The sequence below is a fragment of the Amphiura filiformis genome, chromosome 20, assembly GCF_039555335.1.
Source record: "Amphiura filiformis chromosome 20, Afil_fr2py, whole genome shotgun sequence".
Lineage (NCBI taxonomy): Eukaryota > Metazoa > Echinodermata > Ophiuroidea > Amphilepidida > Amphiuridae > Amphiura > Amphiura filiformis.
In genome coordinates this window covers 17,932,003-18,076,181 of record NC_092647.1, presented here as the reverse complement: position 1 = coordinate 18,076,181, position 144,179 = coordinate 17,932,003, and the positions used below count along the sequence as shown (strand labels likewise).

At 38.2% G+C, this 144,179-nt stretch overlaps 2 protein-coding genes and 1 long non-coding RNA gene across 3 annotated transcripts; 1 reads left to right on the top strand and 2 right to left on the bottom strand.

The window, feature by feature from the left end:
- Positions 1-34,431: 34,431 nt before the first annotated feature.
- LOC140142760 (tyrosine-protein kinase Fer-like) lies at positions 34,432-131,922 on the top strand. Its single transcript, XM_072164749.1, has 19 exons — positions 34,432-35,237; positions 75,548-75,787; positions 78,521-78,694; positions 79,704-79,800; positions 80,277-80,469; positions 81,849-81,986; positions 85,274-85,396; positions 90,975-91,103; positions 95,768-95,975; positions 98,494-98,598; positions 101,002-101,052; positions 102,656-102,817; positions 106,334-106,522; positions 108,288-108,470; positions 109,320-109,533; positions 111,841-111,964; positions 113,936-114,090; positions 120,906-121,028; positions 126,912-131,922. Exons 1-19 carry the CDS (start codon positions 34,575-34,577, stop codon positions 127,052-127,054), a joined length of 3,414 nt encoding a protein of 1,137 aa, XP_072020850.1. The 5' UTR covers positions 34,432-34,574; the 3' UTR covers positions 127,055-131,922.
- LOC140142620 (uncharacterized) lies at positions 115,738-116,783 on the bottom strand. Its single transcript, XR_011857545.1, has 3 exons — positions 116,714-116,783; positions 116,524-116,597; positions 115,738-116,195 (listed from the first exon to the last, which is right to left on the bottom strand). It is a non-coding gene; the product is annotated as an uncharacterized lncRNA (long non-coding RNA).
- A 6,246-nt stretch (positions 131,923-138,168) lies between the features above and the next one.
- On the bottom strand, positions 138,169-138,657 carry LOC140142172 (uncharacterized). Its single transcript, XM_072164139.1, has one exon. It carries the CDS (start codon positions 138,655-138,657, stop codon positions 138,169-138,171), a length of 489 nt encoding a protein of 162 aa, XP_072020240.1.
- Positions 138,658-144,179: the final 5,522 nt, after the last annotated feature.

The following is a 144,179-nucleotide window of genomic DNA, read 5'->3' as shown; positions in this document are numbered from 1 at the left end:
GGGCGCTGAATTAGTGCTGCGCCCCTTGTAACGGCCGTCATTATGAACGCGTTCCTTTTACATTCTTCGCGCAAAATAAGAGACGCGCTTCACAAAATGTGTTCTATTTCAATCATGATGATAAACAAAGATTACAAAAGTCATCCTCATGAAAAGTTATTGGAAAAAACACTTTATTGGCCGAGTAGGCGCCTTCAAAGTCAAGAAATGCGTCCAAAAATCCTCAAAAAGGCTCATAAATGGATTTTAAGGTTAATAGACATTGTTAATCTGCATGAAGCCGTTTTGCTGAATATTCAGTAGGCCTACTCAAAAATATCGCAATTGTTACTGCTGGAACGGGGGGGGTATTTATACTTGAGACTCAGTAATAAATGATTTCCAAAAGAAAATGGCAACACTGATAATCTAGAAAAGAAATTAATCTTGGTTCAAAGACGTGCTCAAATTGTCGTCTGTCACTAATTTTGTGAGTTTTGTATAAACTTTCGCATATTGGAGGAAAAGTCGAAATATTCGATTTTCGGCATTTCGGCACTGATCTTTAAAACATCATTTCTCTTGAACGGAATGTCGCAGAGACATGAAATCTTCGGTGTTGAGCTTCAAATGTTCTCTAGTTTACTTAATGAGTAATAAATGTGAATTTTGAAAACTTTTAACACCTTATAAGAGGGCGCAACACTAAATCACTCCGCATTTTATGTAACAACGAAATTCGGCTAATATAGTCCATAGTGGATATGAGATTGAAGCGACCATATCTACCGACATGTTCACTTTAAATCACTCAATATCGGCTCATATGAATTCGACAAGTGTCTTTAATGATAACATGCAGAAAAAAAACTGGACAATTGATCTCAAAAGCAATTCTCTGTGGCGGATTAAGAGAAACCCGATTTTGAAATGTGAGTGGTGAGTTTAGTATATTTTTCCTCTTTTTTTTTGCACCGCAAAATAGCGGAAAAAGTCAATGGTCATCGATATATGCCGACAAAAGTTTTGGAATCTAGAGAAACAGAGCTTTAATTTGATACCAAATTTATTTTGCCAAGTATTGCAGGGACGCCAGAAATGGCGCTTGAAGTAGGCCGAAATCACACGTTATCCTATGGGGCGCTGAATTAGTGCTGCGCCCCTTGTAACGGCCGTCATTATGAACGCGTTCCTTTTACATTCTTCGCGCAAAATAAGAGACGCGCTTCACAAAATGTGTTCTATTTCAATCATGATGATAAACAAAGATTACAAAAAGTCATCCTCATGAAAAGTTATTGGAAAAAACACTTTATTGGCCGAGTAGGCGCCTTCAAAGTCAAGAAATGCGTCCAAAAATCCTCAAAAAGGCTCATAAATAAATGGATTTTAAGGTTAATAGACATTGTTAATCTGCATGAAGCCGTTTTGCTGAATATTCAGTAGGCCTACTCAAAAATATCGCAATTGTTACTGCTGGAACGGGGGGGTATTTATACTTGAGACTCAGTAATAAATGATTTCCAAAAGAAAATGGCAACACTGATAATCTAGAAAAGAAATTAATCTTGGTTCAAAGACGTGCTCAAATTGTCGTCTGTCACTAATTTTGTGAGTTTTGTATAAACTTTCGCATATTGGAGGAAAAGTCGAAATATTCGATTTTCGGCATTTCGGCACTGATCTTTAAAACATCATTTCTCTTGAACGGAATGTCGCAGAGACATGAAATCTTCGGTGTTGAGCTTCAAATGTTCTCTAGTTTACTTAATGAGTAATAAATGTGAATTTTGAAAACTTTTAACACCTTATAAGAGGGCGCAACACTAAATCACTCCGCATTTTATGTAACAACGAAATTCGGCTAATATAGTCCATAGTGGATATGAGATTGAAGCGACCATATCTACCGACATGTTCACTTTAAATCACTCAATATCGGCTCATATGAATTCGACAAGTGTCTTTAATGATAACATGCAGAAAAAAACTGGACAATTGATCTCAAAAGCAATTCTCTGTGGCGGATTAAGAGAAAACCCGATTTTGAAATGTGAGTGGTGAATTTAGTATATTTTTAGCTCTTTTTTTGCACCGCAAAATAGCGGAAAAAGTCAATGGTCATCGATATATGCCGACAAAAGTTTTGGAATCTAGAGAAACAGAGCTTTAATTTGATACCAAATTTATTTTGCCAAGTATTGCAGGGACGCCAGAAATGGCGCTTGAAGTAGGCCGAAATCACACGTTATCCTATGGGGCGCTGAATTAGTGCTGCGCCCCCTTGTAAGAGGGCGCAACACTAAATCACTCCGCATTTTATGTAACAACGAAATTCGGCTAATATAGTCCATAGTGGATATGAGATTGAAGCGACCATATCTACCGACATGTTCACTTTAAATCACTCAATATCGGCTCATATGAATTCGACAAGTGTCTTTAATGATAACATGCAGAAAAAAAACTGGACAATTGATCTCAAAAGCAATTCTCTGTGGCGGATTAAGAGAAAACCCGATTTTGAAATGTGAGTGGTGAGTTTAGTATATTTTTTCCTCTTTTTTTGCACCGCAAAATAGCGGAAAAAGTCAATGGTCATCGATATATGCCGACAAAAGTTTTGGAATCTAGAGAAACAGAGCTTTAATTTGATACCAAATTTATTTTGCCAAGTATTGCAGGGACGCCAGAAATGGCGCTTGAAGTAGGCCGAAATCACACGTTATCCTATGGGGCGCTGAATTAGTGCTGCGCCCCTTGTAACGGCCGTCATTATGAACGCGTTCCTTTTACATTCTTCGCGCAAAATAAGAGACGCGCTTCACAAAATGTGTTCTATTTCAATCATGATGATAAACAAAGATTACAAAAAGTCATCCTCATGAAAAGTTATTGGAAAAAACACTTTATTGGCCGAGTAGGCGCCTTCAAAGTCAAGAAATGCGTCCAAAAATCCTCAAAAAGGCTCATAAATGGATTTTAAGGTTAATAGACATTGTTAATCTGCATGAAGCCGTTTTGCTGAATATTCAGTAGGCCTACTCAAAAATATCGCAATTGTTACTGCTGGAACGGGGGGGGTATTTATACTTGAGACTCAGTAATAAATGATTTCCAAAAGAAAATGGCAACACTGATAATCTAGAAAAGAAATTAATCTTGGTTCAAAGACGTGCTCAAATTGTCGTCTGTCACTAATTTTGTGAGTTTTGTATAAACTTTCGCATATTGGAGGAAAAGTCGAAATATTCGATTTTCGGCATTTCGGCACTGATCTTTAAAACATCATTTCTCTTGAACGGAATGTCGCAGAGACATGAAATCTTCGGTGTTGAGCTTCAAATGTTCTCTAGTTTACTTAATGAGTAATAAATGTGAATTTTGAAAACTTTTAACACCTTATAACGGCCGTCATTATGAACGCGTTCCTTTTACATTCTTCGCGCAAAATAAGAGACGCGCTTCACAAAATGTGTTCTATTTCAATCATGATGATAAACAAAGATTACAAAAAGTCATCCTCATGAAAAGTTATTGGAAAAAACACTTTATTGGCCGAGTAGGCGCCTTCAAAGTCAAGAAATGCGTCCAAAAATCCTCAAAAAGGCTCATAAATGGATTTTAAGGTTAATAGACATTGTTAATCTGCATGAAGCCGTTTTGCTGAATATTCAGTAGGCCTACTCAAAAATATCGCAATTGTTACTGCTGGAACGGGGGGGTATTTATACTTGAGACTCAGTAATAAATGATTTCCAAAAGAAAATGGCAACACTGATAATCTAGAAAAGAAATTAATCTTGGTTCAAAGACGTGCTCAAATTGTCGTCTGTCACTAATTTTGTGAGTTTTGTATAAACTTTCGCATATTGGAGGAAAAGTCGAAATATTCGATTTTCGGCATTTCGGCACTGATCTTTAAAACATCATTTCTCTTGAACGGAATGTCGCAGAGACATGAAATCTTCGGTGTTGAGCTTCAAATGTTCTCTAGTTTACTTAATGAGTAATAAATGTGAATTTTGAAAACTTTTAACACCTTATAAGAGGGCGCAACACTAAATCACTCCGCATTTTATGTAACAACGAAATTCGGCTAATATAGTCCATAGTGGATATGAGATTGAAGCGACCATATCTACCGACATGTTCACTTTAAATCACTCAATATCGGCTCATATGAATTCGACAAGTGTCTTTAATGATAACATGCAGAAAAAAAACTGGACAATTGATCTCAAAAGCAATTCTCTGTGGCGGATTAAGAGAAACCCGATTTTGAAATGTGAGTGGTGAGTTTAGTATATTTTTTCCTCTTTTTTTTGCACCGCAAAATAGCGGAAAAAGTCAATGGTCATCGATATATGCCGACAAAAGTTTTGGAATCTAGAGAAACAGAGCTTTAATTTGATACCAAATTTATTTTGCCAAGTATTGCAGGGACGCCAGAAATGGCGCTTGAAGTAGGCCGAAATCACACGTTATCCTATGGGGCGCTGAATTAGTGCTGCGCCCCTTGTAACGGCCGTCATTATGAACGCGTTCCTTTTACATTCTTCGCGCAAAATAAGAGACGCGCTTCACAAAATGTGTTCTATTTCAATCATGATGATAAACAAAGATTACAAAAAGTCATCCTCATGAAAAGTTATTGGAAAAAACACTTTATTGGCCGAGTAGGCGCCTTCAAAGTCAAGAAATGCGTCCAAAAATCCTCAAAAAGGCTCATAAATGGATTTTAAGGTTAATAGACATTGTTAATCTGCATGAAGCCGTTTTGCTGAATATTCAGTAGGCCTACTCAAAAATATCGCAATTGTTACTGCTGGAACGGGGGGGGGTATTTATACTTGAGACTCAGTAATAAATGATTTCCAAAAGAAAATGGCAACACTGATAATCTAGAAAAGAAATTAATCTTGGTTCAAAGACGTGCTCAAATTGTCGTCTGTCACTAATTTTGTGAGTTTTGTATAAACTTTCGCATATTGGAGGAAAAGTCGAAATATTCGATTTTCGGCATTTCGGCACTGATCTTTAAAACATCATTTCTCTTGAACGGAATGTCGCAGAGACATGAAATCTTCGGTGTTGAGCTTCAAATGTTCTCTAGTTTACTTAATGAGTAATAAATGTGAATTTTGAAAACTTTTAACACCTTATAAGAGGGCGCAACACTAAATCACTCCGCATTTTATGTAACAACGAAATTCGGCTAATATAGTCCATAGTGGATATGAGATTGAAGCGACCATATCTACCGACATGTTCACTTTAAATCACTCAATATCGGCTCATATGAATTCGACAAGTGTCTTTAATGATAACATGCAGAAAAAACTGGACAATTGATCTCAAAAGCAATTCTCTGTGGCGGATTAAGAGAAAACCCGATTGAAATGTGAGTGGTGAGTTTAGTATATTTTTCCTCTTTTTTTTGCACCGCAAAATAGCGGAAAAAGTCAATGGTCATCGATATATGCCGACAAAAGTTTTGGAATCTAGAGAAACAGAGCTTTAATTTGATACCAAATTTATTTTGCCAAGTATTGCAGGGACGCCAGAAATGGCGCTTGAAGTAGGCCGAAATCACACGTTATCCTATGGGGCGCTGAATTAGTGCTGCGCCCCCTTGTAAGAGGGCGCAACACTAAATCACTCCGCATTTTATGTAACAACGAAATTCGGCTAATATAGTCCATAGTGGATATGAGATTGAAGCGACCATATCTACCGACATGTTCACTTTAAATCACTCAATATCGGCTCATATGAATTCGACAAGTGTCTTTAATGATAACATGCAGAAAAAAACTGGACAATTGATCTCAAAAGCAATTCTCTGTGGCGGATTAAGAGAAACCCGATTTTGAAATGTGAGTGGTGAGTTTAGTATATTTTTCCTCTTTTTTTGCACCGCAAAATAGCGGAAAAAGTCAATGGTCATCGATATATGCCGACAAAAGTTTTGGAATCTAGAGAAACAGAGCTTTAATTTGATACCAAATTTATTTTGCCAAGTATTGCAGGGACGCCAGAAATGGCGCTTGAAGTAGGCCGAAATCACACGTTATCCTATGGGGCGCTGAATTAGTGCTGCGCCCCCTTGTACCGGCCGTCATTATGAACGCGTTCCTTTTACATTCTTCGCGCAAAATAAGAGACGCGCTTCACAAAATGTGTTCTATTTCAATCATGATGATAAACAAAGATTACAAAAAGTCATCCTCATGAAAAGTTATTGGAAAAAACACTTTATTGGCCGAGTAGGCGCCTTCAAAGTCAAGAAATGCGTCCAAAAATCCTCAAAAAGGCTCATAAATGGATTTTAAGGTTAATAGACATTGTTAATCTGCATGAAGCCGTTTTGCTGAATATTCAGTAGGCCTACTCAAAAATATCGCAATTGTTACTGCTGGAACGGGGGGGGGTATTTATACTTGAGACTCAGTAATAAATGATTTCCAAAAGAAAATGGCAACACTGATAATCTAGAAAAGAAATTAATCTTGGTTCAAAGACGTGCTCAAATTGTCGTCTGTCACTAATTTTGTGAGTTTTGTATAAACTTTCGCATATTGGAGGAAAAGTCGAAATATTCGATTTTCGGCATTTCGGCACTGATCTTTAAAACATCATTTCTCTTGAACGGAATGTCGCAGAGACATGAAATCTTCGGTGTTGAGCTTCAAATGTTCTCTAGTTTACTTAATGAGTAATAAATGTGAATTTTGAAAACTTTTAACACCTTATAACGGCCGTCATTATGAACGCGTTCCTTTTACATTCTTCGCGCAAAATAAGAGACGCGCTTCACAAAATGTGTTCTATTTCAATCATGATGATAAACAAAGATTACAAAAAGTCATCCTCATGAAAAGTTATTGGAAAAAACACTTTATTGGCCGAGTAGGCGCCTTCAAAGTCAAGAAATGCGTCCAAAAATCCTCAAAAAGGCTCATAAATGGATTTTAAGGTTAATAGACATTGTTAATCTGCATGAAGCCGTTTTGCTGAATATTCAGTAGGCCTACTCAAAAATATCGCAATTGTTACTGCTGGAACGGGGGGGGTATTTATACTTGAGACTCAGTAATAAATGATTTCCAAAAGAAAATGGCAACACTGATAATCTAGAAAAGAAATTAATCTTGGTTCAAAGACGTGCTCAAATTGTCGTCTGTCACTAATTTTGTGAGTTTTGTATAAACTTTCGCATATTGGAGGAAAAGTCGAAATATTCGATTTTCGGCATTTCGGCACTGATCTTTAAAACATCATTTCTCTTGAACGGAATGTCGCAGAGACATGAAATCTTCGGTGTTGAGCTTCAAATGTTCTCTAGTTTACTTAATGAGTAATAAATGTGAATTTTGAAAACTTTTAACACCTTATAAGAGGGCGCAACACTAAATCACTCCGCATTTTATGTAACAACGAAATTCGGCTAATATAGTCCATAGTGGATATGAGATTGAAGCGACCATATCTACCGACATGTTCACTTTAAATCACTCAATATCGGCTCATATGAATTCGACAAGTGTCTTTAATGATAACATGCAGAAAAAACTGGACAATTGATCTCAAAAGCAATTCTCTGTGGCGGATTAAGAGAAAACCCGATTTTGAAATGTGAGTGGTGAGTTTAGTATATTTTTTCCTCTTTTTTTGCACCGCAAAATAGCGGAAAAAGTCAATGGTCATCGATATATGCCGACAAAAGTTTTGGAATCTAGAGAAACAGAGCTTTAATTTGATACCAAATTTATTTTGCCAAGTATTGCAGGGACGCCAGAAATGGCGCTTGAAGTAGGCCGAAATCACACGTTATCCTATGGGGCGCTGAATTAGTGCTGCGCGCCCTTGTAACGGCCGTCATTATGAACGCGTTCCTTTTACATTCTTCGCGCAAAATAAGAGACGCGCTTCACAAAATGTGTTCTATTTCAATCATGATGATAAACAAAGATTACAAAAAGTCATCCTCATGAAAAGTTATTGGAAAAAACACTTTATTGGCCGAGTAGGCGCCTTCAAAGTCAAGAAATGCGTCCAAAAATCCTCAAAAAGGCTCATAAATGGATTTTAAGGTTAATAGACATTGTTAATCTGCATGAAGCCGTTTTGCTGAATATTCAGTAGGCCTACTCAAAAATATCGCAATTGTTACTGCTGGAACGGGGGGGGTATTTATACTTGAGACTCAGTAATAAATGATTTCCAAAAGAAAATGGCAACACTGATAATCTAGAAAAGAAATTAATCTTGGTTCAAAGACGTGCTCAAATTGTCGTCTGTCACTAATTTTGTGAGTTTTGTATAAACTTTCGCATATTGGAGGAAAAGTCGAAATATTCGATTTTCGGCATTTCGGCACTGATCTTTAAAACATCATTTCTCTTGAACGGAATGTCGCAGAGACATGAAATCTTCGGTGTTGAGCTTCAAATGTTCTCTAGTTTACTTAATGAGTAATAAATGTGAATTTTGAAAACTTTTAACACCTTATAACGGCCGTCATTATGAACGCGTTCCTTTTACATTCTTCGCGCAAAATAAGAGACGCGCTTCACAAAATGTGTTCTATTTCAATCATGATGATAAACAAAGATTACAAAAGTCATCCTCATGAAAAGTTATTGGAAAAAAACACTTTATTGGCCGAGTAGGCGCCTTCAAAGTCAAGAAATGCGTCCAAAAATCCTCAAAAAGGCTCATAAATGGATTTTAAGGTTAATAGACATTGTTAATCTGCATGAAGCCGTTTTGCTGAATATTCAGTAGGCCTACTCAAAAATATCGCAATTGTTACTGCTGGAACGGGGGGGGTATTTATACTTGAGACTCAGTAATAAATGATTTCCAAAAGAAAATGGCAACACTGATAATCTAGAAAAGAAATTAATCTTGGTTCAAAGACGTGCTCAAATTGTCGTCTGTCACTAATTTTGTGAGTTTTGTATAAACTTTCGCATATTGGAGGAAAAGTCGAAATATTCGATTTTCGGCATTTCGGCACTGATCTTTAAAACATCATTTCTCTTGAACGGAATGTCGCAGAGACATGAAATCTTCGGTGTTGAGCTTCAAATGTTCTCTAGTTTACTTAATGAGTAATAAATGTGAATTTTGAAAACTTTTAACACCTTATAAGAGGGCGCAACACTAAATCACTCCGCATTTTATGTAACAACGAAATTCGGCTAATATAGTCCATAGTGGATATGAGATTGAAGCGACCATATCTACCGACATGTTCACTTTAAATCACTCAATATCGGCTCATATGAATTCGACAAGTGTCTTTAATGATAACATGCAGAAAAAACTGGACAATTGATCTCAAAAGCAATTCTCTGTGGCGGATTAAGAGAAAACCCGATTTTGAAATGTGAGTGGTGAGTTTAGTATATTTTTCCTCTTTTTTTTGCACCGCAAAATAGCGGAAAAAGTCAATGGTCATCGATATATGCCGACAAAAGTTTTGGAATCTAGAGAAACAGAGCTTTAATTTGATACCAAATTTATTTTGCCAAGTATTGCAGGGACGCCAGAAATGGCGCTTGAAGTAGGCCGAAATCACACGTTATCCTATGGGGCGCTGAATTAGTGCTGCGCCCCCTTGTAACGGCCGTCATTATGAACGCGTTCCTTTTACATTCTTCGCGCAAAATAAGAGACGCGCTTCACAAAATGTGTTCTATTTCAATCATGATGATAAACAAAGATTACAACAAGTCATCCTCATGAAAAGTTATTGGAAAAAACACTTTATTGGCCGAGTAGGCGCCTTCAAAGTCAAGAAATGCGTCCAAAAATCCTCAAAAAGGCTCATAAATGGATTTTAAGGTTAATAGACATTGTTAATCTGCATGAAGCCGTTTTGCTGAATATTCAGTAGGCCTACTCAAAAATATCGCAATTGTTACTGCTGGAACGGGGGGGGTATTTATACTTGAGACTCAGTAATAAATGATTTCCAAAAGAAAATGGCAACACTGATAATCTAGAAAAGAAATTAATCTTGGTTCAAAGACGTGCTCAAATTGTCGTCTGTCACTAATTTTGTGAGTTTTGTATAAACTTTCGCATATTGGAGGAAAAGTCGAAATATTCGATTTTCGGCATTTCGGCACTGATCTTTAAAACATCATTTCTCTTGAACGGAATGTCGCAGAGACATGAAATCTTCGGTGTTGAGCTTCAAATGTTCTCTAGTTTACTTAATGAGTAATAAATGTGAATTTTGAAAACTTTTAACACCTTATAACGGCCGTCATTATGAACGCGTTCCTTTTACATTCTTCGCGCAAAATAAGAGACGCGCTTCACAAAATGTGTTCTATTTCAATCATGATGATAAACAAAGATTACAAAAAGTCATCCTCATGAAAAGTTATTGGAAAAACACTTTATTGGCCGAGTAGGCGCCTTCAAAGTCAAGAAATGCGTCCAAAAATCCTCAAAAAGGCTCATAAATGGATTTTAAGGTTAATAGACATTGTTAATCTGCATGAAGCCGTTTTGCTGAATATTCAGTAGGCCTACTCAAAAATATCGCAATTGTTACTGCTGGAACGGGGGGGGTATTTATACTTGAGACTCAGTAATAAATGATTTCCAAAAGAAAATGGCAACACTGATAATCTAGAAAAGAAATTAATCTTGGTTCAAAGACGTGCTCAAATTGTCGTCTGTCACTAATTTTGTGAGTTTTGTATAAACTTTCGCATATTGGAGGAAAAGTCGAAATATTCGATTTTCGGCATTTCGGCACTGATCTTTAAAACATCATTTCTCTTGAACGGAATGTCGCAGAGACATGAAATCTTCGGTGTTGAGCTTCAAATGTTCTCTAGTTTACTTAATGAGTAATAAATGTGAATTTTGAAAACTTTTAACACCTTATAAGAGGGCGCAACACTAAATCACTCCGCATTTTATGTAACAACGAAATTCGGCTAATATAGTCCATAGTGGATATGAGATTGAAGCGACCATATCTACCGACATGTTCACTTTAAATCACTCAATATCGGCTCATATGAATTCGACAAGTGTCTTTAATGATAACATGCAGAAAAAAAAACTGGACAATTGATCTCAAAAGCAATTCTCTGTGGCGGATTAAGAGAAACCCGATTTTGAAATGTGAGTGGTGAGTTTAGTATATTTTTCCTCTTTTTTTTGCACCGCAAAATAGCGGAAAAAGTCAATGGTCATCGATATATGCCGACAAAAGTTTTGGAATCTAGAGAAACAGAGCTTTAATTTGATACCAAATTTATTTTGCCAAGTATTGCAGGGACGCCAGAAATGGCGCTTGAAGTAGGCCGAAATCACACGTTATCCTATGGGGCGCTGAATTAGTGCTGCGCCCCTTGTAACGGCCGTCATTATGAACGCGTTCCTTTTACATTCTTCGCGCAAAATAAGAGACGCGCTTCACAAAATGTGTTCTATTTCAATCATGATGATAAACAAAGATTACAAAAAGTCATCCTCATGAAAAGTTATTGGAAAAAACACTTTATTGGCCGAGTAGGCGCCTTCAAAGTCAAGAAATGCGTCCAAAAATCCTCAAAAAGGCTCATAAATGGATTTTAAGGTTAATAGACATTGTTAATCTGCATGAAGCCGTTTTGCTGAATATTCAGTAGGCCTACTCAAAAATATCGCAATTGTTACTGCTGGAACGGGGGGGGGGTATTTATACTTGAGACTCAGTAATAAATGATTTCCAAAAGAAAATGGCAACACTGATAATCTAGAAAAGAAATTAATCTTGGTTCAAAGACGTGCTCAAATTGTCGTCTGTCACTAATTTTGTGAGTTTTGTATAAACTTTCGCATATTGGAGGAAAAGTCGAAATATTCGATTTTCGGCATTTCGGCACTGATCTTTAAAACATCATTTCTCTTGAACGGAATGTCGCAGAGACATGAAATCTTCGGTGTTGAGCTTCAAATGTTCTCTAGTTTACTTAATGAGTAATAAATGTGAATTTTGAAAACTTTTAACACCTTATAAGAGGGCGCAACACTAAATCACTCCGCATTTTATGTAACAACGAAATTCGGCTAATATAGTCCATAGTGGATATGAGATTGAAGCGACCATATCTACCGACATGTTCACTTTAAATCACTCAATATCGGCTCATATGAATTCGACAAGTGTCTTTAATGATAACATGCAGAAAAAAAACTGGACAATTGATCTCAAAAGCAATTCTCTGTGGCGGATTAAGAGAAAACCCGATTTTGAAATGTGAGTGGTGAGTTTAGTATATTTTTTCCTCTTTTTTTTTGCACCGCAAAATAGCGGAAAAAGTCAATGGTCATCGATATATGCCGACAAAAGTTTTGGAATCTAGAGAAACAGAGCTTTAATTTGATACCAAATTTATTTTGCCAAGTATTGCAGGGACGCCAGAAATGGCGCTTGAAGTAGGCCGAAATCACACGTTATCCTATGGGGCGCTGAATTAGTGCTGCGCCCCCCTTGTAAGAGGGCGCAACACTAAATCACTCCGCATTTTATGTAACAACGAAATTCGGCTAATATAGTCCATAGTGGATATGAGATTGAAGCGACCATATCTACCGACATGTTCACTTTAAATCACTCAATATCGGCTCATATGAATTCGACAAGTGTCTTTAATGATAACATGCAGAAAAAAAACTGGACAATTGATCTCAAAAGCAATTCTCTGTGGCGGATTAAGAGAAAACCCGATTTTGAAATGTGAGTGGTGAGTTTAGTATATTTTTTCCTCTTTTTTTTTGCACCGCAAAATAGCGGAAAAAGTCAATGGTCATCGATATATGCCGACAAAAGTTTTGGAATCTAGAGAAACAGAGCTTTAATTTGATACCAAATTTATTTTGCCAAGTATTGCAGGGACGCCAGAAATGGCGCTTGAAGTAGGCCGAAATCACACGTTATCCTATGGGGCGCTGAATTAGTGCTGCGCCCCCCTTGTAACGGCCGTCATTATGAACGCGTTCCTTTTACATTCTTCGCGCAAAATAAGAGACGCGCTTCACAAAATGTGTTCTATTTCAATCATGATGATAAACAAAGATTACAAAAAGTCATCCTCATGAAAAGTTATTGGAAAAAACACTTTATTGGCCGAGTAGGCGCCTTCAAAGTCAAGAAATGCGTCCAAAAATCCTCAAAAAGGCTCATAAATGGATTTTAAGGTTAATAGACATTGTTAATCTGCATGAAGCCGTTTTGCTGAATATTCAGTAGGCCTACTCAAAAATATCGCAATTGTTACTGCTGGAACGGGGGGGTATTTATACTTGAGACTCAGTAATAAATGATTTCCAAAAGAAAATGGCAACACTGATAATCTAGAAAAGAAATTAATCTTGGTTCAAAGACGTGCTCAAATTGTCGTCTGTCACTAATTTTGTGAGTTTTGTATAAACTTTCGCATATTGGAGGAAAAGTCGAAATATTCGATTTTCGGCATTTCGGCACTGATCTTTAAAACATCATTTCTCTTGAACGGAATGTCGCAGAGACATGAAATCTTCGGTGTTGAGCTTCAAATGTTCTCTAGTTTACTTAATGAGTAATAAATGTGAATTTTGAAAACTTTTAACACCTTATAACGGCCGTCATTATGAACGCGTTCCTTTTACATTCTTCGCGCAAAATAAGAGACGCGCTTCACAAAATGTGTTCTATTTCAATCATGATGATAAACAAAGATTACAAAAAGTCATCCTCATGAAAAGTTATTGGAAAAAACACTTTATTGGCCGAGTAGGCGCCTTCAAAGTCAAGAAATGCGTCCAAAAATCCTCAAAAAGGCTCATAAATGGATTTTAAGGTTAATAGACATTGTTAATCTGCATGAAGCCGTTTTGCTGAATATTCAGTAGGCCTACTCAAAATATCGCAATTGTTACTGCTGGAACGGGGGGGGGTATTTATACTTGAGACTCAGTAATAAATGATTTCCAAAAGAAAATGGCAACACTGATAATCTAGAAAAGAAATTAATCTTGGTTCAAAGACGTGCTCAAATTGTCGTCTGTCACTAATTTTGTGAGTTTTGTATAAACTTTCGCATATTGGAGGAAAAGTCGAAATATTCGATTTTCGGCATTTCGGCACTGATCTTTAAAACATCATTTCTCTTGAACGGAATGTCGCAGAGACATGAAATCTTCGGTGTTGAGCTTCAAATGTTCTCTAGTTTACTTAATGAGTAATAAATGTGAATTTTGAAAACTTTTAACACCTTATAAGAGGGCGCAACACTAAATCACTCCGCATTTTATGTAACAACGAAATTCGGCTAATATAGTCCATAGTGGATATGAGATTGAAGCGACCATATCTACCGACATGTTCACTTTAAATCACTCAATATCGGCTCATATGAATTCGACAAGTGTCTTTAATGATAACATGCAGAAAAAAACTGGACAATTGATCTCAAAAGCAATTCTCTGTGGCGGATTAAGAGAAAACCCGATTTTGAAATGTGAGTGGTGAGTTTAGTATATTTTTCCTCTTTTTTTGCACCGCAAAATAGCGGAAAAAGTCAATGGTCATCGATATATGCCGACAAAAGTTTTGGAATCTAGAGAAACAGAGCTTTAATTTGATACCAAATTTATTTTGCCAAGTATTGCAGGGACGCCAGAAATGGCGCTTGAAGTAGGCCGAAATCACACGTTATCCTATGGGGCGCTGAATTAGTGCTGCGCCCCCTTGTAACGGCCGTCATTATGAACGCGTTCCTTTTACATTCTTCGCGCAAAATAAGAGACGCGCTTCACAAAATGTGTTCTATTTCAATCATGATGATAAACAAAGATTACAAAAAGTCATCCTCATGAAAAGTTATTGGAAAAAACACTTTATTGGCCGAGTAGGCGCCTTCAAAGTCAAGAAATGCGTCCAAAAATCCTCAAAAGGCTCATAAATGGATTTTAAGGTTAATAGACATTGTTAATCTGCATGAAGCCGTTTTGCTGAATATTCAGTAGGCCTACTCAAAAATATCGCAATTGTTACTGCTGGAACGGGGGGGTATTTATACTTGAGACTCAGTAATAAATGATTTCCAAAAGAAAATGGCAACACTGATAATCTAGAAAAGAAATTAATCTTGGTTCAAAGACGTGCTCAAATTGTCGTCTGTCACTAATTTTGTGAGTTTTGTATAAACTTTCGCATATTGGAGGAAAAGTCGAAATATTCGATTTTCGGCATTTCGGCACTGATCTTTAAAACATCATTTCTCTTGAACGGAATGTCGCAGAGACATGAAATCTTCGGTGTTGAGCTTCAAATGTTCTCTAGTTTACTTAATGAGTAATAAATGTGAATTTTGAAAACTTTTAACACCTTATAACGGCCGTCATTATGAACGCGTTCCTTTTACATTCTTCGCGCAAAATAAGAGACGCGCTTCACAAAATGTGTTCTATTTCAATCATGATGATAAACAAAGATTACAAAAAGTCATCCTCATGAAAAGTTATTGGAAAAAACACTTTATTGGCCGAGTAGGCGCCTTCAAAGTCAAGAAATGCGTCCAAAAATCCTCAAAAAGGCTCATAAATGGATTTTAAGGTTAATAGACATTGTTAATCTGCATGAAGCCGTTTTGCTGAATATTCAGTAGGCCTACTCAAAAATATCGCAATTGTTACTGCTGGAACGGGGGGGGTATTTATACTTGAGACTCAGTAATAAATGATTTCCAAAAGAAAATGGCAACACTGATAATCTAGAAAAGAAATTAATCTTGGTTCAAAGACGTGCTCAAATTGTCGTCTGTCACTAATTTTGTGAGTTTTGTATAAACTTTCGCATATTGGAGGAAAAGTCGAAATATTCGATTTTCGGCATTTCGGCACTGATCTTTAAAACATCATTTCTCTTGAACGGAATGTCGCAGAGACATGAAATCTTCGGTGTTGAGCTTCAAATGTTCTCTAGTTTACTTAATGAGTAATAAATGTGAATTTTGAAAACTTTTAACACCTTATAAGAGGGCGCAACACTAAATCACTCCGCATTTTATGTAACAACGAAATTCGGCTAATATAGTCCATAGTGGATATGAGATTGAAGCGACCATATCTACCGACATGTTCACTTTAAATCACTCAATATCGGCTCATATGAATTCGACAAGTGTCTTTAATGATAACATGCAGAAAAAAACTGGACAATTGATCTCAAAAGCAATTCTCTGTGGCGGATTAAGAGAAAACCCGATTTTGAAATGTGAGTGGTGAGTTTAGTATATTTTTCCTCTTTTTTTGCACCGCAAAATAGCGGAAAAAGTCAATGGTCATCGATATATGCCGACAAAAGTTTTGGAATCTAGAGAAACAGAGCTTTAATTTGATACCAAATTTATTTTGCCAAGTATTGCAGGGACGCCAGAAATGGCGCTTGAAGTAGGCCGAAATCACACGTTATCCTATGGGGCGCTGAATTAGTGCTGCACCCCCTTGTAACGGCCGTCATTATGAACGCGTTCCTTTTACATTCTTCGCGCAAAATAAGAGACGCGCTTCACAAAATATGTTCTATTTCAATCATGATGATAAACAAAGATTACAAAAGTCATCCTCATGAAAAGTTATTGGAAAAAAACACTTTATTGGCCGAGTAGGCGCCTTCAAAGTGAAGAAATGCGCTCGAAAATCCTCAAAAAGGTTCATGAATGGGTTTTAAGTTTAATAGACATTGTTAATCTGCATGAAGCCGTTTTGCTGAATATTCAGTAGGCCTACTCAAAAATATCGCAATTGTTACTGCTGGAACGGGGGGGGTATTTATACTTGAGACTCAGTAATAAATGATTTCCAAAAGAAAATGGCAACACTGATAATCTAGAAAAGAAATTAATCTTGGTTCAAAGACGTGCTCAAATTGTCGTCTGTCACTAATTTTGTGAGTTTTGTATAAACTTTCGCATATTGGAGGAAAAGTCGAAATATTCGATTTTCGGCATTTCGGCACTGATCTTTAAAACATCATTTCTCTTGAACGGAATGTCGCAGAGACATGAAATCTTCGGTGTTGAGCTTCAAATGTTCTCTAGTTTACTTAATGAGTAATAAATGTGAATTTTGAAAACTTTTAACACCTTATAACGGCCGTCATTATGAACGCGTTCCTTTTACATTCTTCGCGCAAAATAAGAGACGCGCTTCACAAAATGTGTTCTATTTCAATCATGATGATAAACAAAGATTACAAAAAGTCATCCTCATGAAAAGTTATTGGAAAAAACACTTTATTGGCCGAGTAGGCGCCTTCAAAGTCAAGAAATGCGTCCAAAAATCCTCAAAAAGGCTCATAAATGGATTTTAAGGTTAATAGACATTGTTAATCTGCATGAAGCCGTTTTGCTGAATATTCAGTAGGCCTACTCAAAAATATCGCAATTGTTACTGCTGGAACGGGGGGGGGTATTTATACTTGAGACTCAGTAATAAATGATTTCCAAAAGAAAATGGCAACACTGATAATCTAGAAAAGAAATTAATCTTGGTTCAAAGACGTGCTCAAATTGTCGTCTGTCACTAATTTTGTGAGTTTTGTATAAACTTTCGCATATTGGAGGAAAAGTCGAAATATTCGATTTTCGGCATTTCGGCACTGATCTTTAAAACATCATTTCTCTTGAACGGAATGTCGCAGAGACATGAAATCTTCGGTGTTGAGCTTCAAATGTTCTCTAGTTTACTTAATGAGTAATAAATGTGAATTTTGAAAACTTTTAACACCTTATAAGAGGGCGCAACACTAAATCACTCCGCATTTTATGTAACAACGAAATTCGGCTAATATAGTCCATAGTGGATATGAGATTGAAGCGACCATATCTACCGACATGTTCACTTTAAATCACTCAATATCGGCTCATATGAATTCGACAAGTGTCTTTAATGATAACATGCAGAAAAAACTGGACAATTGATCTCAAAAGCAATTCTCTGTGGCGGATTAAGAGAAACCCGATTTTGAAATGTGAGTGGTGAGTTTAGTATATTTTTTCCTCTTTTTTTGCACCGCAAAATAGCGGAAAAAGTCAATGGTCATCGATATATGCCGACAAAAGTTTTGGAATCTAGAGAAACAGAGCTTTAATTTGATACCAAATTTATTTTGCCAAGTATTGCAGGGACGCCAGAAATGGCGCTTGAAGTAGGCCGAAATCACACGTTATCCTATGGGGCGCTGAATTAGTGCTGCGCCCCTTGTAACGGCCGTCATTATGAACGCGTTCCTTTTACATTCTTCGCGCAAAATAAGAGACGCGCTTCACAAAATGTGTTCTATTTCAATCATGATGATAAACAAAGATTACAAAAAGTCATCCTCATGAAAAGTTATTGGAAAAAACACTTTATTGGCCGAGTAGGCGCCTTCAAAGTCAAGAAATGCGTCCAAAAATCCTCAAAAAGGCTCATAAATGGATTTTAAGGTTAATAGACATTGTTAATCTGCATGAAGCCGTTTTGCTGAATATTCAGTAGGCCTACTCAAAAATATCGCAATTGTTACTGCTGGAACGGGGGGGGTATTTATACTTGAGACTCAGTAATAAATGATTTCCAAAAGAAAATGGCAACACTGATAATCTAGAAAAGAAATTAATCTTGGTTCAAAGACGTGCTCAAATTGTCGTCTGTCACTAATTTTGTGAGTTTTGTATAAACTTTCGCATATTGGAGGAAAAGTCGAAATATTCGATTTTCGGCATTTCGGCACTGATCTTTAAAACATCATTTCTCTTGAACGGAATGTCGCAGAGACATGAAATCTTCGGTGTTGAGCTTCAAATGTTCTCTAGTTTACTTAATGAGTAATAAATGTGAATTTTGAAAACTTTTAACACCTTATAACGGCCGTCATTATGAACGCGTTCCTTTTACATTCTTCGCGCAAAATAAGAGACGCGCTTCACAAAATGTGTTCTATTTCAATCATGATGATAAACAAAGATTACAAAAAGTCATCCTCATGAAAAGTTATTGGAAAAAACACTTTATTGGCCGAGTAGGCGCCTTCAAAGTCAAGAAATGCGTCCAAAAATCCTCAAAAAGGCTCATAAATGGATTTTAAGGTTAATAGACATTGTTAATCTGCATGAAGCCGTTTTGCTGAATATTCAGTAGGCCTACTCAAAAATATCGCAATTGTTACTGCTGGAACGGGGGGGTATTTATACTTGAGACTCAGTAATAAATGATTTCCAAAAGAAAATGGCAACACTGATAATCTAGAAAAGAAATTAATCTTGGTTCAAAGACGTGCTCAAATTGTCGTCTGTCACTAATTTTGTGAGTTTTGTATAAACTTTCGCATATTGGAGGAAAAGTCGAAATATTCGATTTTCGGCATTTCGGCACTGATCTTTAAAACATCATTTCTCTTGAACGGAATGTCGCAGAGACATGAAATCTTCGGTGTTGAGCTTCAAATGTTCTCTAGTTTACTTAATGAGTAATAAATGTGAATTTTGAAAACTTTTAACACCTTATAAGAGGGCGCAACACTAAATCACTCCGCATTTTATGTAACAACGAAATTCGGCTAATATAGTCCATAGTGGATATGAGATTGAAGCGACCATATCTACCGACATGTTCACTTTAAATCACTCAATATCGGCTCATATGAATTCGACAAGTGTCTTTAATGATAACATGCAGAAAAAAACTGGACAATTGATCTCAAAAGCAATTCTCTGTGGCGGATTAAGAGAAAACCCGATTTTGAAATGTGAGTGGTGAGTTTAGTATATTTTTCCTCTTTTTTTGCACCGCAAAATAGCGGAAAAAGTCAATGGTCATCGATATATGCCGACAAAAGTTTTGGAATCTAGAGAAACAGAGCTTTAATTTGATACCAAATTTATTTTGCCAAGTATGCAGGGGACGCCAGAAATGGCGCTTGAAGTAGGCCGAAATCACACGTTATCCTATGGGGCGCTGAATTAGTGCTGCGCCCCCTTGTAACGGCCCCTTGTAACCGTCATTATGAACGCGTTCCTTTTACATTCTTCGCGCAAAATAAGAGACGCGCTTCACAAAATGTGTTCTATTTCAATCATGATGATAAACAAAGATTACAAAAAGTCATCCTCATGAAAAGTTATTGGAAAAAACACTTTATTGGCCGAGTAGGCGCCTTCAAAGTCAAGAAATGCGTCCAAAAATCCTCAAAAAGGCTCATAAATGGATTTTAAGGTTAATAGACATTGTTAATCTGCATGAAGCCGTTTTGCTGAATATTCAGTAGGCCTACTCAAAAATATCGCAATTGTTACTGCTGGAACGGGGGGGTATTTATACTTGAGACTCAGTAATAAATGATTTCCAAAAGAAAATGGCAACACTGATAATCTAGAAAAGAAATTAATCTTGGTTCAAAGACGTGCTCAAATTGTCGTCTGTCACTAATTTTGTGAGTTTTGTATAAACTTTCGCATATTGGAGGAAAAGTCGAAATATTCGATTTTCGGCATTTCGGCACTGATCTTTAAAACATCATTTCTCTTGAACGGAATGTCGCAGAGACATGAAATCTTCGGTGTTGAGCTTCAAATGTTCTCTAGTTTACTTAATGAGTAATAAATGTGAATTTTGAAAACTTTTAACACCTTATAACGGCCGTCATTATGAACGCGTTCCTTTTACATTCTTCGCGCAAAATAAGAGACGCGCTTCACAAAATGTGTTCTATTTCAATCATGATGATAAACAAAGATTACAAAAAGTCATCCTCATGAAAAGTTATTGGAAAAAACACTTTATTGGCCGAGTAGGCGCCTTCAAAGTCAAGAAATGCGTCCAAAAATCCTCAAAAAGGCTCATAAATGGATTTTAAGGTTAATAGACATTGTTAATCTGCATGAAGCCGTTTTGCTGAATATTCAGTAGGCCTACTCAAAAATATCGCAATTGTTACTGCTGGAACGGGGGGGGTATTTATACTTGAGACTCAGTAATAAATGATTTCCAAAAGAAAATGGCAACACTGATAATCTAGAAAAGAAATTAATCTTGGTTCAAAGACGTGCTCAAATTGTCGTCTGTCACTAATTTTGTGAGTTTTGTATAAACTTTCGCATATTGGAGGAAAAGTCGAAATATTCGATTTTCGGCATTTCGGCACTGATCTTTAAAACATCATTTCTCTTGAACGGAATGTCGCAGAGACATGAAATCTTCGGTGTTGAGCTTCAAATGTTCTCTAGTTTACTTAATGAGTAATAAATGTGAATTTTGAAAACTTTTAACACCTTATAAGAGGGCGCAACACTAAATCACTCCGCATTTTATGTAACAACGAAATTCGGCTAATATAGTCCATAGTGGATATGAGATTGAAGCGACCATATCTACCGACATGTTCACTTTAAATCACTCAATATCGGCTCATATGAATTCGACAAGTGTCTTTAATGATAACATGCAGAAAAAACTGGACAATTGATCTCAAAAGCAATTCTCTGTGGCGGATTAAGAGAAAACCCGATTTTGAAATGTGAGTGGTGAGTTTAGTATATTTTTCCTCTTTTTTTGCACCGCAAAATAGCGGAAAAAGTCAATGGTCATCGATATATGCCGACAAAAGTTTTGGAATCTAGAGAAACAGAGCTTTAATTTGATACCAAATTTATTTTGCCAAGTATTGCAGGGACGCCAGAAATGGCGCTTGAAGTAGGCCGAAATCACACGTTATCCTATGGGGCGCTGAATTAGTGCTGCGCCCCTTGTAACGGCCGTCATTATGAACGCGTTCCTTTTACATTCTTCGCGCAAAATAAGAGACGCGCTTCACAAAATGTGTTCTATTTCAATCATGATGATAAACAAAGATTACAAAAAGTCATCCTCATGAAAAGTTATTGGAAAAAAACACTTTATTGGCCGAGTAGGCGCCTTCAAAGTCAAGAAATGCGTCCAAAAATCCTCAAAAAGGCTCATAAATGGATTTTAAGGTTAATAGACATTGTTAATCTGCATGAAGCCGTTTTGCTGAATATTCAGTAGGCCTACTCAAAAATATCGCAATTGTTACTGCTGGAACGGGGGGGGGGTATTTATACTTGAGACTCAGTAATAAATGATTTCCAAAAGAAAATGGCAACACTGATAATCTAGAAAAGAAATTAATCTTGGTTCAAAGACGTGCTCAAATTGTCGTCTGTCACTAATTTTGTGAGTTTTGTATAAACTTTCGCATATTGGAGGAAAAGTCGAAATATTCGATTTTCGGCATTTCGGCACTGATCTTTAAAACATCATTTCTCTTGAACGGAATGTCGCAGAGACATGAAATCTTCGGTGTTGAGCTTCAAATGTTCTCTAGTTTACTTAATGAGTAATAAATGTGAATTTTGAAAACTTTTAACACCTTATAACGGCCGTCATTATGAACGCGTTCCTTTTACATTCTTCGCGCAAAATAAGAGACGCGCTTCACAAAATGTGTTCTATTTCAATCATGATGATAAACAAAGATTACAAAAAGTCATCCTCATGAAAAGTTATTGGAAAAACACTTTATTGGCCGAGTAGGCGCCTTCAAAGTCAAGAAATGCGTCCAAAAATCCTCAAAAAGGCTCATAAATGGATTTTAAGGTTAATAGACATTGTTAATCTGCATGAAGCCGTTTTGCTGAATATTCAGTAGGCCTACTCAAAAATATCGCAATTGTTACTGCTGGAACGGGGGGGGTATTTATACTTGAGACTCAGTAATAAATGATTTCCAAAAGAAAATGGCAACACTGATAATCTAGAAAAGAAATTAATCTTGGTTCAAAGACGTGCTCAAATTGTCGTCTGTCACTAATTTTGTGAGTTTTGTATAAACTTTCGCATATTGGAGGAAAAGTCGAAATATTCGATTTTCGGCATTTCGGCACTGATCTTTAAAACATCATTTCTCTTGAACGGAATGTCGCAGAGACATGAAATCTTCGGTGTTGAGCTTCAAATGTTCTCTAGTTTACTTAATGAGTAATAAATGTGAATTTTGAAAACTTTTAACACCTTATAAGAGGGCGCAACACTAAATCACTCCGCATTTTATGTAACAACGAAATTCGGCTAATATAGTCCATAGTGGATATGAGATTGAAGCGACCATATCTACCGACATGTTCACTTTAAATCACTCAATATCGGCTCATATGAATTCGACAAGTGTCTTTAATGATAACATGCAGAAAAAAACTGGACAATTGATCTCAAAAGCAATTCTCTGTGGCGGATTAAGAGAAAACCCGATTTTGAAATGTGAGTGGTGAGTTTAGTATATTTTTTCCTCTTTTTTTTTGCACCGCAAAATAGCGGAAAAAGTCAATGGTCATCGATATATGCCGACAAAAGTTTTGGAATCTAGAGAAACAGAGCTTTAATTTGATACCAAATTTATTTTGCCAAGTATTGCAGGGACGCCAGAAATGGCGCTTGAAGTAGGCCGAAATCACACGTTATCCTATGGGGCGCTGAATTAGTGCTGCGCCCCTTGTAACGGCCGTCATTATGAACGCGTTCCTTTTACATTCTTCGCGCAAAATAAGAGACGCGCTTCACAAAATGTGTTCTATTTCAATCATGATGATAAACAAAGATTACAAAAAGTCATCCTCATGAAAAGTTATTGGAAAAAACACTTTATTGGCCGAGTAGGCGCCTTCAAAGTCAAGAAATGCGTCCAAAAATCCTCAAAAAGGCTCATAAATGGATTTTAAGGTTAATAGACATTGTTAATCTGCATGAAGCCGTTTTGCTGAATATTCAGTAGGCCTACTCAAAAATATCGCAATTGTTACTGCTGGAACGGGGGGGGTATTTATACTTGAGACTCAGTAATAAATGATTTCCAAAAGAAAATGGCAACACTGATAATCTAGAAAAGAAATTAATCTTGGTTCAAAGACGTGCTCAAATTGTCGTCTGTCACTAATTTTGTGAGTTTTGTATAAACTTTCGCATATTGGAGGAAAAGTCGAAATATTCGATTTTCGGCATTTCGGCACTGATCTTTAAAACATCATTTCTCTTGAACGGAATGTCGCAGAGACATGAAATCTTCGGTGTTGAGCTTCAAATGTTCTCTAGTTTACTTAATGAGTAATAAATGTGAATTTTGAAAACTTTTAACACCTTATAAGAGGGCGCAACACTAAATCACTCCGCATTTTATGTAACAACGAAATTCGGCTAATATAGTCCATAGTGGATATGAGATTGAAGCGACCATATCTACCGACATGTTCACTTTAAATCACTCAATATCGGCTCATATGAATTCGACAAGTGTCTTTAATGATAACATGCAGAAAAAAACTGGACAATTGATCTCAAAAGCAATTCTCTGTGGCGGATTAAGAGAAAACCCGATTTTGAAATGTGAGTGGTGAGTTTAGTATATTTTTTCCTCTTTTTTTTTGCACCGCAAAATAGCGGAAAAAAAAGTCAATGGTCATCGATATATGCCGACAAAAGTTTTGGAATCTAGAGAAACAGAGCTTTAATTTGATACCAAATTTATTTTGCCAAGTATTGCAGGGACGCCAGAAATGGCGCTTGAAGTAGGCCGAAATCACACGTTATCCTATGGGGCGCTGAATTAGTGCTGCGCCCCTTGTAACGGCCGTCATTATGAACGCGTTCCTTTTACATTCTTCGCGCAAAATAAGAGACGCGCTTCACAAAATGTGTTCTATTTCAATCATGATGATAAACAAAGATTACAAAAGTCATCCTCATGAAAAGTTATTGGAAAAACACTTTATTGGCCGAGTAGGCGCCTTCAAAGTCAAGAAATGCGTCCAAAAATCCTCAAAAAGGCTCATAAATGGATTTTAAGGTTAATAGACATTGTTAATCTGCATGAAGCCGTTTTGCTGAATATTCAGTAGGCCTACTCAAAAATATCGCAATTGTTACTGCTGGAACGGGGGGGTATTTATACTTGAGACTCAGTAATAAATGATTTCCAAAAGAAAATGGCAACACTGATAATCTAGAAAAGAAATTAATCTTGGTTCAAAGACGTGCTCAAATTGTCGTCTGTCACTAATTTTGTGAGTTTTGTATAAACTTTCGCATATTGGAGGAAAAGTCGAAATATTCGATTTTCGGCATTTCGGCACTGATCTTTAAAACATCATTTCTCTTGAACGGAATGTCGCAGAGACATGAAATCTTCGGTGTTGAGCTTCAAATGTTCTCTAGTTTACTTAATGAGTAATAAATGTGAATTTTGAAAACTTTTAACACCTTATAACGGCCGTCATTATGAACGCGTTCCTTTTACATTCTTCGCGCAAAATAAGAGACGCGCTTCACAAAATGTGTTCTATTTCAATCATGATGATAAACAAAGATTACAAAAAGTCATCCTCATGAAAAGTTATTGGAAAAAACACTTTATTGGCCGAGTAGGCGCCTTCAAAGTCAAGAAATGCGTCCAAAAATCCTCAAAAGGCTCATAAATGGATTTTAAGGTTAATAGACATTGTTAATCTGCATGAAGCCGTTTTGCTGAATATTCAGTAGGCCTACTCAAAAATATCGCAATTGTTACTGCTGGAACGGGGGGGGGTATTTATACTTGAGACTCAGTAATAAATGATTTCCAAAAGAAAATGGCAACACTGATAATCTAGAAAAGAAATTAATCTTGGTTCAAAGACGTGCTCAAATTGTCGTCTGTCACTAATTTTGTGAGTTTTGTATAAACTTTCGCATATTGGAGGAAAAGTCGAAATATTCGATTTTCGGCATTTCGGCACTGATCTTTAAAACATCATTTCTCTTGAACGGAATGTCGCAGAGACATGAAATCTTCGGTGTTGAGCTTCAAATGTTCTCTAGTTTACTTAATGAGTAATAAATGTGAATTTTGAAAACTTTTAACACCTTATAAGAGGGCGCAACACTAAATCACTCCGCATTTTATGTAACAACGAAATTCGGCTAATATAGTCCATAGTGGATATGAGATTGAAGCGACCATATCTACCGACATGTTCACTTTAAATCACTCAATATCGGCTCATATGAATTCGACAAGTGTCTTTAATGATAACATGCAGAAAAAAACTGGACAATTGATCTCAAAAGCAATTCTCTGTGGCGGATTAAGAGAAAACCCGATTTTGAAATGTGAGTGGTGAGTTTAGTATATTTTTTCCTCTTTTTTTTTGCACCGCAAAATAGCGGAAAAAGTCAATGGTCATCGATATATGCCGACAAAAGTTTTGGAATCTAGAGAAACAGAGCTTTAATTTGATACCAAATTTATTTTGCCAAGTATTGCAGGGACGCCAGAAATGGCGCTTGAAGTAGGCCGAAATCACACGTTATCCTATGGGGCGCTGAATTAGTGCTGCGCCCCTTGTAACGGCCGTCATTATGAACGCGTTCCTTTTACATTCTTCGCGCAAAATAAGAGACGCGCTTCACAAAATGTGTTCTATTTCAATCATGATGATAAACAAAGATTACAAAAAGTCATCCTCATGAAAAGTTATTGGAAAAAACACTTTATTGGCCGAGTAGGCGCCTTCAAAGTCAAGAAATGCGTCCAAAAAAAAAAAAAAAGGCTCATAAATGGATTTTAAGGTTAATAGACATTGTTAATCTGCATGAAAGCCGTTTTGCTGAATATTCAGTAGGCCTACTCAAAAATATCGCAATTGTTACTGCTGGAACGGGGGGGGGGGTATTTATACTTGAGACTCAGTAATAAATGATTTCCAAAAGAAAATGGCAACACTGATAATCTAGAAAAGAAATTAATCTTGGTTCAAAGACGTGCTCAAATTGTCGTCTGTCACTAATTTTGTGAGTTTTGTATAAACTTTCGCATATTGGAGGAAAAGTCGAAATATTCGATTTTCGGCATTTCGGCACTGATCTTTAAAACATCATTTCTCTTGAACGGAATGTCGCAGAGACATGAAATCTTCGGTGTTGAGCTTCAAATGTTCTCTAGTTTACTTAATGAGTAATAAATGTGAATTTTGAAAACTTTTAACACCTTATAACGGCCGTCATTATGAACGCGTTCCTTTTACATTCTTCGCGCAAAATAAGAGACGCGCTTCACAAAATGTGTTCTATTTCAATCATGATGATAAACAAAGATTACAAAAAGTCATCCTCATGAAAAGTTATTGGAAAAAACACTTTATTGGCCGAGTAGGCGCCTTCAAAGTCAAGAAATGCGTCCAAAAATCCTCAAAAAGGCTCATAAATGGATTTTAAGGTTAATAGACATTGTTAATCTGCATGAAGCCGTTTTGCTGAATATTCAGTAGGCCTACTCAAAAATATCGCAATTGTTACTGCTGGAACGGGGGGGGTATTTATACTTGAGACTCAGTAATAAATGATTTCCAAAAGAAAATGGCAACACTGATAATCTAGAAAAGAAATTAATCTTGGTTCAAAGACGTGCTCAAATTGTCGTCTGTCACTAATTTTGTGAGTTTTGTATAAACTTTCGCATATTGGAGGAAAAGTCGAAATATTCGATTTTCGGCATTTCGGCACTGATCTTTAAAACATCATTTCTCTTGAACGGAATGTCGCAGAGACATGAAATCTTCGGTGTTGAGCTTCAAATGTTCTCTAGTTTACTTAATGAGTAATAAATGTGAATTTTGAAAACTTTTAACACCTTATAAGAGGGCGCAACACTAAATCACTCCGCATTTTATGTAACAACGAAATTCGGCTAATATAGTCCATAGTGGATATGAGATTGAAGCGACCATATCTACCGACATGTTCACTTTAAATCACTCAATATCGGCTCATATGAATTCGACAAGTGTCTTTAATGATAACATGCAGAAAAAAACTGGACAATTGATCTCAAAAGCAATTCTCTGTGGCGGATTAAGAGAAACCCGATTTTGAAATGTGAGTGGTGAGTTTAGTATATTTTTCCTCTTTTTTTTTGCACCGCAAAATAGCGGAAAAAGTCAATGGTCATCGATATATGCCGACAAAAGTTTTGGAATCTAGAGAAACAGAGCTTTAATTTGATACCAAATTTATTTTGCCAAGTATTGCAGGGACGCCAGAAATGGCGCTTGAAGTAGGCCGAAATCACACGTTATCCTATGGGGCGCTGAATTAGTGCTCCGCCCCCTTGTAACGGCCGTCATTATGAACGCGTTCATTTTACATTCTTCGCGCAAAATAAGAGACGCGCTTCACAAAATGTGTTATATAACAATCATGAAAATAAAAAAAAAAAAAAAAAAGTCATCCTCATGAAAAGTTATTGGAAAAACACTTTATTGGCCGAGTAGGCGCCTTCAAAGTCAAGAAATGCGTCCAAAAATCCTCAAAAAGGCTCATAAATGGATTTTAAGGTTAATAGACATTGTTAATCTGCATGAAGCCGTTTTGCTGAATATTCAGTAGGCCTACTCAAAAATATCGCAATTGTTACTGCTGGAACGGGGGGGGGTATTTATACTTGAGACTCAGTAATAAATGATTTCCAAAAGAAAATGGCAACACTGATAATCTAGAAAAGAAATTAATCTTGGTTCAAAGACGTGCTCAAATTGTCGTCTGTCACTAATTTTGTGAGTTTTGTATAAACTTTCGCATATTGGAGGAAAAGTCGAAATATTCGATTTTCGGCATTTCGGCACTGATCTTTAAAACATCATTTCTCTTGAACGGAATGTCGCAGAGACATGAAATCTTCGGTGTTGAGCTTCAAATGTTCTCTAGTTTACTTAATGAGTAATAAATGTGAATTTTGAAAACTTTTAACACCTTATAAGAGGGCGCAACACTAAATCACTCCGCATTTTATGTAACAACGAAATTCGGCTAATATAGTCCATAGTGGATATGAGATTGAAGCGACCATATCTACCGACATGTTCACTTTAAATCACTCAATATCGGCTCATATGAATTCGACAAGTGTCTTTAATGATAACATGCAGAAAAAAACTGGACAATTGATCTCAAAAGCAATTCTCTGTGGCGGATTAAGAGAAACCCGATTTTGAAATGTGAGTGGTGAGTTTAGTATATTTTTTCCTCTTTTTTTTGCACCGCAAAATAGCGGAAAAGTCAATGGTCATCGATATATGCCGACAAAAGTTTTGGAATCTAGAGAAACAGAGCTTTAATTTGATACCAAATTTATTTTGCCAAGTATTGCAGGGACGCCAGAAATGGCGCTTGAAGTAGGCCGAAATCACACGTTATCCTATGGGGCGCTGAATTAGTGCTGCGCCCCCTTGAGAGCCGGCGCGGCCACACTGTTTCTATTCTATGTTTTACGATTTTCGCATGATCAGTATATGGCTGGCCGTAACCGCCACAACGTGGAGCTGCTACGCGTAGCTTACTTTTCGCTTCGCGGAGCTAAATTGACCAATCATGTTAGATCTTTTCATTACGCGGAGCCAGTTGATGCATCATCGTTCCAGAGAGAGAAAACTCTTGCCAAAATTAATGTTTACTATGTGGATTTTAAATGAATCGAATGTAAATAAACCACAAACAGTTGTACAGGATCAATACCATTGTTTGATTAGTGTTTGTCTACTGTGTCAGGCCAGGATCACTGACACCCACGGTACTGATACTGTCATACTATCACGGTGATCATATTGTTGAATGTTGTTGACTTTAAAATAATCATGATGCAGTCATGTCTACAGTAGAATTCACCACGACCTTTGAAGGACTTAAACCCCATTAAAAGCTATTAAACCAAGATAACACTCAATGAAAACAGCTCAACTATGTTACATCAGATCTTCTCTGGTTAAATACACACTGCACTTGTGTCTGTTTTACCTGTGCAATGAACAATGAGCTGGTATTATAGTTTCAGTTGGGTGAATGATTATAAAGCGAACGCAAGGTAACAATACTGTCTGGGCTTTTGTTTACGAAATGAGACAATAGTCTGCTTATTGTTAACCAGCGTTCTTGAAAATGAGAAGCATAATGGTTTGCAGACTTAACACGGTTTAGAAATAATTTGTTCATATTTTTTGGTGTTATCTGTCGTTTACATATCCTTGCTAAAACACAAAAGTACCAATATTTCCAAACACCTAAATTAGCTAAAAATTTAGGAAATGTTACAAAACTATATTTTCTAGAATTTCAGAGAATACTTTAAATATTGACTGGTTATTTTTTACACAGTGACGTCATATAGGCAATGGCATAATACTTCTAACATACACTAGGTCACGCGTCAATGGTGAGCGCACTGAGTATTGTGTATAGGAAAACGGGCAGTACCGTAACTACAGTATGTATGGCCTACTACTAGTATATTAAGTAAATCCGAACTGGTTTGCTGAAGGTCGAATTCCGCAGGCCACGCCGCGCAAGATGTACAAATCAGCTCCCGGCGTACACTGCAGATCGCAGAGTTGTGCGCATGGTTTACCACCACTCTGCCTAGCTATATAGTTGTGTACAATACTGTATGAGTTTCTTGTGAGTGCATGTCCATCTTAATAATAAGTCGGTTCGTACTTTTCATAAATTACTTTTTGAATCATAACTATCGTGACCGAGGATATCTTGCAACTACGTGAAGCTCGTCTGGCAAATTCTTAATGACTAAATTCGCTTCACGTAATGAGTAAGTCGTACTTGATTGGTCAGTTTTACCTCCGAGTAATGAAAAACTCTAACATGATTGGTCAATTTGGCTCCACGGAACAAAAAGTCAGCTACGCGTAGCAGCTCCACGTTGTGGCGGTTGCGGCCTACCATATCAGTATCCCATATGATATTTCTATTGTAAGAAAATTTTATTTGTTGTCACGTAAATCACAGGTTTCGTTTAAATGTACTAACTGGAAATTAAATGTACTAATTAGTGAGGACCGCGGTATTTTGCTGTGGATATGTTTAACTGCAATTTGCGGGTAAAAATTTGAAATCCTGGGTAAAATTGTGATCATATTCAACTCTTTGAGAAATAATAATATAAAGGAATGTATGTAAAATCCAGCTGCAATACAATGTACATTATTGACACACTATCACGCTCTTTATCTTCGTCAATAATAGAATAATCGATTTCAATCGAATTGAATGCATGAGTTTGTAGTTGACTACTGAGCGACCTAAGCGATCGATTGCTAGCCAATCAGATAGAACTCCTTTTCTTGCGTTCAGTGAAATACCACTCGCCTGTCGCTCACTACCACTCGCCCGTCGCTCACCAACGGAGTATTAAATTTATATTTATCGTATAGGACGTCGACGGTGTGCGGCGCATTGACTCGCCAGGCCGCGGTAAAGGATTCTCAAGTAGCCCATTATTTTAAGCTTCCAAAAAGCGCCCAATACCGGATATTTGGGCGGATTTACCCGAATTTAGAACGCAAAACACCCAATTGGGCGGAAAAGCACTTGACTTTGAAACTTCCGGTACTTACTGGGAAGTTACTGACCGATCAATAAATGGTCACAAAACCCATTGTAATTTCAATTTCAAAGACTCAAAACCTTTATAAATCGGCTAAATTGAAAGGAAAATACATCAAATTAGTGCCGCGGCCTGAGATTGGCAAAAGTAGCCCAATTTTAGACAAGTAGCGGCATGCTTTTTTGAGTAGCGGCAAGTGATCGCCAAGAAGCCCAATTGTGCGCCTAAGGCGCGGCGTTGGCATCACTGTTTTCGGAGCACACAAATGTTTACGAATTTGGGCGGAAACTGCACAAAATATTTCCTAACTTTTGCGCCCAAAAGTTGTTGAACACAATATCATGCAGCCCAATATCATCATCAGCCTCATCATGTCATTCGACATTGTCATCATTCATCGTCATCAATATCCATCACCATCATCATCATCACCGGTATCGTCATGGTCATCATGGTCATCATCATCATCATCATCATCATCATCATCATCATCATCATCATCATCATCATCAGAATTCATCATCATCATCATCATCATCAGGCTATCATCATCATCATCATCATCAACATCGCCTGGCATCATCGCCATTTGCAACTTCCCATCAAGTCATCCCATCATTAGGCCTAGGCCTATAGCCTTGTCATTGTTGTCATCATCACGGGCACCTTCATCACTTTGATCATCATGGCAACATCATCACCAACGTAACGTGTCGCATCCTCATGTTGATCAAGTATGATTCATCATTTGGCATCACCATCATTAGATCACCAGCATCAGCTTCCGATCATCATTGTCATGAATGTCATCATCAGTCATCATCATTGTCATCATCAGTCATCATCATTGTCATGATGAATGTCATCATCAGTCATCATGGCACCTGCGCGGTCATCATCATCTTTGTCATCACTGTCATTCAGGTCATGTCGCTGTCAGCATCAGTGGGGGGGGGCAAGGGGGCATTCCCTCCAAATAATTTTCTTTCACCCCGGTTTGTCCCCCCCCCCCCCACTTGAGGCAAAACCTAAAAATTATGTAAATTGCCACTTTTTGCTGCAATTTTGCTCAAAACTTGTCGATTTTGCCCCATTTGAAATTCACTTTGCCCCCATGCCCCCCGAAAAAGATTCCTGTGCCGCCACTCAGCATCTGTGATCATCAGCACTGTCATCATCATCTTCCTTGCTCCCTAGTTCCCCCCAGGCTTGAGGCAAAACCCCCAAAATTACGTAAATTGCCACTTTTCACGGCAAATTTGCGCAAAACTTGTCCATTTTGCCCCACCTGAATGAAATTCACTTTTCCCCCATGCCCCCCCTCACGAAAACAATTCCTGGTGCCGCCACTCAGCTAGCATCTGTGATCGATCATGATCATCAGCACTTTCATCATCAAGTTCTTCATAGTTGTCATCATATCACTATACTGCCACCATCCAGCTGGCAGTAGCGTGGAGGGGGCGGGGGGTGGCAGGGGGAAAAATGCCCCCAACAAAAAATGAAAGAAAAACATGCTCCTCAGACATGTAGGCCTATACAGTCTCTTCATGAGCCCTGGTGGGAGGGTAAAATTGGGGGAACTTCGTGGAAAAATATTTGGCGAGCTGAAAGGGGTGAGGGCAAGCAATTTTCGGCAAGCCGAGGGGAGACAATCAATTTATAGCACATATTTAAATAAAAACGCTCTAAAAAGGAAAACATAACGTAAAGACTTTATAGATAATGATTTTCTTGCTCGCTGTACTCGCAACATATATCTAGGGTTTGCAAATTGGGATCCCAAAAATTTACCATATGCGAAGGGGGGGGGGAACAATTTTTGACGGGCCAAGACAGGGGGACAGAGGGGCAGGGCCGTTCCGACCATTAGGCCAGGTAAGGCGGTCGCCTAGGGCGGCAAACGTAGAAGAAAACAAAAAAAGGGTGCAAAAAAACGTGAATGGAGAAAGAAAAAGGAAGAAAAAATGGCAGCGGCTCCCTTAGGGGCGCCGAATTGACCAATTTAGGATCGATTCTGCGCCCCTCCAAGTGATAAAAGTCAAAATTTTCGCGCATTTTCACAAAATCATTTGCAATATCAATTTAAGAACGATATTAGGCCTAAATATCATTATAACCAAAATTAATTAGTGGTAAGCCCTATTTCATTGGCCACATTTTTACTCGCTCCGCGCGCCGAATTGTTTCAAGAATGCCGGGGGGGGGGGAGTGTCATTATGTATCCTTAACCCAGGGCGACACAAACCCTAGCTCCGCCACTGGAAAACAACTGATGAGTTTTCAAGGGGGTAACCCCCCCCCCCCCTTAACATTTCTTTGGCATGCTGGGGCGACAGGGAGAGGCTTTGCCTGGGGCGGCAATCCCTAGGAACGGCCCTGCAGAGGGGAGAATGCAATTTTTGGTGACTGCCATGGAAATTTTACCATGGGGGGGAGAGGGTAGGCTCATAATTATTGCACAGCCCTTAAAAAACAAAACCGGTAGGCCTACCGGTATAAAAAATTATGAATATGATGCACTAAAAGCAATTATTTCTGTCAAAACTTAGGTTAGACCTAGCTAGGCCTACTCCAGCAATAAAAAAAATTGCCAAAAATTGATTCATTGATTGATTGATTCATTCGTTCCGTTCGTTTAGTTCGTTCATTCGTTCGTTCGATTCATTCGCTCGTTCGTTCGTTTCATTCGTTTGTTTGTTTGTTCCCTTTGTTCGTTGATTAATTGGTTGATTGATTGATTGATTGATTGATTGATTGATTGATTCATTCATTCATTCATTCATTCATTCATTCAATTACTCCTCTCCCCCTCCCTCAATAGCTCTCAATCACCCCTACCCCAATTTTGATTTTAGGTAAATAAAATCTGAGAAAGTACGTAGAAACACTTTTGACCTGTTGAACTCTTTTTGCTGCTTTCGTGTAACTTTTCTCACGCACACATGTCTATGCAATTTGTCTAAAAACAGGGAACAGGTAGTACCTGTGTTATTCTGCTTGCGGTGATTACTTCCTGGTTTAGGACTCTTCTAATGAAGCGGAAAACAACCAAATGCAGCTGGAAATAATATTTCAATTTTGCATCAGCTAAAAGAACATTTGTAAGAGTAATGTCATGTCAAGTGTCAACGAGCTAAAGAAGAAATTCGCCACAGGCGGCGGCATCGGTGGAGGTCCAGCGTTGAAGCCTCCTCCACCTCGAAAACCTCGTCCAACAAGTTCTAACTTCGGCAATGCAAATGGTCCAAGTAATCACGTAAGCCCAGTGCATACAGTTGCAAGTAATCATGGTAATAGCTCACCATCACACACGAGAAATACTAATAACATCTCATCATCCAGTAACCATCGTAGAGATTCCCATCACGATGCAAATGACAACCACGAACCACCTACCGTGCATGATGAACCGGCGCCCCCTCCGGCAGCGTCAAGATTTCATCAACCCTCCTTCTCACCGCCATCGATACCTGTGCAACGACAACCATTGCCACCAGCCCGCACATCGGTGCCTTCACGGAGTTCGCAACCCACCAGCAGTGCGCCACCTCCTGTTCCGACGACTGCACGACCAGAATCAACTTCCGTAGAGTCACCAACAAAGCCTTATAATCATAGTAACAGTTACACCGGTCATGATGGAGGAGGGCCGAGGGTGGGTGGGAATTCATCGTCTTCGGGGGACACGGCTACAGCAGTGGATTATTCAACCGCTGGGAAAGGGTTGAACTATGAACTATGCACTGATTTACAACAACATTTCAAAGTTCTTGATCAAGTAAGTACCCATACCATTCAAAATCAAATTTTAGAGCTGAACCGATGATCGGTATCGGTCATCGTATCGGTGCCGTAGTACTCTTGTCAAAAAATCGTATTGATAAAATAAAAACTTAACATTGTCGATGTCAGAGCTACCGATGTTTAAATGGTCTGGCGAGTTTCACTATCACCAATAACATTGCCAATTTTGACAACAACATAAACAAAAAGTGATGCGTATTCTGATATAAAATTGGATTGGTTGAGCCCATATTTATTGGTCGAGCTATGAGTTTTAAAATATTGGACGAGACGTAGTGCAGGGCGGCGCCACAGGGGGGCAAGGGGGCAATTGCCCCCTATAATTTTCAAAAAGAGGTAAAAGGAAGGAAAAGAGAAAGAGAAGAAGGAGAGAGAAAAGAGAGGGAGAGAAAGAGAGGAGGAGAAGAAGAAAAGGAGCCATTCCCTCCCTGGCCATGGTTAGAAGGAGGAAACTCCCCTTCGGACATCTTGCCCTTTGTGAAATGCTGACCTCACGCGGTTTTAAAGTTGTTGGTTTTTATATTTTGGGCCCATTTTCGCAAATTTTCCCCATAAAAGTCACATGGCTTCTCTTGCCTTTTCTCCCAACTCATAAAGAACCTAGTTTTTTAAGCTCGCTACACTCGCTGAATGGGCAAATTTTGTCCTTTTCTAACTGAAAAAGCATAAAAAACAGGTTTTTTTTTAGCCGCTACCCTCGCAAAGTGGAGTTTTGGGCTTTTAGTGATCATAGGGGGCGACTATACCTCCCGTTTACGCTCCTGATTACGGCTTTCAGTTTGAAATATTTCCCCCCTTCATATAATTTTATCGTGCCAATTTATAATAAAAAAAAACGGCATATCATATACAATGCAACTGACTTAACATAGGCCTACACTGCGTTGCGACCAGAGGCGTAGAGATCCGACCGGGTGTGGGCGTAAATCCCCAATATTTTGATAGGGTAGATGGGCCATACAATCATTCCCTAATGTTGATGCCTGTATGTGGGTTTCTGACCAAAGTAACCTCATATTTGGCCATTTTAGCCTAAAAGTGCTAATTTTTCAGCGCTTGGCGACTTTTGTTTAACATTTCCACCATATTTCACTTACATGCACATTTGTACAATGAACTTATTTTGTTGCCAAAAGGTGCTGGATTTACTAATTGAGTAGGTCCATGCCTAAAACCAGCGGGCTGAAAGTCGGGCCCGTGAATGAAATCCATAAAAATATGCGGAACCTTGGAAATAAATAACCCGAAAAAGGTGCATCAAATGGCTTCATTTGTGCTTTCATTTTTAAAATGTTCCAAATTCTGAGGGGGCACATCCCCCTCAGACACCCCCTCGTCACATAAGCGGACCAGTGGCGCTGTCGCTACCGCATAACAAATTTCAAAAATGGTTTTGCCCCCCTATCAAAATACCCTGGCGCCGCCCTGGTCGAGTCCAATATTTTCACACTCATAGCGAGACCAATAAATATTGGGCGTAAAGCATCCAATTTTATCATTATTACATGTATGTTTTGGATCCAATGTTATCACAACTTGGATCCATCAAAACATAATAATGAATTAAATTGACCAGCTTTTAATAAATTGTGCTTGAAATTAACATCAAATATCATGAAACATATACAATGTATCAATAGCAACTTTTTAAAGATCTGAATCTTATGAATCTTCTAAATCTTCGTCAACATATTTAAAGTCCGATACACACATACATATGTACACCACCAATTCAATATTTCGTAGTCTTACACACAGCAGCATGTTCAATAATGTTGTGAATATGTTCTCATTCAACCACAATTCCTTGCAGCAGTTAACTTAGTGATGACCACTTCCTGGTTGCCTAAAATACGGTGTACATGTATAATGATCGCCGATGCTACGAAATTGTTGTACTATATATGTACATGTATGGTGCACCATTAGTCCTGCAAGCAAGACTATATACATGTAGGCCTATCTAGTCTTTGTCAAAGACTACTCTTGATTAAGGGGGAAGAGTGTAGTTGTAGTAGTCTTGATCATAAACATAATGACATGCACTGTACGTTTAAGAAATCCAAACTTCAAGCATCAAAAAATATACCTTGCATTTGTCAGTTTTACCTCAGAGATGTTGTAGACTCACAGAATTAAAACCAGAGAACCAGGACTCGACCACCATCTTGATACAGGCATGGGAAAAAAATTGGAGGTATTCGGTTTCCCTCGGAATGCGCTCGAGGCATTCGTTGTCATGCAAGCGTGACATGGATGATGGACGCATTTGAGAGACGCACTTGATGCGACCAGCACACGGAATTTGTTGAACCCACCCAAAAGATGAGATCAGTGTAGATCAATTATCTCAACTTTGGTATGTAGTCGATAATACAATGGGATTAAAATCATCCATGCAGGCCAAAACTGTCCTTGAGAGAGTTCCTCGGCTACATCCTTGGAGCCCAAAATGAGCCCACATATTGTGATGTTTCTTATTTGTGGAATAGATATTAATAGAATGCACTGTAACCATAGAGAGTATGCCAGTTACTGGAACTAGTAGTTGTAGTAACTACAAATTTCAAACGTTTGAGGACTTGTTCACGGTCGGAGCCATGAGTTCCAATTATTGGAACTACAAAGCCGTGACATCGAGCCGTGAAGCGGCGAGTTGCAACATTGTGCCGCTATGCTGTACCGTACACCCCTACCCAGTGCTGTACGGTGCGACCAATTTAGGCGCATTGGCGACTAGATTTTTTCTGATGCGACTAAACCTTCAATCCTTGGCGCCAATGGCGACCAACTGTTGAAGCTTTTATTCGCCAGCAAATGCAAAACATGTAAATAATGTAGTGTTCAATAGTACAAATGTACGGCTATGAATATCATGACATCTCAATGGGGACTTTCTGGAAAGCATATATCTATAGGCCTACAGCCCTACACTGTACATGCTGTGTAAGGAGTAGGGCCTATGTTGATTGAGTACAGCAGCTATGATTCATTCAACGCAACATGTGGCTGTGACAGGGAAACCCCCTTAAAATTGAACGTAGAAATAAACATTGTGGCAGAATGACTTCGAGAAAAGTTGGAATACGGTGTGTTGACGACGCCTCAGTTTTTTTACTTGGGAGCAAAATTTGGGCGCCTAAATTTATAAAGTTAGGAGCCATTGGCTCCTCCATCAGTTTTTGCACCGTACAGCACTGCCCCTACCGTACATAGTGAGATCAAGGTGTATGTCTCCCATAGGGGTACCGTACATGGTTTGGTACATTCCATAATGTTGAAGAATAAAAAAAAGTAGGCCTACTGATACCAGTACCCCGGTAGCACCCTTGCCTTAGAAAAGTTTCTGTAATTGCTGCAATTATTAAAATAGCACAGTGACAGGGTTCAATTTTTGCCGGCAATGTGACAAAAAATGGCAAAAAACTTGTTTTTTGTCAGTTTTTGCATGATAAAACTGGCAAAACTTGCAAAAACTCATACAGCAGGGTTCGATTTACTTCGAAAAACTTGCATAGCAACTTTTAGCGAAAATATTATTTAGGCGATGTTCTTACATTGTACATGTACATGTATAATATTAGCATTAATGTTTACATTGTAAAATATTGCTATACAATCTGATATTTGTGTAGCAGGTTGTCCAAAATGGGGAGCATTGCTCCACCACACATGTTAAAGCCTTAATGTACAATCTTTTTTCAGAATATACATTTATTTTTTTCAAAACTGATTTTTTGGAATATTTGTAATACTTACACATGTTCCAACTCTAAAAATCTATGAGCAAACTGTCAAATTCACCCTATTTGTAGTAAAACGGGATGATTTTCTGTTGGTCCAACATATTATCATAATTTTTAGATTATGATAATACATGTATGTCGGAAAGATCGCAAATCATAGTTTCCTACGAAACCAGTTTGGTTACGCTCCCTCCACATGTAGAGGGAGCGTAACCAAACTGGCTGCATAGGAGACTAACTCTGAGGCCGCACTCGTCGTCCTGATCCAAATAGTGCGATATATTCGAGTGATAGAGGTGAAGTTTATGATGTTGTTTCTTTTCTCTTCAAATTCCCAATGTTTTCGCGTCCAACTGTATTGGGAACTTTCATAATGATTGCTTATTATCATTTTGGAAGAAAAAATTAAAAATCTAAAAATGTAAAAATATCGTACATAAAGGCTTTAAATTGAACCCTGCAAAGTCATACAGGGTGTATCAAAATGATTGGTACCCATCAATTTTGATGTTTATTGAAAAGACTGCCTTTTCCAAATACAACATTGGATACTCTTGAAATGTCCAGAATGTGTAGTTTATGACTTGTTTTACAATTATTCTACAAATTACTTGGATCTTATGTTGAATTTTGATATGTCAGGCTCATCCATTATCAATGAAAACTGATGGGTACCAATCATTTTGATACAGCTTGTACATGTATATTTTAGTATCATAGTCAAATATTGAAAAGTAACACAGAATGCTAAGTAACACACAACTTCTCATCAAACATATGACAGCTCAAGTGACAGCTTGAAAAATTTGGCAAAAATGTTATGATTTTTTTTTGCAAACATATATTTTGAAAATGTTCTGAATTTTTTCAAATATTTTAAGTCAAAATCAAATTTTGCCCCCAAATGGCTGATTTTACATGATCTTGGCAAAAAGTGAAACAAGAATTTGTCTTTAAAAAGACAAAGTTCACGGATCAGGTGTATTCTACTATGGTCTAACTTTCAATATTATTATACTAACCCACAGATACTAACCTACTCTGCACTGATTTAACAATAAATAAGTGATTTGAGGCATACGTGATACTTGCATCTTGACTCTGGAAAATAATTTTCAAAAAACCTCATTTTGCATAAATTAGGTTTTTAAGCCACCTACATGTACAGGAAACAAACTTACATCAAAATATCCACTGTATCAGCCCATCAGATGCTATTTCCCATTCGACACCCCATTCCTTTTTAAAAGAAGTTTTATTTGGAAGCAAATCCCCTAATGTGTTACAGAAACACTGCATGTTTGTTGATGCTAGATGCCAATATGACTAAAGTAAATACATTACACTACATGGTCTTGCTAGTTTTTGTCAGCTTATTCCACCTTTTTATATGCACACCAATTATTATTTTGTAACAGAAAATATAACATTGAATATGTTTATACATTACAAGAGTCAATAAACAACCAATTTAACTAACAGTGTTTAATCAGGGAAGTGGTTCAATTAACTATAGAGAATGGGCTTAATTTTGTGCGCTGTAGTTATATTCTGAAGTAAATCGCCTATTGCAGGTTTCTATGCCTTATCAGTAAATAAATAAAATTATAGCTAATTATACTGACCATGGTGACCTGCTTTATAACCAATCAGTTATGTGTATTGTCAGCATGTGATTGCTATAAGCCAATGCAAACATAAATAAAAAAAAGGCTAAAAATTCCCTACACTAAGCAGTCTCTTTGAAGATTAAATGTGCTAAATTGTCCTTGTCATGGGGAGCTGGATTAGATAAAGGCATGTACAAACGAGGGTATGAGATATTAGGAATGATTTCCTAGCCTCTTAACCACAGGTTTGGTGGCTTACAATAGCTATTCAAGGCACATGGTATGTTGGGGATAAACTGTGCATATATGAGATGTGGGTGCAAACGGTTTTAATGTTCACTAGCGTGAACAAAAAAAATTCTCCCAAATCTGGGTCGGTCTGGCCTGTAAAACATGTGTTTTTTTGTCGCCTTAAATTTAAAAATAAAAACCACGTTTTTTTCCACCTGCAGCTTAAACCTGCAAACCCTGCATACAGTGGTGCATAGTTAATAACCAGCGGGTGACATACATGTATACAACATGCAGGAATTAATTGATTAATCCGACCAGTAATCTAGTAATATTAATTAGGCAATTGATGGCTGTATGTTTACACTGGGGATGGGAAATTTTAGGGAGAATGCAATTTTTTTTTTTTTTTGAGGGGGAGAGAAATTTTGTTATTCAAAATTTTCTGCCAGTAAAGAGGGGGGGGGGGTGTTTTCAACTTTTGAATGGAATAAAATGATTACACATTGCAACTTGTCTAAATAAATAGAATTGTTTATGTTGTTTTTAATAAGGGTTAAAATGATGCTCATCAAGGTGGAGGCATTGCATCGAGAACCGCACAAGTCGAGAACCGCAAATTCTAGTTACTGTACTGACTGTGTGCCTCCACTTCACCTACATTGTACAGGCATAATCCCATGGTTCATTCTCAAAATAAGAAAGGTATATTTTCTTAGTCTATCACTACCAGATGAAAATATCAGGTTTTTCTATATCAAATCATACATGTATGAACACAATACACTTTCAAGATTTTGTACACGTTGGACTTCTCATGTTGTATTTGAAGGGGTATGGAAAGTGCATGAACAGTCCAGGGCTTGAAATTCAGGGAGGCCACCGAGGCCATTGCCTGCCCTTTTTCAGTTTTGGCCATGGTGCCTCAGTTCTTTATCAACTTACCAAGGCATTCTTCGTCACTTGTTGGCATTGGTGCCCTTCTTTGTCTTCGCCCAGTGGCCTTGAAAATGGGTGCTCAACAAATTAAAATTTGAGGCCTGATGAACCCATAAATATGTGCTATTTGTGCGTTAAAGTGCCATATTCTCTCCAATTAATATCCCTGTGGTGCCATTTTACAAAGGTCGGGCGTTTGAAACTTTTCGTAATTTTGGGTTTTTACTGAGGGAGCAACAGGGGGGGGGGAAAGAGTTCAGACTGGGGGAATTTGCCCCCTCATGTGGTGCCGCCGGGTGGAATTTAAGTTTAGGGTTTATCCATTGTAATTTCATGACCATAACAACATGTTAGTTTTAAGATTACTTACTTCAGGAAAGTTGAAAAAGAAGGAGGGAGAACGGAATTATATCCTTGAGATAATCCCGTAGGTAATCCTGTCACACCTATTCATACACTGGTAACTCTAAATGTCTTAAATTGGAAAAATCATCCTTCTTTTAATACCCTGGTTGAATGGGGAATTAGGTTTGGCTGACAATAGAAAACACTCAAAAGAAGGACCAAAATAAGCTCAAAGTAAGACCAAAATAAGCTCAAAGTTGGATGAATGCACTTGAATATATTGGATCAGTCAATACAGTCACAATAGAAAGAAGTACTTGACTCAAGAGGGCACTCAAGTGAAGTGGTTGGAGTAAATTTGGCTTTGGCTTGAGCTAGTTTTTGAGTGGTTCAGCTTATTTTGGTCTTGCTTTTGAGTGTTTTGGTCCTACTTTTGAGTGTTTTTTATTGGTAGCCAATGCTAATTCCCCATTCAAACTGGAAGATTAAAAGAAGGACGATTTTTCCAATTTAAGACACTGTGTGTTAGCAGTGATAGTCCTTTATTGTCAAATAGTTACACATCTTCTTGAAAGTAGCCTTTGATGTGATGTGAGTTGCCGACTACGGTTGATTAATTTTCACTCCAGAATTGAAACCATATCCAATGTTTCTATAGAGAATCCCTTGAAAGTATGACCCGTGTGTGTTAAGTACCTGATGTTGCTCTGAAGGGATGCTACACATGGATACTATAAGAAAGAAATGTAGTTTTGTAAAGATTCCAAAAGAATCCACCCATTTTGGAACATATATTAATTATTTAGGAGAGTGTTTTAGGATTTTGTTAGAAAAGGGATGATTTTGGATCATCTATATTTTATTGTTTTATGTATTTTCCTGTCATTTCCTGCAAACCTAATAAAGATATTTTGATAATTGAAAATAGGCTGTATCATAAATCGTAGAGGTTGAAAGCATAACCAAGCGTGCAAAATTATTATTTGCCATGGAACTTCGGTCATATTTTATTTGAAATAAACTGGATGTTAGGATCTGCATGCATGGTATGCATAGTATTGATGGTATACAGGCACTGACCTTTCCCTAAAACTAGTAAGCAGCAACTTGTGTATCACAGATAATCACACCCGTCATGGGTTCGAACCCTTTTGTTGTATTTTATTGTTAAACCTAAATAGCGTGATTGCTTTTGAATGAGCGGTAACACACACATTTTCTTTCTTTACATCTTCTCTGCTTACTTGTATGCTTGGCATGGAAGTTTCTGCATTTTGGTTAAATATTTTTTGGAAAAAAAAATGATGGGGGCATTTGTTAGAAGGGGGTCGTTGATAGTGAATATGGTAGGCATGGTACAAATGTAGGTGCACACCTGAAGTTTTGTACTAAAAAATAGAAATAAAAATCATTGCGATTAGCTGTCACACAGGGACATTATTGGCTGGGATTATTGGATTTCATATATTTGCTTGCTGTCCTTATAATAACTTTGTTGTATTGGACTATGTTGCAAGACAATTGTCATTACATAGGCCTGCATTTCCGGCAATAACTGTCATCATGCAGCAGCTTGGCATTTAACTAAATTGATCACTTCACTTTGCAAGACGGTCGGAAAATCAAATTTTATTCCAAGCGTCAAATCTCACAGAGTAAGTGATCATGAAGTGTTGGGTGATGTGTAATGCCGATGACTCTCGCATTACTTTAATTCACTGCTGGTGTAAATGAGTTGTATCCTGATTGGCAGAGAAGATGTCATGCCCTTCCCAGAATCCTTTGCAACCTGACGCGTCATCTCATTGTACAGTAAATGACACTCCTATTACAAATGTACAGGTTCCCTTTGTTTTCATGTTGAGAATAAACTGGCTAAATATGGAGCGATAGTAAAGTACTTACATGTACATGTGGTGAACATAGATAGCAATGTGCTCTGTTAATTGAGGTACTGTAAAAGTCAATATTTTCGCGAGAAGATATTTTCGCGATTTTGAAGATTTTATCAATTGCGAGAATTAAATTTCATGGATTTGATATTGATACAATAGAAACCTAATGCAAAAGGTTATTTTCGCAAGTTTTTATTTTCGCGATTTTATGTCCACTCGCGAAATTCGCGAAAATAAAAACCTCGCGAAAATTTCCACTTTTACAGTACTTCATTATCAACTCATAATGTTGCACTAGATAGCAAATGAGTACAGAAAATTGGACTGGAAGAAATGCATTGTGGGTAGTGCAAGATATGTTCTCTGTGTCCTGATTGTATTGGCAATTAGATCTATAACCATTGCATGACTTGGAATTGGTGAACTTTTATCAATAGAGGGCAGTATAATGGGTCCCCATTAGGGATGCACAATATCTGGGGGTACGGGAAAGGCACACATCATTCCTAGATTGTGAAAGAATTCTTTTTCTTTGACATTGATGTGACAGCATGTCCGTTAGAGGTATATATGTTTTATTTTCGGCTCTTCAGTTTTGTCTGATTGGCCATAAGTGTGTGGGTGGGGGTCAGTTGGTGGTTTGGCGCAGTGGTATACATGTAGTCATGACATTTCGGGGGTAAAAGAGGGAGGGACAAGATGACATTCATTGATGAAAATGGTAAAAAATGTGTAAACAAAAGCCTTACAATCTGCAATAAATAACAAGGTTGTCAGCAGCATCTCACCTTGCCGCGCAGAGGGGGTTCTTCCTTGTTGAAGGTATACATAGTCCAATGCCCCCATAGTCTGTGTTACGGACCGTTGGTTGTTTTACGGCTCGCACTCACCGCTTCATGGCTCGAATTCGCCACTGCTGCTCACCCCTTGATCGTGAGCCCCACACTATCGCGAGCTATAGGTATACAGGGATGTGCCCACGATATTGGTATTGGGGTACCTTTTCAGCAATATAGGTATATCAATGGGTGAGTTTTCAGTGGAGACCAATGCACATTTGGGCAAAAGTACCTGTGAATTTGAATGTGTTTTTGTGAAAAATTGGTATACTGATGTGTGGCAAAAACAGCAAAAAATGAAAGTCAGCATCTGAAAGTCAGTGTGGCACATCCCTGTACAAAATATTACGAGGACCTCCCATCCCCTCATGGGACCTGCCTCTTTGCCCCCCCCCCCCTCCCCTTGGCTAGGCCACTGATGGCTGGATGTTTTAAAAATATGTGATTTTGTGGAAGTCAATTTCCTTCATTTTTTATTTTTAGTTCATTATTTTGTACAGGCATTTCCCATTGGTCTTCCTTTGCATTCATGACTCATGCTAGCCAGGGTATAATACTGGAAGTGATGATCACATTTGTGACAATTGAATGATATTTTTTGAAAAATACAGTACCAAAAATCACAGATTCATTGATTTTAAAAACTAGAAAACAAAAAGTAAACAAAAAAAGACCCACAGTGCCAGAAGTAGTCCTTCTTAAGGGGGTACTACACCCGGACCAAGTTTGTGCCCATTTTTGCATTTTTCTCAAAAATTATAGCACATTGGTGACAAGTAAGATATTTATATTATAGGGGCAAGGACTACAACTACTGCATTGAAAATTCAGCAACTTAAGGCAAGTAGTTATTGATTTTTTGATCAAATATTGGTTTTCCCTCATTTTTGACTGTAACTCCACAACTGTTGTCTGTGCTGAAATATAATTTCCAGTGCACTAATTGCAGTCCTTGCCCCTATAATATACATATCTTACTTGTCACCAATGTGCTATAATTTTTGAGAAAAATGCAAAAATAGGCACACAATTGGGCAGGGGGTGTAGTACCCCCTTAAAAGACCCCAGCTATGGGAGAAGCAGAGCTTTGAGGCCGATGCTTGGATTTTAACCGCAGCTTCTCGAAGGACTGAAAATACTTGTTTGGAAAACAATCTGCTATAAAATAGTGGATAATAATTTCTGTTGCAGTGTGATTGTCTTTGACATTTTGATTATAAATGTTCCATTTGAAACCTGTCATATATCCCTGTGGAAGATTTAATAAAAAGTCTTCCACAGAGGGAGTATGTTTTTTTCAAATGGAATTGGCTGCCGGGGGTCACTCCCATTGTGGCCTGTACACCATCCGATAATGAAAACGCGTAAAAGGGTAGTTTTTCGTGGGTAGGCACGATACGTGCGTAACACGTTTAGGGTGTCAAAAACATGAAATATTGGGAAAAAGGGTAGCAAAACTGCAATTGCTAATACGCGGAAATGAAATTTAGGGTATGAAATTTGATGCAAGGAATAAAAGCCCTGTTTAGGGTATCGTTTTAGCCAAGCCTTCCAAGGGTTCAATCCTTGTTTAGGGTGCTTTTCAAAAGTTGATTATCGCGGATGGTGTACAGGCCACAATGGGAGTGACCCCGAATTGGCTACCTTAATTATTTTTGAAACACATACTTCTGTTATGGCTTTACCTATCTTTCACAACTGGAGTTATTTCAAATTGAAGTTACTCCCTCTGTGGAAGACTTTAGCTAAATCTTCCATAGGTAGAGTGTGAATTTCAAATGGAATATAGCCCAATGGTCAAAATATCCACCTGCCTTACAGGCAGCCTGTGGTACCAGTAATTTATTCTACTGGCTGTTTCTCTGCCTTGCACCACTTTGGTCCCAGGTTCAAGTCCAGGCCATGCCCAATGACTGTATGTGCATTTTGTACTTGGTTTATCCCGATCCATGCCCGCTCTGGCATGTTTTCTCTGGGATCTCCGGTTTCCTCTTGCTTTCAAAATTGGTGATTAGTTGTTCACCAGTGGCAGTGAAATTACAGTGCATTTGTTTCTGAATACGCTGGTGAAGTTACATAATAAATCGGATTAACTACCATAGCAATAGGTGAAAACAATTTTGAATATATCGCACTGCACTATAAGCAGGTTGCACTCATCACCAGTGTATGTCTGCAAGCATAGATTGAATACAATACGGTACCAGTCTTTTCAAAGATACTAATCTTACAGGTGCAAGTGATCAGCATGATATGGTTCAATGCAGAGGTACCGTGTGAACGTATCAGTGTAGCGCGGTATATTCAAAAATGTTTTGACCTATTGCTATGGTAGTTATCCGATCATTACATAACTTTGGGGGAGTAGGAGGAGGAGGGTTTTATGATCCAACCAGGCCCGTACGCAGGGGGGGTGCGGGGGGGTGCGGAGCACCCCCCCCCAAATCTGGAAAATTGTAAAAAAAAGTCCCAAAATTTTAGAATTTGATTTGCGTAGCGAGAAAAAAAATGGGGTTTTTTACGCTTTTTTTTTTACAAAAAAGGTCCAAATTTGGTCCACTTTTCACAAAATTGCCCCCCCCCTTGGTAAAAAAGGTCCACTTTTTCAAAATCAGCACCCCCCCAAATGAACTCCTGCGTACGGGCCTGGATCCAACCCCTAACCCTTCACTAGGCCATGCATGTTGTAGCAGTTTTAAAATACCACATAGTGCTATAGAGTAGCCATGAGGATCAATGCTAGACAACAGGTGGAGATGATATTTACCAGTAATCAATTAGTCGCTAATTAAACAGATTCTATCTCAGTCTGCTTGACAATGTCTGTACAGACCACAGGCTTATAGTTGCTGCCTGGACATCCTCCCTGGAGTACAAACCCATGTAAAAATTCATTATCTGTCAAGTTGCTAAATACCGTACTAGCAGATAAGAGTTTGATACCAAAATAAACTAGCCGCAGTTTGTGGCCCTCACGGACTTAGCGAGCGCGAGCAAGAGCGTTCAACCGAGCCTGTTGCTAACGCTACCTCTATGGATAGTAAGCAACAGAGCCCGAAAGTAGTGCTAAAATAAACCTGAGAACACCACAATATCACAAGACCCTAAGATGGCTGTGTGCAGTGAATTTGGTATTCACACAAATCACACTAGATATAAATTAAAATTTAAGTGCTCAACATCTTGTTCACAAAATGGCAAATGTGATCATATTTGAGTGCCAGAAGAAGCCCTACATGTATCTGCATAGAGTTTACCATAGAGTTTTATGGGCTTTGCAGTGGGGTCTTTGGTTATAGTAGGCAGTTAGTCCAGATTCTACCTTCTGAGAATTACATAAAAAATGTAACATGCATCGGTAAGGTACAAAGTGCACCCACAAACCAAGTTATATTTCTATTTACATATATTTTTCTATGTACATTACAATTACATGCTGTATCATGAAGTGATTGTTCTTGGCACATGAGTCATTTCTAAGAAATATTTAAAAATATGAAATCCATTTCATTTTGATTGAAAATTATACTTGAGAAGTTATTCATTGGTAGATCACTCAGCGCTGTCATCTTCGGAGTCTTATTTCATCCTAAAGTACTACTTGATTGGTTGATTTTGTTGGAATCTGCCATTACATTTTGGAGATCCTTAATGAAGGAAGGGATAACTGTCAATTTCACTCACAGCACAAAATAATAAAGGGTTCACTGACCATTTGTAAGAATTTATTAACAAGTGCTTCAACTGTGCCAAACAAAATAGAGAACAATATCAATCATGGCAATCCCTAAAAACACCATGTCCAGCAGGCATGAGAATTTTCCTTTTTAAAAGGAATTCCACTTTTTTTAACCTAAATTTCTGCATTATTATTTCTTTTTAGCCTGTTTTGAGCATTTTTGCCATATTTTACACATTTTTTTCCTTTTTTTCTTCTTAATTTTCATTGAAATGTATTCTCATGCCCGGTCCAGAAGAATTGCTATAAGGCCAAAAAAAAATATTGTTGTGTTGCCCTCAAGTGGGAAAATGGGAAATTTGGGTCGGACGGTCGGAATTTCTTTTTTTTTAAACCTTCAGTTTTTAAAAAATCCCCTCAAATATTAAATAATGCTTCTTCAATTAGGGGACTTTTGACTTCTGGGTACCTGTTAGACATCAATTAAAGACTAGTCTTACAATAAAATATTAATTTTAAGTGAAAAACATTGAGTTTTTGAATAAATCTGTAAAATCATCATTCAAAAAAAAAACAAAAAAGCGGACGGTTGAGGGCAACACAACTTTTTTTTTTTTTTGCCTAACCCAGTGACAGCTCCCCTACTTCAGAGCTTCTCGGAGCATACATGTACATGTAGCATGTTAAAAAGACCCTATGGTAGGGCTATACATGTACATCTACTTTTGTTAGCAACTCAAAATCAAGTAAGTAGTTATGTACACAAGCTATGACAACTGAAGTATGTGCAGTTGCCGATATCACTGAGCCAAAATGATCCCATCTCCAATGGAAAGGTTCAATAACCTGCATTCAATAAGCATAGCTCAAAAGATGACCTCAAGTTTTAGATTATGAGTTTTAGTACCCAATACACTCAAAGGTCATTCTATGCATGTAGATGCCTAGTGGGGTTAAAGAACTGTGTACTAATGGATGAGCATGTTTGAGATCTTAGTGTATGGATATGCCTAAGATATCGCTAGGATCTCAAAACAGACATTTATATGGTATAAAACCAACTTTTGTTAGACACATAAGGCCAGTACATTTAGTTTGCAGGAAAATTAGGAATTTAACTCAATAGATAATGTTGTATTATTGTTGTTGACTGCAAGAATTGTGTATAGACATGGAAACATTTGTTTTTGTACACACCAATGTGTTGACATTGGTGCAATCATTTCCAAACTGTTCTGTGAGAGGTCTGCGATGGCGCTTTATTACACAGAGTGGAGCAACGCAAAAGGTATGTTGTGATCACTGATCACGATACTAAAGAATTCTTGAAAACCAAATACTGCCAAAATGGGATGGGTCATTGTAACAGTACCAGTGGGGATGCAGGGAAACAGTGCAGGGCCGGGAGGGGGGGGCGCACCGTGCAGGAAGAACAAGTGCAAAATAATCCTGTTACTAGCTGTAGCTGGTCACTAAAAATGGACCCGTAGACGATGAAAAAACAAACCATTTCTGTGGGTTGACTGACATTTTATGTAGACTAGTGCCGTAACCTGGATTTACTGGGGAAGGGGACAAGATGACATTTAAGGTAAAGTTTTGACACAAAAAATGTCTAATTATTGAAAATACCAGCCAGCATCCAAAGGTGGGGGAGCCATCCTGCAGGGGGCAACTGCTTCCATTGTAACTGGCCCCCATGCCACTGAGGTCTGGCATTTTCACCCCCAAAAATCATTTTCTTTCACTCGCTTCGGCTTTGCTTACATTTCTCTAGTCTAAAATCAAATTAAATTTGGGGTTATTTGGAGGGATCTGTTCATGACCAGCTTGTTATCACTTTGAAGAGAAGAAACGGCCTAGTCATTACAAAATGTATGCCAACCTGGATATTTAATATGAGGACCTGACTGGGATTTGTAAGAGTCTAGCAGTATGCCAACCTGGATGTTATTAGGTCCTGACTAGCTTTTTGCAAGAGTCTAACATTTGAGTGAAACAGAAGTCATATCAGGAAGTTCAAAACTTCCCCTTCACAGTGACAGTGACATGAGCAAGCACAGACATATAGATAGAGTTTTCAACAAGCCTCTGCTAATAGCTGCTGATCTTTCTAGACTTGATTCTAAGTAGGCCTATATGCCGGGCTATATGCAAGATGTGCTCATAGACAACAAACCCACCTGGGGCATGTTGGTGTTTTGGAGCTATGTCCTTTGACCTGACCCGAACACTGAGGTTTGTTGTCACCAAGTTTGGGCCTGGTACTCCTTACAAATGTCCAGAAAATGCAATTCTAAGATTTGGCCCCAGATGAGCTTTGACCTGACCCCTGCAAAATGTTCCAAAATTCACCCCTGGTCATGAGGTTTGTTGTCACCGAGTTTGAGCCCTATACCCCTTACAGATCATGCAATTCTAGGATTTGACCCCAGGTGACCTTTGACATGACTCCTGTAAAATGTTCCTTAATGTTCTCCTGGTCATGAGGCTTGTTGTTAAAATGTTAGCACTGTGCCATACACCATGTACCACTCAAAGAACCAGTGGTGGCGGGGTGCAATTCCCCCCAACTGGGTGCCCTTCCCCCTGACTGAATGACAAAAGTGAGGGGTGTGACTCCCTTAATTTGTGGATGCTATTGGTCGTAGGACTGGGGGACCAATGGGCAGAGTGATTCCAAATCCTAATAACCCAATCCAGGCTATGACTGTAGAGTAGTTTTGTTTCTTCCTTAGTTCAAACTTGTAGAAAATTTTTAATTTAACTATAATTTTTCCCCTCTATAATGATCCTTGATAGTTGATGATGATTGACACAATACTTACCTTGCTATCAACCAACCAAACAAAGCATAATGGTTACACATATTTTGGGAACTCCCCCAACAATGTCTCCCTAAGAACCCACAGATTTAATCCAAAAATCCCAAACATTAATACCACTATTTAACACATGGAAATGAACAATTAATTAGCAGTTGCATAATTCATATCTCTCACGATATGAAACTAAACACCTTTCTTGGCAGTACATATGTACACATTAATTACTCTCTAGTCATACAGGAATATTTCTTCCCCCTCTAAAAATGGTGTGGTCCATTCACATCACTCACCTTCACTCAACATGAATATCTTACCCTTCCCATAATGCATTTCTTCCATTTCAATTTTCTGTACTGATTTGGTATCTAGTGCAACATGGGTTGATAGTGGCAAAAAGTACCTCGATAAACAGAACACATCCAGATCTTGCAAAATATGTTTATTTTCTTGACTATCGACCCATGTTTAGTCAGTCTATTCTCAACATGAAAACAAATGGAATCTGTACAAGGTAATAGGAGGATCATTTGATGAAATGAGGCGATGTATCATGTTGCAAAGGATTATGGGAAGGTAAGATATCTTCTCTGGTGTAGGCCTATAAACTATAAGTAGTAATTTTCACAAGGGTTTATTATGCTTTAATACAAAATATTGTTTCAAATGTTTCACTAATAGAAATAAAAAAATAAATAAATAACAATTTAAAATATTATAATCGCAACATCATTTTTTTTAGATATAAGTTAATTAATGTTTTGTAAGCAATAAAAAGCAATTGTATGATAGGTCAAAGTTCAGATGTACCAAAATTTGCCAAAACTAACATACCAGGAATGTAATGCCGATATCACCTATGTTATGAACGGCACATATCGTGAAAAGTTAATACGGTAAAAATATCCTTGTAAACAGTCACTGCACATTTCCCCTGTTTAGGTAAATGGACTTTCCCCCCAGTTCAAGCCAGTCATCATCAGTGGCCCCCAGTTAATCTGTGTATGTTGTCAACTAAGATAAGCAAGTATTTCGGAAAAAGGATATATACATATATATATATATAGATAGATAGTATCGTACACCTTGTGATCCATCGCTTGCCACAGTTTGCAATGCATAACATGGGATTTTATTGAGACATTTTTTGACTGGATGATACTTGGGTGATTTCTGTGATATTACTTATAATACGTGGACTCGTCTTTGGGTCTTTTTGGAATCAATATGAGCAAGCCTGTGTTGCATGTTCAGCCGCAGACGCAGACGGCATTTCATGATCAGTTGCGCACACAGGTTAGGACATTTAGCAATGCTGTAAGATGGCACAAATTGGTGAGTTCTCTTTATTTCCTTTCTAAAGGCATGGAGAGAGTTAAAACTCTCTCCATGCGGACGTGGACTGCAGACGACACGTTTCAAATGTTAAAATTGTAAAATTTCATGACCATTTGGAATCGGCATGAAAAATGCATTAAAATGAGTACAAACAAGCCTAGTATTGGTTATTAGTGCCAATCTGTCTTGAAATGGGGGAGTGGTGGGAGGGGGTGAATCGACCTGAATTTTCATAAAGTGACTGAAAACAACAAAAATGGGTCATTTTGGTATTGGTTCTTAAAAGATAGCTCTTGATATTCTTGGCGTCTTTATTTTGAAGCATATGGCTTCCAGGCAAAGAGCAGTGAAGGTTTAGAGTTGTGGTACATTACATTAGGGTTATCTGATGTAACTGCAATACATTTTAAAATTCCAAAAAGTGCAATGCAAATTGTATGTTGTGTCGACCATGGTGACAGGACCGGGAAATGAAAATGAGGGTAAGATGTGCAGCAGATTTGGGGTGCAATTGCAGTGCAGCCATCTGATTTAGACTTGGTTTGAATTTTCAGCCATTTGGTTTATTGATATCCCTCAATTTCATGAAAATTTGGTTTAAGAAAGGGTGTTTTTTTCTTTAAAAATGTGTCAATTTTTCATTGTTTTTAAATAAAAGGTGTGAACATTTTTCAAAAAAAGTGTATAAGTTTGGGTCTGTTTTTTGTCAGATTTGGAAATTTGGTCCCCATTGGTTTTTTGGCCTGGTCGCCCCTGCCCCCATGCATGGGGGGGGGGGGGGTGCAGGGGGACATATCCCCTAAACTTTTTCAAGGGGGGATGAACTCCCTAAAAATCATAACAGAAGAAAAAATAAAGCAATAATCACATCCCTCTTAAATTTTTTGCAAGGTGGGCTGAACCCCCTAAAAATCATAACAGAAAAAATAAAGCTATAGACTCAGTACACCGGTCGATCTTACCGTTTCCGATGTTGATTAAGATACTTCTTGCATCGATCCCGAGATGCGGAAAAACCAATAGTCATTTTGTCCCACATAAATGAATAAATAACAAAAACCCCGATCCCCGAGTGGACTCACCCATTCGGTGACGTCACACGATAATCATCCTTATCCTCCTTGGTTTCTAGATGAGATAGACGTGTGGATTTTTCTTTACCAACGCTAAGTATCATTACGAACCAAAGGATCGAGATATACAGTTTGTTTGTTACACTGAGGTAAAAACCAACCAGTATAGTCGCTAGGGAGATAGTTTTGACGACATTTTTCGGCTAGAAAAGTGACAAAAACGCGATCCAAAAACTTAGCTTGTATGTGTGTTTCCGTTCATATACGGGACACACGTTTTTCAAAATAGCCGCCTTAGGGCGCCATTTTATTTTTGTTCTCACGTAAAACAACTATAGCAGACTAGTAAGTTACAATAGATGTTTGTACAGTACTGTGTATACATGTATGGTGAGTGATTATCGCTATGTTTATGGTGTGCTCTATCGTTATATCTTTCAGTGCTGCGTCTGATGACGAGTTACTGCTAAGAGTTCGTGGGTTTCGAAGGACCAGCCTGACAAATCTTCCCCAAAAGGTTTTCAGTTTTCATCCCTTTGTATATATATTTTTATATCATACCACTACATCAGCGTCAGCCACTGTGCGTGTGGGTCTGTTTATTAGGCTTGAGCTTGTGTTCGGGGGGGTAGTGCTGTACGCTCCCCGAGTACTACAATGTCCAGGCCTTGTCAATCATGCCCTTCCCTTGTGGCAGAGTGGGACCCGCATCCACTCTGCTACACCCACAGGGATTGCTCTAAATCAAATAAGTGTGCTTCCTTTTGCATAGGCTTATCGGACATCCACTTCGGGGTTTTAGAAAGTAGCGCTCGTTTAGGGCTTCGACACGGACAGAAGACGAAGACTAAGAAACAGAAGCCTACAGGTAAGATTGATATGGTAGGTACTAGCGCGACGGCAAGGGCCACGCTAAGGTAACCTCTGGGGCTCGGTCCCGGCAAGCAGGCGGACCCTCCGGGACTGCTAGCGAGCCCGAAGGCCTAGCAGCCAGCGAAAGCACTGACTTAACGTCTAAGCTAGTAGCAGGCAGCAGGGCGGTACTTGCCCTAACAGGCGAGTACCAGTCTACCAGTGAGATCTCTAGCGAGCTTCTTGCAGGTGGACACCCGTCTATTGCTGGCGAACGAGCGGGTCTAGCACCCGCGAAGTAGCCGGCGACGGACAGTATGCCAAGGGTACCCGGGCTTGCCTGGGTTGAATCCTAGCATACAGCGTGCAGCGGACTTGCCTCGGCCGGTCTGTAGCACGCAGCGTGCCAGTGGAACCCGGGCTTGCCTGGGTTGATCCACGGCACGCAGCACGCTTCGTTCCCGCAAGGGTCGAATGAAAACGTGCATGGGTTTAGCAGAGACGATACCGGGGCTAACGCTTGGTGTAGTCTTAGCAGAACCAACTGGGGTTGTCACACGGCAGCGTTCCATGGTGGGACCGCCGAGTGATTCCCTGGGCCTTGGAATGGCTGCCGGCTGTCCTCCGGGACTGGCTAGCGGCTATACCGGTTGGGCTCGCAGTCTCTCACGGGACAGCGACCCAAGTGCAAACAGTGGCAGCTACCGAGACGAGCTACGGCTTGACTTCAGTGGTAGCCACTATGCACGCCGCTTCCATAGCTGCCGTGGAGTGGTCCGCCACACACAGCGACCTTGGGCGAGGCTCAAGAGGTTAGGGTAGGTAGTTTGAACAGCCTGGCTGATCAACAACCCACTTATGTCCTCGAGAGCCAGCAGAGCGTGGGTGATCCATTACAGTCAATGGGTCAATTACCCTCTTATGATCGATCACTATCTATTCAGCGGAGCATGGCTCCATTGATTGATACTGCCTATTCAGGTAGCGAGGTGACTGATCGAGGGTATACACGCTCAGCTACCCGTGATACTAGGCAAGCTCCTTTTTAGCCAAGGGACAGCCAGTATAGCGGGTACCCATACACACGCAGCTTGATCCTCTAGCGGGGAACGCTGTGAGGCATGGGTACAGTGGTGCGCAGCCGGAGCCCTACCGGGCACCTACGCTACAACCACGCAGGTACCGCAGTACTGCCCCTGGTTACCACAGTCTCTGTGGCAACAGGGGGAGGCGGTACTGGTACTACCGTTCCATGGGGTTTCCCTGGTGGCGGATCCTTTCAGGGTCAGCTACCAACAGGGTATGCCCGTGGTATCCGCCGCAGGGTGGTTTCTTCCACGGTCTAGCACCGTGGCAAGTGCCGCCTAGCGTTGGGCAAGCAGTACCACCAGTTGATACCCAAACCGGGCGGCGAGTGACTAAACCTGATACAGCTCAGGGTAGGCCGCACACTGCTATGGCTAGGGCGACAGCAGCGAGAGCGTCACGGATCCCGGGTGCTATAGCTAGCATCTCGGGGTCTAGCGGGAGTACTCCCTCTTCTGCTGGTGTTCAGTTGGCTAGCCACACGGTGGCGACACCTCCCTGTCCACCTTCAGATGCCCGTCGTCAGATCTCTTCCTCATCAGAGAGTGAGTCAGAGTCTGAAGGCGAGGGAAAGGAGTCGGAAGATGAAACCAGTAGCGACTCACAGTCTGATGAGACTGTGCAGCTAGCTTCAGGTATCCTTCCCCCGCTTCCCCGTGAGGAACTCGCTAGCAATGGTCTGCCTGCGGACCCCGCTGAGGTGATGAGCCGTGTGGCCCAAGGTTTGGGCCTGGCTTTCTCTCAGGAGGAGTCCGTTCAGGAGGCCCAGGGTATCTTTTCAGTAGGATGCCCAGCTAGCGCGTCCACACAAGGGTCGCCTGCACTTGCATTCCCGGCGGACCTCAAGGGTAGGTTTCGTGGGCTGTCAGGCTCGCTGGAGCTTCGACGCCGCGTGCTTGCACGCTTCCACTGCGTGTTTCGCAGGAGGACTACTGAAACCTACCTCAGGGTCCCTGACATGGATCCAGACGCGTTGCCAGCGCCTGCCGCTGGCGGCCAAGGCGCACGGGTCGTTCTCCCCCAGTGGGAGGAGGAGCTAAAGCTCATCGATAAGCGAGCACGCCGCTTATCAGAGTCTCTAGCGTCCGCTACCACGCTTGCCGAGCACCTCGGTAGGAAGGTAGCGAACGACCACGGGCAACGTCGAACTCTTCCGCGAGGTTAATCTGTTAGCGGTGCTAACAGCTAACCTCAACGAGAGTTCTATGGGCCTAGCCCATAGGATGTCATCTCGCCGCCGGAGAATGCCTGTCTGTCCCTCCAGTCAACTTACGGCTCGACTTTGCTGAAGCAATGAAGAAGTCAGACTCGGTGGGACAGGGGCTACTTTTGGACAGGCCTTTGCGCTACGGTGGAGGACCGGGCGAAAAAGGCCACCAATGAGAGCACTCTGAAGAAGTCAGAGGCTGCCCTGACCAAGGGGAAGGGCAGTAAGGCGAAGAAGAAGCACAAGAAGAAGAAGTCTTCTAAGCGTTCTTCAGCGCCAGCTCCGGCTTCAGCAGGACGCGCACCACAGACTACACCCGAGCCCGAGGCTACTCCAGCACCTCCCAAAAAATCTGGGAAGCGCAAGAGTAGTGCTGGATCGTATGGCAAGCCCCCGAAGAAGAGCCGTTCTTCTAAGGGTGGCAAACCAGATCGGTCCTGAGGGCACGGCGGTCGACAGTCCATGCCGGCAGGTTTGGACTTCCACAGGGATTCCCCTGTGGGCGGCCGCTGTTGCATTACGCCCAGAGATGGCATGCCATCTCACCGGGCGCCTGGGTATTGTCAGTGGTCAGTGGGGTTACAGACTGGAATTTACCAGCCACCCTCGTGCGCCTGCACGATTCAGAGGTCCACGGTAGTGCCGCCAGACGGCCCCCAGCGTCGGGCACTACTGTCAGAGGTCACTCAGCTTCTCACGAAGCAAGCGATTGTCCCGGTCTACCCCCTTTCACCAAGGGGTTTTGGAGCACTTTTTTTCTGGCTCCAAAGAAGACCGGCGACTGGAGGCCCATTCTGAACCTCAAGCTGTTGAACGAGTTCATCAGGCCCAAGAGGTTCAGAATGGAGACTCTCGCTTCGGTGCTAGCCTGCCCCATCAAGGGTATGTGGGCGGCATCGCTAGATCTCTCGGACGCATATCTGCATGTTCCGATCGCACCTCAAGATCAGAGGTTTCTACGCTTCAAGGTACAGGGTCAAACTTACCAGTTTCGATGCCTGCCATTCGCTTGTCCACCTCCCCAGAGTGTTTACACTCCTGGTCAGGGCGGTGGCAGCGTACCTGAAGCGCAGGGGAGTCAACATGTGTTGCTACCTGGACGATTGGTTCATTTACGGACGCACCCCACTGGAGACACAGTGTCTCGTGGAGTTAGTAGTCCGTGCGGTGCGGGACCTGGGATTTCTGATCAACGCCAAGAAATCCAATTTGGTCCCGACGCAGACACCACTATTCTTAGGGGCCCAGATCAACCTCAAGGAGGGGATCATGGCGCCTCACCCGAGAGGGTGACGAACATGGCGAGGTGTGCCCGACTCTTGGCCGAGTCAGAGGGAGCACCCGCTGTGGCATGGATGAAGGTTTTGGGCCTTATGGCCAGTATGGTAGACCTCGTACCGTTCTGCCGCTTTCACATGAGGCCTATACAACTACACCTTCTAGCCTTTTACAGGCCCAGTCGTCACCCAATATCCCTCGCGGTTCGATGTCGGAGATCGCGCGAGAGGAACTCTGGTGGTGGACCCATCAGCCCAATTTGACTCAAGGTGTCAGGTTCCTGCACCAGCGGTGCGTCCACGTAGTGACGACCGGCGCCACAAAACTGGGCTGGGGGGCACATCCACGGGACTCAGTCTCGGGCCTATGGTCGGCCACGGAGACGGAGTTCCATATCAACCTTCTCGAACTTTGGGCAGTGGAGAGAACTACCCATCACTTCGAGAAGGTGCTCGTGGGATCTCATATCGTTGTCCAAACGGACAACACAACCGTGGCAGCCTACCTCAACAGACAAGGGGGCACAAGGTCACCACAGTTGTGCCTGCACGCACTACGCCTGATAGGGTGGTGCAAGGCCAGGCAGATTACGTTGAGAGCGATGCACATAGCGGGAGTCACCAACATCCTCGCGGACGATCTGTCACGAGGAAAGGTGTCGGGACCTACAGAATGGTCCCTTGCTCCGCAGGTCGCCCAGACGAGCTTCGAGGTGATGTACCACCCCTCGATAGATTTGTTCGCATCTCATCGCAATCATCAGCTGCCGGTGTACTGCTCGAGGGTCGCAGACCCACAGGCATTCGCCGTGGGCGCTCTGTCCGTGAGACTGGGGAGGAATGACTGCTTACGCTTTCCCCGATCTCACTACTACGCAAGGGTGGTGACCAAGATCGGGGGGGAGGATTGCAACGTCATTCTGATAGCACCGTTCTGGCCGAACCACCTGTGGTTTCGACCGATGGTGGATCTACTAGCGGCACAGCCGCCAGTACTCCCCGAGTTACCAAATCTACTCCGGATGCCCGGAGGAGAGGTACCAAGTCTACCACTAGAGCACCTGCAGTTAGCTGCATGGCCCTTATCAGGGAACATGCGGCGGAGGGAGGCTTTTCATCAGAAGCTGCTTCTCTCATCGCCGGGGTAGACGAGAGTCTACCCTCCGTGACGTATAGTCAGCGTTTGGCTCCCTACTACGCATGGTGCGATGAGAGAATACATCTCCCACTAGAGCCTCTGTGCCTCTAGTGGCAGATTTTCTGACAGAAAAGTTCAGGTCAGGACTTCAGCAGGCAACGATAGCCAACTATAAGTCAGCCATTCTCTCGATTCATCGGGATTTGAAGACGGTCGACTATCAATTCAGATGGGTCCCTAAGTCTTCTTCTCGACGGTATGTTCAACGAGCGCCGCCGAAAGGAAGGTGGTCCCTCCATGGGACCTCAACACAGTCTTGGAGTATATTAAGGGTCCCCCTTTTGAGCCCCTGTCAAAAGCGACCCTTAAATACGCACTCTTAAGGCGGCCTTTCTTCTGGCGTTGGCTTCGGACGGCGCTGCTCAGAGTTGCACGCAGTCTCAAGTCAGCCTCCGTGTTTACTAACAACGGAGCGACGCTGTTTCTTCGCCCGGATTTCCTTGCAAAAATGAGCGAAGTACATTCCGACACTCGCCTCTTCCTCCCCAGTATTGGGCAGGGTTCGTCAATAGCCGAAGACAGGTTGTGGTGCCCGTGAGGCGCTACAGCACTACCTTGGCCGAACACAAACCTTAAGAGGGGCTCATGACCGCTTATTTATCACTCACGCAGAACCGCACGGTCCAGCCGCTAAACAGACTCTGGCACGGTGGCTGGTCCAGGTGTTGGTGGACTCGGGGGCGGCACAAGACGCTCGCCCCAAGGCCCACTCAACCAGATCTATCTCATCTTCGTGGGCCTACCATAGGGGGGTCCCCATAGAAGAGATTTGTCAGGCTGTGTCTTGGAAGAACCCGTCGTCCTTTTCCACGGTTTACTACAAAAACGTAAACCAACGACCAGGCGATAAGTTCTCCAGGGCTATTCTGCGGAGATAATATGGTGGTTGGGTATCAGGTGTTTTATGGACAATCAGAATTCCAACATGGTAAGAACCAGTGTTTCTATTTCTAACCACTGAACTTTCAGTTCAGGGTTTTTTTTTTTTTTTTTTTTTTTGTCTGTTCACGTAGTCTTTCTGTTTCCCGGCCGTGAGGGGGGGAAATAGTTTGACCTCGCGATTACCATGCTACCCACTCTCCCGATCCTTATCAGATGCTGGCCAATCTTGTACCTCCATCCGTCGGTTACTTGCTAGATCGATCTTTCAGATGTTGATGCAAGAAGTATCTTAATCAACACCGGAAACGGTACGATCGACCGGTGTACTGAGTCTAGTCCCAAACAAAAATGTTTGGTAGACTCATAACCGTGCGATCTTACCTTTCCGATGTTGATTATCCCGACCCCGCCGCCTCTACAAGTTTGGCGAGTAGGGGCTGCCCAAGTCGGATAAGGGATGATTATCGTGTGTGACCTCACCGAATGGGTGAGTCCACTCGGGGGAGCGGGTTTTTTTGTTATTTATTCATTTATGTGGGACAAAATGACTATTGGTTTTTTCCGCATCTCGGGATCGATGCAAGAAGTATCTTAATCAACATCGGAAAGGTAAGATCGCACCGGTTATGAGTCTACCAAACATTTTTGTTTGGGACTAATTGCCTTGTACATTTACCTTATTAGTACAAAAAATGTCTGTGTTTTGGATCCAAATATTGCACAATTGTCCTTGTTTTGCGTGCACTGGCCCACAAAATATCAAAACACACCTCATTTGGGCTAAAATGGGTCTGAAAAGTGCAAGAAGAGCATCAGTAAAACCAGAACAAACTATGTTTGTCCCCCGACCCCCTCTAAATTTGAATGCTTCCGGCGCCACTGCTCCTATGATGTCCCTGATTGTCTAAGTCAGATGCTTTTAATAGACCATTTGTGAAATACGTAGGTCATCATAGGTGCTTGCTGTATGTGCAGCTGCTTTGCAGTTTTAAACGAAGGGGAAAGAATGATGATTTGATAGGATTTTGACTTGAATTTGAATCTTGATTGACATATCATCGTTGGGCAAAAAAAACCTCTATATATAATAACTTGTGGCCTTTGAACATGCTTAACAGCTTAAAACAGAATTTGCCAAGAGTTTGCATAGGAGGTTTTGCTTTAAACATGTTCTGGGGCCAATGACACATGCGACGATATTTGATATAAAGGTGTGTGACCTGATTGACAGCCTTATATCATTTTTTGTGAAACTGAGATTGCAAACTGTGTCTTAGCTAGCCACCCGTCTGCCCGTCATTTTAGACGGGGAGTTTGCTCCTGGGATGGGCACAATTAATGCCTCTGACAGATGCTACATTATAATTGTAGGTGTTGAGAAAGGCTATATTGACCTTATTAGTAGACCAGATTTGCAAAACAAGGCCATAGCAACACATTGGAACTCTTTGAACCCCCAATGGGCTGTTCAAAGGTAATTCAGAGGGTAATTTAGAGTACATACACTAGCTCTCAATGAGTGACACGCAAACATGGCGGAGTTGGTACTATTTGGTTCTACCTCATTTGGTGCACCCTTTGCAGAGACGATATCTTACACTTCCCACAATGCATTTCTTCCATTTCAGTTTTCTGTTCTGATTTGCTATCAAGTGCAACATGGGTCAATAGTGACAAAAAGTACCTCAATGAACAGAACACATCTTGATCTTGCAAAAAAATTCATTTCTTGACTATCGACCCGTGTTTAGCCAGTCGATTCACATCGTAAAAACAAAGGGAATGCATACAGAGTAATGATGCGTCACATTACAAAGGATTCTGGGAAGGGTAAGACATCTTCTTTGAACCCTTAACATGTCAACTCAATTGGCTTTGACATCACAGGGTTATCATGTCACTTCTTACCAACTCTCATTCTTGAACTGATGCAATCTTTTCTTCTTAAAGTAAGGGAAGTTCGCTTAATCAAACAATTATGATGCTCTGATATCCATGATGAGTGATCATCATGCTGGATCATTTCGCACGAAAATCTTTTTATAACTTCTGGGTTACAGTTAACTCAAATGCTAGCATCTTATGTTGGGTACTATTATATTTGAGTCCCGGATACGAGTGCTCAACCTCCCCTAAAATAATATAATAATGTAAGGACATAAAGGCCAGTTCATTAATTTACTAAAACAATGCTTTTAATATCCAAACTATGTATATTTTATACACTTTTACACTCTGGCCCTGCCCATCCCTTTTAAAGGGATTTTTTATTATGATACAAATTGAGTGGTTCAACAGGTTTGCCTCTGGACAACTGTTAACCCTAACTGAACACAAGGTTTTTTTGCTATCGGAAGGGAAAGAAGAAACAAAGATGAAGATGAAGAAAGAAGTCACCTGGCACCCCCGCGATTCAACCCTCGGACCTCTCGCATGCCACGCAGAAGATCCCCAGCATGTAGCCACACGGGTGACGTTGGCCTGGCCAACAATTCCCTGGGTATATGACGTAGGCTGATTGCGTCATCAAGTCACGTGCAATGCGTGCAAGGGCAGTGGTTTTAATAGTGAGATTTAGTGAGATCTGGTTCAGTAAGGGTTATGCGTTCGTCAGGATTAGCTCTGAAGTCCATTGTGAGTTCTGCATGGGGACTGTTATGTACAGAGTGTCATTGTGGCCGGCCTCTTGTCCAGTGGTATTGTAGGATTGCCCTTTATCTACTAAAGGGATGATGGCTCTGTAAAGAGCTGTTGTAGTTGTTGTCCAGGGGTTCTTGGTGGAAACAAGGGTACAGGGATGTGTGGTAGTTTCAGGGTGCATTTTCAGCCATCAGAACCAGGGTGCATTTTCAACCACTTTGGTTTATTGATGGTCCTCAATTTCATAAAAAATTTTGTTGTTTTTTCAAAATGTTCTCAATTGTTCATCTTTTTTCAGCTAATTTTATTGCAAAAAGTTTCCAAAATTATGAATGATTTTGGATCTGTTTTATCGTCAGATTTGCTTTAAAGTCGGGTAATTTCTTGAGTCCCATCCACACAACCCACCCAGCTCAAAAGTAGCTAGCTGCTCCTTTCCTACTGAAAATTCAGTCACTCTGAAAAGAGCCATTCAAGCAGATTCCTTAAATTTTCTTAAATTTTCACTGTTTTATTTTATACAAGATAATCCTTGGAAGCTTTTTTAAGGGATGATATGAACGTTTGGACGGTATTTATTGTGGGACATTAGAGCACATCAGACATCGAATCGCATTCTGAATACGAAGAATGTCATTCTGATATCAAATAATTTTGATTTTTTGAAATTCGCAATGTAATACACATTTTATGGCAAATCATTAAAATTGATATTTTTGATATTTAACAGTACTGAAGTAAACTTATAAATCTGATGATTTCTACCTAAAGTGTATGTAGGTGGGATGAAAAGCCGACGATCAATTGAATGTTGACCTTTCGTATTGAAGATATGGGTTTTTTCCCCAAAACACCAAAAAAAATTAGGTCTTTTTGGGAAAAAAATCCATATCTTCAATATGAAAGGACAAAATTTTCAATTGATCATCGGCTTTTCCTCCCAGCTACATACACTTTAAGAATATATCATTAGATTTATAAAATTTACTTTGAGGACTGTTATATATCAAAATTTGAAAAATATCAAATTTTTATAATTTGTCATAAAATTTGTATTATATTGTGATTTTCAAAAAATGAAAATTATTTGATATCAGAAAGACATGCTTCGTATTCAGAATGCAATTCGATAGGTCTGAGGTGCTCTCATGTTCCATAAAAAATAATGTCGAAACGCTCAAAATGCTCATTCCAGATCCCTTAAGCTTTACAACCTCTGCATAAAAAGGTACCAATTTATAGGGATGCCTGATGTCCATGCATAGATATATCCCATGCAGGAAGCGAGGGCTTTATGTTAGTAAGTGGCGTAAACACAGCACGGAAGCCTGCATGTTGATTGTATCCAAAAATGATGGCAACTGACCCAGAGAAGATATAATACCCTGCCCAGAATCCTTTGCAACATGATCCATCACCTCATTGTTGACAGCCTGGGGGCCTCAACTTTGAAGTGACGGTATGTGCCTGTCAATAGGCCCCTCTTTTGAAGTCGACTAGACTATACCCGATGACCCCTTTTTTAAAAGCCATACCCGATGACCCCCCTTTTTTTTAGTTGCAGCTACCCAATAACCCCCTTTTTTTGGTTGAGGCTACCCAATGACCCCCTTTTTTCTAGAATAGCATCATCAAAATGGAACAAAAAATGCGAAACTGTCAAATTTTGCTCAATTTTTTCAAAATTATGCCGAAATTTTCAAAATTTTGCTCCATTTTTCAAAATTTTCTACCCGATGACCCTTTTTAAAAATCTTATACTCGATGACCCCTTTTTTCAAAATATTGTACCCAATGACCCCTTTTTATTTTGTTTGTACCCAATGACCCCTTTTTTAAAATAACGCTTTGTACCCGATGGGCCCCTACTTCGCGACTGCGGTAGGCACATCCCCGTCACTTCCAAAGTTGAGTGCCCCCCCCCCCGGGGTTGACAGTCCTATTACTTTGTACAGGTTCCATTTGTTTTCATGTTGAGAATAGATGGATATGGCAGGGTGGCTAGTCAAGAAATAAACATATTTTGCAAGATCTGGATGGGCTCTGTTCATTGAAATACATTTCATCAATTTTGACCCATTCATGTTACACTAGATAGCAAATCAGTACTAGGCAGTTCCATTCCAGGAGCATAATATTGAATATACTAAATATTGCTGTCCATACATATACCCCTATTATTCACCACACATAGGGTCTACAACTCATATGTTCCCCCTTAATACTTTTTTAAATAAATCCAAAAATATTTTACAAAATGTAAAAATGTATAAAGGTATGAATAGTCCTGTTTGTTTTACACATGTAGACCAATTTATAGCATCACGCATCAGTGTGTTCAGTCACAACGGTTAATTGTGTATAAAAAGAAGTTGTTTCAAAAGTTGCAACTGAGTCAATAGCAGTCAGGTTTTCTTTAACAAACACATGCATAAACCTGGCCTAATGTATAGTTTGGGAGTTGACTCCTATGGACTCAGATGCAACTTTTAATACTGTTTAAAACGATTTACGAACCATTGTGACTGAACGCAATGACGTGTGACGCTATGATTTGGTCCATGTGTGTAAAATAAAACAAATAAGGCTACCTTTTTACATGTTTACATTTTCGTTAAATATTTTTTCGATTTATTCTAAGAAGTATTTAAAGGGGAACTTATAAGTTGTGGACACTAAAATAGGTACACATAATTATGTTACTCCCAACACATAATTTGTCCATATTACAGTCAATGTTATTACATTTTTCATATTTTACCGCATCGTAAAATCAACCACAACCAATTATTAAAATGAAATAATTACAAATTACATAATAATTATCCATACATTTTCAATTATCATTCAGTTTAATAAATCAGCTTATTAAATCAAAACTATTTTGGATGGGGACAAGGCTCACAGGAAATACCTTGTGAAGCCACAGAATGTCCAAAATAACCTAATCTAAAGGCTGCATGAAGTATGTGCCAGGCCTTGTATAAATGATGGTTTGTCACAAGTTTTTATATAGGTAACTAATTGTTAAGCCACAGTGAGGTCTGTCTGTGGTATAGCTTAGATTTAAGCATTACATGCCTACATATGCAAGTATAAATATGATAAAGACATAATGTAGTCATAATTGGAGTCACATCCAAGATTTGAATTATTTGAGCGACATGTAATTTGGTAATATCTCAATGGCCACACAAAATTGTCTATTATTTGTTGACACCCAATTTTTTTAAACCAATGCCTGTTGTATACCGACGGCCTAAGATGTACCGACAGCCATGATGGGGGGGGCAGCCCACTGGCTACGCCCACTGGTCCCTCCTGCTTTTTAGGGCATTAGTTGCGATCACATAGAAGTATACAGTATTAGCCGGGGTATTAAGCTATACGATATACGCTCATTCAATCAGGCTGAGTTCACATAGGAGTATTCTATGTGAACTCAGCCTGATTGAATTAGCGTATATCGTATAGCGAATACCGTATACAGTATACTTCTATGTGATGGCAGCCTTATGTACAAACTTTTCTAAAATAAAATTTCAGTAATTTTTGTCTCATATACAATGTAGTTGTATCATATTTGTGATAATAATACCCCAATAGAACACATTTAGGCCTGAATGGTTGTAATTGATACTGGTCAAAATGCACTCAAATTGATTTTTGCGGGTGTTTCTAATATAAAGTAATTTGCAAATCTGGTCTCACAAAATCTGTGAGATTTAATTCCTAAATGAAAATTCAACTTAGCATATATCTGAGTATGAGTATTTCATGTTCTGCATATTTAAAGGAGTATTTCGTGATCCTAGCATCCTCTATTTATGTCATTTTTCAGTAGATATCCACGAAAACAGCTTATTTCCAAAATTTCAGTTGATTCCGATTTTTTGTTTGCGAGTTATGTATGATTATGTGTATTACACTGCTCCATAGACAATGCGTTGTAATTTCGTTCTGGTGCACCAGAACGAAATTCAAATTTCACGATATCTTTGCTAAACGAATTAATATGCAAGAAATATTTTGCACATAAACATTATGTAGCCAGAGGTTTCCAGTGATATAAAAATCTCAACTTTTTTTGAGAAAAGTGGGGGGATGAGGCTGTGGATCACGAAATGCCCCTTTAAGGCAAAGAAAAAATACAAAAGAAAAGTAACATTCAGACATGTCTCCGTACTACATGTACTGTTCAGTGCAAAATAACCCATACATGTATGGCTAGAAAACAACTTTGGATCTGTGTATGGAGTTGTAAAATGTGATGCGATCAAGCAAAATCAGTCGGAACTCGGAAATATTGATTTTGAGATATAGCCAAACAAAGGAAAATGTTTCCTTTTATATCCTGTTGTTTTGGAAACTCTTTAATTGCTCAAATCTTTGGAACTGGGTTTTCTGCAAAAATCAGCTTTGTGAATGCTTTTTACTATCTTATAAGAAACTAAAAATTTAACATTTCTGAGTTCCGACTGATTTTGCTTGATCGCATCTCAAATGATTCTTTCAATAAAACTTGTTCATTTTGAGCAAAATACAGTGAGATCTTGAAAATTTCTAAAAAAAACCAACTTGAGTTTTAGGGTCAGTTGTCACTTGTGGATGGCAACATGCGGAACAATTTTTTTAGGTGAATTAATGCATGGGACTAATTAAATAGACCACATTGTATTTGTTAAACTCAAATGTTTCTGTTATTTGTGACCTTTTAATGAGGTACACAAAATTAAACAGGTTGAGTACTTGTATTAAAATCAGATGTATATTATATGTCCTATAGTGACTTATACACTTGCCATGGTGTGAATTTTGTCTGGAGAACTCTGAAATGAAACATGTGTATTGTATTTATCAATTGTGTATGATTGACATTAGAGGTGAAAGCCCTTTCTTTCTGTGGTCCATGGAAATACAGATCATACGATTTTTCCTCTCACATTTGAAGTTCATAATCAACATGTATATATTCAGCATCGTGCAATTGCGGGTGGTGGGTACAGCAATGTGCGACCAATTTTGGTGTATTTTCAGGTTTTTTGATAGGGGTCATAATTTTCTGAAAACTGGTTTAGAGATGGGGTGTGATTTCAACATTTTATTCAAAATCTGGAAAATGTGCTCTCTTCATTGTTGTTTCGCAAAATTTATGAGAATTTTCAGAATTTTTGCATGCCATGAGAGGCAAGTATTTTTTGACAGCCAGGTCTTTTTGAAATAATTATTACACATCCCTATATACACATGACAATAGTATGCAAGGATAAAAAAAAGGATGCAAACCCTTAATTTTTAGTCTTTTTTCGGCTTGTCCTTATTTTGCTTAATTGGGTCACATATATATAAAAGCTTATAAAGTACAGGTTTATATCCATGCACCAGTTATGCAAAGGGGGCAGATTACTTCAAAACTCTTCTAAGGGATTTTGACTAGACTTACACCAAATCAGGTATTCCATACCAGCTTTGCTATTATAGGTTACAGGTTAACAAGACTAGACTTGGACCAAGTCGGTCATTCCGTGCCAGCTGTGCAATGGGTTCCACAGTGACGTCAATCCTGTGTCAGTCCACAGTGGGTGTTCGTAAAATATAGCACTTTCCTTATTAAGCTGGGTTCAAGTTGAAATTTGTCCGCAAAACAAAATGCCATTTTAATAAGTTGTTTGTAAGTAAACAAGCATGAATGCTTGGAGTTGATGCTATAATTTAAAAGTAGAAATTTCTGTGCTTTTCACATGGACAAATATATTCCTTAAAAATTGTGTATACATGTAGTTCAATGTAATTAAAAATCACAAATTTAAAAACAAGGGAAACCATTCCAAATTGGTAAAGCGCAAACAATTTATCACACAAAAATTTCCTCTTTTGTAGTAATTGATGGTACAATTTTGGCCCTTGATGGTTTCTTGATAAGTTTTTTGCTTCAAGTTCAAAAGCTGTGGAACAACTCTTGTTTTGTAAACACAAATGGATAATGAATTTCACGGGTCTGGGAGAGTCCTAGATTCCCCCAACCCCTATGCCCCCCCCCCATGTTTGTTCAGCAAAATCTCTTTTGTCATGCTACTCAAACTATATTAAAGAAAGTTGATTTTTGTATAAAAATTGCTAAAAAAATGAAAGAGAAAGTACTACATACATAGATAAAAACAGCAAAATAAAAGATAATGCACATCGGGCTATGTACACTAAGGATACTTAGTAATAGAAAATATAAATAGTGATTCAATATGGAAATATGTCAATAAGAAGAGGAAGTTATTTTGATAACTATTTCCTTGTCAATCAATAGTGTTGTCACTGTCAATGCCAAGGTTAGCCAAGTTACTCTATTACTCAGTAGAAAAATGACTGGCGGATTAAAACTTAATTGAAGGGGCATTTCTCAGCCTACTTTCCTTTAAAAAAGTTGAGATTTTTATCGGGGGCACCCAGAATTATACTTGTAAGTATCCGTGTGAAAGAAAACATGGATATAGGGTGGTTTTGAAAAGCAAAACAAGGATCCGCGCACATCCGCGATTAGGGTCACAAAACACTCATTTTACTAGAAGAAGGGGTGTTTTTGATCCTCACTTAGGGTAGTTTTTTAAAATTACCCAATTAACGGCCATTATAAAGTTATTCGGCACAAAAGAATGGTTTCTAAGCGATTTTCAAGCTAGATTAGCTGAAAAGCTGATCATCATCACTGAATTACACTCACTTTGTTTTTTTACACGCACACTTTGTAAAAAAATAAGTTAAACAAAATATTTAGGATAGTTTTTGAGGTTCTAAAACTCCACCCGCAATGGACCCCCCCCCCCCCCCCCCCCCCCCGACAGAGTAGGGTAACTACATCACTGATCACATGGGAGCTATTGAACTTAGCAAGGGGCAGCTATTTGATAGTTATCAGCTGACAAATTCAAACATGATTTGACAGTGACTGATATTATACACCATAACAGGCTTGACCTACAAAGGAAGGAACTTGCTGATGTGTAACCATAGCAACCAGGTCACCATGGAAGCACATCCTTCACAACTACATGTACTCATTTTTCTTTGATGAATGCTTTGATAATTCTAAATTAAGAGATGTCATGGGTTCAGCAAGTATGATAAATAACCAAAATAGTTTTCAACACTTGACATTACATTGACAAAACCACATAACCTACTACTGAAGCAACAAACCATCAAAGTCATTTTTAGAAAGCAAATTCTACTTAAATGTGTCAGCTAAGGAGCATCAATGTAAGGAATTAAAATAATTGATATATTGGAGAACAAATTCCTGGATCCTCAACAAGATTGGTACAAGTCTAACCATCCGAAGCGGCATAATGGAGAGAAAGCTGAAGTACTTTGGCCATATTGTCAGGAAACATGGAGGTGTAGAAAAACAGATTTTGCAAGGGGCTATGGAAGGCAACGAGGGAGAGGACGTCCCACCAACATCTTGGACTAATGACGTAAAGCTGGTTTCTAACCAAGGAATGCAAGGTGCAACGCACTTGGCATCAGATCGAGTGAGATGGCGTACTCTTGTGAAGACCACAGCAGCGCTACACAGCGCCATCTGACACAGAGAGAGAGAGAGAGATATCAAAGATACTCTTTGGATATATTGGCCACTCATTATCGATAAAAATTTATAAATATTGATTTTCCTCCCAATTTTACTTGTACACTTATCCATACATGATAACCATCTCAGGCATGAGAATTTTCAGTTTAAACCTGAATTCGTTTTGTTTTTTTTGTCCAAACTTTTTTAAAATTTCAGTCTGTTTTTGGACTTTTTAGCCAAATTTCATGCACTTTTTCAGGTTTTTTCAAACGTTTCAGTTTTTTTTTCATGGATGATCATTCTCATGCCCGCCATCTGCTATTCATTCTTTATTATTTTCATTTGTTACTGGCATGAAAAGACTTTTTCCTAAGAACCCTAGTAGTACGGTATCATCACATAGGTCCCTAACCAGGCGGGAAATTGCCAAAGACCAAAATAAAATCCCCCTTTTTGACCCTAAAAGTCCCATTTGCAAGCATAGCGAGCAAAAAAATGGAGGTTTTTTTATTTATGCATTTTTGGTCAAAAAAGGTCAAAATTAAATTTACAAAGTCCATTGTCCACTTGTTCAAAATGCTCCCGTTGTTTGGTGTAATCATTTTCATTGTGTTTGCCGGCGGTACATACGAGGGTACATAATTCAATCAATTACGCCTGCTTTGGTCTCTCTGCAAGCACTATTTAACTAGAGCGATAACCGCACCATAGCTGAACCATGTGGCTTCGGCAGTATATGTGGTAGGCCTATACCACTGTCACCCGGAGTCTGTAATGGACAAAATCTCGAAATGCTACGAAGGTATGACCGCCCGAGTGGTGTTAATGAAAGAGGAAAAGTAAAGAATATAAAATAAACTATAGCAACTGTGCCCTTTGCAAGGGCACGAGGGAAGTTAGGCGGATGACTGTGATGATCTGATCAAGCAGCAATACTGTGCAGGATAGTATTAATTTTAATAAGACTGTTTTATTAATTGCCGTTTTAATATAGCTTGATCGTGAGAAGCTGGCATTTTGAAAACTTGACTTTTGACCTCTGTATGACCCCCTTAATGACCTTAAATGAATTTTTAAAATATTTAAAACATGTTAAGAATGTCATAAGGATCATTGCATTTAAATTTCAGCTCACTTGAAGCATTTTCAAAACTTGACCTTTGACTCCTTTATTGCCCCTTAATGACCTTAAATGAATTTCAAAATATTTTCAACATGTTTAGAATGTCATAAGGATCATTGCATTTAAATTTCAGCTCAATTGGAGCGTTTTGAGAACCTTGACCTTTAACCCCTTTATGACCCCTTAATGACCTTAAATAAATTTTTATATGTTTTAAACATGTTTAGAATGTCACAAGGATCATTGCATTTAAATTTAAGCTCAATCGGAGCATTTTCAGTTAAAATGACCTTTTTTTTTTTTTTTGTGACCCCTGGATGACCTCCCACGTTTGGAAATATTTTTATTATATTCTTTATGTTTTTCTCTTTCATATGACACCACTCATGGGGTCATACCTTCGTGGCATTTAGAGATATGTCCATTTCAGACCAAATGGTTAGTCAGTTAGTAAGCTAGTAAGCTAGTAAGTAAGCTAGTAACATAGGCTGATACCATTTCATGGTTCAGCAATAATTGAGATACATCACATATACATTATAGGGAGAAGAGATTTCTCCGTTGATACTTTAAAAATATCCCTTACTTTGAAAGTGTTATATGCATTTCATCAAAGCCAAGTGCAAAACTTTAATATGATTGACCCTAAATCAGGGGTCAAATCTGTGTCCAATCTCAGAAGTCAAACATGGAACAGGAAGCGCCCCCTTCCTCTCGGTTGTGGAGAATGGTTGCGATAACAGACTGTTACAAACTTCCCATTTCATGCTGCAGCACACACAAGGATCTCAAACATGCTGGATAGCGGGAAATTTTCGCAGGGGTTTAATTTTCACACTTTTCACGGTCGAACAGACAGCTGCAAATATTAAACCAACGAAAATATTTATCACACATAGTACTTAATGTGACTATATTTGGAAGCGCGAATTAAACACCCACTAAGCTATCCAGAAATTGATAAAATCACGAAAAATGAACCCAGTGAAAGTATCTTGTACAGTACTCAACTGCAGTTCTTTAATGCTCTCCTTGATAGCCATACATTTTTGTATGCTGCAACATAAAAAGTTTTGAGATATTTTCTCAAAATATCAAGAGCTATCTTAAGAACCACTGAACCAATACCAGGCTTGTTTGTACTCATTTCAATGCATTTTTCATGCCGATTCCAAATATGATGATGAAAATTTACAATTTCGAATTAACCCCTATATATTTGTACCATTTCAATGGTTTGGGTACAAAAATTCATCCTTTACAACTTGAGGTTCAATTTTATGCCATGATTGTTTAGTCAAAGTCTCAGTATCACCCGATAATGAAGGCCAATTGTTCCATGAAATATGACAGGCAAAACTGCTACACACTAACCACATATTTTTATTGTCTATCACATAATCGCGGAGGCACGCTACACTCTTGCTTATACACGAAGGTACGCAACACTGGTGTGATTGTTAGACACTGCACAATCAAAACAATCGGCCCTCATGAATATGCGAAAATTCACAGCATACAATGCACGAGGACTTTTACTGTTGATACATGCATGGTTTGCAGTAGTCTGCGAGGGCTGTTTTCTAGGGCAAATCACCCTTATCCTCCATCTATTAGGAGGTTTTGCCCAACATGCTTATTGTACCACAAATGTGGACAACTTGCATTTGTAGGCATCCATCAGATCCTTTAACAATGCCACATATTTTATTCAATGACTTGGGTGTATTTGTCTTAAATTCATCCTAAATAATATTTCTTTCAAAAATGATAAACAGCTGCTATTTCTCATGATTACTCAGTGATGAGTTCCTGGGGATGAGTTTGCATGTATATTAATCAAATTTTATGCTTTCCAAATGGTCTCGACATTTTGTATGATTATGTTAGGTAAAAATAGCCAGAAAATGTAGGTTTGGATATCTTGTGTAATTGAGTTGAAATGAGACGAGTGTGCAGACCTGTTGCCAAGATTTATTTTGAAAGAGTTCGGGGGATCTAAAAAGTGGACTTTTGTGCATTTTCTGCTGCAAAAAAAGGGCTGATTTTTTTTTGTATTTTTATGGGATACAATTGAGCTGAATTTAGAAAGAGGAAGTAAAGTGTGAAATATATATTGCATGGACTAGTTCTTTAACTTTATCAGTTTGAGTCTGTTCTTTTCATGTAATACATTGTGTACATGTATGTATGTGTACTTTGGCTCAGATGTGGAGCACATTAAAAGGTCATTCACTGATTATGTGGTTGGGAGAGGGAACAAAACAAAAGTTTTTTGACTGATTGGTTTTCTTAGGTTTAAAAATTTTTCATCTTGTTTTTTGCCTAAGAATATGTTTTTTTGCCAGATTTTAACCTGATTTTACAGAACCCCTTGTTTTGGGATTGAGTGGGGGTTTAAGAACCCCATGTTTTAAAAGTTAGTGCTACCCCATGTAAATTGTCAACAGGCTGTAATACATAGTTTAAAATATAAATTTGATATTTATAAAACAGTAATTTTCATAGTCACAAAATTCATATTTATAAGTTTGTGGTGGCGGCTGCAATAAACATGGCGGCCATTTTGAAAAATAACAAAAAATTGAAAATAACAAATAATAAGGACCTCCCTTACAGATTAAAAAAAAAAAATTCCAGACGAGAAACTAATAATTCTTATACTTGGCCTAAAGTGCTAAATACACGTGTATATCAGTATCAGAACTGGATTTTCAAAATGATACTGAAATAAAAAAAAATGTCTTATTCCTTTTAAATGTTTAACAAAAATACAGTCGTGTCGGGGAAAATATAATATATATTTTCTTATCTGAAAAAGTAATTAATAAAAAGGTGAGGGTCAGCAAGTTTATTTTAGTATCAGGTTATGCCAATCAAACTAATTTTATTTTACGCCTAAGATAAGGTGAAGGCTAATTAGGAACAAATTATGCGTAGCTTTCCCTTAAATAAAGTGGTTGAGTTGAAGTGTTCAGATAACACTATGGACCACAATGGTCTCATCCCAATGGCATAGTTCAATAACCTCAATTAAACAATCATAGTGCAAAATTTGACCTCAAGGTGCAGAGTATGCGTTTTTGTACCCAAATTTTCAAAGGTCATTCAATGAATGTGCAAATGTATTGGGGTTAAAGAACCGTGCCTTGATAGATGAGCATGTTGTGGATCCTAGTGTAAGTGCATGCATGTGATTTGATGGTGCCCTCTGAAAAGGAAACACTGTCTCCATTAGAAATAACCAAGAAAGAAATAGTGTAAAAGTGGTAATTTTTGTGTGTGTTATTTTTCACGCTTTGCCGATTTTGAACTACATTGCTTGCTTTTAATTTTGTGATTTTGAGAACATATTAAGCGCGAATATTGATGTACAGCGAAAATTTCCACCATTACTGTACTGCATTTAATGCCTCTGCCTGCTAAGCATTGGCTTCACCATAAAAAGACCCAAGTTTTAAGATATTTTCTCAAATTTTCAAGAGCTATCTCAAGAAACACTGAACCAATATTAGGCTTGTTGGTACTCAATTTAATGCATTTTTCATGCTGATTCCAAATATGGTCATTTTTGTTTTTTTTAACTTGACGTCTACAGTCGACACCTGAGTGAAGAGAGTTAAGTAGATTTGCAGAAGTATTGGCCCAACAAGTGTGACTTACTATCTATGCTGAGTGACCTGTTTTTACATAATGATTGATTTATATGTCATTTGGTCCTAGGCTAAAAAAGAAGCAAGTTACCGATATAGGTCATTTTGTTTTTGGAGCAATTGTAGCGCATTTCGGTTGTTGTTTTATTTGAGAAATTCAGAAAATTCAGGCCATGTCTTCCATAGGGGGTGTATGGATTTTAACTGGAATAGCTGAATAACACATACCCTTTTAATCATTCAACTATCTGTCTTTACTTCTCTCTTTCCTCGCTACAGGCACGGAGTGGTGGTACCAGTCGGATGGGGTTTGGCACCGATCTCCAGGACAAGACAGCACACGAATGCATCCTGAAACTAAACGAACATGAACTCAAACTTTTGGATACTTTAAAGAAAGTTATTCAGCACAAGGTCAAATCGGACCGAGATTATGCCAATGCATTGGCAGGGATCGGCAAATTATCCGCTCAGTTCAATGCAGAATCTAACATTACACACAGTAGTCCACTAGTTAAGGTAAAGTAAACTTAAAATGGAATAGAATAATCTTCCACGGAGGGAGTGTGTTTTTCAAATGGAATTGTCTAGGGTTAATTATTTTGAAACCCAGTCCTTGTGTGTGTGGCTTTACATATCAAATGGAAATCCATGAAAACAGAATCCATACATGACCTCTCACATTTTGTAACCTTCGACCCTGGTTGACCCACGGAGTGCGCCGTCAGCGGAAGTAGGACCAAAATATTTCGCCAGGGTCTGTGAAAATCTGAATCACATATTTTCGTGTCGGGCAGGACTGGTTACCCAAATGGTATATTCTATTTGAAAACCATACTCCCTCTGTGGAAGTCTTTAGCTAAATCTTACACAGAGGGAGATTGGTTTCAAATTTCAATAGCCAATTCATCAGGGATGTCAGTTTACAGGCAATTGCCTGATTTCAGGCCTTTTGCTACTCCAAATTTCCGCACTTTTATTTATTTTCAGCCCGTTTTGAGGCTTTTTTAGCCCAAATTTACGTGCTTTTTTCAGGCTTTTCCTGCCAAGTCACTTCAGGCCACTTTCATCCCTTATTCAACATTTCATAATGTTATTCAGCATAAGATCATAAGATGGGCAGAGATTACTCCCAAAGCATTGATGGCAGCACGGTTGTTTGATGTGATCATTTATTAATTTTTCTAACAAGACATAATTTTCAATTCTAGACCTGGACAATGCCAACAGCTATCATATATATATTTTTAGCTATTTTTAACATAGATTTTCCTTTCAGTAAATAGATGCATTTGAAGGATTATTGATAAATAATTCAAACATTTTTGCTTGACAAATCCATTAAATGAGTATGCTTGTGATCAAGCCATCAGCCCTGATGGCGAAAGCTAAGGGACTGTTCACAAACACTTGTAAGGGGGGCCTGATGCAAAAAAAATTTTATCGCGAAAATTTTGCGGGGCCCCCCCTTTACAGACCTCGAAAATTTCAGGGCCCCCCTTTTTGACATGAAAATTATGGGCTAACCCTATAGAAAAGCATATAAACTCAATTTTTCCAGGAAAATTTTTGGGCATTTTTTTCAGGGCCCCCATAGGAGGTCAAAAATTTTCAGGGCCCCCCTTTTTGCATCAGGTCCCCCTTACAAGTGTTTGTGAAAATTTTATGGGCCCCCCCTTTACAGACCTCAAAATTTCAGGGCCCCCCTTTTGACATGAAAATTATGGGTCAACCCCATAGAAAAGCATATAAACTCAATTTTTCTAGGAAAATTTTTGGCCATTTTTTTCAGGGCCCCCCTTAGGAGGTCAAAAATTTTCAGGGCCCCCCTTTTGCATCAGGTCCCCCTTACAAGTGTTTGTGAACGGTCCCTAAAGTCGTGAGTACTCATTCAATGGATTTGTGAAGCAAAAATGTTTGAATTATAGATTATCCTTTCTTTATCAGATTTTTTAATGGTTTAATGTCATTATACAATGTCTATACCTCTTGTAAAAATGTAAACAAGATTTAAGATAAATAGCACCATCAGTGTTCAACTTTGCTTTAAAATGAATCCAGTTCTACATGCCATCAAACAACCGATCTGGAAATATTCTGCTTAGTTCAATGCAGAATATTAGCTGTATCACACACAGTAGTTCACTTGTTCAGGTAAAGTAAACTCAATTGTTGGACAAGAAAAGGAAATAAACTAATATTAAGGTTACCAACTACTTTAAACTGTTGCGATTTGGTAGTTCACAGCATCTTGCGAATGGTAGTGATCGAGCTTTGGCAAAAATTGCATTGATCATTTCATAGCAAGTGTGTAGAAGAATTCAAATATCACAGATATACTTTTGTAGGTCCTGTGGTTCTTGAGTTGTGTTGTATTAGGGCTGAAACAACAACACTTTTGTAAAACGTACATAACTCCCAATAAATCAAGTTTTCAAAGTATATAATTTGTAGAATGAACATTTGCAAAACATCAAAGTGTTATTTTTCAATAATATATTGATTTAGATAATGAAAATCAATTTTGTTGACTGCTTTGACCAACAATACCTTGTGTACCCTTGAGTTACTGCTAATTAACAAATTGGATTTTATTTTAGGATGGGATGGTGACCCAGTTTCTCTCAAAAATTTGAACAGCTGTTCACTGCTGATTGGTGTGTGTGATTTGATTCAGTGAACTGACCATACAACTTATTGTTTATGCAGTACCCCTTCCTATAATCCATTTTTACATTTAAAAAAAAACCTGTTCTACAGAGATGGACTTTCCAAGGAGGGGTGGTCGGTCAGGATTTTGTATCAAATTTTGAGTGCCACATTGCTCCCTTTGGTGGAGGCATCAACCGCGACATTCGAGAACCGCGGTCCATCTAGTTTTTTCATGGAAAAGGCTAGATGTGAAACGATCTGATCCATGGAGGCCAAAGGAGACATTTTTGAAATTGAGTTATTATGATTATTACCTTATACAAACATTAGGCTATCATATACTGAAAACACCAAAGATCTAGCATACTTGGTTCTAAAGTTCTGAAGTTTTACAATACCTATTTTCTTATGTATTTTATTGTTTTTTACTCCATGCCTTTATCTCAATTTGAAATTTGCCGCCTTTGGCCTCCATGGACCAGATCGTGCCACATGACACTAAAAATCACTGAGAGCTTGAAAAAAATCTGAAATTGTTTTGCAGGTATTTCTGAATATTTTCCACCAGTCAGTAATTATTTTCATAATTGTATATTTCAGTCATGGACATCATTCATCAAAGAAACAGACAACCTGAGTAAAATTATCAAACAAAATGCAGATGAGATGAACAACGCCCTCGTGGAAAAACTAAGCCAACTCATCCGTGAGAAAAACGATGCCAAAAGACAGTACATGCATGAACGCTCTAAGATTGATCAGGACTTCCATAAGGTAGGAAAAGGTCCAGGGGAGGGGGTGTGTGGTGGGTTGAGAATGGTTGTGGGGGGTGGGTTGAGGACAGGGATGTACTTTAACAGCTGCCCAAACGCCAGGGGCAGGCAACTCTGCTGTCGGGCAGGTAAATTTTGAAAATTGCCCACCCGCCTGGTGGGTAAGAAATTGAGGATGATAAACTGTTTAATATTACAGCCCATAGCTACTGAGATGTCTTCCGTTTCTAAATCCACTTTCTGGTGATAAAGTGTTGAGAAAGTCCAAAAAAGGGCATTATTTAGGGTGTTTATGTCCACTTTTTACCATAAAAGTGCACATTTTCATTTGAAAAAGGTCGACATTTTGTAAGTCCTGCACCCTCCCAATAAATAATGTGTGTACGGGCCTGACGATATTGCATTGATTGAAAGTGTGTGTGAATTGTTGTGGATAGTGAATTTACTGAATTATCATATGAAAACTCAGAAAAATTTAATAGGTCCCTTTTCCCATGCATCAAATTGTTCTTCTTCAATATTACTTTTGAGTGTGGCTTTGGCTCTAAGTATATGTTGGGCATATACAATTTCTGTCAGGCTGGTAACCTTTATGAGTTACCTACCTGACTGGCTAGTGATCAAAAAAGTTGGAATACACCCCTGGTTGAGGATAGACATGCAGGAACACTCCAAGATTGGTCTGGACTTCCATAAGGTCGGAACAAGTATGGGTGGGGATGTGGGTGTGGGGTGGGGTGATAGTGGTTGTGGGATGGGGAAGATATGAATGAACGCTACAAGATTGACAAGGATAGGAAAGAGTCTTGGGTTGGCTTGGGTGGTTCTGCTGGTTGGCACCGAGGGGTTGGTGGGTCAAATCTTTCTTTCTCCTTCCTTCCTTCCTTCCTTCCTTCCTTCCTTCCTTCCTTCCTTCCTTCCTTATATTGTATACATTTACTAAATATGACGCATGGCAGCTATTAATTTCAGCCTCCTAATCCCACAATTTCCATGTCATTTTCTTACAGGCAAAAGATGAAGTCAGGGACAATTTAAACAAATACCAGAAATGTGCCAAAGAAACAAAGGATGCCAAGACGAAGTTTGAGGAATCACAGAGTAAAGGTAAAGAGCCCCATTTTGGTTACTTACATAATATAATCTCCTTAGTAACCAATCAAAATAGAGCTTTTAAATTTCAAATTGATCCCATTCAACCAAACTGATTGTTAGAGTGCATGGACTTGATTTTCTGATTGTCATAGCATAAAAAACAACATAAAAGGTGTGTTTTTGGCCCTTAAATCCAAAAAGTGGCCAATTGTAAAAATTTTAAGTTAATTGGCAGTTATTTCCAACTAAAGGATAAAGATTAAGCTATGTTTTATTGGCAAAATGGGATATTTTTTATCCGAAAAAGTTAGTTCTGTGTTTTTGTGCCTCCATTTGAATTTTTTTGTTCCCAGCTCCAAGCGAAATTACCCTAGTTAAAATGATGCGTGTCAAGGTGGAGGCATTGCAGCCGATGCTTTGTATCAAGAACCGTTCAACCCGAGAACGATGAAATTTTATATCTCTTTCATTTCAATCTTTTTTAACAGGGAGTAAAGGAAAAGATATCGAAAAGGCCAAGGACAGATATAAGAAATCGGTCATCAAATTTCAAAGGGCTCACAATGATTATGTCTTGTCGTTAAAAGCGGCCTCACTTCACCAGGAACACTACCGTACTAGCATATTACCGCGCCTTCTAGAATGCCTTCAACAAACACAAGAAAGCCAAGTTGCCCAGATGTAAGTAAAAAACAAAACCCATATCCCATGAGTACTACCTGCTGATTGGCTACAAAAAGACTATAATTATGATTCATTGAGCCAATCAGCAACATGGTAAGAATGGTGGTAGGGCTGAAGTGGCTTAACCCCATGAGTACTACCTTCTGATTGGTTACAAGTAGACTATTATGATTCATTGGACCAATCAGCAACATGATAAGAATGGTGGTAGGGCTGAAGAGACTTAACCCTATGAGTACTACCTGCTGATTGGCTACAAAAAGACCATTATGATTTATTGGGCCAATCAGCAACATGGTATAAACAATAGTAGTAGAGCTGAAGTGGTTTAACCCCATGAGTACTACCTCAAAATTAATATATTAAGTTAATGCTACTTATATCTCATCACAATTAGATGACAATAATATCCAGTAGAATGTCAACCTTGTGCATTTTTACACATTGGCAGACAGCACTGCAGGCCAGAGCTTACGCCGGCACATGTGACACTTTAAAGCAATAATGTATGATCTTAAAACTGGTTAATTTTTTCCAACCTGATTTTTTGGCATATTTGTAATGTTTACATATGTCCCAACTTACACCTAATAGGAATCAGCCAAACTCTTTGAACAGATCACATAGTTCAATGTGAAAGAATAGATCTACTGAATCATACTGAAAGTATTACGTATTAATGTGCTAAAATGTATGCTGTATGTAATGTTGACATGCATGTCAGACTGGATGCACAGGAAAATGTGCTTCCTGTCTAGTATTGTATACTAAGCCAAAATTTTTGTGGTTGGTTTATTTTCACGCATATCACAGTTTGACATGTGTCTGTGAATTCAGCATCCTGCAAATGTGCTCGACAACGAAGCTTAATTATTAAGTTTAATTAACTAAGAAATATGTAACTGCGAAATCATCACCCCGCAAAAATGTTAGGCAAACTCCTAGGATTAGGACCTTATACTATTTTCATATGTTCAAATATTCCAAATTTTGGTAAAAATTGCAAAGAAGTCAAATTTTGATCCATTTTGCACACAGTGCAATTTTGAGTCTGTACTCTTTTGTATATAATCATTATAAACTTAATATAAACATATCCTTCGCTGCTGCAGTACTAATTTTCTGTCAACAATCCAATATGTCCCTGATTGGTAATACACATTAGGCGGTCTGCTAACTTTATTACTGTGCAGATGTAGGAGATGGTGGAACTATATCATATTTGACTTCTTTTTGCTATTTTAGTTGTAAAATTTGGTGCACATATTATATGGTCTTCAAAACAATGATGAAGTTACTCTTTTGATGCCTGTGTCCACTTCAAATTACTTATTCTAAACTATTTACATAATGTTTAATTTCTGCTTTTTTCGCAGAAAACAAATGTTGGTTGACCTGGCCAATATGGCCAATACATCATCATCAGATTTTGTCACTAGCCATAATAACATCATGAGAGGGGTATCGGAAATCAGACCAGACCAAGAATATCTGGATTTTGTTGCATCAAATAAGTAAGTAACAGTTTGACATTTCCAAGTTCAGGCACTAGGACCAAGAATCATGGAAGGGTCAGGTGTCAGAAATAACATGTTTAACCCCATGAGAACTACCTGCCGATTGGCCAATAAGAAGTTTTCATTATCAATTGGACCAATCAGCAACTTGTTAGAATAATTTCACCACACAAAAAATTGTGGTGAACAAAAAATTAGGGTGAATTATTTGCAAAGCTCCATTCTGATTGGTGATTAAAGTGAAAATATTATGTAATTGACCAATCAGAGGCAATGTTAGATCGGCAGTTAGTGCTCAGGGGGTTAAAAAGTAAGTAAGGTTAAAAGTAAGGTTTATTTGAAACTCTAATGGTGACCTGCCGATCAAATTACTAGAATTTACATTAAACACATCTAAACAGACACAATGCAATTTGCAGGCAGCAGCTTAATCAGCACCAATATTGAAGCAAACAACTATACAAACTTCCAACCCCACCTCAACCAACCGTAGGCAATGAGGATAAAGTGCCTTGCCCAGGGACACAACATGTTGACACAAGTGGGGTTTGAACTCACAACCTATGGATTTTGAGTTGAGTGCCTTATCCACTCGGCCACACATGCTCCTCGAGCCTTTCTGGAAGAATATAACACATCCCGTTCGGTGCCTGAGGTTATTTTATCTGGTTATTTGGTGAATTGAATTATTCCCATTTTAAGTCCGATATGAACGTCAGTGAAAGTGACATTTTTTGTTTGATACAAGAGGGAATAGAAACCAAAACCAACATTAGGTCAGTTTAAACAATGGGAATACTGTAATTGAAACCAACCAATAATGGACCTTTTCGGTAAATCCCATAAGCCTTTGCGAGTACACCTGAGAACTTGTCATTTGACATCACGCCGATCTACGGCGATGCGCACATTGAAACCAACCAGTAATTGACCTTTTTGGTAAGTCCCATAAGCCTTTGCGAGTATACCTGAGAACTCGTCATTTGACATCACGCCGATCTATGCCGATGCGCACATTGAAACCAACCAGTATTTGACCTTTTTGGTAAATCCCATAAGCCTTTGCGAGTACACCTGAGTACTTGTCATTTAACATCACGCCGATTTACGCCGATGCGCACATTGAAACCAACCAATAATTGACCTTTTTGGTAAATCCCATAAGCCTTTGCGAGTACACCTGAGAACTCGTCATTTGACATCACGCTGATCTGCGCCATTGTTTATCGAACATCGTCGCTGCGCATTTCAAGTCGGCATGACATCAAATGACGAGTTCTTAGGTGTACTCGCAAAGGCTTATGGGATTGAAAAGGTCAATTGCACAAGATTTGTGATATGATCAAGTAAAATTACAACAATGGGCTGTTCCAGTTGAAATCCATACACCCCCTATGAAAGACATGACTTTAATCCCCCACACAGGGGGTATAGATTTTAAATGGAGTCACCCATTCAGATAACCCTATTTGAATTTCACACTCCCTATGTAATAGATTAAGATCATGTCTTCCATAGGGGGTGTATGTATTTCAACTGGAAGAATCACTATCCACCTTGAAAATTTGATATAATGCCATCATAGTGTGATATAAGATGGTCAAGAAATACCATAGAATTCCGTCTACAAGCATACGCCCAAAAATGTGTATATCCATATCAAAACGATGCACTTGTCGGCTGCTACATGTGTCTCATTTCACATAATAGGTAAGAATAAATACCATACTCATCTCTGAAGTGGAGGTCACTTCAAATCATCCCAAGTCACATGGTTTAGGAATACAAAGAACATTCCTTAACCATGAGACTTGGGGATAATTTGAAGTGACCTCCACTTCGAGATGAGTCTGGTATTTATTCTAACTATTATATGATATGAGACACATGTAGCAGCCGACAAGTGCATCATTTTGATATGGATGTACACAAATTAGGTTTTTGGTGATGAAAGAGACGAAAGGCAAACACCCTCCAAAAAAACAAACAAAACAAAACAACAACATTTTAATAGATTGGTCTTACAATAATGCATGTTCGTACAGCCGTCTTTATCAGTAATATAGTTGCTCAAACTCCAAATGTGACATGATCTGGTCCATGGGGGCCAAAGGCGGCAAATTTGAAATTGAGATGAAGGCAAAAATATGGAGCAAAAAAACAAGAAAATACATAAGAAACTTCATAACTTTAGAACCAAGTATGCTAGACCTTTGGTGTTTTCTGTATATGATAGCCTATTGTTTGTATTGGTTAATAATTATTGTAAGTCAATTTTCAAAAATGCTTCCTTTTGCCCCCATGGAGCAGATTGTGTCACAAATAATGTTTTTTGTTAATGGTGTCTGCCATCTCTTTCATCAAAAAAGCCTCATTTAGAGGCATATATGCTTGTAGACGTAGTTCTATGGTAGTTATAATGATGATAATGATAATATTTAAAAACAATGGGTATTTAAAACAATACAGCACATAGTCCTCATTGTGCTGGATATGCTCAAATTTTTATGATGATAATAATAATATACATTTAAAGAACACACAGAAACCACTGGATGCACAGAAAAAGAGCACAATATAAGCATTCAAATCACTATTAACAATGAATGAAAGAGAGCATTATGCGATAATGAAGTTTTTATTTGCCATTAAAACAAAATAAACTGTCTATAAACAAGCTCTTCCTCCAATTTACTTCATTGTTGATGAGATTTTGGTGTCATATAATAGATCCTATTGCTATTTTGCCTTTTTTAAGGAAAAGTTTCCCAGGTCCCCCTTTCACTAGCTACGTCTCGTCCAATATTTTAAAACTCATACTCATAGCGAGACCAATAAATATTGGGCGCAAAGCATCCAATTTTATCATTATTATGTTTTGGATCCAATATTTTCACACACTTGGATTCATCAAAACATAATAATGTACTACCTTGTACCTCCCTTCGACCTATGGACACAGGACCTATGCAAGAATATGTTGTATTAAAGAAATTCACAGCCTGGTTTACGGAACATGTTCTCTCTTGACATACCGTAAAACCCCGTCTACAAGCATATATAGTGTTTTTTATGAAAGCTAAATTAATTCGAAGCAAGCGTAAATATACCAATACAATAGATTGGTCTTAAAATAATACTTGTTTGTATATTCTTGGATCCGTAATTTATTTGCTCAAACTCCATAATGGCGCCTGGATAAATGTAGCTTTCATCAGAAGTACTCTATATGCTTGTAGACGGGGTTTTACGGTGGTACTCTCTTTATGATTATTTTATCACAGGTGTGACCCACAGCCTATGGAGTCGTTTGATTTTGACACAGGACCTATGCAAGAATTTGCCGAAAACTTGATGGAGAATGAAGTAGTACTCAACAAACTCACACTGGAATCATTCCAACACCTGTAAGTGACTTATTTATCAGAGCTCCTGATTGGTCAATTACATGATGTGATCATCTAAGTAACCAATCAAAATAGAGCTAATTAGATCTCTCTGCCATTTTAAGCTTAATCCCCTTCTGATTTTCTTACCAGGTTTATGATTGGATGTTTTTTCACTTTACTAGTGAATTTGAAAATGTCTGTGCGCTGCATGTGCAGTTGTCGTAAAATTTCCGCAGGTTGGCGGGTAGATTTTACCGGCCTCTATTTTTTGCCCTGTATATTATTTATAGATGCCATATGGTCCAAAATAATGCAAACTTCATGCAAAGATTAGTAGTATCTTTGGGACTTTCCTCCCTTAGCAATAGTTACTGGTGTTGAATACCCACTGTGGTCAGTGGTGTGTAATAGTCTAAAGAGTGATCTGGTGGCCCAAGTTAACACACACACACACCATTCAAATGGGCTATTCCATTTAAAATCCACATTCCTCCTGTGGAAGATTTTGGAAATATCTGCCACAGGGGGAGTATGAATTTTGAATGGAATGAGCACATTAGGCAGCTCCATTTGAATTTCATACACCCCCCTCTAAGAAAGATTCAACCTGAATCTTGCACTGAGGGAGGGTGAGTTACAAATCAAGCTGCTAATGTGTTCATTCCATTAGAAATTCATACTCCCCCTGTGGCAGATATTTCTGAAATCTTCCACAGGGGTAGTGTGGATTTTAAATGGAATAGTACAATTTTTAAATTTTTAAAAGTTGTTTACTTATGTGCTTGCCAAAGCACTTTGTATCAGTGAGTCATGTTGTGCAATCATTAGCCAAATATTTAACCTGGCTTCCTCTCATTTGGTTTCTTCTGCCAATTTTTAAATCTAAGACTATGTGTTCAGTATCTTTCCCTTTTGGGTTTGTGGGGTGTAGGCCTACAGTACATCTATTCATGATGTGGGGCTTGATTGTGGGCTGTAGGCCTACATCTATTCATGATGTGGGGCTTGATTGTGGGCTGTAGGCCTACATCTAGTCATGGTGTGGGCTTGATCTGACCTGCCAAATGGGGCTATTCCAGTTGAAATCTTTCCCTTTTGGGTTTGTGGGGTGTAGGCCTACATCTAGTCATGATGTGGGGCTTGATTGTGGGGTGTAGGCCTACATCTGGTCATGATGTGGAGCTTGATTGTGGGCTGTACATCTAGTCATGATGTAGGGCTTGATTGTGGGGTGTAGGCCTACATCTAGTCATCATGTGGGGCTTGATTGTGGGCTGTAGGCAGTCCTCAAAATAAGCCAGAATTTCTGAGGGCCATTTGGGCCCTTGATCTTAAATGTGTGAGGGCCCTCACAAGTTTTTGTGGCCCCAAATTAACATGGTGGTGTACTGTGTAATTCCGAATTAACATGGTGGTGTACTGTGTAATTCCGGAAACACAAAAAACAGCTTTTATTACACATCTACTTTAACATCATAACTATCAAATATCATTTAAGATTTAAGTTTTTGGCCTTGAATTTTGTTTCAGTTCTCCTGAAATGTGAATTTAGTCAGGTAATTGTTAGTGTTGCATGACTGCTGAATTCTGCAGTAAGTGATAAAAATTGCCACAAATTTTGCAGGCCATTTGGGCCCGCCAGATGTATCTTTTGTGGGCCCTTGCTGATTTTCATCTTATTTCTAGTCATGATGTGGGGCTTGATTGTGGGCTGTAGCCCTACATCAGGTCATGATGTGCATGGGGCTTGATCTGACCTGCCAAACAGAGCTATTCCAGTTGAAATCCATACACCCCACCATGGAAGACATGACATTAATCTCCTACACAGGGGGTTTAAGATTTCAAATGGAGTCACCCATTTAGGTAACCCCATATGAAATTCACACCCCCTGTGTGAGAGATTAAGGTTGTGTTTTCCAAAGGGGCTGTATGGATTTTATTGTAATAGCCTCATTGGAGTGCAAATTATCAATTATACAGCTTAATTCAAGGTCTGGTGGTATGGTATTTTGATTAGTTTTTGATCATGAAACTATAATGTCACGCAATGTGAGAGCGAGTTGGCGCAGCGGTAGTTCCCTCGCCTTGCACCACTGAGTTCCCGGGTTCAAGCCCCGGCCGTGCCCAAGGATTGTATGTGCATTTGGTTTATCCCAATTCCATGCTCGCTCTCGCAGGTTTTCCCCGGGATCTCCGGTCTTCTTCCTGCTTAAAAAAAAAATTGGTGATTAGTTGTTTGGTTATCAAAAACTTCCTTCACCCAATGGAATTTGGGGAGCTGCACAGATAATTGGTGGATGTTACAATCTAAGTGCGGATAGGTCTGCGCCAGGTTCGGCTGCAACCGGCCTAGATGATGCGATCTGATTGTGATGATTCACCATGGCAGCGAAATTACAGCGCTTTGAATCCTTCAAGATCTAGCTGGAAAAAGGCGCTATATAAATCCAAAATTCATTTTATTTTATTTTATGTGAAAATACAGCACATGCTCTGAGCACGGGCAGAAGCATTGAGCAGAGATATCTAGCATGATCAGCATCATTTGATTATGTCGTTGCAATCCTGTTGCCAAGTATTTCAGAGAATGGCCAATTAGTCAGTAGATTTTTCAATCATTTTGGCAAGAAACGGCGACCCACTTCACCAGGGCATTTGTGCCAGCGTTATCTCTATAGATATCAGCTGTTGATGCCAAGAAATGCTTTACATAAAAAAGAAAAGAAAGAAGAATAATTTAAAAGAAGGAAAAAATACCATGTGATGATGAAGGGTTCCAACTCATAACATAGAATGGATCCAAAACACACAAAACCTATGGGAATTACTGTCAACTTGTTTCCTAGTTTCCAAATGGGCTATTCCAGTTAAATCCCATACACCTGGTTATAGGCTTGACCTTAATCTCCCAGACAGAGGGTGTATGGATTACAACTGGAATAGCGCAATCATGATTCATACTGGCAATGTGGTCAGTGTTGCCAACTGTGAAGCACAGAATGCTTCGAAGGTTGATACAGATGATGTAGGGCACAATATACTGACTTAGAGAAATATGATTATGGAATGGGGGGGGGGGAGAGCAAGCGAGCGAGGAAACAAGCAATCATATGCACCCCATGCACTTTTGCAATCATCTCTTAAGCTTATTCCCAAAATTACAGTTGATTCCGATTTTCCACTTGCGAGTAATGTATGATTATGTGTATTACAATTCTCCACAGACAATGTGTTGTAATTTCGTTCTGGTGTGCCAGAACATAATTCATATTTCACAATATTTTGCACTTTTGCAATCATCTCTTAAGCTTATTCCCAAAATTACAGTTGATTCCGATTTTGCGCTTGCAAAACGAAATAATGTGCAAGAAATTTTGTGTACATAAACATTATGTAGCCAGAGGTTTCCAGCGATAATTCAAATCTCAACTTTTTTTGAGAAAAGTGGGGGGATGATGCTGTGGATCACGAAATGCCCTTTTAACGGGGATATTAGTGGGATACTCTACCATCCAATGAGGGACCTCCTGGAAAACAGGGATAGTCCCCACATTCTAATTATGTACAATAGGGCTGCATATAATGTAAATAAAAATTATAAAAAAATTTTGAGCGTCCGTCCCTTATCTGTGATAAAAAAAGTCCCTGGTTGATATTAATGTCATAAAGAATTGTGCATATTTTGTGTACGGCTCTGGTTGAACAGTGAAAGTCAGGAAATAACTTCCCGTTTCACTATGGACCATAATGGCCTCATCCCAATGGCATAGTTCAATAACCTCAATTGAACAATCATAGTGCAAAATTTGACCCCTAGTTTCAAAGTATGAGTTTTTGTACCCAAATTTTCAAAGGTCATTCAAAGAATGTCCAAATGTATTTGGGGTTAAAGAACTGTGCCTTGATAGATGAGCATGTTGTGGATCCTAGTGTTTGCATGAATCTGAACAGTTGTCCTCATTTGGAGGTGATTTCACATTAAATGGGGTCAGTGAACTATGCCACTGAGGCTACATCAGCTCTTAGGAATGGCGCCCCCAAGTTTACTTTATCGCTTTACTCAAGGTTTTTCAGAGAAAATGTGTCAATAAGTATATATATATAGTATAATATAATGTCAAAATAGTTATTTTTATCCAATTGAACTTGAAATACTTGTTGTCTTCACTTTAGGATATGACACATTTATATGCCAATAAAGATTACATGGTCACTGCTGAAATAGTGTCATTGTCTGCTACACATTTATATGCCAATAGAGGCTACATCTTCTTTAGAGAGTCAATGCTGAAATAGTGTCATTGTCTGCTGAATACACATTCCTATAAGGGGCTGCCTTTTGAGGATAGCAAGAGCTATCACTCTCTACTGCTCTCCTTATCTGATATAGGAGAGTGATTTTCAGCTCTCCTTAGTTGACCATTTGCTCCATATATTATATTGTAAATGCTCTAAACAGCTCTCCTTGAACGCTCCAGAAGATCTCTTTAATGCTCTCCTGCAAGTTCCAAAAGACAGTCCCTGGGACTACATCTTCCTTAGAGAGTCACTGCTGAAATAATGTTGTCGCTGCTGAGTACACATTTAAAAGGCTACATCCTCCTCAGAGGGTCACTGCTGAAATAGTGTCATTGTCTGTTGAGTAGAAAGTAGATTTGTGGTGCAGTGTTGTAAAAACTTTTGGGGGCCAATATATGGCGAATTGGCTTGTCAAGCCGCGGTGAATGATTATGAAATAGCCCAATTTTTTAGAACTCTAAAGTGGATATCAGATATTTGGTGCTTTTACCCGAATTTAGAACATAAAATCACCCAATTGGGTGGAAAAGCACTTGACTTATAAATTTTTGCTACTTACTGGGAAGTACTGTCCGTCCTATCAATAAACGGTTACAAAACCCATTGTTATCATAATTTGGACCTTCAGGGACTCGTAACCTTAATAAATCAGCGAATTGAAAGGATAATACATCAAATTAGTCCAGCAGCCTGACACTTCCAAAAGTCACTCAATTTTAGGCAAGTACTAAGTAGCGGCATGGTTTTCTGAGCAGCAGCAAGTGATTGCCAAGTAGCCCAATTAGGTGCTAAGGTGCATCTTTGGCATAACTGTTGTGCTGCCCTGCAGGATTAATAAAGTAAATATAGGGATAATATCCACCAAGTGGATTTCAAGCACAAGTTGCAGCTATAAAACAACAAGGAGAATTTGATAAGACTGTACAGGAATATGGGAAGAGGTCCAATTTTAAAATACAGAAGGAAAATGGCAGTCTCTCATCTCATTCATCAGGTTATTTCGACCACTGCTATGTGAAGCCACCCTTCAGCAATTGTTTCTGTCTTTTGCTGTTCTTGACCAATTATAGGTGGTGATTTCATCTCTCCATCTTCTTTTCCTTCTTCCTCTCCTCCTTTTCCCCACTGTAGGCATTATGTTTCCTGGTTGTCTGTCTCTGTCAGTCAGTATGTCAGGGGAGGAGGAGGGAATGGGAGTGAGTAAGAAGGAGGGAAAGGGAGAGCGAGAAATAGAGACAATCTTTAACTTTTGGATTTGATAATATTATGATGCATCTATTATTTTAATTTTCAGCCATACATCACTGGAGACCCAATTATCAGATTTACAGGATGCACATAGGAACAAAAAGCAAGAACTACAAGGCCTTGATGAAGAGATAAGATCCATTCAACCTAGCACATCAGAGGAAGGGGTACTAGAGTAAGTACAAATCAAAGCCTTGATGTAAAGATATGTTCAACCTGGTACATCAGAGGAAGGGGTACTAGAGTAAGTAACAAATCAAAGCCTTGATGAAGAGATAAGATCCATTCAACCTAGCACATCAGGAGGAAGGGGTACTAGAGTAAGTAACAAATCAAAGCCTTGATGAAGAGATAAGATCCATTCAACCTAGCACATCAGAGGAAGGGGTACTAGAGTAAGTAACAAATCAAAGCCTTGATGAAGAGATAAGATCCATTCAACCTAGCACATCAGAGGAAGGGGTACTAGAGTAAGTAACAAATCAAAGCCTTGATGAAGAGATAAGATCCATTCAACCTAGCACATCATAGGAAGGGGTACTAGAGTAAGTAATAAACCAAAGCCTTGATGTAAAGATATGTTCAACCTAGCACATCAGAGGAAGGGGTACTAGAGTAAGTACAAATCAAAGCCTTGATGAAGAGATAAGATCCATTCAACCTAGCACATCAGAGGAAGGGGTACTAGAGTAAGTAACAAATCAAAGCCTTGATGAAGAGATAAGATCCATTCAACCTAGCACATCAGAGGAAGGGGTACTAGAGTAAGTAACAAATCAAAGCCTTGATGAAGAGAAAAGATCCATTCAACCTAGCACATCAGAGGAAGGGGTACTAAAGTAAGTAACAAATCAAAGCCTTGATGAAGAGATAAGATCCATTCAACCTAGCACATCAGAGGAAGGGGTACTAGAGTAAGTAACAAATCAAAGCCTTGATGCAGAGATAAGATCCATTCAACCTAGCACATCTGAGGAAGGGGTACTAGAGTAAGTAACAAATCAAAGCCTTGATGAAGAGATAAGATCCATTCAACCTAGCACATCAGAGGAAGGGGTACTAGAGTAAGTAACAAATCAAAGCCTTGATGCAGAGATAAGATCCATTCAACCTAGCACATCTGAGGAAGGGGTACTAGAGTAAGTAATAAATCAAAGCCTTGATGAAGAGATAAGATCCATTCAACCTAGCACATCAGAGGAAGGGGTACTAGAGTAAGTAACAAATCAAAGCCTTGATGCAGAGATAAGATCCATTCAACCTAGCACATCAGAGGAAGGGGTACTAGAGTAAGTACAAATCAAAGCCTTGATGAAGAGATAAGATCCATTCAACCTAGCACATCAGAGGAAGGGGTACTAGAGTAAGTAACAAATCAAAGCCTTGATGAAGAGATAAGATCCATTCAACCTAGCACATCAGAGGAAGGGGTACTAGAGTAAGTAACAAATCAAAGCCTTGATGAAGAGATAAGATCCATTCAACCTAGCACATCAGAGGAAGGGGTACTAGAGTAAGTAACAAATCAAAGCCTTGATGAAGAGATAAGATCCATTCAACCTAGCATATCAGAGGAAGGGGTACTAGAGTAAGTACAAATCAAAGCCTTGATGTAAAGATATGTTCAACCTGGTACATCAGAGGAAGGGGTACTAGAGTAAGTACAAATCAAAGCCTTGATGCAGAGATAAGATCCATTCAACCTAGCACATCTGAGGAAGGGGTACTAGAGTAAGTAACAAATCAAAGCCTTGATGAAGAGATAAGATCCATTCAACCTAGCACATCAGAGGAAGGGGTACTAGAGTAAGTAACAAATCAAAGCCTTGATGCAGAGATAAGATCCATTCAACCTAGCACATCTGAGGAAGGGGTACTAGAGTAAGTAATAAATCAAAGCCTTGATGAAGAGATAAGATCCATTCAACCTAGCACATCAGAGGAAGGGGTACTAGAGTAAGTAACAAATCAAAGCCTTGATGCAGAGATAAGATCCATTCAACCTAGCACATCAGAGGAAGGGGTACTAGAGTAAGTACAAATCAAAGCCTTGATGAAGAGATAAGATCCATTCAACCTAGCACATCAGAGGAAGGGGTACTAGAGTAAGTAACAAATCAAAGCCTTGATGAAGAGATAAGATCCATTCAACCTAGCACATCAGAGGAAGGGGTACTAGAGTAAGTAACAAATCAAAGCCTTGATGAAGAGATAAGATCCATTCAACCTAGCACATCAGAGGAAGGGGTACTAGAGTAAGTAACAAATCAAAGCCTTGATGAAGAGATAAGATCCATTCAACCTAGCATATCAGAGGAAGGGGTACTAGAGTAAGTACAAATCAAAGCCTTGATGTAAAGATATGTTCAACCTGGTACATCAGAGGAAGGGGTACTAGAGTAAGTACAAATCAAAGCCTTGATGAAGAGATAAGATCCATTCAACCTAGCACATCTGAGGAAGGGGTACTAGATCTAGTAAGTAACAAATCAAAGCCTTGATGAAGAGATAAGATCCATTCAACCTAGCACATCAGAGGAAGGGGTACTAGAGTAAGTAACAAATCAAAGCCTTGATGAAGAGATAAGATCCATTCAACCTAGCATATCAGAGGAAGGGGTACTAGAGTAAGTACAAATCAAAGCCTTGATGTAAAGATATGTTCAACCTGGTACATCAGAGGAAGGGGTACTAGAGTAAGTACAAATCAAAGCCTTGATGAAGAGATAAGATCCATTCAACCTAGCACATCAGAGGAAGGGGTACTAGAGTAAGTAATAAATCAAAGCCTTGATGAAGAGATAAGATCCATTCAACCTAGCACATCAGAGGAAGGGGTACTAGAGTAAGTACAAATCAAAGCCTTGATGAAGAGATAAGATCCATTCAACCTAGCACATCAGAGGAAGGGGTACTAGAGTAAGTAACAAATCAAAGCCTTGATGAAGAGATAAGATCCATTCAACCTAGCACATCAGAGGAAGGGGTACTAGAGTAAGTAATAAATCAAAGCCTTGATGAAGAGATAAGATCCATTCAACCTAGCACATCAGAGGAAGGGGTACCCGGTACTAGAGTAAGTACAAATCAAAGCCTTGATGAAGAGATAAGATCCATTCAACCTAGCACATCATAGGAAGGGGTACTAGAGTAAGTAACAAATCAAAGCCTTGATGAAGAGATAAGATCCATTCAACCTAGCACATCAGAGGAAGGGGTACTAGAGTAAGTAACAAATCAAAGCCTTGATGAAGAGATAAGATCCATTCAACCTAGCATATCAGAGGAAGGGGTACTAGAGTAAGTACAAATCAAAGCCTTGATGAAGAGATAAGATCCATTCAACCTAGCACATCATAGGAAGGGGTACTAGAGTAAGTAACAAATCAAAGCCTTGATGAAGAGATAAGATCCATTCAACCTAGCACATCAGAGGAAGGGGTACTAGAGTAAGTAACAAATCAAACCCTTGATGAAGAGATAAGATCCATTCAACCTAGCACATCAGAGGAAGGGGTACTAGAGTAAGTAATAAATCAAAGCCTTGATGCAGAGATAAGATCCATTCAACCTAGCACATCAGAGGAAGGGGTACTAGAGTAAGTACAAATCAAAGCCTTGATGAAGAGATAAGATCCATTCAACCTAGCACATCAGAGGAAGGGGTACTAGAGAAGTAATAAATCAAAGCCTTGATGAAGAGATAAGATCCATTCAACCTAGCACATCAGAGGAAGGGGTACTAGAGTAAGTAATAAATCAAAGCCTTGATGAAGAGATAAGATCCATTCAACCTAGCACATCAGAGGAAAGGGTACTAGAGTAAGTACAAATCAAAGCCTTGATGAAGAGATAAGATCCATTCAACCTAGCACATCAGAGGAAGGGGTACTAGAGTAAGTAACAAATCAAAGCCTTGATGAAGAGATAAGATCCATTCAACCTAGCACATCAGAGGAAGGGGTACTAGAGTAAGTAATAAATCAAAGCCTTGATGAAGAGATAAGATCCATTCAACCTAGCACATCAGAGGAAGGGGTACTAGAGTAAGTAATAAATCAAAGCCTTGATGCAGAGATAAGATCCATTCAACCTAGCACATCAGAGGAAGGGGTACTAGAGTAAGTACAAATCAAAGCCTTGATGAAGAGATAAGATCCATTCAACCTAGCACATCAGAGGAAGGGGTACTAGAGTAAGTAATAAATCAAAGCCTTGATGAAGAGATAAGATCCATTCAACCTAGCACATCAGAGGAAGGGGTACTAGAGTAAGTAACAAATCAAAGCCTTGATGAAGAGATAAGATCCATTCAACCTAGCACATCAGAGGAAGGGGTACTAGAGTAAGTAATAAATCAAAGCCTTGATGAAGAGATAAGATCCATTCAACCTAGCACATCAGAGGAAGGGGTACTAAAGTAAGTAATTTGAAACTTTCTGTAGTTGGGGATTGTCTAATTGATGGAGGAAGTGAGTTCCACTGTGCCGTTGTCCTAGGAAGAAAGGGATACTTGTAGCAGTCCTTCTTAGTAGGTATTTTCCTAAATGAAGTTGCAGATGTTTGTCTAGGCGTAACCCGGTGATGACTGGTCTCCCCCTTGATGCTAAATTTGCTGAGGTCAATAGCCGCAGATTGGTTTGTTGCTTTGTAAAGAAGAATAAGCCAGGCTCTCAGGCGTCTCTCTTCTAATGTGCCCCATTCAAGGTCTTTCTTCATGGATGTAACACTACTTTCCCTGCTATAGTTCCCTGTAGCAAACCTACATAAAAATAAAGATGAAATTCCAAAAAAATCTAATCATCCATCTTAATATGTTCTCCATTTCCCACAATGCAGCTTACTATCCAAGCAGAAAGCTTACCGCGATGTGTCTCGTGAGATCCAAGATCTGCGTTGTCAGGAGGCTAAGGTCCATGTCCAACATCAGATGCTGGATATCAAACTTAGCACAATGGAGGATGAGAATGATCTCATAGATGGTATCGACTTGGGAGAGCCTCAGATGAGTAGTACACTAAGCAGGAAGTCTCCGTCCGTGTCACAGGTAAATTATCATCAATCCCAAGGCGCAGTTCTTTGACCTCTATCTACAATCATAGCTCAAATTTGACCTCAAGTTGTGGAGTATGATATTTTGTACCAAACACATTCAAAGGTCATTCTATGAATGTACTGAGGTCATGGAACTGTGACCTTATAGATTGTGCTATTTCATTTGAAATCCTCATTCCCACTGAGGAAGATGTAGCTAAACTGTTCCACAGACGGAGTATGGGTTTCCAAATAGAATAGGCATTTGAATACCTAAGAGGAAGAAGTGCCCAACTCCATCTTACTATAAATAGGCTAATGTTGTGTGTGTGTATGTATATGTATGTATGTATGTGGTTTATGTAAAATGCTCCGTCAGTTTCGATCCAAATGTCGCCAAATTCATGCGGGAGATCGAGGAATATACAGGAAATTGCCTGGACTTTATTTGGTTGAAATCGGTCAAGAATTGGCTGCAAAAACAGTGAAAATATGGGTAAAAACAGGTTTTTTGTTATGAAAATCGGTTACCAGCCTACGCGTCACTGCAGCTGGCCGGCAGTGTGTCGGCGCCAGCGTGCAGCGTCAGCGTCAGCAATGTCGCACTACACCAATCTTGCTGCGAACGGCGCGCAGAGACATGCGAGCCAGAGACCAGTGCACATGATAATATAGAAAGAAGGAAAAATAAATAGAAAATAAAGGACAAAAAGGTACATGGATGGGTTAAAGTAACTAAATGAAACGGGAACGAACAAAGGAGGAAAGAAACTAATCAGGAAATGTAAGGAAAAAAAGGAGCTCAAATAAAGAGAACAGAATTAAATAAAAAACATGGAAACAGGAAATCACAAGCAGCAAAAAAAAAAAAAAGGCTAAAAGGGAAATGTAAGAAAGAACAGATTTAGTAAATAATGGGAACGGGGTTAAATAAATAAATAAATAACATGGAAACGGAAAATCACAGGCTAAGCAGAAGAAACTAAAAAAGAAAATGTAAGAAGAGACAGATTTAGATAAATAAAATGTACCTTTTCAAATGATTATGTTCAGTAATTCTTCCTGTTATAGTGAACGCTTCCATTTACTCATCTAGCGGGGACCCGCGCGTCTCCATAATATTCCCAATATTTGTGGAAGAAAGGCCCAGTTCCATGGAGTTGAGCCTTTCTTCCATGGAAACCATGATTAAGTGTACTTGGAAGACTATTTAGAGTGTGGATTTGAGCCCCTTTTTTCACACACAAAGAAGAACTGTCTGCTAGCAGTAAAATACTCATTTTTGTAAAATGGTGGAGTTGGGCCCTTGTTCCACTTAGGTATTCAATTGGGTAACTTCCATTTTTTAAAATACTCACTTCAGTTGTGGAAGATATAGGTAAAGCCTTATACAGGGGGAGTTTGGGTTTCAAAATTATTAACCTAGCCAATTCTATTTGAAAAACATACTCCCTCTGTGGAAGTCCTTTCTTCAATCTTACATAACATAACATAACATAACATAACATAAATTTCATTTATAAAGCACATAAGACTGAAGTTTCGATGCGCTGTACATCAAATAAAAAGCACAGGAAGATATACAATGTGCTAGCATAAAGTTTTTAAAAAATACATCGCGATAAAAAGTGTACAATAACATTATAGAAACATTATAAAATACAATATTATAACATAATTGAGATAAAAAGTAGAATGACATTATAGATACATTATAAAATACAATATTATATCATAGCACAGAATAAGTGAAAAAAAACCCCATGAACATTGTCCTTCAACAAGCAAAGAAGGTGCTATAAATTCAGATTAAATAGATGAGTTTTGAGTTTGTTTTTGAACTCCGGTACGGTAGTGGCATTGCGAATAGAGTCTGGTAATTTATTCCATTGATACGGAGCAGCGACAGAGAAGGCTCTGTCACCATAAGTCGCTGTGTTTGAACGCAGACCGGGTTTGAGAAGAGTCTGTTTTGAAGATCTGAGAGAGATTGTTGTGGAGGAGCATAGTCTGAAATGAGTTCAATGATGTATTTTGGAGCGAGACCGTGTATAGCTTTGAAAGTTAGCAGCAAGATCTTGAACAGTACACGATGTTTAACTGGTAACCAATGTAGCTTCCGGAGGACAGGTGTAATGTGGTCACATCGCTTGGTGAGAGTAACAAGTCTTGCTGCTGCATTTTGGATACGTTGAAGAGGTGCAATGTCACAAGATGGTAAACCGTAAAGGAGACTATTGTTGCAGTCTAAGCGGGAGGATATGAAGGCATGAACCAGGCGCTCGGTGGAGCTCTGATCCAAGTACACAGGGGTATACTACATGTAGATTTAAACTGGAATAGCCCATTGATATGTTTGAAATCCTAGCAGGAGGTAATCTGCTATCTTGGCCCCAAATCTTAAAGGCGGAAAGAACCAGAATTAATTTGAAACCAGCCTTTCTAGGGCCTCTTCCAAGTCCAACCAGGACAGATTTCCCCTCGGAGCAACCAAAGACGAATAATGTATTTATTATTCATTTTCTTTTCAGTTGGAAACAGGAATCAGTAATGAGGGCAAAGCCAAAACCAAACGCTTACCATTCCCAACAATGAAGAAGATGTTTTCAGGTCAAACTACAAAACATGATGATCAGGTGAGATTTACATGGATGTCGACTGTAGACGACAAGTTTCAAAATTGTTTTAAACATTTCAGAATTGGACTTTTTCGTAACCATATTTGGAATTAGCACGAAAAATGCATTAAAATGAGTACAAACAAGCCTGGTATTGGTTCAGTGGTTCTAGAGATAACTTTTGTTATTTTAAGAAAATATCTCAAAACATCCAGAGCGTTAATTAATTTTGAGATTCGTGGTGCATGATGCCAATCCACAGGCTTCTGATTTCAGATTTCACTGACCACTGTTAGTCTTAGACACACCTTATAGTTATAAATCATATACAACATTCAGGGACACAGCTCAATATATGGGCAGTCTCCTAGTCTATCGACATATAACCATCGCAACCAGGATCAGCTCCCCGCCATATGGGTAAACAAGACAGTTAAGCAGCTAGTTCCTTGTCCAGGAGAATTTAAAGCTAGGGTAATTATTTTCATGACAGCATTTTCCAACTGTCCTTCCAACCTCAACTGCACTAACTTGACTTGAGATTAGGCTTTTTCAACATGCTTAAAAATACAAAGAGGGATATTACGTTACTGCCTTGCCGGTGCATTGGAATCCTTCAATCCAGATTTATTTATTTGACTTAGTCGCTCTAAGTGTTAAAGTACAGCCAATATTCAGTATCTTGATTTTTGGCTAAAATGGTGTGAAATTGACATTTTTCGTGCACTCGGCATGCACTTCATCCTATATACGTTTAAAAATTCTCCTTCATGGGGCTAAAATAGTATAACAAGTTGTCCCTGTAAACTTGACTGGTGTTATGTTATTAATACACTAAGCCAAAAAAGAAACTTATAATTGTTCACAAGGTCGTATCTTAAAATCCTGTCCATCAAAATTAACCAAAATTACACACAGGATTGCCTCAATACTCTACTCTAAACACTTGTCAGTAACCAAGCAGTTGTCCAACTGACACAATAGCAAAATGCACTGAAATGGAACAGCTTCCAGGACCACATTCACAGCCCTATTGGCACCCAGAAAACGAAATCTGTGAGAACGGCATCTTGAATCAGAGGTCACAAACTTACCAACAGATACAAACAGATCACAAACTTACCAGGATTATCGTGTCACATATCCAAACAAATAATGAAGTCCTTTAATAACGGGTATGTCCACTGTGCGCTTGCACGCATGCTGTGCACCTGCTTTTCATGCTTCCAACCAAGTTCCTGATGATATCCTTGGGAAGATTGCCCCATGCTTCCTGTTACTAAAGGACTTCATTATTGGTTTGGACATGTGACATGATGATCAGTGGCGGGGCCAGGAAATTTTTTTTTCGGGGGCTTTAGGGGGCAAAGTGAATTTCAGGGGGGCAAAATCAACAAAGTTTATGCATAAAATTACCGTAAAAAGTGGACATTTTCGTAATTTGCCCCCCCCATGCCCCCCCTGGCACCGCCACTGATGATGATCCTGGTAAGTTTGTTGTGACTCTCTTTAATGTTTTTAACTTAATGTTGTTAAAATTGTTGGCTGTGACCTGTGATTCAAGATGCCATTCTCACAGATTTCTTTTGTTGGGTGCCAATAGGGCTGTGAATGTGGTCCAGGAAGTTGTTCCATATCAGTGCATTTTGCGGTTGTGTCAGTTGGCTAACTGATTTGTTACTGAGATGTGTTTAGAGTAGAGTATTGAGGCAATCCTGTGTGAAATTTTAGTTAATTTCGATGGACAGGATTTTAAGATATGACCTTGTGAAAAATTATAAGTTTCTTTTTTGGCTTAATGTACTAGTAGTCCAACACCCCAGGCAGGAGGGAAATGAACTGCAAACTGCTTCAATTAGGCCTTCATATTGAACATTCAAGTTTTTCCAACTGACATTTGACACTATAAATGGTGTAATAAGTGTCCACCTTCATTTGGCACTCATTTTGTAAATTTTCCAATGAAATCACGTAAGTGCGACGAGATACACACCTCTCGGTCATATTTCATACATCATTGTGTCCCCCCCCCACTATTATCGGATTGTCACCCTTGCAAGGGAGGATCGGGAGCACAGCATTTTTTGCAATTATTGTAGAGATTATTAAACCGTTTAAATGTTTTGCTAAGACTTGCTAAGTCTTCAGTTTCTTAGCACATCAATGTGTATTGGACATGCTGGTGCAGACTTTGCGTTTGGGCGCATATGACTCCAATGCTGAATCCATCATATCGATTGATCAGTGACGTCTGGTAAAATGGGCCAAAATATTATAAACAGTCTTAATGATACCATCATGACCACATTAACATGTAGTTATTCATATCAATTCATTAATCACTTTTAAATATTCATACATAATGATAGGTTCTATCAAATATTTCATACATGCATGCATCTGACCTTTGACCTGTTACAGAAAGATCCGTGGTTCTGGTACAGAAGACAAACAAATCAGTCTATGGTGACTGTAAGTTACATTCAAGCATGCCATTGCATTGTGGGATACTATTCTCTGAATGCTGCTGAATTATATTACCAATGTTTTACTAAAAGAAAATGGCAATGTTTCAATCCCAGCATGCATTGCGATGTGAATAATATTAATGGCAAATAGGAAGGGGGAATGAATCAGTTGGAATGGGATAAATGGGGCTGTTCCAGGTGAAATCCATACACCACCTGTAGAAGACATGACTTAAGTCTTACACACAGGGAGTGTGAATTTCGAATGGGGTTGCCTGAGTGGGTGACTCTATTTGAAATCTACACTGCCTGTGTGGAATAGGGTTACCTGAATGGGTGACTCTATTTGAAATCTACACTCCCTGTGTGGAAGATTAAGGTCATGTCTTCCATAGGGGGTGTATGGCTTTCAACTAGAATAGCCCAATTTGCCAGCCTCTGGCAAAAACAAGCAACTTGTGAATAGCGAGGATGGTCCTTTTCAATCATATTTTAAGTTGATAAAATTTTCTTCCATATTAAAAAAACCCAAAAATCTTTACACTAGTGTTGACTTTCCCAATATTCTGCCAACTTAAGCAGTGCTGGTCACTGAAGTTGTTACCCTCAACAAAGAAAGAATAAACTAATTAACTGAAATATTCAACCTTGTTCAGCCCTGTAAGCTTTATTCAACCTTGTAAGCTTTGCTTCAAAAATAATTAAAATTTAGACATGACTATATGGCATATTGACTACTAATTAAGTGTGCATATATCAAAGAACTAAAATGGAATGATATTTTATGAAGACCTGTTGACTTTATCGACAAATACTGCAACTAACATGCATGATATGAACAAGAATTTGGATAACTGAAGTTAAAACCATGCTTGATATATGATAATAACAGATATGTACTAATAAATATGACTCTTGACTTAACATATGCATTCTGCATGACGAGCACTTCGGTAGGCTTTGAAGAAACAATTGATTGACTATTTTTTACCAAACATGTGTTGCGTTTGTACAAAAATTATCTGGGATATAATTACGTTTGCATGGGCATTTTAATGTGGGTTTGGAAGCTGCCCCAACAACTGGTACATATTTAAATAATTTAAAATTAGACTGCAATACTTATTGTTTATTCTGCTTACCAGGGGCAAATTTTACTCAAGAAATTTGTTGTTACGGTGAGCGAAAAATTTGGGACAAAAAAAAACCTGTATTGGGTGATTTTGTCCAAAACTGAGCATTTTTGCCCAAATTTTACCTCACAATGGACTCATCAAGTCATTTTCATTTTAAATACTTTTATATACTTTTATATACTTTAGACCAACAATTTAGAAGTTATGAGGCCTAAAAGTTTCCATAATTCCAGGGTTAAGACCACCCTTAATGCAGCAAGTCTTCTTCCATATACTTTAATAAGATCTGATTGAGGACAAAATTAGTTCTCTTCGTCCAACAAAATTGCTGTAAGCTTCTATTTTAGCTGATCTTGAAGCATGTCACAGTTTGGTAAAAATAGTCATCATGATTTGGTTTTTTTTATATTAATATCATTTATCTCACTCACATTGCATTGTACACTTCTGTACACACATACCCATATATAGGCTATGAAGCTTACCAACAGATCCCACTTACAAGTGCCTAGTAACCATAGTAACCATGAACATCACCATAGCAACCACCTTAATAGCCATCATAGCAGTCGATCTACCAGCAGTAGGCAATTGGATGGATGGGATTTACTTCAACAGCAGCACTTTAAAGATGCAAGTAGTTGACTTGCCTTGATGCCTGTTGCCTGTTTCTGGGCTATACCAGTTGATATCCATGCATACACTCTATAGAAGACTTTACCTTAATCTCCACCACAGGGAGTGTGAATTTCAAATGGGTTACCTGAATGGGTGACTCTATTTGAAATTTACACCCCCTGTGTGGGAGATTAAGGTCATGTCTTCCATAGGTGTATGGACTTCAACTGGAATACCCCATTTTTTTCTCCTTCTCTTACTTCCAAGAATCGGCATGTATTGGGATATGACTGTATGCGTCATCCTTCTACTCTGGTTTAATGTATAATTTCTTTTAGCATGTTTCTATTGAGAACGCTTTGCCATGTCATACACAGGGCGACCTGAATTTACACGCAATCACTTGCATAGTAATGTGTCACTCTTGAAAAGGGATGGCTTGCTTTAAACAAAATTAACCAGAGAAATGTGACTTGTAGCATGCCAAGAATTTTCTAAAGATCTGTTTTAATAAGAAATCTATAGTGATGATATGGCATCCACACATAATTAGGCGCTTAACAAATCAAACTAATGGACATGCTCTGATATTTGGGGTGATGATGTGTGTTGTAATATTTCAGGGTATATTTTTCCAGAGCATGTCTGTATCACTGAGCATGTGGGTAAAAGGTTTGGGTTGTGATGTTTTTAACTTAACTTCAGCACATCACACTGAACAGTTTGTATTTCTTAAGTTGATAACATACCGTAAAACCCCGTCTACAAGCATATATAGTGTTTTTTTATAAAAGCTTAATTAATTTGAAGCAGGTGTTAATATACCAATACAATAGATCGGTCTTAAAATAATACTTGTTTGTATATGCTTGGATCCGTAATTTATTTGCTCTAACTTCATAATGGCGACTGGATTAATGTAGCTTTCATCAGAAGCACACTATATGCTTGTAGACGGGGTTTTACGGTATAGGTATGGTGTCAGTTGTCTGGAATGGATGGAATCGACCCTTCTTAAATTAGGAAGAGAATGCATGGATGAAATATACCATATTGATACATATGAGATGGCATGATTCGTCTTAATTCAGAAGGTTTTTAGGGGTGCACCATTTGACTTTGGAGGCTGGGAGTTTTTTGAAAAAAAAATCCCACTACATGAGCAAAAAAAACCCCAAAAATTTCCCCACCAACTAAAAAAAAAGCCTTTGCTCCACCTAACTGTGTATACAATAATGCATGAAAATTAAAAAAATAACAACTGAGCAATGCCTAGTGTTAAAAAAAAACTTGTCCCCTTTGTCCCGACCTCACCCCCACCCCCACCTCTCACACCCCCCAATGGTGCATTCCTTAAAAAGGAGAATATCTGGATGGGTATTTTCAGAGCGACATATAATACCCACATATTTTATGGGAAAAACTTTGTACAAAAGTAAGCAAATGTTTCAGCAAGCCGGGTATCTGGATGTATTTAGCAAGTTGGGTGTCTGATCTGGCTGTCTAAACAAGTTGGGTATCTGGTTAGCTGTACTATAAGCAAGTTGGGTACCTGACTGTGTAAGCAAGGATGGGTATCTGGCCCTAGAAAGTTTTTCTTCTCTGTGATCAGCTTTGGCAGATAAGGATTTAGCTTGCTGCTTAATGGATAGGCCTAAATAATAAATCAGGGTACTTAGTGAAATAACCCTTTTACATCTGCTTGAAGCTACATCACGATGAGCCAGGGGAAGTCAAAGACAACGATTGGTGGGTGAATAAAATAGTGAATAGATGCGAAGATCCAAAATTTGAAACAAACTAAACAAACGAGGATGCACTATAGGTTGACAAGGGTACTGCTGCACCTCTAACCTGCATCTAGATGAATTGCTACCTTGGTCAGCAAATTTTATGTGAAGAAGTAACTTTGTCATGAATATGTGGCTTGTTTTTATTGCAGGTGCAGGGTATTATGATAACTCATTTGTCCCCAGCCAAGCAAAAGTTATTCTATAAAGGGTTTGGTTTACATAAGTAAAAACTAAATAATGTTATGATTCTTTCTTTAAACAAGCCCAGGCTTCACTATTGTTTATCTATAACATGAGTACTTGTAGAAAGATATGTAGGATTAGAAATCTTTTGATCTCAATACAAAAATATTTGCCTCCGTAATTTTCAGCTATTACTACTACAGCCTTCGTCAGCAGAATGACCCGATCGTACACTCTTGAAATGTGATGTAATAATCGGGTCATAGACCTTTGGTAACTTGTAGCGCCCTCCATCTTTATTCAGAGATTGATTTACTTGGAATCAAATTGCATGTGATCGATCGATATGGACCCAACTATTTTGGATGGGCAGTTTTTGGATCCTGGCTAACACCCTGACATTGTATATGGACTTTAATCTTCCACTCAGGGAGTGTGAATTTTAAGCGGGATTACCTGATTGGGTGACTCCAATTGAAATCTACACTCCCCAAGTTGGAGATTAAGGTCATGTCTTCCGTAGGGAGTGTATATTATAACTGGAATAGCCTATATGCATGAGATGAGAGATTTGTTTGCTTGAATCAACTTAACATTGAATTTCTTCCAAGTTAGTACAAATCAAATCGTCGGCAGAGTGCAACACTATATAGCTGCCATTTGCAACATTTCAATAAATGTACTTTTAACCAATAACACAAGAAAGAAAACCCAACTACATGTAAAGGTGATATCTTGGGTTAGCTTAGTGGCCATCAGGAAAGTATACAGAACATCAACACTTTACAATGAGCATGATGAGGGGATTGTGCTGCAAACAATATGTGTTTTACCAGAGGCAGCTATTACATTCTACTGCACTTACAATAGTGTTGCACTCTGCCAACGAAATGTTTTTGCAGTTATCCTTTATTTGTCATTGTTAACTGTAGAATGTTTTAACAATAATCAATGTCTATGCCTTGCCAACAATTGGTTAATTGTTGTTTATTCTGCAGTCTATCGCTGGAAGAAATCTCAGTTAGCTAAACTTGCTAAACATAATCAGTCATGCTATGGGTGCAAACTAAAGATGTCCTATAAATGAAAGTCCTTTCAAGTCTGATTACGTTTGTAAAAAATATTTAAAATTTCGGTCAAAGTTGACCTTTTGAGGTGGAATTTTCAATATTTCACACTTAGGTTACAGGAAGAGAGGGGGAGGTCAACCTACAGGGCGTCATCAAACTTATGGGTTGTTCCCTTATAGAAAAGAAGAACATAAGATGTGATACCAAAATTGCTAACAATGACTGAAAATTAACCTATTATTCTTTCTTATTAAATATATTCAGTTTCCTCTTGTAGCGAACAATCGTTCCCCTTTCTGTTTATTTGTTCTTGTGCAGGATGCGTATCCCCATTACCTACTTTACTATTCATTTGGTTTTAATAGTCGATATTCAAATGAATATGAATCTTGCACGTGGCTTAGTTGATATGCATCTTCATCTCCATTCATAATACAGTACTATGTTTATCTAATACACCATATTTATCGCTTTGTGTCCTATAGACCAGGGATATACCACTGGATGAAGAGGAATGGTACCATGGCGCCCTCCCTCGTACTGAAGCAGAAGTGCATCTCATCAATGATGGCGATTTCTTGGTACGAGAGAAGAGTGACGCTTCGGGGCAGATTGTGTTGTCAGCAAGAGCAGAGGGACGAGTTAGACATTTCCCTATTCAGAAGAATGCAGATGTAAGTTTTAACATGAGCTTCCATTTCATTAATAGTGTCCATAATAAAGAGTTCAGAGATATAGCTTTTCTGGATATTGCTGAAAATTCGGATTTGGGGTCATAAGCAAAAACAATTAGGATATGTAAATGATGATATTTCAGTATAAAAAGAGCAAAAAAAAAAATTTAATTTAAAAAAAATTAAAAATATAGGAGGGGAGGGGGGCAAATGAAGGAGGTGAGATACCCTGTTTGAATTTCAAATAGAGTCACCTATTCAGATAACCCTTTTTAAAATTCTTGCTCCCTATGTGGGATATTATTGAAGGTCATGTCCTCCATGGATATCAAGGGGAATAGCCCATTTTAACTAACATGTCTCTGCTTATTAGCATCCCTTGTGGACTTAATTTGCATCTGTTTGTGCACCCATGTCAGTACACTCATCCGTTAAAAGGGGGGTCATCCCACTCTCACACAAAAGTCCTACCCACCCACGTCCGACAATCTCTGAAATGTATCTTAAATGTTGTATCGCAGATAGTCAATTTTGTTACCCTCTATGGCGTAATAGTCAATTTTGTTACCCTCTATGGCGTAATAGTCAATTTTGTTACCCTCTATGGCATAATAGTCAATTTTGTTACCCTCTATGGCGTAATAGTCAATTTTGTTACCCTCTATGGCGTAATAGTCAATTTTGTTACCCTATATGGCGTAATAGTCAATTTTGTTACCCTATATGGCGTAATAGTCAATTTTGTTACCCTATATGGCGTAATAGTCAATTTTGTTACCCTCTATGGCGTAATAGTCAATTTTGTTACCCTCTATGGCGTAATAGTCAATTTTGTTACCCTATATGGCGTAATAGTCAATTTTGTTACCCTCTATGGCGTAATAGTCAATTTTGTTACCCTATATGGCGTAATAGTCAATTTTGTTACCCTCTATGGCGTAATAATCAATTTTGTTACCCTATATGGCGTAATACTGCAAAAACTACCCTAAATGGCGTATATTTAATAACAAGTTCTCCTTATATAACTTTCAATATCTGCTGCAGAAGATTAACTGCTGTGGAGAGACAGAAAAAAAATGCTTTTCTTACACAAACATTAAATTTGGCTGACTTCACCTGTCATTTTGGCGTTGGGCCAAACCTCCAATGTGTCATTGGCCTTGTCCTCCTATGCCACCTCTTGGCAGTTTTGTTGTAATCATGTTCAAGGGCCACAAATGCATAGGGATTTTTCCCTGCACAATGACGATTTCTTGAGGCAGTGAAGTAGAATCAAACTTTCTGTGATTTTCTCATAAACTTTTTTTGTGATTAGAATAAAACTTTCTGTGATTTTCTCATAAACTTTTTTGCAGGAATCTGTTATGCTGGTTGGATTCCTTGCATCATGTTCTTTCTGAAAATACATACTTTTATATAGGCCTACTTATCATCATTAGTTTTAGAAATACAATAAAAAACAATATCTTAATTACTGACTCAAGGTAGGCATACTGACTATATAGCAACTCTGCCTAAATGGCTCTGCTTTTGGCTCTCAGGTACCCCTAAAGTGCATTTTATAAATAGGCCCCTAATTCCCAACTCTGTTAGGCACATATACCTGTCACTGTTAAAGTTGAGTACCCCCCCCCCCCCTCCCCCATTAAAATATTGAGGTACGTGTACACAGCTTAAAGAAGACATTACAACAAACTAATCTGTTTATTCCTATGCCTGTTTTTTTGTCATGTACTCTGATGGGTTTTTTTTTTTTTCATAGAATATGTACAGACTAGAAGGAGAAGCTTTCCCAACGGTAGGGGAGCTGATACGACATCAACTGAACACAGGGACACCAGTCACCAAGGCATCTCAAGCTGTGTTAATCAAACCTGTACCTAGAGTTAGAGATGAACATGATCTAAGACATGAAGAGATTCAATTGGGAGACAAACTTGGACAGGTAGGTGAACAAGTGTTATAACCAGGGTTAGGGTTAACCCTAACCCTAGCCAACAGACATGAAGAGATTAATCAGGAGATAAGCTTGGACAGGTAAGTGAACAAGTGTTTTAACCAGGGTTATGGTTAGGGTTAACCCTAGCCAACAGACATAAAGAGACTAATTGGGAGATAAACTTGGACAGGTAAATGAACAAGTGTTATAACCAGGGTTAGGGTTAACCCTAACCCTAGCCAAGAGACATGAAGAGATTAAATTGGAGATAAGCTTGGACAAGTAGGTTTAAGTAAGTGTTTTATCCAGGGTTAGGGGGGTTAACCCTAGACCCTAGCCTTCAGACATGTAAATATTGGGAGACAAGTTCGGGCAGATAAGTGAAAAATTTGCACAGTTGTATCCGTCGATATTATAAGCTCCAAATACAAACACGCTATATACAAATTTAACACCCACCCTGAACATGCACGTTCCCAGAACTGACCAATAGTGTGAATGGTATAAGAATGTTTTATTTCATTAAATAGAGTAAAACAGTATTAATTATTTAATGAAAACTTTAGCTCCTTTAGCATTATCCATGACCCAGCCCTGGGGGGGGGGGGGGTCATTTTAAGGAATGTAAGGTCAAAAAATAATATTACAGACTCAGTGTGATAAATTTGCATGTTTTAAGCTGTGTATATTTTGTTTCTGACCAGGGTCACTTTGGTGATGTATTCCGAGGAACTCGCACAAAAGATGGTACTCAAGTAGCTATGATAACTTGCAAAGAAACAGTAGATGCTTGAACCAGGTTCAGTTCAATAAATATGCACGCATGTAACCTTGTTTTATTTTGTTTCTGACCAGGGTCACTTTGGCGATGTATTCCGAGGAACTCGCACAAAAGATGGCACTCAAGTAGCTGTGAAAACTTGCAAAGAAACAGTAGATGCCAGCACAAGAAGGAAATTTCTGAAGGAAGCCAACATCTTGAAACAATATAACCACCCCAATATTGTGAAACTGATTGGGGTCTGTACAGATAAACATCCTATCTATATTGTAATGGAGCTTGTACCAGGTGAGTGGGGGGTACTGTAAACGTTTTCTCTGAGTAAAACTTGTTGTATGTTTTTTCGTAATGACAAATCACACGTATAAGGATAGGTTAAAAAAGTTTTATTTCTTTTAGGCAGCGTTTCTAAACAATTTTACCACATTTCGTTGTTTTATTTGGGAAATCCAGACAAAATTATATTTTCAAGCAAAAAAAATGAAAGACCAAATTTGACGAAAGATTTTTTCCCGTACATTTTGTTTTATAAGCAATATGAAATATGAAATCCATACATCTATGATATCCATTATATCTATTATTATCCTAAAACCTATAATTTTACTATAGAACTGATTTGATATTAAATATTTGTGATTTGAGGCATATGTAAATCTTGACTCTAAATATAATAAAACAAAAACGCATTGGGCTATTCCCGTTGAAATCCATACACCCTCTATCTGTGGAAGACACCTTAATCTCCCACACAGGGAGTGTGAATTTCAAATGGGGCTACCTGAATGGGTGACTCCATTTAAAATCTATACCCCCTGTGTGGGCGATTAAGGTCATGTCTTCCATAGGGGGTGTATGGATTTCAACTGGAATAGCCCATTTAGCATTTTGGTTTTCAGGCCACCTACAGGAAACAAACTTGTTATTTTGGAGCCAATTTTTCTTAATTTGATTTAAAACACTTTGCATCGGGAATCTCATAATCCAAGAGCTGTGAAATTCTAGTTCAGCCATACCATATACTAATCTCTGAGGTGCGTTGCGTAAAACGCTAATAATAGCAAAAGAAAATTGGTTATGTCACCAGGCATCAGGCGATATAAGACAAAGGGACAGGTTGTAGTAATTTGTAGACATGTGATTTTTCAGCTCATCAGCTGGATTCAGCTTTTTTGACTACTCAAATTTATGTACCGTAACCACCCGGGTATAAGCCCACCTTCGGCTATAAGCCCACCCCTTATTTTTCAAAACATTCTGGGAACAAGGGTGCACTCAGGTATAACCCCAGTACTAAATTTTGGCCAAGTTCTTAAATCAAATCAATGCTTTGCTCTCTCATATTTAAGAACAAATATAAAAAAATATCAGTTGATAATTAACATTCCACACTTGTAATTTTAAGACGTTGACATAGATGATAAAAATACTGGTACATTGGGCATATACAAATGGGGATGATTGTTCTTATTTTTAAATTCATGCACTAGCCCTTCCCCGGTTATAAGCCCACCCCTATTTTTGAAGTGAAATCTGCCATCTAGGGGTGTGGGCTTATACCCGAGTGGTTACGGTATTTTTATTTATTTTTAGCCCAATTTTGTGTTGTTTTTGCCAATTTTGCACTGTTTTCAGCTTTTTTTTTTAACTGCTTCAGCTTATTTCTAAGTAATCTCATGCCTGAATTTGAGATTTGTCAATAATGATAAACATAACGACTTAAAATCATTTTCAAAGTGGTTTGTACAGAAAAGTCTCAAAATTTGTAATACAAAATTAGGGTGGATTTTTATATGGAATAGCTCATTGGCTATTCCTTTTAAAATCCACACTACCCCTGTGGAAGATTTTCGAAATATATTATGTTTGGTTTTTATGATATTTGTACACGCTATGGTACTTTTGTGTATAGCATTCTAAATGCAGTGTATTAAATATCTTCCATAGGGGAGTATGAATTTCAAATGGAATGAACATATTAGCAGATCCATTTGAACGCACCTCCCTCAGTGGAAGATACAGGTTGAATCTTTCTCAGAGGGTCTATGAAATTCAAATGGAGCTGCTAATGGGGGATTGTGGATTTTAAATGGAAAAGCCCAATTTTGCCAGATGTTTGTAATTTTTGCTGGACCATGAAGTCCAGCCTACAGTCTGTCTACTCTGAAGTACAAAGTACCGACGCGAACGCACACATTGTGCCGACTTTGAAGGCACGCATATCTGCAGCAGAGACGCAGCACAGTTCACTGTTTACGTGCTGTATACGCGCGCGTTGTCACTTCGTACTTCAGAGTGGACAAACTGTATGGGGGTATGTTTCTTACTCCTCACCTTTTGGTGCAAACTACAAGAGAAAACGTCCTGAAATTAAGACGGAAGTTTTTTATGGAATTTACATTATTAGTGTTCTGTTCTGGTAGTGCTGCAAGCTTCCTGCTTATTTTTCAAGTAGGCCTACAATGCTTTTGTTTCAGGCGGCAATCTCTTGACATTTTTACGCATAGGACCAAAGTGTCATAGGTACTTGCATAATGGAGTTAAATGTCATTTGTTGTATACTTTTGTTTAATGAGTGTGACATGTATATTTCAGGTGGTGATCTCTTGACATTCTTACGCAAGGACCAAACGGACCTCACACCAAAGCAAATGACCAAAATGGGTGAAGATGCCGCAGCAGGCATGGCATATTTAGAATCTAAAAATTGTATACACAGGTATGTATTAAAGTGTCATATAGGGTGGTTTCATAATGGGGTCAAAGGTTAATATAGTAAAAGGTGAAGTTCACAAGGATGCTGCATATTTTGAATCTAAGAATTGTATAGACAGGTATGCTATGAAGTGTCATATAGGGTGCTTTTATAATGGGGTCAAAGGTTAATATTAGTAAAAGGTGAAGTTTACAAAGATGCTGCATATTTTGAATCTAAGAATTGTGTAGACAGGTATGCTATGAAGTGTCATATAGGGTGCTTTTATAATGGGGTCAAAGGTTAATATTAGTAAAAGGTGAAGTTTACAAGGATGCTGCATATTTTGAATCTAAGAATTGTGTAGACAGGTATGCTATGAAGTGTCATATAGGGTGCTTTTATAATGGGGTCAAAGGTTAATATTAGTAAAAGGTGAAGTTTACAAGGATGCTGCATATTTTGAATCTAAGAATTGTATAGACAGGTATGCTATGAAGTGTCATATAGGGTGGTTTTATAATGGGGTCAAAGGTTAATATTAGTAAAAGGTGAAGTTTACAAGGATGCTGCATATTTTGAATCTAAGAATTGTATAAACAGGTACGCTATGAAGTGTCATATAGGGTGGTTTTATAATGGGGTCAAAGGTTAATATTAGTAAAAGGTGAAGTTTACAAGGATGCTGCATATTTTGAATCTAAGAATTGTATAGACAGGTACGCTATGAAGTGTCATATAGGGTGGTTTTATAATGGGGTCAAAGGTTAATATTAGTAAAAGGTGAAGTTTACAAGGATGCTGCATATTTTGAATCTAAGAATTGTATAGACAGGCACGCTATGAAGTGTCATATAGGGTGGTTTTATAATGGGGTCAAAGGTTAATATTAGTAAAAGGTGAAGTTTACAAGGATGCTGCATATTTTGAATCTAAGAATTGTATAGATAGGTATGCTATGAAGTGTCATATAGGGTGCTTTTATAATGGGGTCAAAGGTTGATGTTGGTTAATAGTTGAAGTTTACAAGATGGGGAGGATGCTGCATGCTGAATAAACAGGTATGCTATAAAGTATCATCAGGTGCTTGAATAATGGGGTCAAAAGTCATTTGGTGAAGAGTCATCAGGTGCTTGAGTAATGGGGTCAAAAGTCTTTGGTGAAGGGATAGGTGACAATGCTACCATTAGCATATTGCTTGTTAAGAATCTTACAAATTCTATATCACACCACAGTCATGGACAGTGTTTGCACCGGGGTCAAATGTCATGCTGTACAGGGTTGACCAGGGTGAGATTTTGTTTTTTAAATGGTCAATGTCAGAGAATATAGATACAATAATATGTACACATGCATTTACCACACTTTTTTTTTAAGACCAAGTTCATATGTTAAATAGATATCTAAAGTGAATGAAATTCACCATAGAAATGACGTAATAATCGGATTAACTACCATAGCAATAGAGGAATACAATTTTTGAGTAGATCACCCTGCACTACAAGCAGGTTGCACTAATCACCTGTGTATGTCAGCAAGCAGATTGGATACAATACCGCTCTTTTCAAAGATACTTATCTTACAAGTGTGAGTGATCAACCTTTCTTTGACATCTATGGTTCAATGGATAGGGACCGCGTGAATGTTGTAGTGCAGGGCAATATATTCAAAATTGTATTCCTCTATAGAGGTTATTTGTGTTCTATAAGCTGCATATCCTATCAGCGACTGTTTAGGACTGTCAAAAGAAGTACCTGCATATGCAACCATGACCGTTTCAAAATAGCCTGCCAAAGTCATGCAGGTAACTCCGAGGTCATGCATTGAATTGGTTTGAATGAGGAATACTACGGGAACCAGTGCCTTTTGTTAGAAATTACACATGCTATGGTAGTTAATCTGATTAATTACGTCACTTCTACGGCAAATAGTAAATTGTATTGTTTTTAGCTAATGACAATCATATTATATTACTTGCCATTCACCACCTTGCAGAGATTTAGCAGCTCGTAATTGTTTAGTCGGTCACAAAAACACCATCAAGATCTCAGATTTTGGCATGTCCAGACAAGAGGAGATGTACACCATTGAACACGGCACCATGAGACAAATTCCTATTAAATGGACAGCACCAGAAGCCATGAACTTTGGTAAGTCAAGAAGAGGAAAATCAGGAAAATTATTCATTTATTATTGTAATAATTTTCTCATTAAAATATTTAAAATAATTAATTTGTAATATGACAATTTGTTTTATTGTAGTAAAATAATTTAAATGATACTAGCACAAAAAACAACTCAAATTTTCCAAAAGCGCCTCACAATGCATTAGGCACTTGTAATGCCGTTATCGCATATGATCATTAATGGAAATGGTCTTTTGATGGCAACTTGGCATTGATATTTACGGGGGTCAAAGATCAATTGTCACTTTGCGAAGCATTTGACCTAGGACACAAGTCAACTTTCATTTCCAGCCATAGTTAACCAAACGGCCAACAATTTATGAGATTAAGGGAGGACATTAAAGAATCAGAACTTGTCAAATTTATCCTACTCCTGAAGAAATATATAATCAAGCTAAATATCAGACATGAATAACTACGTGAAAAAGTTTTTACATCTTGCCTTATTTGAACATTTTAAGCATTTACATAGATTTTGGTTCTGTAACAAGTGTCCGATTTTAAAATTAACTCATAAAAAGATGGAATTGTGGTTTTTTTTTTTTTTTCTCTATAGTGTCTAATTTTCACAAAGATTCATACTTTTGAGTTACAACATTATTTTGTATCTAACCATGATATAATCAGTTATGGCTATAATCTTCCATATATATTTGTTAATGATTTGATCTCAGTAACTAACTGACATAATTCTACACATCAAGTTTCATGACTTGAATTTTACCAACTGTTTTGCTTGTTTTCAATGATGTTATCAACAATGTTTTAATTCATACCCAAATGCTATATGTAATCTGATCTGATCCACTCAGGCTAAAGGTGGCAAATGTGAAATTGAGAAACAGGCAATAATCAGGACAACTTAAATAAAATTGACTGTACACCACGAATGAGCCTTACATGTCCCAAATTGTATTCTGAATTACAGTGTAAAATGTGCATGAAGGTCGTATTCATAGTAGGGTTTTTCAGTCAATTTTAAAAACACTGAAATAAGAGTTGAAACACAGCTCAGATTATGCAGCCTGGCTTCCTGATTACAAAGATACTTTATTTTTTTTAATTGACCCATGGGATCAAAAGTTACGGCTCGTTAAAGTTGTCATATTTTGGCCTTAATTAGACCAGAGGTCAAAGGTCATTCCCATAGGCTATGTACTTAAGCAATGGCACCATTTAAATCATATAAAAACACTGTAAATGATGGGAAAAAGTGTATGTTTAATCAATTTTGAAGGAGAAAAAGCTATAAAAGGCAATTAATACCCAAGTGTAAGCTTCAGTTGTTTCCCAAATGCCAAAGCCTGTTGAGGACATATCTTAATTTGCATAATTTACCGCTAATTTGCATATTTTTGGCCAATTTTGGTCAATTTTTGATGTATTCGAGGCTTAAAAGCCACATTTCGACAATTATATTGTATAATTTGAAGGAGAAAAAGCTATAAAAGGCAATTAATACCCAAGTGTAAGCTTCAGTTGTTTCCCAAATGCCAAAGCCTATTGTGCACATATCTTAATTTGCATAATTTACCGCTAATTTGCATATTTTTGGCCAATTTTGGTCATTTTTTATTTTTTTTTAGGCTTAAAAGCCACATTTCGTCAATTATATTGTATAATTTGATGTGCAAATGTAGCTTTTGCATGTGGGAGATTACTTTAAGCATGGGAGTTAAAAGTATAGGTCTGAAATATCAAAAACAAATTTGCATGGGCGCCGAATTGCTTCTAATTTGCATATTCAAGCCATTTATTCCAATTAACGAGTCATTTTAGCCTCCGTTTAGTTAGATTTTGATTATGAATCAGTAATGATTGACTTCTTGTGCACTGTAATGATTTGTGTTGACAGTATTTATTCAATTCATAAGGACCAGTGTTACATATTACACTTTAAAGTTTGCATAATTAACTACTAATTTGCATATATTTGGTCAAAGTACTAATTCTTTTCATCATGGCTTCCGAATTCGGCACCCTTGCATCATCAACCTGTTATGGAGAGGCTGCTGGAAACTGCACTAGGGAAGGGACTGATGTACTGTGACACATACAAGTTGTTGACCCTGTAGAATGTAAAATAAATACAATGTTATGTTGTTGTTTTTAATTATTATTACCTGCATGAATTACTGAAACAATTTTTGTCTAAAAATTAAAATAAAATGTTGAAACAGAGAATTTGTAAAATATTTACCTGTTTTGATGAGGCTGCTGGAAACTGCACTAGGGAAGGGATGTACTGTGACACATACAAGTTGTTGGCCCTGTAGAATGTAAAATAAATGCAATGTTATGTTGTTGTTTTTAATTATTATTACCTGAATTACTGAAACAATTTTTGTCTAAAAATTAAAATAAAATGTTAAAACAGAGAATTTGTAAAATATTTACCTGTTATGGAGAGGCTGCTGGAAACTGCACTAGGGAAGGGACTGATGTACTGTGACACATACAAGTTGTTGACCCTGTAGAATGTAAAATAAATACAATGTTATGTTTTTATTATTACCTGAATTACTGAAACAATTTTGTCTAAAAATTAAAATAAAATGTGAAAACAGAGAATTTGTAAAATATTTACCTGTTATGGAGAGGCTGCTGGAAACTGCACTAGGAAGGGATGTACTGTGGCACATACAAGTTGTTGGTCCTAGAGAATGTCAAAAATTAAAATGTAAAAAAAAAATTAAAGAAGTTTTCTATGTTTTTTTCCATACCCCATCCACCCATAAACGAAACAAAATCTTGCCCAAAAATGTCAGGCCCTCACCCCAAAATTTGCAGCCCATCCCCCAAATAATATTTATTTATTTATTTATTTTTCTTTAAAAAAAAAAAAAGTTAAGAGTCGGGCCTAATTTTAGGGTAGGTCGGGTTACACCAATCATGCCAATCAAACATTTGTTTTTGCCTATAAAGTATAAATAGATCAAGATCCCATCCAAGTTAATTCATTTATTTGTTTATCTATTTTTTGTGCAAAAGTCAGGGGCGGACCTAATTTTTTTAAAGTAGATCGTTACGCCGATCAAGATCCCATCCAAAAAGTTCAGGTACCCCCAAAAAAAAAATTATATTATAATAATAATAAGTAAATAATATTTAATAACAATGATTAAAAAAAAGAGAAAAGATTTTTAAAACATTCTTCATTTATTTGAAATCAGTATTGATAAAATAAGTTTTGAAATAGAATTTACAAGAAAAGATTATTTTGTTCATTATGACATTAATTTAAATCGCCGTCCACGCTGGCCTGGGAATATTACACTAAGATTATCCCTGATATTACGCCCAAATGGGTGCGTCACCTGATTTTAGGCGTGATATTATACAGCAGCTTAATGGAAGAAACACGTCACAACGGAAATTGGGTGCGCAATCTGTCAACACCGCGCAGCTTCAAAAACAACAGCTGTACAGCGCGCTTTCGCTTCATGCACAGTGAGCGAAACAAACACAACCTATTGAAACATCGATCACTTTCAGACCATTAAAATCACAGAAATATGGGGTAGTTTTACAAAATCACTACATCATTATGTCGTTACATGTTCGGACATTTATCAAATTGACTGGTAAGGCTAAATATACACGTAAAGTATGGCAAACTTTGTTCTGAACGCAGCTATGTGAGGCGGTTTATGCGCTGTGCGGAACCCTATTATGCCGTGAACGTAGTGCACAGCAAGCTACGACCAGCGCTCATGCAGTGTGTAGGGTAGCAGTAGATTTCTGCGTGCTAGTATTTCTGCGTGCTAATGCGGTATTGGGTAGGGGTAGAAAAATCTATTTCGCTACATTATTTGAGGCTTACATGACATGAAACCTTGCATGGATATGCATATTAGACCTAACTACTTGCATAAATTATCCGAGAAAAATTGAAAAATATTTTAGCGTTCAAATTAAAATAGAAAGATTCCAAACTTACCTAGATCGGTTATAGATGGTCAAATCGGTCCCGGAAAATTTGTAGGATAGCTGGGAATGTCAGCTAGCGATTGGCTAGTTCCGTTATACCCCTGCACCAATAGGCGAGAGGCGATTTGACCTCGACCGTGACCTTGTCATAAGCAACGGCTATGCGAAGATTCATAATCCGGTGCCGTTTCTTTGTATACACAATTTTACGCAAAATTCGATCTCACCCAGCGGCATTCAATTCGCGATTTCTCGCTTAATATACATCAAAATAATATTCTAACTTCACATAAATAACACTTAATATGTACTTGTTTGAAATGTAGAACGATTGAATTATTTTGTTCATTAATAAAAATTATGCTCGAGTTTGGAAAAACGAGTATTGAAAAGTCCTTGACCATTTTTGCTGTGTGTGTGATCAACACGGGTGATGATGCTGTCGACCAACGGTCACGTGATCGGGTTGGGAAATCCCTATTCATAGGTACTTCAAGTTGGTGCGACTAGTATCTCTTTTTGAACCAATCAATAATCCTATTGTTGAAGAGGATAATAAGCTTCTACCTTAGATGTCCATATAATTCTTTAGCTCTGGTCTTTGTTTGCTTTGGCTAAATCCTGTTCAAGTGTGGGTTACAAAGCATTGTATTTTGTGTAGGTATGTATAACCAACAATTAACAATGAGAGGACGTTCCTGAACCTTGTTGACTTGGGGATGATTTGAAATGACCACTAATTATGACTGTTTGATATTTATTACCAGCAATGTGGAGAAAGAGACACATGTAGAAACAAAAAAAGGTACCATTTTGTTGAAGGAGCAAAGTTCAATAAACAATAACCCTGCTATCATTTGAAGTCAAATGATATACCATTTTAAAGCTTATGATATATATTTTCTAAACATGAAATAAAACAAAATTGACTGGGGGAGGAATTTATGGCTCATTCGTCGTGTACGGGCAAAAATATAACATAAACAACATCAGTAAAATATAAAAATCAAGGTCATAACTTTGGAAGCAAGAATCCAAAGGATGCAAGGATTTCAGCAATAGTATGCTTGCTAGCTGGACAAGCTTAAAAGTTGATGATAACACATAATATTTCTTCCTTTAGTCTGAGTTCAAATTTTAATATTTCTTCCTTTAGCCTGATTGGATCAGATCATGCCACATAGTTGTATTAAATTTTGAGTTTGAATGTACTATTTATGCTGCAATTAATATGTTAACATATACATTGGTGGTGGTAGCATAATGCATCTTATGTGGCTCGTAACTTGTAAATCATGTGTTTACTTACAAAGTATGAACAAACCAGTGTTCATTATGTTAACTTTTTAGTATTTATATTAATCGTGTTTGGATGGCATTGCTACATATGTATGGTTCTTAGCACGTGTTTAGTTTCAAAACATGTTAGCTTATCTAAACTATTTTGTCTGTACTTTCTAAAGACACAATCATTTTACAGTGCATATGATTGGTTAATCAGATGATGCAATCATCTGAGTAACCAATCAAATTAGAGCTTTTAAATCTCTAAATGCTTAATCCCCTTCAGCCCCTACAGACTATTCTTACCTTATCTCTGATTGGCTCAATACATGATATAGCCCTCTTTGTAACCAATCAAAATGGTTCTTAGAGGCTGATAATTTGGCTGATAGTGCCCATGTGTTAACTTATCTGCAATAAACATCAGTTAAAATTTCTATAATGAGTAAATAACACTTAAGCACTACCAGCCTCTAAGAACTATTTTCATTGGTTACAAAGAGGGCTATATCATGTATTGAGCCAATCAGAGATGGTAAGAATAATTAGTAGGTCTGAAGGGGATTTTAAGATAAGCTTAAAATTACTGAGAGATCCATAAGCTCTAATTTGATTGGTTATTTACTCAAATGATTATATCAAGTAATCAACCAACCAGGAGCTCTATAAGTTAGAAAGATTAAAAAGTAAACTGCAGTCTACTGATAATATGTCCAACATGATTATGATATAACATGGTTATGGTGCAATTGGTATTTTTAATTTGTGGTGGCATTTGGGTATTGCGGTCATAACTCAACAGCTATAGACCTTTTCAAACAGACTTTTAACAATTCATTCCGATTAAATATGAAATGATTTCCTCAAAAGCACGGGCAGAAAAAGTACCTCTTCAGCATCATGTACAATGCGAAGTTCCAATGTGTAACAGGTATCATAACCACAATGAACTTTCTTTCGCATGGTCAATTGTGGATGAGAGAGGCACTTTTGCCAAGTATTCGTCAGTCGCATACTCAATGTGCAATATATGGTGGTATGTCTTGTGTAAGAGATTGACTTGTGGAAGAGGTGATGCATATTTTGTCATTATTCTTGAAAAAATGACGAAGAATGACAACCATTTAGTATTTTCTTTCAATTGCTATCATATTGTGACATAACTTACTAATTAGCGGAGGTGTTAATTCGATATGTTAGGAAAATATTTTACCTGATGACCTCATATTGACATTAGCTAAATAAGCTGTACTTATGCCGGAAAAAGGAAATTAATGGCACTCGGTGTTCGCCATCTTGGAGAAATTGCTCAAAATAGACTTCCTCAACAGTCCTTCAACATTGAGGAGATTTCTAGCCTGATGTGCTTGTACACGTACGTGATTGGTTTAGTTGCTCAAAGTCCATGTGTTACCATTTCCAAGCAATTTCAAATGATGGGGTTTGAAAAGGTCTATATTTGCAGATAGGGTGTTCATGCACTAACCAAAGATACCATGCTTGCTTACATTCTATCTTGCTTGCTTTACCCATCCCCTATTCCTCCGCTATCTTCTCCGCTGCAGGTACATATACCACTATGTCGGACGTATGGAGCTTTGGTATCCTGCTATGGGAGGTATTCTCGCATGGGAGTACACCTTATCCTGGCATGAATAACAACGAAGCAAGGGAAAAAGTAGAACAGAGTATGTATTTATCATGGGCTACTAATGCTGTCCTTGGTTGCATCTGTTACGGAGCTGGCCTCATTATTTGTCTTCCGCAAGGTTCAATTTTAAGAAAATTTTACATCATGAGTTGGCATCTACAATTTTGAAAATGGTTAAAACAATTGTTTAGCACAGGTGATTGCACAGTGTTTGAACTTGTATTGGGCTATGCCAGTTGAAATCCATACACCCCCTATGGAAAATATGACCATAATCTTCCACACATGGGGTTACCTGAATGAGCGACTCAATTTGAAATCTAAACCCCTTGTGTGGGCGATTAAGGTCATGTCTTCCATAGGGCTGTATGGTTTCAACTGGAATAGTACAAATTCAGAGGTGTCTTATATTGAGCCTTGCAGGAGGGAATTGAGATACCAGATACCATACCAGATGCATGATGGGAATGCCTAACCTTTGAGGTCATGAACAGGTTAAAGGTTATACTATTGCTCAGTGTTGTGCCAAAATGACCTTTTCGGTAAATCTCATAAGCCTTTGCGGGTAGACCTGAAAGGTCTACCGTCGGCGTGACGACGTACATCAAAGGTCTACCCGCAAAGGCTTATGGGATTTACTAAAAAGGTCAATCATGATCTGCTGTTGAGCTGGGAAAGATTTAAAAGTAACTGCTCCTCTGTTGGGTAACAATGGGCTATTCCAGTTAAAATCCACACTACCCTTGTGGAAGATATTGGAAATATCCTCCACAGAAGGAGTATGAATTTCAATTGGAATGAGCACATTAAACAGCTCCATTTGAATTTCATATACCCTCTAAGAAAGATTCAACCCGAATCTTCCACAGAGGGAGGGCGAGTTTCAAATAGAGCTGCCTAATGTGTTTATTCCATTTGAAATTCCTACTCCCCTATGGAAGATATTTCCAAAATCTTCCACAGGGGTAGTGTGGATTTTAAATGGAATAGCCCAATATTGGATTTTGAAGTCGAACCTATAACTTTCAAAATTATCAGCCCAGCTGGTGTGTTTTGACAAAGTTGAGCTGCAGGTGCGTTGCAGAGCTCTAAATCTAAAGTGCTTTCTGCTTCCTATCATGATGGGTTAAGAATGGTCTGATTGATTGCTTGCTGTAAAACTAAAAACAATAGGCAGTCTTATTAGTATCATTTTCCAGCTTGTTATACAGACAGTAAAAGAATTAAAGTACCAGTTATGTTCACCTTTGTTTATCCTAAACAAAGACAAATATGTAACATGATCAAGGGGAATGAGTCGCATGGCGACCCTGGCCGAAAATCAGTTTTATATGCGTTTCTAAAGAGGACATTGACAGCTTTCAGAAACTGAAAGCACCCATGTTGATAAGACTTTTCTTTGCGAAGTTACGTCAATTTATCAGTCGCTGAAAACAATATAAAACAAAAGTATTTTAACACTTTCTTTGCCAATATCTCAAAATCTATATTAACGACATCCGACTCATTTCCCTTGATCGTATCACATATGTGACCCATCACATCGAAACAGACCACCTCGCCGCAGAAATGAAAATGGAGATTTAAACACTAGGCTGAACTGCTGCTTTTTAGCTTTAAAATGACACCTTACTTGTTGAAATCAGATACAGTAAAAATGTGTTATGAGGTAAAACAAGCTCAGAATTCTTTTTATTTTCTTTATATTTGCTCATCTTCTTTCATTGTTATCTGTTTTGATGTGATGGGTCACATATGTATAACAAGACCCAGCAGCCAATAACTGTACCTTTCAGCTTTGATTTAAGATCTCATTTGTTGAAATCAGTTGAGAATTAAAGAAATGGTGATTGAAAAACCCAAGGAAGGAATAAAATCAAAAGTGACATGTTCTAATCAATGGAAAGCACAGCGCTAGTTCTCTTTTTGAGAACGAGTTGTGTACAAATCAATAGGGCATACAATGGAGCAATCTGCAACTTTTCAGTTTGCATCTTCCTTGGCATTTTGGATCATCATGTTTTTATTTCTAGATCGATTTCAACAAATGAGGTCTTAAATCTGAGCTAAAAGATGCAGCTATTGGCAGAGCTGCCGAACCTGCGATTTGGTAGCCCAATTGGGCCACTTTTGACGATTTTCCCGGCGACTTTAAACAATTTCCTGTCCCATAGAAACCAATGGTTAAGAAAAAAATTGGGCGACTTTTCAATATTGGCTCCTGCAATTTCCGATAGTTTCCTGCCCCATAGAAACCAATGGTTAAGAGAAAAATTAGGCGACTTTTCGATTATTTGCCTGCGATTGGGGCTGAAATTTTTTGGCAACCCTGGCTATTGGTTCTAATTTTGCCTGTCTTAGTTTAGAATAGACAGGGGTGAAATTAACTGGTACCTTAATTATTTTGCTGTATGTATGCAATCGCTCACATATCATGATTGGTATACACTGAGATTAGTGTAAACCTTGTATAATATCTGTAAATAGGCCTGTCAGTAATGTTTGATGATAACAATTTACCTGCATATAGGGAAGTATACTTGTGCCTCTGATGTGTGGAGTTTTGGTATACTGATGTGGGAGGTTTTCTCCCATGGGAGCTCTCCATATCCAGGCCTTCAGAATCAGGATGCGAAGGCTCAGATCGATCAAGGTATGTGAAGGGATTTGATTGGTCATTACAAAATATTGAGCCAATCTGAGATAAGATAAGAATAATTGTCAGTAGGACTGAAGAGGATTAATCTTAAAATTGTTAAAAGACCCAAAAGCTCTATTTTGATTGGTTACTGAGATGATTATATAATGTAATCAACCAATCAGGGGCTCTGTAAGAGTTTTTCTAATGCTTGCTCTGATTGGTTCTTGCTATCAAAGAGTGTATGAAAAACCATTTAGCAACAATCAGGGACTTTGAGCTAAGAAGTGCAAACCCTATATAGACCAATACCAATAAACCATCGTAGTCAGGATTAAATTCCCCAGATCTCGTTCCAGACGATAGCTAGTCCAGGAGAATTTTGAGTCAGCTCAACTTGAATCCCAAAAATTTGTACAAAGTTGTAAATATTCAAGTTTTTACCTATTTCGGTCCATAAGTTTTTGAAAAATGAATTTCAGCAGGAAAATAATTTTTTGAACCTTTTTCAAAAATCTGTAATTTTTTCCCAAATTTCTAAAATACAGTCTGTTGACTTCTTTCATAATTTTCTTCAGTTTCTTTCATCATTTTCTTTCAAAAACTTTAAAAAGATATAGTGATAATAAAATTTCCCGCCAAAATGCAATCCTACTTGCACCCATAATCAGGATGTGATAGAATCTAAGGTAAGTGGTATGGTAATTGATTTCTCCAAGGAGCTCCCTATATCCATGGACAGCGTAAAGGTGGGTGGTCCGATCTTAAAGGTAGGTGTAATCCATTTTGTCTGTCTTATGAGTGGCAGTGAGGCCTAAATATTCAGATTTCCTCCTTAAAACTCCCACTCCCCCGGGTATAAATATTGAACGGTCCCTTAGCTGAATTCAGCTGTATTAGATGTGTCATTCATACGAGCAATGGGGTATTCCATTTGAAATCAACACTCCCTTGAGAAGATATAAGAAAGGTTTTCCACAGAGGGAATATGTTTTACAAATGGAATTGGCTACAGCTCAACTTACCATACTTTGCCTAACCAGACAGTCCATGCCAAAATTGTTACTACACCTTTACATTTCATCGAATCTCTTTTTGATGTCTGTCATTTTGAACATCATACTTGAAAGATGTATGCTATGTAGAAACTTTATTTTGCAATTTCATAATTTGCATATTATTAGCATATTTGCAAGAAAAAACATGAAAATCAATAAATACCTATATTTTTCACAATTTCAATATTTTATTAGAAATTAAGCATGTAGGCCGTTTGTTTGAATGAAACTGTTAGACAGATTTTGATATTTTTGCTTATTTTTCCTTTTTTGCCCCAAAATGTGTAAAAATCACAATTTTTTTGTTTATCTATATTTTCTTTGAATATTTATCAAATTTCTTAATTTAGGTATAATACAGTGCAGAAAAAGATGTCAAAAAAATCTGTTAAAACAGATTTCCAATAAATTGTTCCATTTTCATTTTTGGGTTAAGTACTCAATTTTCATGCGTGGGATATTTGAAACATAAAATGAAAACATGTCCATTGCACTTTTTCCTCGAGATGTACTATAATATCAAGGTTATGGATATATTATAATCCCTTCTTATCTTCACTGATCCATCAGATACCTATTGTTATGAATGATCAATGAAAAGGTTCAGAACTGGGCTACTAATGGTCTTGTCAAGTATCTATAGTTATTTTCATGAATGTGTCAACTCAAAAATCATGCAAGGTCGAATGTAGGCAAAGTACGGTAAGTTGAGCTGTAGGATTAATTATTTTGAAACCACACTCCCTCTGTATATGGCTAATTACCTATATCTTCCACAACTGGAATGAGTATTTCAAATTCCAATTGTGGAAGATATAGGCCAAGCCATATTACAGGGGGAGTATGGACTTCAAAATAATTAACCCCAGCAAATTCCATTCAAAAAACATACTCCCTTTGTGGAATATGACAGGGGTATGACAGATTAAAATAGAATAGCCATTCTTAATTTCAAACAAGCTGAGGTTAAGAAACAAAAATTGTGTATTGGCATAGCTCGACCTACACTAATTGTTGGGAGGAAAAAGTATTTATCACCTAAATTTCAATTTTTGGTGAAAATACACCCAAAATCACAAAATTATATGGTTTTTTTAAAAAGAAAATATGTAAAACGCAAATAAATCTCTCAAATATGTCTACATGTACCTAACCATTTTTACAGCCCCTTTAGCCAATGTAACAATTCTTCCTGAATCATATTGCATAGCCTCACTGTGAGTAAGAGAGACTGACAACAGCACCCTATGGAGAATAAGAGAGACGATCTTTATTTAGGCCTTGGGAAAATCGCAAAAAATGTAAAAATGAATGTAACAAAAAAATATCCTCTTACAGAGTACATTTTTTCTGTCTCATTTCCAAATGTCTATTTTGATTGGTTACTCAGGTGATTATACTATGTAAATAATCAATCAGGGACACTGTAAGAAAGAGGGTAGTTCCCATGGAGCTGACAGTACACTATTCTGTCGGATTCCCAGAGCTCTATTTTGATTGGTTACTCAGGTGATTTATATCATGGAATTAAGGGATCTAAAATGAGCGTTTATTGGGTTTCGACAGTATTTTTTGTGGGAAATGAGAGCACCTCGGACCTATCGAATTGCATTCTGAATACGAAGCATGTCTTTCTGATATCAAATCATTTTCATTTTTTGAAAATCACAATATAATACACATTTTATGACAAATTATAAAAATTTGATATTTTTCAAATTTTTGATATATAACAGTCCTCGAAGTAAATTATATAAATCTAATGATATATTCTTAAAGTGTATGTAGCAGGGAGGAAAAGCCGACGGTCAATTGAAAATTTTGACCTTTCATATTGAAGATATGGATTTTTTTCCCAAAAAGACCTAATTTTTTTTTGGTGTTTTAGGAAAAAAAATCCATATCTTCAATACGAAAGGTCAAAATTTTCAATTGATCGTCAGCTTTTCATCCCACCTACATACACTTTAAATATAAATCATCAGATTTATAAAGTTTACTTCAAGTACTGTTAAATATCAAAAATATCAATTTTAATGATTTGCCATAAAATGTGTATTAAATTGCAATTTCAAAAATCAAAATTATTTGATATCAGAATGACATTCTTCAATATTCAGAATGCAATCGATATGTCTGATGTGCTCTGATGTCCCCAAATAAATACTGTCCAAGCGTTCATACCCCAGCCCTTAACCAATCAAGGTTTCCGTCTCATTTCCAGGCTACCGTATGCCGTCGCCTCAAGGCTGTTCTCCAGAAATCTACGAACTCATGCTTCACTGCTGGCAGTATGAGGCCAACGATAGACCAAAATTCAAGGACATTCACACAACTCTGAAGGGTCTGGCCAAGAAGATGAAGTAAATGGACCAAGATATGTAGCGGCGTGCTCCTGCCCAAAGAGGAATTTCCAAACAACAATGGTGGTTATGTCTTTGTGCTGTTGTGAAAAATATACCCTGGACTTGAACATCAAAATCTGACAGTTGTGATATGTTTAAGATATTTCATGTTGGCAATATTCATTTTGAGTTTAATATTATTTTGTCATATTAGAGACTTCGAGAGTTTCTCCATACGACACAGCTAAACACAGGTTTTTGCTTAGGGTTACCAAACCCATGATTTGGTAATCATGTAATAAATGAATATTGTTAGCATAAAATTATTCCTGCAAGCAAATGACATTAATTGGGAAGCACCTTACAGCCTGACTGGGTCCACAGAATTCTCTTCTTTTTGTATTGTTTTTAATATTTTATTTTATTTTTAAGTATGAAAATAGAGAGTTTGGCTCATTTCATTTGTATATTTGTAGAACATTATTATTATATATGTATATTTTTCATCACTAGACAGAAATATTGAGGGTTTGGTGTAAGGCCTATCTGCAATAGCTGCCCTACAGACAATTTGACCATTTCTCCATTGTATATTGTACACATATGACACCTGGCAGCTATTGCAGATAGGCCAATTTTGAGGTGATAGAGCAAATAGGCCCTAACTGCAATAGCTGCCCTATGGACATATGACAGTTTCTATAGGCTGTATTGTGCACATATGGCACGTGGCAGCTATTGCAGATAGGCCAATTTTGCACACAACCCTTGATTCTGAGGTGATAAAGCAAGAAGGTATATCTGCAATAGCTGCCCTAAAGACAATTTTCTGCCTTCTATCTTGTGCACATAAGACACCTGGCAGCTATTGCAGATAGTCCTTTTTTGCCCTACACCCTAGAAATATCAAAGAGATAAGATCCAAAGAGTACCGACTCAAAATTGCCCTATGTGTAAAGGGCATAACATACTAACCATCACAACGTGCAATTAAAAAATCGCTACCAGTGTCAAGTCGTGGCTAGCAATGCAGCGACAAAGTTGCCTTCAAGTTAACTTGTTGCGATTTGATGCTGGGGATTAACCTTTTTGATAAATCCCATAAGCCTTTGGCGATCTGCGCCGATGCACACATCGTTTATCGAACATTGTTACTGCGCATTGCATGTCGACGTAACATCAAATGAGGGCGTCTCAGGTGTACTCGCAAAGGCTTATGGAATTTACAGAAAAGGTCATTTGCTAGCGATTTTGCGATCAGATGTCTACAATTGCTTTTCCAATAAACGATGGAAGTTACGTCACAAGAAAATGCTATGGTCCGTGCGATTGCTTTGTATGATATGGCTTTAATGCTATGGTAAATCCACCATATTTGTTTGTCGCTCATGGAGGGCAAAGAGTGTATCTGTTTCAAAAGCGCTCGATAGTAAGCACATATGCTAACTATCAATTTTTTTTGCGGTATTTTAGCCAGTGGGTTAGAAAGGTTTGCGCATGCAGCTCTCAACACCCATTTTTGGCGTGACATGCCGAACGCAAATGACCACACACTTGATCAAATCGAAGTTTGTCAGGTGCATGGTGAAAGAATTTGGAGGTACACTAGTTTGACGGCAGCAACACACAAACATGGCAGAGTCAGTACTCTTTGGTTCTACCTCGTTTAGAAATATAAAAGTATGGTGCAAGTGAACAGATGCAAAATGGGATGTATACAATGGCTGCCAGGTGTGTTTTTTTGTATTAATTTTATATAAATTTATAATCACTATTTAGGAGGGTACTAAATGGGATAGATACAGTATTAAAGGTGTAGATCAATTAAAAAAAAGGTGCGTTGAGTATTTATTTTATATAATGAGAAACTTTTGATCACCTATTACAGAGGGTACTAATCAGTGTGAATACAGTATTAAAAATCTGTGTTGATTGACCTTTTCGGTAATCCCATAAGCCTTTGCGAGTACACCTGAGATGTCATCATTTGAGGTGTACTCGCAAAGGCTTATGGGATTTAAACAGAAAGAGTATGGTTTGCTAAAATATGAAATAACACTATCGGTGACAATAACAATAGAATTATCATAAGGCAGCCATGTGTGTGTCACATTTTGCATCAAATTCTTTAAAGAGAAAGCCCCGCCAGAGGAGTTCTTCTGGGGTGAACCAAACCTGCTTGGTTATCAAATTAATCAGTAATCATTTATCTCTAAATTTGACAGTCGCCAATTGATGTTTTAATATTATGTTATTGCATCAATTAGCACATGTCCAATTCAGAGATAACCTTGTCACTGATTAATTTGATAACCAGGCAGGTTTGGTTCACCCTAGAAGAACTGCTCTGGCAGGGCTTTCTCTTTAAGAACAATTCAAATCATCAGGCACACTTTCATTGGGCTATTCCAGTTGAAATCCATACACCCCCTGTGGAAGACATGATTTTAATCTCCCGCACAGGGAGTGTGAATTCAAATGGAGTTGACATTCAGGTACATGTAATCCCATTTGAAATTCACACTTCCTATGTGGAAAATTATTGTCTTCCATAGGGGGTGTATGGATTTCAATGAATAGCCAATTTGTAATGTCAAATACCGCTTGAGATTTTCTTCCATAAAAAATGTTTTAAAGGTTCTTATTATCCAGTTGGTATTATAGTATGTATGATATATGCTAGCTTGTTTTTATGCTTTAAATGTTGCAATATTTTGTGGATGTTAATTTTGTTGCCACATGAAAGAAATATTTGTTTACTTTACACAGAGCAAAAAATAGCCTCATTGGAATAAAAAAAAAAGTTGAATTGATCAAAATGCATGAGCATTAGGCTAAAAATAAGCTATGTCTCAAAGCCGCCACGTTTTTCTTAGCGCGTCCATGTCAACTGAAATAGCAAATTCATTTTTAGTTTTTTACCGAAAAATCATGAAATTCTGAGACATATTTTGAAGAAAATGAACTTGATTCGATACTCATATTGTTTAGGTATAAAACTATTGATATTTGTACTTCAGTTGTGTAAATCAACCACAATTTTATGCTGTGTAGTTTTGCATTATTAAATTACAGTTTAATTCAAGATTAAGTTTTAAAAAAGCTTTAAAAAAATCTTTTAAGAAAAGCATTCCGCATTCATTTTTGAAACTGCCATGGGCTTTGAGACATAGTTTTTTTTTTATAGCTGAAGATGAACAAAAAACCAGTTAAATTAATTGTACAGTTAACACTAATAACAGACCTATGTGTAATGGGCCAATTCTAATTGAAATTCATGCACCCCCTATTGAACACATGACCTTCATCTCCCACACAGGGGGTATAGATTTAACCCTATTTGAAATTCGCACTCCTCGTGTGGAAGATTAAGATCAAGACCTCCATATTTCAACTAGAGTAGCACAGTTGAAATATTCAGTATAGCAGTTATGTAGTAGTATCATCAGTTGACTGCATTAGATCTGTTTTTGAAATAATTGAGGTGAAATTTTGTAATTTTTAGTATGCATGCCCCAAAAAACACATTTTTTTGCGGTCTCTGCAAAAACAAGTACTTGTTTCAGTGTGGGATGGCCTTTCTGTTACAATAATAGCCTGGTGGAAAATTTTAAATAAATGTGTCAAAATGACCCCTTTTTACAGTTTCTGATCAAAATTTCTGATCATATTGATCATGTAATTGATCTGTATACATACAAAGTAATTACCGTATTTGTTCCATTACATGCCATTAAGCATCCACCCACGTACACTTACAAGAAGTTATCAAGCCCCTGATAGTAAATTTTGTTGTGCGTGCTGACTTTTCCCAGTTGGATTTAACCAGCAATACCCGCCAGCACCCCCGGTACAAGTATGGAGGCCGCCATTATGGGTTTTGGGGGTGCTATCGATCGATGGTCCCCAGCACACCCCGGAACATGCCCCCGAAATTATAAGTTTTCTAAATAAATTTAAACAAATTCAGAAGTGTACATCTTCATGACAATATTTGGAATCAGCCTTCAAAATGCATTAAAATGAGTACATTCAGTGGTTCTTATTGATAGCTCTTGATATTTTGAGAAAATATCTTGATATTTTGAGAAAATATCTCAAAACTTGGACGTTCTATATGTTGAAGCCTATTGCTAGCACGCATAGCAGTAATGGAACAAATTTGATATTTACACCTGGTATGGGGCTGGATGGTGTTGGGGTGGGATGGGATGGTGGTAGGGTGGGATGGGATGGTAGTGGGGGATGCTCCCACAATCGACCACTGGATACAGCATGACCTTTTTAAAAAAAATCTTCAGATCAATACAGCATCATACCTGAGGCAAAGTCCATATTCGCTTATAGCTATTATGCAATATCAACTAACTTTTATCCCTTGTGGATACGTCTGCTGGGCAGTCAGTCGTCTGCATTTAATGTATGTTCTTTATGTTGATAATACAATTTGATATTGGTATTGTTATGATTATTAATATTGTTATTATTATAATATTACAGTGTACAGATAACTCAATATTGTATGTGGATGTATTTCATTATTAATGACACAAAGTGCCTATTTTTTGCTGCACTTGTCTAATAAAATGTATAAAATATCTATGCAATTATTTTACCAATGGGCTAATCCAATTAATGTCCTTACTCCTCTTGAGGATTATGGAAATGTCTTCCACAGGGGGAGTATGAATGTCAAATGGAATGATTAAGCAGCTCTGTGTGGATTTTAAAAGGAAGAGCCCAAATGTATGCGTAAACTTGGGAAATGTAAGCATCAATTTAGGGGCTAGGCATACGGTGCGTTGTTTGTGTGTTTAAAAGAAGCGCTGTGGGAATTGATATGGTGCATACCAAAGTCTTAGCTAGAAATTGAAGTTTGCCTGTCATTTGAATACATCCTCATTTGACCTTTTAAACATTTACCAGACTTCTACAGCCCATAGGGGTTCAAAGAGTTCAAATATGTGTTGCTATGACCTTGTTTTGTAAATTTGGTTTACTGAAAAGGTCAATAGCCTTTCTCAATACCTACAATTATAATGTAGGTGCTGTCAAAGGCATGAATTTTGCCCGTCCCAGGAGCAAACTGCCCGTCTAAATTGACGGGCAGACAGACGGGTGGCCAGTCTAGCTAAGACACTGGGGCATAATGTTTTCTATCTAGCTAGCTACAGGAAAAGTGTAAATTTTTGTGCTACATTTATTTTTTGCATTCTAAGCAGTAAGCAACCACCACGAAAATAACAAGGGGCAAATAAACATCTCAAAAAAAGTAACTAACCCCCCTTAAAAAATGGCCATTATTCAAAAAGGGACTATTGTTTTACAAATCTGTCAAATGTGTTGGAAGCAGAATTTATTTCCACACATTTTGACACCTCATTTGTAGCAATTGACTAAATATTGACATCACAGTGTACATTTAAATCAATGTACCCCAAGAGTTGAAAGTTGCAGTAAATTGTATTGATTTTGTATTCTGTATAATGGAAGGAAATCTATGTAATGATATCTGAGTGTTTTTGTATTGTATGTAAGTGCAACTTTCAAATCTGGACCTCGCTACATTAAATTGACCGGTGTTTTCTTGTTTTCTGGGCTATCGTATCAAATAAGGTGTCAAAATATGCAGAAATAAATTCTGCTTCCAACCCATTTTACAGATTTGTAATACAATAGTCCCGTTTTGAATAATGGCAATTTTTAAGGGGGGGGGGGTAGTTACCTTTTTTTGGATGTTTATATGTGACATGATCAAGGGAAATGAGTCGGATGTCGCTATAATATTGATTTTGAGATATTGGCAAAGAAAGTGTTAAAATTTCTTTGTTTTACATTGTTTTCAGCGATTGATAAATTGACATAACTTTGCAAAGAAAAGTCATATCAACATGGGGGTTTCAGCTCCAAATGTCCTCTTTTGAAACATATATAAAACTCATTTTCGACCAGGGTCGACATGTGACTCATTCCTCTTGATCATGTCACATATTGCTTTTGTGTATAGGTCAATGTAAGGAAGCTTAGAAATAGAATCATGAATTTAAGAAAAACTTGACAAAGCATGAAAATTTACACAAAAATTTCAACTTTTACACTTCATTTTCTGTCAAATCTTGTGATTTCTTGTTTATATTTTTTTAACCAAGTTTTAAAAATGTTTTCTAGAATCAATGGGATCATCTTATAAATATTCATATTGCTGTCAGTTATCTTCTATTAGATTGACGCCTCAGTCGTCATTAAGGAGTTTTTGATTTCCACGACGGATGGTTCTACGAAGGTAAAACACCAAACATTGTCATGGTTGTCGTCATCGACTTTGTGATGCATCGTCGTCCAAATTCTACAACACATGACGAGTCTGACAACCGTTGTGGCGACGACGACAACGTTTGGTGTTTTGCCGTCGTAGAGCCGTCCGTCGCAGGAGTTAAAAACTCCGTAATGTTCTGGGTTGACGACTGAGAAACGTCCAGGCAAAGTCAATTCTGAGTTTTTATAAATATTCATATTATGTCATATTATATACTCAGGAAATACCAGTCCACATATCTACCATGGAATGAAAGCAAAGGGCTATTCCATTTGAAATCCACAACCCCCTGGGAAAGATTTTTGAAATATCAGGGGGAGTATGAATTTCAAATGGAATTAACCATGTTAACCAACTCTATTCATAATGCATCCTTCCTCTGTGGAAGATTTAGGTTGAATCTTTCTCAGAGGGTGTATGTGGTTCAAATGGAGCTGCGTAATATGTTCATTCAATTTGAAATTCATACTCCCCCGTGAAAGATATTTCCAAAATCTTCCACAGGGGGTGTGGATTTTAAATGAATTAGCCCAATTCAGAGGCAAAGTCAAAGTGAGTTCCTGTGTCATAATAAGATGCTTTAGATGAATTAAAACCTTGAACAGTTGAACCTGAAAATCAGTGGCGGCGCCAGGAATTTTTTCCGGGGGGGGGAGTGCATTAGGGGGGCAAAGTGAATTTCAGGGGACGCAAAATCAACAAATTTTGCACAAAATTACCGCAAAAAGTAGGAATTTTCGTAATTTTGGGTTTTTTCGGGGGGGGGGGGGATTTCCCCTCATGCCCCCCCCCACCGCCACTGCTGAAAATACCATCAAATTTGGAGTATAATACAAATCAGCCTTTTTAAAGGGTCTCAAGGTGCACAATCTTGGCATTTTTACAATTCTTGGCATCAAAATTCTCACTTTGTTGCTGCATTTTCACTTCATGTATTTCAAGGGCAACAGTACACAGATATTACTATATCTGTGAACAGTATCATTATAAGATTTTTTAAATGTTTTTTTTAATAAGTAACTCATTAATTGCATTTTTTAAATACAAAATTAATCATGTAATCACTGGTAATTGATTAATATATGTATCATTATTGTTATTAAAATTGAATTATGCTTGTTGCATTGATCAAGAGTGATGTGAATGTAAGGTAACAAACCAAAAGTTTGATGATGTTCTGTTAAAAGTTTGTTGGGTGGGGGTTAAAAAGTCGTTTGTAAAAAAAACCAGTTAAAATATCTGTCAAATTTGCTGTTTATTTAAAGAATTTGATATATATTTGTCAAATTGAAGTATTTTCTGAAGTTATTATCATGTGTCATTGGCCCCTGAACATGTTTAAAGCAAAACCTCCTATGTAACCTCTTGGAAGTTTTGTCTGAAGCATGTTCAAGGGCCACAAATTAACAGCAGGTTTTTCCTGCCCAACAACAATATTGTGATTGCTTCAATAAGATTTCAAATCAAATCAATATTCTAAATATTTGAAGGGCAGGATATGAAAAAAAAACTACCGGAGCCTTCCATTTTTTGTAGACTTAACATTGCTCAATATCCTAGAAATACATGTTGGAATTTTCAAAACTTCACACTTGCATTTCAGTTTATACAATATCATCAAACTTTTGGGTTTGGTCCCTAAGTGAATGGATATTTTTAAATATTTATGAATAGGTATGTGAATTGCACCAAGATTATTGAAAAGTTGCATAATTTTATGTATTACATAAATCTTTTTATTAAACAGTCTGAATCGTAACATACTAAATGTACGTTGTAAAGAAATGTTGATCTCAAAACAATGGTGTCATGATATTAAAATGATTACATACAGAAAGTTAACGTAACCAAATGTTTTCCATGTGGGGAGAGGTTTCTTTTTCTTTTTTGTAATTCTAATAAAATTTATTTCAATTTATATCACATGATTTTAACAGTGTATCATTATACTAAATATTAAATAGGCTAATCCATTTGAAATCCATACATCCTCTATGGAAGATGCAATCTTATTCTCCCACATTGGGGAGTGTAGATTCCAAATGGAGTCACCCATTCAGGTAAGGTAACCTCATTTGAAATTCATACGCCCTGTTTGGAAGATTAAGGTCATGCCTTCCATAGAGGTCTACAGAAGGCCCAGAGCCTAGAGGGCATAATGTTATGTTCACACGACCCATCCACCTGTTGTTAACTAGTCAAAAATGACATATGGTGTATTCACACCAGTAGCAATTCTAGCTGACAGCTTTCAAAACTTTTTAAGGATATGTACGTGTAATGAAGCACTGATGTAGATACCACCTGCACAGTATATGCAAGACTAGGTACTTTGGATCATGGTACAGTTCATTTTACACTGAATCTGCCGCTGTACAGAGATTAATCTTACAAGCGCAAAGTATGACAATACGATAAGGCTGACTATTTAGGGAACGAGAGGTTTTCTCAAATCTGCGGTATGGTCTCTTGCACTCCAATCTAATGACCCAGAAGAAGCTTGCAGCAACATCCCCACTATTATCAGTGATGTAATGGAGATTTTCATACCAGCAAAGCTTGTTTTCAAGAAAACTGGTGACAAGGTATGGTTTGATGACCACTGCAAACGAGCAGCAACCAAGAAGCGCCGCTGATTCAGGAAGCTAAAAAAGAACAACACCAAGGAAAGCAAGGGTAAGTTTACATAAGCTAGAAAGGAGTACAAACATGCAGAAAAGGTAGCCAGAAGGAGCTATAACAATAAGTTGAGGAATGAACTCTCAGATGGTAGCCACAGCAGCAACAAATGGTGGAACACTGTTAGCACCTTGTCTGGCAAGTCCACCACAGCTGCTATACCGGTGCTGAAGGATGGGCGCCAAGTCTACACAACATCAAAAGACAAAGCTGATATATTTTGACAGACCTTTGCCGCTAAATGTCAAATATGTTAGGAAGCTTCTCAGGAACCTGCAACAAGATAGAGCTACTTGTCCTGATGAAATCCCTTCAAGAGTTCTGAATGAGTGCAAGACCACTTAGTATACCAAGCAAACCCTTTGTCATGGATCTGCAGGGCAGGACTTGCACTGCTGGAACATCTTGATGTGTTTTAAGTTCCATTAGAGGTTAAGCTGGTTACAGGATCCTGGTCCTATGTATGAAGTAAAGCTTGGTCATTTATTCAACTTCAGGTAAGTCGAGTGGTGGCATGTACGGACGATTCACCAATTCCCAGTTTCCAAAGTGTCTGTTGTTGCGTGCAAGCCATAAAGTGTATGTTGCTCTTAATGCTGTTCTCGCCACAGTATCTAGTGGTTTCTTTGTTTGTGAGGCCACAGAACTTGAAGCAGGTTCGAATTGTGTTGTTTGTGAATCCTCTTGATCCCATCTCTACTGAAAAGTATTTCAGTTTCCATGCTGCTACTTGTCCTTCCTGTATTAGATCTTCATACTTCATTTTCTCTCTGAGGTTGGCCTGTGGTAAGTTCTCCTCAGCCGGTACTGTGAGTTCAACTATGATGCCTTGCTTGTCTGATGGTGAGTAGATAGTTATGTCTGGCCTTTTCGATGTTGTCACTATCTCTGGAGGGAACATAGCTGGGCACTTGTCTTCATCACACACTACTTGCCAGTCCTCACAACTTTGGATGATGTTGTCTTTCTGAGTTCTGTGCCATGCTACATTTCTGTACTTGTTCCAGTCTCAGTTCTGAATGAAATGCCAGGGACATTCTGCTGATCTCCGTCAGCCTACTGTCCCACGTCTAGCTTTCAAAACAGCAGGAAATAATTGGTAGATCTCTCGGAATACCATGTCATGAGTCCTGTTGTAACGGCCTGTTCTAAGAGAGTACTGGAAGCAGTTGAATATGTGCAGCATTGTGCAGCAGTTGTAGCCACAGAGAGTACACTTAGTGGGTGTTTGTTCCAGGTCTTCAAGTTGGCAGGTGAGGGTAGTGTGTCTTGCATTGAGTTGAGGTAACATTTCAGCATCTCAGGTGACCAGGAGTAGAGGAGACTATTCCATCTTGTGTTCATGTGCATGGCTGTTTCCCATCCGAGGAAGCGACCTTGTTTTGCCATTCCATATAAGGAGTCAAGTAGGTGCTCTTCTGAGACATCTTTGGTAAAGGATGATAGCGTGCTCCTATGCTCTTGCTTAGACATCTGCCCTTGGCGTTTCTGATCCTTGATAAAGCCCAGGCACTGGCGACCATGTTGCGCTTCTGCATAGCTCGTTGATAAAAAGATGTCTTTCTCTTTCATACAACTCTTTCACACCATTCCACTGTTTCCTCTCTGTCTCTGCTCTATGTGACCATAGATGAACTGTGTCTCCTCGTCCACAGAGTATTTCATGATGTGATACTTCACCAACTGCATACATTTGAAATGCGTTGTCAAAGCTTTCAGTTGGAGGCCCTTGTTATCTCTTTTTTCTGTAGAGAATAGAGGATTGGCGCATTTCGGCAGGCCTGCCCATCTATTGAGGTAGCGTGTAGCCACAGCTTGAAGAATTTGGGCGAAAGACACTGGAAACCAGTAGAAGATGAATTCCCAAGATATCCTGCTAACAATGTGGTTTTCATATATCCACATCTTAGCGATACTGTTGACTTGGTCATTGTTGACTCTCTCTAGGAGAATCTTCAGTTTGGAATCAACACCATATCGGACTTTTTTGTCGCTCAGATCCTTGAATATCTCTTAACTGAGAAACCGCATAAAGGATTGGTGGATAAACGGGATGTCCTTCCCACTGATGTGAAGTTGTGGGTCATATGGTGCATAGGTTGTTGATGTCCTTCCATTTGTCCTGACAATGTTTGACTTCTTCATGGCCAGACTTTTGCATTTAGTAGGTTAGCTTCCATCGTTCTGGGCCACTTCAGGAAGGTTTCGACCAGGGTGAGAAGTTCTCTACATCCATCGACACTTCCTGCTATAATTGTCAGGTCTTCTGCGTAGGCTTTCTGGGACTGTTTGAAGTCTGTGTTCTTCAACTGGTATCCTTGATCTTGCTTGGTCGTTAGTAAGTCCAATAGGGGGTTGAATACTATCAGGAAGAGCACCACGTAGAGTGGACATCCTTGGAATAAGCCAATTTGGTACATAAACCAATCTGAGGTCCATTTCTTTGTTCTCACTCTTACAAACAGCGCGCCATAGTAGTTAAAGATTAGCTCACGAGTGGTAGATGGGACGTTATACCATTCCAGTGCAAATTGGATCAGGTTATGAGCAACCGATCCATATGCATTAGCCAGGTCCAGCCATGCTACAATCTCACGAGCATTCTGTTTAGCATCAAGGAGGGTCTCCATCAGGGTTTGCGTGTGTTCAACGCACCTGATATACCTGGTAGAAATCCTTCTGGATGGCTTGGTCTATATAGCCATTTTGTGTCATATAGGACAACAGGCGATTTGCAAGCACTTGGAAGAATGTCTTCCCGCTAACATTTGTCAAAGTTATGTTTCTAAACAGTACTGGCCTTAAGGGGGTACTACACCCCTCGATAAATTTATGTCTATTTTTGCATTTTTCTCTCAAACTAATAACACAGTGGTAACAAGAGTTATGTATATTATAGGGGCAAGGAATCCAATTACTACACAGGAATTTCAGTGACCCAAGAGAAGCGGTTTGTTAGTTATGATAAGAAAAGAGGTACCGCTAGAATGTACCTCATTTCCTATCATATATACTGAACCGATTGTCTTGAGTCACTGAAATTTCAGTGTAGTAATTAGATTCCTTGACCCAATAATATACATAACTTTTGTTACCAGTGTATTATTATTTTTTGAGAAAAATGCAAAAATAGTCACAAATTTACCACAGGGGTGTAGTACCCCCTTAATGTATCATCCTCTTTTGGTATCAGAACTGCTTCTCCAATTCTCCATGACAGGGGATTTTTGCTCTTCTGAGGATACCATGCAGTACTGAAAGAACTTTTGGACATTTCTTGTACACCAGGTATGGGATGGCATTGGTTCCTGGAGCGAGCAGACTAATTCCTCTTTCTCAGTATTACTTAATACCGACAGTTGATGCCTTGGAGCTGCAGGTTTTGGAATGCCTCTCAAGGAATTGTATCGGTAATCTTGCTTTTTGTTGTGCTGAAATACTTATTCGCTACATCTCTGGAGAAGCCTTTTGCTCCTTGTGCTGCTTTGGGGTCAAAGAGCTTCTTAGCGGACTGGTGAGGTTTTTTAATTAAACGCCTCCTGTGCATGTCGCTGACTTTTCTTTCCTTTCTCTTTGAGCTCCATTTTCCTGATCTTGTTATGAAGTCTCATTGCTTTCAGGAACTCTTGCTTCACTTTCAGTATTTCATGGTCTGATTTGTTGTCTTTCATTGCTTTCTCGAGGTTCTTCTTAAGATCTTGTTTCATTTTGCGAAGTCTTTTCTGTTGACGAGACTTTTGCACTTTCTTCTGATCTTTTGCTTTGGGTGGTTGTTTGACACCGTATTTTTCTTCCAGGAAGTTGTAGATAAAATTTTCTCTTCTTTCTAGCTCTACTGTTGGGTCTTTGTAAATAGGGAGTGGTTCCAATGCTTCTGACAGTTCACTATCTAACTCGTGTCTATAACCTTTTGTCACCAGCTTTAGGTAGATTTAATCTTGGTTTAGATTCCATCTTGCCACAGACTTTCTTGATGTCCAGGTGGTCCTTCTTCTGATGTAGGAAGTAATCATCCTTCAGGTTGGCTCTGTGGTTATGTAAATGTTCATTTCCTGATTGACTCGGCTTATGAAGTGCAGGCATAGAGGCATTGCTCGAAGTTCCTTTCTCCTACGCTTTCCTACAATGGGCTTGATGTGCTGCGCTGCCCGGCTGTGGCTTGAGGGCATGCACTCTTTTCCACAGGTTTCATAGGCATAGCAGCCATTCTGTTCCGACCTTGGGACTTCCCTTGGTCTAATTTCATTTCCAATTTCATCATCGTTAAATCCGGCCGGTGAGCTGATCTTCCTCCCCTCTCGGACAGCTCTGGAGGCGACATAATAAAACTTACTAGTTTAAGTTGCCAACCTGTGTCCCAATCCCGGCTATTTACCCGGCCTCAGCTGTCTTTCCAGCAGTCATTGGTACTTTTACCCCAGTCATCCAGTCTTTCCTGGCCGTCACAGGTATCCACCAGAGGTTATGCAGTCAGCAACATCATTCACAGAAGCATCCAAGAAGGTTTCCACCATGGCAATAATGGATGGCTTTAGTTCATGGCAGAGATTGGACAGGTCACCTATATATTCGAACGTAGTTCTCTGATGTTCACTTCTATAGTAAAGTCAGGTCCGTTTCAATCAATCAGATTTATTTATTTCCATCAAAAATTACAACAAAATACAATAATTATAAAAAGTACAACACGATGGAGGAGGTACAACGATAAGCGAAGCCTGTAAATGCTGCACCCCCTGTATAATTAAATTACACAAATTAAAACAGAACAAAAACAAAACGAGGATCTGTAGCCAAAAAATTTAAACACAAATATAATGAATCAATTTAAATATAATATTGTACTATAATCATGAGTATTTAACATTAACATATAGCAAATTACAAACACTGATATAAAGGATAAAAGCAATGATAAACAACTTTGAGATGACATATTAAGTGGAGGCAATGATTTAATAGAATGATTAACAGAAATATCACACTATAATAATGAAGCAAAACATGCTTGGATCTACTTGTCATTCAGTAAGGCATGTACTCCTCTCTTAAAGAGAGAAATGTTGGTAGCCTGTCTAATCTCATAAGGTATTTGATTCCAAATTTTTGGACCATTTGAGACAACAGTACTTGTTTTGTGCAGTTGGTAATTATGCTTATTTCTAGTATTATAACTGTGAATATCCTTAAGACTCTTAAACATAGCATCAAATGATTTTGGTAACATACCTTGGGTATACTTATACATAAAATAGACAACTCTTTCTTGTACATATCAAATATATCAAGAACATTATATTTATCAAAAGTGGTCTTGAATGACTTAAATACGGACTATGAGATATTATTCTTAAAGCTCTTTTTGTAGCTTAAATAATTTGTTCAGATATGCCTTGTTTGCATTTCCCCAAAGTAAAATACCGTAATTAAAATAGGGTACAACTAGTGAACAGTAAAGGTTATACAAAGTTTGTTCGGGTAAATAATGCTTCACCTTGTTCAAAACGCCAATATTTCGAGAAGACACATTACAAATATTAACAATCTGTTTCTTCCAAGAAAGATTTTCATCAATAGTTAGACCCAGGAATTTGGCTTCTTTAACACGAGCCAGTTTACAACCATCTTAAGATATTACAATATTATTGTCATTGATTTCCTTGGTTTTGGACACAGTACCTAAAAACATGAGATTTGTCTTTTTGGCATTGAGTGAAAGTTTGTTAGCTTTGAACCAGTTAATTACCTCCCTCAGTTCATTATTAATTACATTACAGAGTTCATTAATATTTTCATGTGAGTAGAAAACAGTGGTATCATCAGCGAATGAAATAAATGACAGTAATTCAGATGTGTGAGCGATGTCATTCATATAGATGATGAAAAGCAGAGGACCCAATATTGATCCTTGTGGAACGCCACATAAAATCGGTTCATAAGATGAGACTTCTGAATTGTATGACACATATTGTTTTCTCTCAGAAAGATAATTTGAAAACCATTGAGATGTTACTCCTCTAAAACCGTAGTGTTCCAGTTTGCTTATCAAAATATTATGATTTATGGTGTCAAATGCTTTTGACAGGTCCATAAAAATACCAGCTGTGTGTTTCTTTTCACTACTTGCATTTTCAATGTCACATACAAAATCCAAAACTGCCATATATGTGGAATGGTTGCTTCTAAAGCCATACTGCTTATCATACAAAACATTGAACTTATTTAAAAAATCAATACATCTATTATACACAATCCGTTCAAGCAATTTAGAAAAACATGGTAACACTGAAACTGGTCTGTAGTTACCAAACATTTCAGGGTTGTCTTTTTTGTATATTGGAACTACCTTTGCCATTTTTAAATCATCTGGCACAACACCTGTGTTTAAAGAGAGATTTAAAATCCTTTGCAGTGGATATGCAATTTCATTCGCAACTCTTTTAACAATATCGGATCCTATACCATCGTGACCTGGACTTTTCTACTACCCAAAGTTGCAATAATTTTCAGAATTTCTTCTTCAGTGGTTGGTTAAAGAAACATGTAGAACTATTTGGATTTTTAGATAATCACAAAAATCTTTACCAGTATGGCTTATACTTTGTGCTAGCTTGGGTCCAATATTTGAAAAATACTCATTGAACTTATCAGCAATTATCTTAGGATTTGTTATTGTTTCCCCATTACTTTACTTCTCAATATATTGTTGAGAATCTTCCAAGTATTTCTCATACTGTACCTTTCTCTTTCAAGCAATGAAGAAAAATAATGACGTTTTGCCAGTCGGAGTAAAGATGTTAGCTTACTACGATATGATTTATATTTAGAAATGTTTTCCTCTGTTGGTTTTTTGATTGATTTCTTGTACAATATATTCTTTCTACGAATCGATTTCACTAACCCTTTAGTTATCCAAGGACATCTAGGGTCATGTTTCTTGGCCCTCTTGTTGGGTTTACATTTTGGAATACACTCATCATAAAGTAGCATAAATTTTTCAACGAACTTATTATATGACATATTTACATCATCAGATGAACAAATAAAATCCCAGTCTACGTTTTTCAGCTCATTTTGAAATTTTTGTACATTTTGCTCAGTTTTACACCGTATGTTAAAATTACAGGTACCTTGAAGATTATCAATCTTTCTGTACAAATTTAAACTTGTAGATAGAAAGATTGGAAAGTGATCGGTTATATCTGTTACCATGATTCCAGATGTTTGACATGTATAACAATTGGTAAAAATGTTATCAATAAGAGTAGCTGTTTTTGTGGTAATTCTTGTAGGCTTTGTAATACATGGATATAAGGAATAAGATGACATAGTATTTAGAAATTCAGCAGTAGGTACATGAACATCTTCATTTAACAAATTAATGTTAAAATCACCCATCAAGTATACAAGTTTATTTTCTTTATTAATAATCGACAGAACTCCATCTATATACTTATTGAATTCATGTATCCCTTGATCAGGAGGTTTATATACAACACCAATAACAATATTTTGCAATCCTGTTCTTTCTATTTCTAGAAAGAGACTTTCAACATATTCAGGATGTTCAATACCATCCAAGTCATCACGGAGTTTATAATGTATGTTGTTCTTCATATAGAGGCAAACGCCACCACCGCCTTTATTCTTTCTGTTTGCAAATTCAAGATTATAACCGCTAACATTAAAATAATCATGTGGCTTTTCTTTTAACCACGTTTCCACCAATCCTATAACATGAGCTAACATGAAAGTCAATATCAATAGTACACATGTAATCTCTAAACGAATCAAAGTTCTTATCCAGACTCCTGATGTTAAAATTAAGGAGTGACAAATTTTCAGAAGATTCGTTAGTAACATCTCTTAACTTAGTATCAGTATAATAATTAGTGTAATAATTCACGTAGTCGTTGTGCAGGCATGGATCGTTTCCGTTTTGATCCGTCCATTCGAGGCTCTTTAACTTACTTGTAGCGAGAAAAGTTTAAGTGTGTGTGTGGGGATGGAAGGGTTAGGGTTCGCTGGCCCCCTCATCTAGGCGGTGCGGTGGGGGTGTACACTATAAATGACATAAACTGAAAGCATCCTCAGATTTAGAACAGTTCGGGCATCCAGATGGCAGACGATACCTCTCGGTCTTGGATGGGGT

What these genes read in the sequence shown, in the direction of transcription:
- LOC140142760 (XM_072164749.1), top strand. Translation starts at nt 34,575, where the DNA reads ATGTCAAGTGTCAACGAGCTAAAGAAGAAATTCGCCACAGGCGGCGGC. An exon ending in GATTTTGTTGCATCAAATAA is followed by an intron (nt 81,987 to 85,273) that starts GTAAGTAACAGT and finishes ATTTTATCACAG; the next exon opens with GTGTGACCCACAGCCTATGG. An exon ending in TCAGAGGAAGGGGTACTAGA is followed by an intron (nt 91,104 to 95,767) that starts GTAAGTACAAAT and finishes CCCACAATGCAG; the next exon opens with CTTACTATCCAAGCAGAAAG.
- LOC140142172 (XM_072164139.1), bottom strand. Translation starts at nt 138,657, where the DNA reads ATGGAGACCCTCCTTGATGCTAAACAGAATGCTCGTGAGATTGTAGCA.